The 144179-nt window shown below is 34.4% G+C and overlaps 1 pseudogene; it reads left to right on the forward strand.

Moving 5' to 3' along the window:
• The first annotated feature begins 499 nt into the window (after positions 1–499).
• Positions 500–97611, forward strand: LOC105718818 (aldo-keto reductase family 1 member B1-like; annotated as a pseudogene).
• The last annotated feature ends 46568 nt before the right edge of the window (positions 97612–144179 follow it).

Consider the following 144179-nt stretch of genomic DNA (forward strand, 5'->3'; position numbering starts at 1 on the left):
TTCCGCCAAAGTCAGACTGTCAGTAGAGCTGGTTACTTCCGGAGGTTCTAGGACAGACCCTATTTTCTTGTCTTTGCCAACTTCTATTACTTGAATTGCAATCCTTTATCTATCTTCAAAACCAGCGGTGCATGTTTTTGTTTTATCTCTTTTACTGACTTTATTTTTGTGTTCATATTGCCTTTCTCTGTCTGACTCCCTTCCTCTCTCTGACAGGGACTCTGCGACTACCTTAGGCACGTAGAATAATCTAGGATAATCTCTTCATCTCAAGATCCTTAAATGAATCACAGTTTTAAGGTCCATTTTTGCCAGGCAAGGCAATATATTCATAGGTTCTGAGGATTAGGGCTGAGGCCTCTTTGGAACCATTATTTAGCCTACCATGGCTGGATAATAAATATGTAAGTCCTATCTGCCAAGAGGCAAAGTTGAGGCTACTGTACAGTCAATTTATGTAAAAAGAGAGAAAGCTCCTGCCCTGCTTCGTTTTCCTGGGATGCATCATCTCACCTGGTGGGCCTGCTTTGGCCCAGGTGGAAAATTTTCTGAGGAAGAACAACTAATCCGAGAAAGGGAATACGTGGGAGTGGGAAATGTTGGCTCCCTCTCCAATTATCAGTTTCATTCGCTGCCCGAGGAATACCCAGATCTTTGTACTCCTTTCTTTCCTGAAGAGTTTTGCAAACTCAATTGGGGCAGCTGGACAATGGTGAGGCAACTTTCTGAGTCTTTGACTCTCACCTAGACTGAGATTCCAATGCTAGGCACCCAGAAATTTCTAACCAATGCAAAGGTGGCAGCTGGCATGGACCCTGCGCACTAGTAGTAAAGTGAGCTATAGACTGACGAGACAAGTTCGGACAGAAACGGGCAAATGGGGATGCCTTCGCTTGGTTTCCATAACTCACAGTGCTACACCCCTAGGGATTGGTGCCCTTTGTCCATGAGGGCTACATACATAAGCCGTGTGCCAGGCATGACCTAAAAGCTGTGGTTTGCTGATATCAATTCTACTATTTCCCAGAGTTCAGCATTGGGAAAGAGCTCCAGTTGCTCACAACAGTGATCTGCTGATGGCTCCACCCTCTACTTAATCCCTTCTCTTTCTTGTCCCATGGATTCCTCATCCCACACTAACGCTTCCAGAAACAACTTCTCAAATAAATTACTTGCACATAAATCCTTTCTTCAGCAGCACTGCTCAGATAACAGGACTGGGACCAGGGATAGTAGAAAATGTTTTAGGAAGTCAATTCTATTTGTCTAATATACACCAATTATAAACTTCATTTCTCATTAATATCAGGCTTCTAGTAGATAGAAAGGTATAGGTTTTTTCTACTTATTTTCCCATTGGTTTGTTGATTTGTTATGATGATGTTGGGTATAGACAGAAGAGTATAGTAATGTTAATAAGGTAAAAGTCCAGGGATGATCTCTAAATGAAGCACACAATAGAGGAGACAATTCTCTAGGAATATAAGAAAATTGATAAAAAATACCATTCAGCACTGAAAATGGTTATTTGGACCTCTAATATTTGAAAATCACACTAGAATAAAGAGCTTGTCATGTTTTTGTCCACTTGGCAGGATATTTTCCAAATCCAAGGTAGCTAGTTCTCTGCTGAAGGTCTGAATAATGTTTCTCTAACACAAAGTTAAAATGCAAGTTTAAAGTCGGAAAAACTGTTCCCTTTCAATTATTTGAAAGGAGGGACCATTTAATAAATGCCTTCATGTTTATTAAAAAAAATATATTTGTCCTTTCCTGGGGCAAAATAAGAATAAGATGCCAGAGATGAAACATTCAGAAGGATAATGCATATTATTTCAGTTAGGTCTTAATCTGTTTTGGTTACAATACAAAATATAAACTTTTAATCTGATACTAACAGACACCATTTTTCACAAACATGTGGCTAATGTAACAAGAACCCACATTTTACAATTTTAATCAAGTTAACCGTTTTCACAACATATCCTTTTCTAATATTATAATTAGAAAGAAAAATTTCATGTAGTGTGATTGTCACCAGCGAGATTCCAATTTAACTATAATAACATTAGTGAGTAACAGGGCATGGAAATGAGCTCTATAAACTGGTAGAATAAGGAAAAGATTTTGTACCCACACTCTATTTAAAATGTGATCACTACTGTCTTAGTGCTTCTGTGATTGCTCAATTTCTCAGGTAAAAGTATACTTAACACCTTAAAATAATTAACATTAAAAATAAAAAAGCCAAGCTTATATAGAGTCAGTTGGAATTTGAAGGAAGCATTCAGTAATTCATGTTCCCTTTATGTACCTTCTCATGTGTATATAACTACAAGTGAATGAATGAAACCTACTGTCTCAACTAATAGTAAATATTATAGAAACTAAAATGTATATTTATCCATTTTATTGAATTTATTGTCTCAGATTTTTAGAATATTATATGTAAGCATAAAGATTAAAGTTAAATAAAATATAGATTTACATAGAAATCTATAATAGAGGGATTTATGTAGGAAAGAGTAATGATAAAGTGATAGAAGTAAATATATTTACTAACTCTAATAACCTCTAAACACCTGACATCAAAGTAATTTCCAAAGTGGTGAACACTGTCACTGTCTCTGAAACCTTTACATTCCAAGAGAGGCGATATCATATTCATTGCTTTAATATTTTGACAATTTGAAAAATAAATGGAACATTGGTTTTATAAATCAAACCATAAACACTGAAGTGTATTAAATTTTGGCCTGTGGTAAGTTACCAATTAAAGATTAGCATACCTGTGTAGCTCAATAGAGCAGGAAGAGTTGAACGTTGAAAAATTTATGAGTATGTAGGCTATTTACACCTTTAAAAGTGATAATGAGCAAGAAAATAATTGGGAAACACTGCTTTAAGGACTTAATTTTTACAAGAAATCAGAGATTGCAGTTTGTCTCAAAAACATGGTTAACTTACTATCATGATGTCATTTTTGTAGTTTATTCATGACCAATTATTAGAGTGTAATGAAATGTGTCTTCTCCCACAAAATGGTACACTATTGGTGAACAGGTACTATCTCTGTTGTTTTCATTATAGCTTCAAATTAGCAAAATAATTGTATAAAGAATATGTCCAAACTGACATTATTTTAAACCTCACTTCTGAACGCAATGACTATCAGACTCAGCTTTTTTTTTAACATTTTGCACATAGGAATTAGAGAAAGCACAGCTAAGCTATATCTTATCTTAAAGCAGAGAATTTTATTGCCTATATTTATGTTAAAAGTGGGACTGATGGGAGGCTGAGGAGGAAGGATCACCTGATGTCAGGAGTTCAAGACCAGCCTGGCAAACATGGTGAAACTCCATCTCTACTAAGAATATAAAAATTAGGCAGGCATAGTGACAGTCACCTGTAATCCCAGCTACTCAGGAGGCTGAGGTAGGAGCATCACTTGAATTGGGAGGCAGAGGTTACAGTCAGCCGACATCACACCATTGCACTCCAGCCTGGGTGACAAGAGCGAAACTGTCTCAAAAACGAAAAAAAAGTGGGGGACTGCTAATGTCTCTATATTATTTTTTATATTTAGGTATAATTAATATACAAATATTTAGGTATAATTAACATACAATAAAGTCCATTTATTTAAATTTATCAAAACTTGACAGGTTTACCAATGTATACATCACATAAAATAATTACCACATTCAAGATACTGAATATATTCATAATCTACAAATCTACAAAAGTTTCTATGTGCCCTGTGGTAATCATAGTTTCCTGCCTGCCACCCTAGTGCCAACTTTCTCAGGCAACAACTGATCTTACTTCTGTCGTCGTTGATTAAAGTGAATGTTCTGTGTGTGGGATGTCTGCAACGTTGGATGTAGTTGACCTGCAGCCCCTAGGGCTGGCTCTCTGGAACAAGACATGGCTGGGGGCTGGGGGTGCCAACCCCTCAGGCTGGTCTTGCTCTGACATGGTTGCCATGCCGGAGAGAGGAATGTGACTCATGTTCTGGGCCCATGATGCCTGCTCCAGACCAGTGACTGTGGCTGACTATGCCAGCCCATATCTGGCAATCATGAGGTCTGGAGGATTCAATAAAGCAGCCACCAGTGAAACTTAGCAGGAAGTAAAACCTATTTGTGGCTTAAAAGACTTCTAGGTTCCTTTAGGGGAAGCTTTTTTCTGGGACAGTTGAGCACTGTGACATCATCAACAGCAGTGATGAGATGAATCCTGCTTAGGAGGAAAACATCCATTAGAGAAACTGTCTCTAGAAAAACGGAAAGCAAGAAGCATACAGGAGACCTGAATGGGGTTGGAGCAGCATAGTGTCCGATGGATATTTGGTTATTTCTTGCCTCCTATGTCTGTCCTGAGGATATTGTGAATTTTTTCTTCATTTTTAGAAATGCCTGGACTGTCACTTTTGGACCAGGTTGTACTGAAAGCATTACATACTGGACGCTTTTGATCTTTGCAACTGTGACCATAGTCAACGGGGAAGCTGTTCTGACTCTGGGCATATGTAATCTAATCTCTGTACTGTATCTACAAGTGGTTTGTGGCTTAACTCTCCAAGAATTCAGCCACTGCGGAAGGCACTCCCAGCACGTTAAGGAATTCCAAATGCTTACTTTTCTGGTGCAGAAAGATTGTTGGGCCCAGATAGGCACCAATGTGGGAAATCAACTACAAGTTCAAAACCAGGGGCCTATGTTAAAGAGCAAGCGTATGGAACGATTTCAGTCTCTCATTCAGTATGACGATGTTCATACCAACTCAGTCCAGGTCTGCTGCCTATTGTAGGCCACCACCCTCAATTTCATCTTTATCTCTTCTCTCTCTTATCCTTTTGGGATTTCCACATGATAGCCTGCTTGGTTATGGTATCCCATTCTCTTAGGCATTGTTCACTTGGGTTTGATCTTTTTTCCTTCTGCTCCTCAGACTTCATAATTTCTATAGTCCCATCTTCAAGTTTACTGATTCTTTTTTCACTATGCTTAGATCTACCTTTGAGTCCTTCCAGTGAATTTTTTAGTTATTGTACTTCTCAGCTCCAGAATTACTTCTTGGTCTCTTTTTAGGTTTCCGAATATTCTGTTAATACTCTCCTTTGCTCATGCATGGTTTTCTTGTCTTTGTGTCTTAGTTCTTTGAGCATCTTTAAGATTATTGTTTTAATGTCTGCATTTTAGATCTTCTCTCATTTTGGGAAATAATTTTTTTTCCTTTGAAGGGACCATATTTTCCCATTTCTTGGTATGACATATCAAAACCTGAGCATGTGAATCGAATAATGTGATAGTTCTAGAAATAAGATTCTCATTCGTCCTCAGGGTTTGCTCTTTCTTTTGTTGTGGTGGTTTTGTTTTGATTTTTGTAGGTCATCTCTGTGGTAAGGATAAGCCTAAGGTGTAAACTTAAGGTCTTCTCAGGTCTTTTCAGAACCTACATCATCTTCTGGGCATGCACAAGGACTTCTTAATTTCCTCATACATGTGGTTGCTTTTGGATGTTCTAGTCTTTAATATCTGGCTCTCCAAAGGGGAAAAAAGAAAAGGAAGAATGGAGGTACTGACCTTTGACGTCTACTGGATGTCACTTCAGGTGTAGGGTGAAGGACTTGCAACAATGCGACTGGGCTGCCCGCCTCCACGTGTGCGTGTCTGTGATTATATGCAGTAATCAAAACACAGATGCCTAATGTTTGGTGGACAGGACTCTTATCATCTACCCTGGCCATGCACAGGATTTTTAAGAAACACATGCACAGCTGCTGGCATAAAGCTAGGAGTTGGGGGAAGAGTAGTCAATACTGAGCTAGCCAAAATTAACAGCAATTTACATCCAAGCCTTCTGAAATTTGTGAACTTTCAATAGATTCTAGAGTTCCAAAATATGTAAATCGAACTGATTCTTCCAATGCAATTGTTGTCTAGGTGGGGACAGAGATCTCTGGTGCTTCCTACTCCAACATAATGATTTTTTTTGATATTGTTTTATTCTTTTTAAAAGATAACTCTTCTAAATAATTATCTTTTAAAAATAATTAAACAATACAAAAATAGTATATTAATCAATGTAGTTACCTTTTTTGGTACCACTCATTCTTTTTGTAAATCAATATTTCATTTACTATCGTTTTTCTTCTTTCTGCAGGAACTCCAGACATTAATATTTAGGTTCATGTGTGTCTGATAGTGACAATAATTTGGCCTTTTGTGTGTATATTCAGACTTTATTTAGACTTTATTCTACCTTTGTTTTTGAAATATATTTTTCCTTATAAAGTTCTAGGGTAACAACTCTTTCCTTTCAGTTCATTTAGTGAATTGCTTATATGCTGTTCCACTAAAATTATTACTGATGAGAAATCTGCTGCCATCCTTATGTCTGTACATTGGTAAACATTTCATTTTCTCTGTTGGTTTCTAGGATTTCCTCTTTAGTATTGGTTTTATACAATTTGATTATGATTTTATTTTGAATAGTTGTATTTATGTTTTTGAACTTTGGTTTTTTTGAACTCTTTAGATCTGTGGAGTACATAATTTAAACTTTGCAAAATTTTCAGCTATTATTTCTTCAAGTTCATTTTCTGCCCCTTTGCCCTGCGTCTTTTTTTTCAAATTATACATATGGTAAGTAAATTGATATTGCCACACGAGCTACTCATGCTCTTTTATGCTTTCATTTTTCCCCTGCCAATGGCTGATCAGAAAACTTTCACTATTTTTAATAGATTTTTTTTACTGTTTTAATTTGAATATTTATTTCTTTTGTCTTCAATTTCATGAATGTGTTTATTCGCAATATCTAATCTGACATTAACCTCACCCAATGTATTTTAATCTCAATCATTCATTTTTTTTTTCTCCTACTAATTTAATTGGGGTTATTTTTATATATCTCCAATATCTCTATTCCAATTTGAACACATAAAATTCAGTTTCAATAACTATTTTATAGACATTGACTACTCATTCTAATACCTGTGTCAGTCTTGGATCAGTTTCAAATAATGGGTTTTCTTCCTCATACTGGGTTGTGCTTTTCTGCATGGATGACAGCTTTTCACTAATTAGTAGATATTCTAAATTTTACTTTGTTGAGTCATGAATATATATTTTTTATTTCTATAAACATTATTGAGCTTTGTTCTGAGGCTCAGAAAAGTTACTTAGAAAGTGTTTGATCTTCTTTTTTGCCCTTATTTTAAAAAATTATTAGGTGAGAAAAGAGGAGCACTTATTCCATTGCTGTTTCTATTAAGATCCCTCTGAGTACTCTATACAATTTCTTGTAAATTATGGGCTTGTCATTCTGCTTTAATAAATTTTTATTCAAATTACTTATCTCTTGTACAAATTATAATGTATTCTTTATACTGAGATTGTTTTGTCATTTTCCGCAATTTCTTCTTTTGCCTAAGTCAACAATCCTTGCATTTACTTTAATATTGCTATTTCTGTTGCTACATTTTCAAATATGAGTTTAATTTTTGTTTTCACATACTTTTTTGAATATATTTAAACTTTCTTCATTTGTGATTGGTACAGTTTTCTTCTGCTTTGTGATTACTTTGTGCAAAGAATTATATTACCTCAAATGTTTTGATTTTCCTTATCTAATTTTACTTTGCAGTATTTTTTATGGAGTTGGTCAGATGTTTCCTATTCCTAATCATTTCATGGGCAAGTTCCTACTTTAAAATTACACTCTTTCATCAATGTATTTAAATATGTTTTATTACTAGATAAGGGTTATGTTGGTGGGAGTGGTAAATTTTCTCAGTTGGAACATTTTGATTTTCATTCCTTTTCTCTGGTTAAGGTAAATTTTTATGAAAATTATCTGACATTTTTATTCCTAGGTAGTTCATGGAGATATTTTTAGTTTAAGAATATCATCTTTTGTTGGTATAGTAAAATGCAACTTTTTAAAGAATAGTATTTGTTGTTCTGCTTTGTCTTTTCAATATAACTTTTTATTTTTGTTTACTGTCTTATCTTAAGTGGCAACTTAAGCTTCTTTAATTATCTCCTTTCCCTGCAGAGAAATGTTTTCTAGGGTTTCCACCTCCAGTCCAACTAATTTCCAAGTTTCATCCCTAGACCAAATGATAGGTACTACCAATTTCCAGATGTTTGTTTACTAATTTCACTCTTAATGTGGGACTTTCTCTGAGGACATCTATGCCTGCACTTTGACTTTAGTTTATACAATCCTCCTGTATTCTCTCCTAAGCCTCCTGTTAGAAAGTGGCTAAGCATTGTCTCCCCAAAAACACATATGGACCTGAAACCTATGAAGGAAACCTTATATAAATAGGTTATTTGTAGGTGTAATCATGTGAAGATGAAGTAAAATTGAATTTAGGGCCCATTTAGATGGGCTAATGTTTTTATAAGAAGAGGGAAATTGGACACAGAACCACAAGGGAGAACACTGTGAAGATGAAGGCAGAGATTGGAGGGTTGCATCTGCAAGTCAATCAACACCAAGGACGGCTGGCAACCACCAGAAGCTAGGAGAGAACCATGGAATGGATTTTCTCTTAGAGTCTCCAGTAAAAACTGACCTTGCCACAACCTTGATTTCATCTATCTGGCCTCTGAATTGTGAGTGCATTTCTGTTGGTTTAGGCCACTTCATTTGTGGTGATTTGTTCTGCCAGCACTAGAAAACAAATGTAACTCCTCTCCTTCACTCTTTATGTCCATAAACTTGCTGCTGAAGCAGGAGCTTCACTTAAAGATCTATTGAAATATGTTTATTTCACAAATTATAACAGTAGGTTCATGGAATTCTCTACCTCCTAGCAACAATAAAGGTTTACAACATGTGAAATTATTTATTTGTATGGATTTGGAAAGTCTGAGCAGTTGAGGTTCACAGAGGTACAGTTTACCTGGAGGTACTACCTTTTTATGGCTCTTTTAAGAAGTATCCAAGGATGACCATGAAAAAGAATTTTTCAGAGTAGAGCCAATGGCTAATGAAGATATCAGAACTGGAAACTATATTTAGGAGAAGATAATGCCCTAATCAAGATTTCCTATGATCAGTTTAGATTTTTAAAATGTGTTCTAAGTTTCAGAATTTCTATGAATCATTGACTACTATAAGCTTGTCATCTTCCTCTTTCGTAAAATAAGTGCTTATTCTGGCTGATCTATATATCTTCATTCTTGTGTCTTAGGATATAGTGAGAAAGTAACATTTTTATTATATCATTGTTGTTATTTGTATTATTTTAGGCAATAGATTTCTAGATTATATGAACTATATTCAGAACTGAAGAGAGGACAGAAAAATTCTGGACTTCAAACTGAATGTAATGGTTAGATAAGACTCTTGGAGTAACTTGTTTTGGAATTGCATTACAGATCAAGACTACAGACTGATAGATTTTACTGCCTCAATTATTTGCTTTCTATAAAAAGATAATACATTATTTCCCATTGGCATGTTAATTATAGTGGCTTACCCGTTTTAGGAAAAGAAAATGTCTGTACCATATTAATTTTGAGCATAGTTATGTAATGTTTTCAGTCATTTGGATGTGAGCAGATGTAGTTAAAATATCTGAGTAGCAAACATAACTGGAAATTTCTATCAACTACCTTGTTTTTTTTTTTCATCCTAATAACAGGGATGTTGCAAATGGAAGTTATTCCTTTAACGACAGTCCAAAAGGGAGAGACACAGGGTATAGAACAGCAGCCGCAGACATAAAGCCTCTGATAAGTCGTGTTTTATGCCACTGAAGTTTGAGAGCTGTTTGTTACCATGGCAAAGTTGTCTAATACAGCCTTCAGGAACTTAAAAAATGTAACAACAATTACAAAACTAAATAGTTTTAATGGCTGGCAGTGATCGATGTGTGGAATGAAATAATGGAAATTCCTTCATCTTTCATAACTTTGCTGGAGTACGTATTTTTTTATGTTAAAACATTGAGTTAAAAATAGAATATATGACTGCAATCATTTAATATTTTTTCTTAATCCTATTATTATTTATAGTATAATCAATGTTTATCAGAAGTTTGGCAAATACATGTTCATTGTAATGTGACTTAGTAACGAATTGTATCATGATCTGGAGCTCTTTTACATTACTGAATCTGGGCTATCCTTGTATCATGCTCTGAGCAATAAAATACAAAGAAAATGAGCATATGTCAGATCTGAATTCAGGCCTTATATAGTATTGAATACCTCTGTGTGTTTTCTTGAAACCTTGCCCCCAATATAAGAACAAGCCCAGAATAGCCTGCTGGAGGATGGCAGACAGGGATGCTAGAACCAGCTTACACTTACTTGGAAGAGCCAGTTGTTCACATCTTTTTCCAATTCACATTCAGTGACATCTCATTGGTAAATTAAAATTACTTCAAGGCTGAGTATACATCCATCTTTGTGGATCAAAATGTTTTTTCTAAATATCATGTCTTCATGTTATCATCTTAGATCAGTGAATTTTTCAACATCTGAAGGCCCTGAATTTCTAAAATCTCTCTCTCTCTTTTTCTCTTTTGTTTCTTCTTGGAAATGGCTGCCTTTATCTGAGCTTGTCTGTTTCTTTCAATACCTTTCCTAAAGAAATGACTTGCAACTGAAACAATGTTCTGAAACCGAATATTCTGAAACTGAAACAATATTCTGTTTTCCAATCTTGAGATCTAAATGTTTCTTAGGTAACCAATCCTTCTAAATTATTTAACATCATACTTTGAGGACATATTTTACCAGTGTAAATTTCACCAATTTTTAACTTCTAATACAAGTTTTATTTTACTTTCTGCTGAATTTAAAAGCAAATCCCAATGCAATTTATTTTTCAAGGCAGCACTCTACTTTTGATACCATAAACAAGGGTTTATTGTATATTGTTTTTCCTGAAGAATGTAACTTGATGTAAACTCCACTGTCTGCAGACATGTAAGTCGTTGTGGCTGTGGAAAGGAGACACAGAAAATTGTGCCTCACTTCTTAGAGGTTTTTATTCTAACAATAATAAATCATGACTTCATATATGCCTGATGTAGTACAGAGTAATCCTACATTTTTTTTTTTTTCAAGAAAGGGGAGAAGCAAAAATCTAAGAATAACATTAATCATTACCATGGTAATAGAAGGGCAAGTATACAAAATAGAAAGAACGCCATGATTAAAGGAAGGAAAGTGTGACAGTTATTGAAGAAAGTGTTCATTAGTTTTCTAGTGCAGTGATATCACATGCAGAGTGCAAGATTGGCTATGAAAAGACAGCCAGCATTGGATGGCTGCCACAGAGACAGTATCAATGACTAGTTTTACCAAGAGCAGCGGGGCCAAGAAGAGAGAAGTACAGTAGCTCCTACGTAATCACATGTCCCTTTCCATGTCAACAGACGTAAAGACAACCTAGAATCGTGAGAAGTGGAAGAGTAAAGGAACTGAGGCTTTCCTTCCACTCTTAAGGTCAATATCTGGCTAGATTTGGGGAAGATAAGGAGGTGACCATTAAATGGACACATGTGATTGATGCTTTAAGGTTGGTCAAATTTTTATTTATAACTGAAGTAACCAGAAAATTAGAAACATATTAAAGAAATGTACTTCAGGAAATTGAAAGAAGTCTTTAAAAATACGACTGAAGGTAGTGTTTGAATACAAATAAAATATATACAGTCAGTTGTAATTGTTTGTGGTAGTTGTGTTCTAGAATGGTACCACAGACATTGAGTTAGCAAGTACTGAACCATTGCTCCTCAGGAAAATACAGAATTAGGTTCCTGAAAGCCTCTGATCATAGCATTTTAATTAACTAATCAATGCATAACAGTGTTTTATGTGTGTGTTTTTAAAGACATCTTATTGAATGTGTTAATGATTTATTAGCATTAAACCCTCAGCTAACAGCACTCTGACATCATGCCTGAAAGCAGCTTATGAAACACATATTTTCTCACGAAGGCACATTATGATTTCTTATACTAAGGAACACTAGACATCACATTAGCTTTATGCTTGGAGGGTTTTTTTTTTTTCTTTTTTGAGAGGGAGTCTCACTCTGTTGCCTAGGCGGGAGTGCAGTGGCACAATTTCGGCTTACTGCAATCTCTGACTCAGGGTTTAAGCGATTCTCCTGCCTCATAGGACTACAGGCACCTACTACCACACCCGGCTATTTGTGTGTGTGTGTGTGTGTATGTATTTTTAGTAGAGACGGGATTTCACTGTGTTAACCTGGATGGTCTCTATCTCCTGACCTCCTGATCCTCCAGCCTCAGCCTCCCAAAGTGCTGGGATTAGACATGTGAGCCACTGTGCTCAGCTGGAGGTCATTTTCAAAAGCAGTATCAACAACAATAAGCACTTTGTAACTGAAATGACCAGAAAGTTAGAAATGTGTGTAAAAAATATACAGTTGTGGTAATGAAAGAGGGCTTAAATATATGGCTAAAGCCAGTGTTCGGAAACAAATAAAATAAATATACTTAATATGTAAATATGTAAATATTAAATGTATATAATATGTTAAAAAATGTGGCGCCAAATAGACTAAAAAAAAAAAAAAACAACAACATTTGTTTGCAGTATGTGACTAAAACAACAGGGTGGAATGTCTCCTGGTTTGACGTAGGTGAGGAATGTGTACATGGGACAACTTGAATATTTTGCTACTCTATGCATGCCTATGAATGATCATGAACATATTGGGTATCACTGATCTTTGACAAATTTTAGAGTAGGGTTCAGAATGGTAAATGTTTTTTAACTGAGTGTGAAACAGGAGTTTGTTAACCCCATGAGTATATGATAAAGGTCAATCTAGCCAGAGACAATATTATATAGACAGAGAAGCAGAAATGAATATGGTATAGATTGAGGGTTGTAAGAGCTCTGAAATGTAGGGAAGGGAAAGATCATACATGGTGAGCGTGCCACATTAAAACTTTTGTCTAGAAATAAATGAGATGCCATCAGATTGTTTTGAGCAGAGAAGTAGAGTTGATTTTACATATAGTCTTACTTTAGAAAATTCACTCTGGAAGCACTGTGGAGGATACACTAAAGGGATATGACAGGAGAAAGGAAGACTGAGGCTTCCAGTTTGCAGGTGGAAAATTTTGAGTCCTCTTTGATTCCAAGATTTTGTGGCATAGAGTCCAAGACTCTGAGAAATACTGTGAGAGAGGAGCAAAAAAGATAATTCTGTGGTTGGAGTAGGGACTTCTAACTTGAAGTTTGAGGTGAACAACATTGAAAAACATTTAATGAATGCTAAATAAATAATAAATATATATGTTTCAAAAATAGAAAAAAGTTTTACATCATGCATTTTAAACATACTGAGGGGTAGCAATGACATCAATTGATCTCGGAAGTGCATTCTTAATTTTACTTCATTGTTGGAAGTGTTTTGTTAATATCTAAAGAAAAACCTCCATCTATTAATTTTATCACAGTGATTTGTTTTAGTAGGAAAAGAATTATGGAAGACTACCGGAAAACCAAAGCAAATAGTAAAAGAAGTTAATAAAATACAGCTTTTGTTTGAATTTCACAGTTATTTCTGATTGTTTCCAAAGCTTTGGGGGTTTTTAACAAACTCACCGAAATAGTTCTACAGTCCCATGAAGTAGAGGCAGGCATTATCATCTCTGTATTACAGCTGGGAACCTTGAGGCACAAAGCCATTTAAGTGATATGTCCAAGGTCACTGAGCAAGTCACTGGTGAAGCCAAAAATAGAATCCAAATTCATCAGCTAGTTCTTTGTTCAGGAGACCATATTGGTTCTTTTATTACTCTGAAGAGAAACTTTAGCTTTATATCAGAGCCTTTTTCTTTTTCTTACACACCAACCTAAAAAACAAAAATCAACATTTAAAAAGACCATTGAAAGGATGGGTATTAAATCAAATCAGATTTCATGCTTGAGATTTTCAAGTTACTCCTAGAAAAGTGTTGTTTTTTCTTGTTTAACAGAAAAATATGCTTAGTAGTTTTTCATCGTTATTATCCCAATTCATAAAACTTTTCAACCTCCCTTAAATATTTAATGGCTCTATTTAACAATGAATATGTTCTGGTTTCTGCACAAGGAAATGCAAGCCATAGTAATTGGCTTTGCCTTCAGACAGCTGAGTCAGCAAGAAATCTAACATTCCATAGAAACCTTTTTATTTGCTATCAGTTTTTCGGAGTTTCAAGCCATTGAAATATATTGAAAAAATATGGGAGGCAACTAAACCATGCAAATTAACCTTACATCTGCTTTATATGACTCTTGAACCTCTAGATTTGTAATTCCTTATCTGTGGCTGCTCAAACAATTTTCTGGTTCATAATGCTGTCAGTGCAATGGTAGGAAAGGAAAGTGGATTATAGTTTCCAGTACGTATTTGTCTAAAAGTGCTTGTATTTTTCCATCCGTGAAAATAATCTTTTTCCCCTCTCGTGAAAATGTTTGACAACTAGAAATTCTACTTTTTAAGCTTCCTATTTACACGTGGATTTTATGAAAAATAACTCTATAAAGTACAAATTTATTAAATCATTTTAAAGAAATATGTGTTCACATACACTAAATAGGATCACAGACATGTTTATCTTTCTTTATATATATATATACACACAAATATACAGATAAGAGCTCACATATATATAAGTTTGTGTATATATATATAGTATTTTAGAAGTGTGTGCTATTAAAATATAATGATACATAACATTTACGGAGCAATTACCTTAGGTAGTCCATGAAAGCATTTACATAAAATATTTTATTTATTCTCATCACATTATGAAGTGACTATTACTATAATTTTATCCATTTACTTAATGAGGAGACTGAGACATTAAGAACATAAGTCAATTGCCCAACATTGCATAGCTTCTATATGGTAGAACAGGAATATAAGTACAGGCAGCTGGCTTCTCTACAATGTGTAGTAACAGGAATCATTTATGGACATATGAGTATAATAAAACATACAATCTAGAATTTTAATAAAAACTAAATTCATAAACCGAGATCCAGAGAAAATAAGTATCTCTCACAAGTTCTACAGCTAGCCAGTTCCCAGTCCTGTAGTATGACTCAGGCAGTATTCCATTATAACTTTCTTGGAGTTAGTGTCAATGGATGATGTCAAACATTGCAAACCAGTCAAAAATGATCTTTTATGGCAATTACGAAATAGATACCTATATTAGTCCATTCTCACACTGCTACAAAGAACTACCTGAGACTGGGTAATGTATAAAGAAAAGAGGTTGAATTGACTCACACTTCTGAAGGCTATACAGGAAGCATGGCTGGAAGGTCTCTGGAAACTTACCATCATGGCAGAAGGTGAAAGGAAAGTCAGCACTTTTTCTTTAGGTGGCAGTGAGAGAGAGAGAGAGAGAGAGAGAGAGAGAGAGAGAGAGAGAGAGAGAACAAAGGGGGAGGTGCTACACACTTTTAAACCACCAGATATCCTGAGAACTCAGTATCATAAGAACAGCTAGGGAGAAGTCTACCCCCGTGATCCAATTACCTCTCACCAGGTCCCTCCCTCAACATGGGTAATTTGATATAAGATTTGGATGGGGACATAAAGCCAAACAAATACCCAATTTTTCTCATAAAATATTTTGCTAACATGACATTTTTCAGCAGAGATCTTTAAAAACTTAGGTAGAGAAAATATTTTTCACTTGTTTAATTTTCTATTGATATGTATGTTAACAATGTTTTTTGCCATGTGAAGGACCTTCATATTTCCTTGTGATTGGTATTCAACAACATTTTTGCCACTCCCATTTACTAGTCAAACTGCTTTTTTCTAAATGTTAATCAAATGCCTCTTGTTGGATCTGTGAAATGCTACATGCAATGGAATGCCTTAGTATTTATCTCAGAAGAACTTTTTGCTGGATTTGACACTCTGGATTATTCTTCCCTTCTTCATTCTTCTTTGAACTTGTCTCTATCTTATTCTGATTCAACTTGTAACTTTTTAACTCTGCCTCCTTTCATTTCTCCGTGAGAAGTTCTTTTAACAAATGTTGATTTTTTTCTCAATGTTTACTCAGGCTGTAGACTTCTATTTCTCTACTGTGTAAATAGAGGATGATCACATCTCCTATAATACATGTATTTGGGTAACCATATGCAACTGTGTGTGTGTGTGCACCTGTGAATATGCATGTGTACACAGGTGCATACAAGAGAGAAAGCCAGTAAGTTTCAGATTCTATTTGTCTATTATACCTTCTCAACTCAACTACCCATGATAGCAAGTACAAAACACCTAATTTCAGTGGTCAGAGATAACCCTATAGGGACAAAACATATAAGCCAAGAGCTGAAGCCTGAGAAGGATCCAATTATGTGAATATATTTGGAATCATTTTGTTTAAGTTTTATGTTTTAATAACTATACTCAAATGCTACCATATTAATGAAATTTTCTGCTAAAGAAAGGGTTACAAAAAGAATAGATTCAAAAACATCTTTGGTCAATTTTAGTTTCTAGAATCATCTGACTTGCCCATTTAAGATTTTGACTTTCTTGCTACGCATTAAACTATTCAATGTCTTCTTGAGTCTCCTGGGCAGGATATCCATCTTTTCCTTGCTTGAATAGAATAACTTTTTTTTTCTTGTTTGTGAGTTTCAACACATCAAGCTGATAAGGTGTTCATTTCTGTGCAGCTCCTCTAGGCATTTTAAACATCTTGGTTTGGATTCATGTCTTATCTGACCTTCAGCTGATGACTTTTATCCTGTATTATTCCTGACATCTCTTTTCTCCCTTCACTCTGCAAATCTGTATGTGGAATGACCAGACTCTTTCCATTTTGTCTATCCTTCTATGAGTCTGATGGATCCCCGCAGAATGCTTTTCTTAGACACTTAGAGGAGGTGATTCTGGCTCCCTCTGTGGTTTGCAGCTTTCTCTCTCTCTGTCTTTGCCAAATTCTCCTTTTTTTCTATTTAGTTAGCACAGGTGCATATCATTATTCCTCCTTCTAGACATATGCATAAGTGAAGAATAAAAAATATTTTTTCTTCTACCAATTTTTAGAGAGGAATCTCATAGAGCCCCTGTCCAGTATTCAAAGTGATGGCTCACTTTCCATGAAAAGGGAACTCTCTGAAATGTCAACCAGCCTTGTTTACTGATCTTCATTGCACACAGTAATCAATGGGGATGAATAGAGTTGACAGATTCCATTCTCTAAGTTGTACCTCTCAATTATTTTGATGGTTTGTATCTCTCTCATGAAATGCTTAAGGCTCTATAGCATCAGCTTAAGCCATGGTTTTGGAAGAGTGGATGAAATCATCAACATCTTTTTCCATTTTGATCAGTTGAATGATAACTCATTGGAAAGGAACTAGTGGTTTCAAAGACTCTAAAGCAGGAAATTCACTTGAAAATTTAATAAAGACTCTGACTGAATGTTTTATGTCTAAGTGCTGATGGTGTTCAAGCCCTACCACTTTCCTTTATCCTCTGTTTCACAGTTGGTCAAACTGATCACAAAGACTGGGTGCACTCTTCTTTGGCAAGGGCAGGAATTTCAAACCATGCAAGCCCCAGTTATGCATGAGAACCCTCACCCTAGACTCATCTGCTAATCACAATAAATATCAAGTCAATCTCCTTTCTTGGCTCTCTCAAGCCACTGTTTTTGGACCTGTATGGGAGGTTGCCCTCCCTGCTGTAGAAAGCTCCATTATGTTAGTTATAAAATTTTCATAATCTGTTGATGTAGATGTGGCATTATCAGTCACAAACCTTAACCAAAGTTTAGGTGGGTGGAGATCCATCCAAATTCTGTGGGGTGTGTGGAGGATGTCCAGACAATGGTTAGTATTATGGGAATGTGAAGCGGAGTGGTCATTCTTCTAGTGCTTGCTAATTGATTCTGTTGTCTGCTGGCAAGCATGCACTTGGAGCTGTTGACTGATGGCTAGTTTAAGCTTTGAGCCCTGCTGTTCTGTGCGTAAGTTATTCCTATAAATTTTGTTTGTTCGTTTGTTTGTATTTTTGTTTTTTTCAAGTTAACATTTTTTTCAACATTAATTTTTGTTTGTCTACTTTAAGTCCTGGGATGTAAGTATAGAATGTAGGTTTGTATAGGTACAGCAAACCGCCATGGCACATAGGTAAACATGTGCGGTGGTGGTTTGCTGCACCTATCAATCCATCTTCTAGGTTTTAAGCCCCACATGCATGAGCTATTTGTCCTAGGCTCTCCCTCCCCTGACTCCCCACCCCTCATCTGGCCCCAGTGTGTGTTGCTCCCCTCGCTTTGTCCATGTATTCTCATTGTTCAACTCCTACTTGTGATTTGAGACTCTCTGGATGAAGAAACTTATAAATGTGAGGACGATATAGAAAACCCCCTCAAATTATTTCTGGTAACCACCTAAAAACAAAAACTGAAACAAACGTCTATAATTCTGTCCAATTAAAAATCTGAAACTGACTAAAAGAATTTCTACAACAAATAGATAAAAGGGTGCTGATTAAATTTTATACCTCTATAATAGAGGTTTTCAATTAACTTTATAATCTGATTAAATTCACCAATTGGCAAATATTCAGGACCTTTATAAACCCTAAAGCTCAAATTTCAGTTGTTACCCGGAAATCTCACTATTTCAAAATAAAGTATCTCTTTACTCTTAGAAGAGCTACCAAATATAAAACAGAGGAAACATAGGTATGCTTCACTTTTACCATCAGAAGTATCACTTTTGTAAACTCCCCACAGTCATAGTAAGCATAAATCTAAAATGTCCCAGGATGATCATAAATGCTCACAATTAACCAGTAATAAATTAAATAGTATTTGGGATTCACGACCGGATTTATAAAATGAGACCTCTTCAACCTTATTCCTCAGTTTCCTAGATTTTGGGCTTGAGAAACAGATGATTGGACAATGGATTTAACAATGTCATTGTTTAAAACTCTGTCTCTGGCCCTCAACATTACTCACAAGCTCAGGATGATGAAAGGGGAAGCACAGAAACAGGCCACTGATGGAAGAGCTGAGGTCAGTAAGGGTAAGAGAGATTTTGTCTTTAGTCTCCTGATTCATCTTTTAGCATTATTATTTCAACCATAGAGAACCTCACCCTTGCTCCATTAGTAATAATTCCAGGAAATTTAGTTTGGAGAAGGCATGGATTGGTGAGAATAATATTTTAGGTAGAAAGTGAGATCTGCTGTTGGCAGGAGGAAGGGAGAAGAATAAGAATTCACAGAATATTAGGAAAGTGAAGGATTCTCTGTTTGAATTTATCTGTACAAAGAGTAATTCCTGAATGAGAGGCCTCAGGCTGTTATTACATTGTCCTCTGCCTAAAGGCAGATCATAGCATTTGGTTCAGCTATGTTTTCGTTCAGCAGCCCTATCTGGGATCAAACTTTCTTTATAATAAATCATTTGAGACTCAGTTTGATGAATTTAAAGTGAAAAACCTTTACTTAAGAAATACAGTGCTAAAAGGTATGTACAAAAGAAATAATTGCCTATGGAATAAGATTAAGGTAAGTTAATGCATTCTTAATGCATTAAATGCTTTAGTGCATTCTTCAATTTATTCATAATTTAATAGCATTTGGATGAATTGTTATGCAAACTCTTTTCTACTTTTAAAATCTTTATTGACATTTTCCAAATTATGCATATCATCCAAAACTGTACAAAATTTAATATTTCAGAAAAATGTAATGCAGATGATGAAAGTTTTTCATGATTATTGAATCCATAATTTTTCAGCCTGGATTCAAACCCAAGTCCAGTTAGGGTGACTACCCTAATATAAAATGCAAAATTTTATATTACCAAGAATGTTTGCTCGTGAGTAAAAAGAAAGCAAGAGTAGTAATGCTACCTTTTAAAAATGTATCAATGAGGCTATTTTATTTGAGTTCTGTTCTGTAAATCTCTTTTAAGTGAGCATAGATTTTATTATGTTTATTGTCCATTTCAAAGTTTTAAAGATTACAATATTAAGTGATATTTCTAAAGTAACTGGTTTTTTAGTAAGTATTAATAATAGAACAAATAAAGATCATTTTTTCCCAAATAAGTGTTTAATTTTACAGATAACATTTCTCAAATAGAGAATATTATTAATTTTGTTTTTGTGTCCTCAAAAGAACATATGCACATGATTTGGTTGTTAGTTACTAAAAAAATATTTAATTAATGTCTACTCTGTTTCCATGCCAGTACGAAAAAAAAAGAATATGTGAGGACAGAGGGAGAATATTCAGTAAAATAGCATGATGAACTATGATCTATATTCTCAGAGTACGTTTAAATTTTTCCCCTATTTGCCCAGGGATGCTAGATATTCACAGATAGCGTGAATACTTTTGTGTAGCCATTATATTTTATTAAAATATTATTTTCCATTTTGTGATATGCCTGTGGACACTGTAAAAGACAGAGATTATTTATTTCTTCTTTTTGTAGCTCTAATGCTAACTTTGGACCTGCTAAATGATGGCATCAGCAAACATTTGATAGATAAGTGTTTCGTTAATATGAACCAAGATCCTATAAAGTGAAAACACATTGAAGTGTGTAAGAAAGAGGAAATTAATTACATAGAGTTTTGTTTTAAAATCATTATTACATTTATCTCCTTTGATAAGGTATAAACATGATATCTAGGTCATCTTGAGTTCGAGAAGCCCCAGCTACTCCATAAGTGTGATGTCAGTTTTGAATGTGCATTGAGGGACAGCGGGATTTGAGAAAAAAGAAATTACCTTATTACCAGTAATTTCAGCACAAATTGTCATGTGGTTGGGAAAATATTTGATATGAAGACACTGCGTCTACCTTCTAAAGAATAACCAGATATATTCACAAATGGAAGGATTTGGTGAGATACATGGGGACAGATATAAAACTACATGACCAATGAATGTTACACACATGTACATGAATCAAATAAACAATAAAGACAAATTAAAACAATCTTTACTTTTTGTTGCAAACTAATTAATTAGACTAATAATCAAGGCTCTCTGTCAATTGATTCTATGTATTCCATATATTATTTTACTAATTAAATACTTTCTTTTATCTAAGTCAGTCTCCAAACGACTTTAGAAAAGACTGAAGATTTATTGCATACACATCCACGTGTTCATTAATATATGAGCAGTGTACAATGACTATTTACTCCGTTAGATGATATTTTAGGCTCTGAGGTAATACTGATGTACAAGATAGAGTTCTAATGCACATGGAATTCACATTTCAGGAGGGAAACCAAATGTTTTCCAAAAATTATACATCTATGTTCCTAACTGTGATTTTGTTTTTCAGAATGCAATGAGATTTTAGGTAAACGGAACCCATTTCATTTGGGATTGATTTATCTTTCAGCAAAGGCCTTCTAGAAGAAGAGACATTAAGCAAAAACCTGAAGTATGAACATGGTTTAGACCGGTGAAGTTGAAGAGCATGTGAGTGACAGTCTGGAGATGAAGATAATCTGAGCACATTCAACAGAATGAATGCTAAACTAGCTCGATTACAGTGAAGGTAGTTGAGATGGCTTGAAAGGACCTTAGAGAGGTGGGTGGCAAATAGATCATACAGGGTGATGAAGGGTATGCAAATAATTTCTATATTCTAAGCCTTTAACAATTCTCTGGCCACGGCCTGAAATGCTTTTCCTTTGCTCCTCTGTCTGTGGTAACTCTCCACATCCTTTAATTCCTATTACTTTGAACCTAATCATAGTGGATAACATTTATTATGTGCTTATCATATGCCAACTTCAATGTGAGTTGTTTCATATACAGCATCATAGGAGATTTATTCTTCTTCACAAGAAAGTGATGTGTAGAGAGATTCAGTATACTATTGAAGATTATATGTGGCAGAGTCAGGTTAGGAATCCAGACTGTCTAATCCAAAGATTATTTAGCCAGTAAGTCATACTGATTCTTTTAAAATAAATTTCATTCCACTAATTTCTACTCTCATTCTTTTAAAAAATCTAACCAAAACTGTGTTATTTTTAGTTTTTCAAACATTTATTGACATATGTGGCCACAGTTTAACCCAGAACCTGGAATTCAGTTCTGCCATGGAGGCATTATAAAGAATACTTAGACCAGACAACTTTTCCTAATATAGAGAGCTAGGTTCACAGAGGACATTCAGTTAATATTTTGAGAGTCAGTGTCTAGGTGATCAAATTTGAGCCTAATTTTTTGCTCAGCTTTGTTGTGACCATCCGGGGGCACAATGTGCCTAAGTCCCTTCAGACTAAGCTGGGCCACAAAAAGCAGTAAGTGTTTGTTCTAAATCTACCAAAATTAACTTTTCCTCCAGGGACTCCACTACACCTCCCAATGAGGGGAAGACAGACCCAAGGGTGTGTAATAACCTTAAGCATCCGTAGAACTCGGAATTCTAATCACCGTGTTCTCTTTCTAGCATGCCCAAATACTCAATAATAATGCCAATTAATTATATACCCATTTATGAATTGAGATAATAGTGCTTTGGTTCAAACTTGCTAAAAAATTACAAATAATTTTGGTGAAATCTCCATGCTCTAGTTTGGTTATCATTATTATCAAGGGTGAATCTATCATATGTTAACGAATTCTTAAACAGAAGAGCTCTTGCAAATTAAAAATCATATGAGAGTAAAGAAAGAATTTATCCATTAATTAATAATACCTGGAAACTCCTGAATTAAGATTTCCCTTCAGTTCTTAAAATGATTTATAAGCAAGAAAGCTTGATTAACAGAAACACATGGTGTATATTTTCCTGTCTATTATCATTGGTATTGCATGAACCTAAGGAAGAAAATCCATAGTTGAATCAAAAGCACAGTTCTCTGAACTAATATGATGGTAATTTATGTTAGGTGAAGAATATTTAAGAGAAGATACTTTACCATTCTGTGTCCCCCAAACAGGTCTTCTATTAAATATAAAATAAATATTTTCCAGAGAATTGGTTCTGTGCACCACTGATACATAGTTATTTAAAAATTGATTTATTTGTCGTGTATTTGTGGACATATTTTGTTCTTCTGAATCTCTTTCATCTTTTGTACTGAAGTGTTTACTTACTTTTCAACTTACAACTCCTATAATATAGATATTTATATTTAAATATTAGCATAACAGTATTGTAGCCTTCTTTCATGAAGAAAACTAAAAATAGAAACACTTTAAAAATTGTTGTAATTTATGAAAGCATTATGTTAGTAACATATTGAAATCGTTGTTCTCTGCAAGGTATTAGGGTTACAGTGACACAAGTTTGCAGTTCTCAACCACTAAATTGCCTTGCCTGCAGCTATAATATGTAACAGTTTCAGGAATGAAAGGCGTGCACATACCTGACTGGCTCTTGTTTTCTATGTATTTGTTGTCTATGTATTTGTGCAATGAGATAGAGTTTTTAGGGCTTGGTTGGCTATTTGAATGATGAATACGGTTCCCCTGATATGATCACTGCATCATTCATTGTTTCTTGGAAAGTTGCATTTATGTATAACTTTTCTAAATCTAACTTGGCGTGGTTAACTTTACTCCTGTCCTCTTTGTGCTGTACTCTTTCCCCTCTATCCAGAGAAACAAGGTCAAGGCATGTTCTCTGATGCTTGTTCATTAACAGCTCTGCGGGTGATGCTCCTGGAGAGGTCTGATGTGTTGTGTGATGTTCTCACACAAACTATGTTAATTTTTGATCAGTGATTATGAGTTTTAATTGTGTTGAGGTAGCTAGAGGTTTGTTAAATGGACCGTACTTCAAAATGGTAAGTTGAAGCAGTAAATGTTAAAACCAACGAATCCCCCAACTTCTTGCACTTTATTTTTCGCGTGTTAATTTCTGAAAAGACAAAAAGAAAGCTAGTGGATTAATGTAGTATTTTTGCAAGGCTGCCAATGTGAATATAATTCTGTGATTTAATTTTATTACTGGCATGATATTTTATATATATATAATATATAAAATGTGCATATATAATGTATGCATATGTATATATATTAGATATATATGTATATATAATATATAAAATGTGTAAAACATATTAGATATAAATAAAATATTAGCTATATTATATAGTATATAAAATATATACATATATCTTGTAATATATACATTATATATGTATGTAATATACAAATATATATCTAGTATATATAATACATGTCGATTATATGCACATACACATATACATATACACATGGATATATCTGTGTCTATGTTTGTGTATTTTTTTTTTTGTCTTGCAAGCTCAACTTTAAAAAAAAAAGTTCCAGGAGGGATGGAGAGGAAGAGAGTGATTATGGATACATATACTGTCCATGTTTGCTTGGCTAGTATGAAGCAGAATCTGGATTCAAACTCAGGAACTCTGACTCCCTAACCATCACCCAATCAGGACTACTTTGAAAACTCTGAGTCTTCTATTTGTTATAAATACAGCTGATTGGCATGGAAATAAACGTGTTTCTTTTTTAACTTAAAAATATTTTTATTTTGTTTTCAACATTTAGCATTTTTTTGCATCAAAGTTCTAAATAGCTGCATGTCTTTTTATAATGTGTATATTTGTTGTTTGTTTTGTTTTGTTTTAATTCTTTATAGTTTTTTGTTTTTGTTTTTGTTTTTGTTTTTTATCATTGGTAATTTAATTCCTCAGGCTATGCAGTTGGATTATGCACAACAAAGCACCTCCTTAGTCTCTTCAGACCCTTTCATTGCAAGCCGCTTTTCTGTACTTGTGGAAAGAAAAAGAAGAAAAGGTACTGCATTTTCTTAAGACAGAATGATGACTATTTCTTTCTTCATTTCCTCCTGCTTCTTCCTGTTATCTTTGTAGAAAGAATTGCTGGATCTATTGATATGTAATTTTCATTTAATTCTCCAACATCTTATTGCTATTTAAAATAGTTTAAGAAAATTGGCTTAATATAGCCAAGAAACATTATATAGGAACACTTACCTGTAATTTCTCTATATTTAAATAAAACATCATTTCTCTCTTGGAGGTTAGTTTTGGCCATTTAAAAATGCTATGTTTTAGTGTTTTTTAAAAAAATATTATATGCATGCTCATATTATAAACATCGAATTTCATCAGGATAGGTAGTGAAAAGTCAGTAACTTTACAACCTCTGTTTCACATCCAAACAGTAATTTAAGTTGCTTTCATAACAAAGATATATTATCTTTCTTCTAATACTCATAAAAGATTTTCTTTACTCCTCAAACTAAAGAGAGTGTTGGTTCAGCAATGATGTTATGAAGTTACTTTCAATTAAATACGTGGTTTGATCAGAAGAAAAAAAAGATCCATCAGATCTCAGCCAAGCTCTTTTGGATGATTTTTTTTTCTTCAAAATCAAATACACTAAAATTTCCAAACAGTAACACTTACAATGTTTCAGTTTCTTTTAAGGTAGTCTGAACTGGGAGATATTAAGGTTTATATCTAATTTCATAGTTTATTCAGTAGGAAATAAGAAAATTAGTTTAAATGACTGATCCACATCAGGAGATCAAGACTGGACAAAGTGTTAATTTATCTACAGATTTTACCAGGCAGATTGCCAATATCCAAGTTCATTAGACAGGTCTTAGGACTAATAAGGACTCTTGGGGGCTACAATGTGAAATACCTGAGTAGATGAGTCAGGCAAAGATTTTAGAAAGTTTGGCTTCCAGTCTCACATTCCCAGGAGCTGAATAGATTGGAGGGGGAAAAAAGTGGTCAAAAACTAGTGATTTTGAATTAGAAGTAGGGCATAAAGGTCCTGTTATTGCACTTGGACAGTATTAACTTGATTACAACAAACCATAGTATGCAGAAACAACACAAATCAGGAAATCTCTTTCCCTTAGGAAGTACATTTTATTAAACTTAGTATTCTTGCTTCCTGTTTTCTTACCTAAGCTAAATGGATTCTGATGGCCCTAGACTTTAGCTTGGTGCAAGGTGAGGGCTGACCTTAAGCAAATACCTGGTTTCTCACAAACGAGTTTTGGCTCTTGTTTCTGTGTGACTTTGAGCTGGCTCTGAGAAATCCAAGGACAAGGTGCCATTTCTCAGAACAGTCTCATTAGGGCTATCTTTAGTATTGCCTGAAATTAGCAATTTACAGTTAGTGGATGAACTAGCGTAGAGAAAGAGGGGGAGAGAGAAAGAGAGAGAGAGAGAGAGAGAGCGAGAGAGAGAGAGAGAGAGCGCCAGAATGAGAACCTTAAGAAAAATGACATTTATTAAGGCCCTGCCATTCTCAATGCGTAATGCTAGAGACTGACAGTGCACAGTGCTGAGACTAAAGAGACATAAATAAAGGAAAGGCATAGTTCTTGCTGTCAGGTTCTTACAATTTTTGGGTCTTCTTTCTTTGTTTTAGTTAAATTATTGATTGGATTTTATCACTAAATGTATGGCCCCATTAAAAATAAGTTAAAAAAAATAAGTAAAGAAAAAAATGAAGGAAGAATGGAAGAGAGGGAGGATAGGAAATGAACGAAACAAAACCAAGTAAAAGATAAATCTGCTACAGTCCTGCAAGTTGGCTGTGCTTGCAGAAGACAGTTGACATATTCTACCCTGGTTCACGTTTCCTGTTTAACTTTGAGCATAGAATAAAGGATAGAAAAAAAATCATTTTTTTTGCACGGTGAACTTTAAACAAATCAGGAGAGTATATTGGTAATTTTGAGAAGTAGCAATTCTCATTAAATCTGTTTATAATTGAATTATCATGCCCTTAAAATTACATGATAGATTATTATCTTCAGTAGTATTAGTTAAAGTAAGAATGATATACAACCAAAATATCAGTAAGGCTAATTCTCTGAGACCATAAGAGAACCAAGTCAATATCCCCTACATCATATTGATCATTCATTTGATTTAAGAAGAAAGAAGACAGATATGTTAGTGAAAAGGAGACAAATGAGCGTGTGCCTGGCCAATCCCTGACTCATTTACAAAGGAAGCTAATGTAACGCTCTTACTCATCTTACGGGAAATATGATAGATCTGATTATATAATTTATGCCTCCTTTCAGACTTCCTACACCCCACTAATTGTCTCTTCCTTTCTTTTCTCCACTTTTTGCTCAGGTATTTGGCAGTTATTGCACTTTTTGGATCTTTTTTTTAAGGATGTTACTATCAATCTTTCGCCTACATCTAAATGGCATACCTAGGAAGAAGATCCCATTTTTAGCCTTAATATTTGCAAATTACTTGAGGTAATATGAGGGAAAAATTAAGTATTCACCCACATATGTCACTGTAGCTTTAACATTTTACTTAAAATTGCATAATCAAAGCCTATCACTATATTTTGCTGCTTAGTCTTAAATCTAGCAAATTGATTGCTTTAAATGGATTTTTCTTTATCTTGGAGATTTGGTGCAATAAATTATTTTAAGTAGCGTTAATTTTGACTGGAATTGTAAATTATCGTTTTCTAAGTTAAATACATTTTAAAACTTTGGTTTTAAATTTCAGGATTAATGCATAATATTCTAAAGTTCCTGGTATGAACAAAGACACCCACACACACACATACACATCACATACACACACAGCTCTTGAAACTGTGTAGACATCAAAGTGTGCTTTAAAAATTTAAGTGTAAATTAGCTCAAAACATATAGATTAAATCTCTTTGAAATGAATTTGTGTTTAAAATTTAATGTGAGTAATGCTTAGCTTGAAGGTGTCTTGGGCTTTGCTTAGTAAAAACATTTGAATTATCTTATTGAACTAAATTTAATGTTTTTAACTAGAAATGAATATGCAGCTATAACTCCTAAATTCATTGAAATAAATGCACAGTTAACATACATTCTAAGAATCTCATAAGCAATGCAAGTTATGTATTTGAGAAAGGTTTCCTAGACCACTGCTTCTTAAAGTTCATTGTACGTATGTGAATTGTCTGGGGATCTTGATAAAAGCAAAATCTAATTTTGTATGTGGAGGATAGGACCTGAAATTCTGCATTCCTAACAGGCTCCCCCATGATGCTGCTACTATGCTCCATGAATCATGCTTTGAATGGCAAGAGTCTAGATCACAGGACACATAGGAAAGGCATATTAATTTCCTTGTCTTGAAACTTTAAGAAAAATTCTTTCAAATAGTATAATATATAGATTATATATGATAATTCTTCTCTTCTAGGTTTCCATCAGAAAGCTGTAGATGTGGTGTCTGCTGAAGGGTTAGAAGCAACATAGACACATGGAGTTGTCTAACTTCTCTGTACCTCATTACCTTGCTTTTGGTTTTCAAAAATACAGGTTTAATCTGATGCTGAGTTTTGAATATGGGAGGCAGTTTACTAGTACAATTACAATTGCTGCCAGCTATGGGCATAGGCTTCAACTTTAACTAACTATATATAGATAATAGAAGTAGATATGAATATTAATTCAGTGAAGTCAAAGAAAGATTTTTAAATGATTATTGTATTGAAATCTAAAAAATGTGTAGAATTACTATACATATAGTTATATAATTATGTATATTTATAATTGTATATAACTATATAATTACATATAACTAATATATAGTTATATATGTTATATGTAATTATATATTATATATGTTATATATGTTATATATAACATATGTAACTATATTTAATATAGCTACTATATATAATATATAGAAGCTATATTAAATATAGTGATATATAAAATATGTATTATATATGTAATTATATATATTATATATAGTTACATCTGTTATATATACAATATATAACATATATAATTATGTGTAAACTATATATAATTATGTATAACATATATAATTATATACTTACATAACTAACTATATATATAAATTTGTAAAATATATATTAATATTTTAATTTCCAGGATACATGTGCAGAACTTGCAGGTTTGTTACATAGGACGAGTTAGCTATATTTAAGCTACATTAGTGTAAACATTGAGAGTCACACTAGTGGTTCCAGCCAAATTAGAAATGGAGTTCACAAGTTACTATTTCAATAAGATTAAACTTGACAGGTATGATGGGGAATTCCCTTTGACGGAATCTGCTTTGGAACTTTGTGGTTAATCACAGCCATAATCATTCTTACGTTACATAAAAAATTATTTTAATAGGTATGCTGAGTATGAATTTATAATTACTATGGAAAATTTTTATATTTCCTGTCTTGTCATTTAATTTCCTAAAGAGGAGACTGACACCTATGCAACATTATATGAGGATTCTTGGGAAGAAAGGTGAAAAATCTCCTTTATCATACCAAACAGAAAGACAATTTGTTCAATAAATGAATTTAATTATGAAATTTTCATTTGTTGATTAATCAAATAATGATGACATACTTAGTCTTTAAACTAGAATTTGTGAATTGGTGCTGTGCATTAAAAAGAGGAGACATAGTTTGCCTAATAGGTTAAGCAATTAATTTTAGGTCAGTATGACTGTATTTAAGAAAAGTCTATATACATATAAAAAGGGACTAATAAGTAGAACTTCTGAAAAATATTTCTTATGTGAAAATAAGTATCACTAACTTGGGACTATAGTGAGATCTCACTCAAGAATTCAGAAATAAGTGACGTATAATAGCTCTTGGAATGATTAGTTATTAAATCATGAGAGTAGAGCAGAACAGAAATATACAGGTCACTGGAAAGGGAAAGAATACATTCCAGGTCTGTGAGACTTAATTGTTACCTGAATAAATATATTAATATAGCTGGTAATAGAATAAGACGTTCATCAGGGAAGTTGGTCAGTGGCAAAATCATAGACAAAGGGGAGTAACACCTTAGCAACACCCATCCAGATATTTCTCTTGGATAGAGTTTTAACCAATAACCTGAACCCTCTGTACACGTGTCCTTCCTCTACCCTGTACTCACCTCCTTACTCTCCTACATTCTTGTTCACGAAACTCTCTTACCTGTGAGATGGTTGATGAGAGACTCTCCTAACTTGATGCTACTGAACATTTGATACACCCAGCACCTTGTTTTGTTTTAGTTCCTTGCAAAATGAGCAAATTTTATATTGCTTCCCCTTGCAGATCTCATTACAACAGAAAATGCACGAATCTCATGGTCTTGAAGATTTCAGGCCTTGTGATAAATTTTATTATTTTTTATAAAATAAAAAATAGATATTACAATGTACTGTGTGAGAAGTCCTGATTAGGTGCTAGGCTTTGAATGCTTAGATGGGGCTAGATACCTTAAGTGTGTTTAACTTTCTTCTACGAGTTGGGCAATATACATAAATATATACACATGTGTACCTTTTAGAAATGCAAATAAATTATTTTTGATAAGTCATTATGCTAACTCCTTGTATAAACCTTTTAAAAACATTTTTTATAAAATTAATAGGCAATAGTAGATAGCTCTTTGTAAAGAGCAAATTACTGTTGGTAAGTTACTTTAATCCAAAGTACAAATACAGAGATGGGAATTGTGAAAGAAGTGGGATAGGTCTATGGGCTTCTATTTTAAAAATGATGTCAACTATAGTAGAATGATTTATAATGCACAAGTATGTTTATTGCAGCACTATTCGCAACAGCAAAGACTTGGAACCAACCCAAATGCCCGTCAATGATAGACTGGAAAAAGAAAATGTGGCATATACACACCATAGAATACTATGCAGCCATAAAAAAGGATGAGTTCATGTATTTTGCAGGGACATGGATGAAGCTGGAAACCCTCATTCTCAGCAAACTAACACCGGAACAGAAAACCAAACACCACATATTCTCACTCGTGAACAATGATAGCATTAGGAGAAATACCTAATGTAGATGATGAGTTGATACGTGCATCAAACCACCATGACATGTGTATACCTATGTAACAAACCTGCACATTCTGCACATGTATCCCAGAACTTAAAGTAAAATAATTAAAAAAAAAAAGAAAAAAAGAAAAAAAATGATGTCAATTCTCAAAGATCAGTATAACCTTCCATCTTCTAATCCTTGATTTAAGGGTCTTAGAATAAATGGAACAGGCCTGCAAAACATAAGGAATATTCAGTCTGTCACACAGTCTTCTAATTCAACATTTGCTTTTCCTTTCTCTTCCTCTGAGACGGAATGACACACGTAAAGAAGATAGCATATGGTTTTCTTGTCACAGAGTGGCAGTATCCCCAGTATTTATCCCAGTATGTTATGCATTATTTTTCCCTCCTTTTTCTTCTCACTGCTTCAGTGCTAGGAGTAGGGTAAAATTAAGCAAATAGAAAGTAGAAAGCTAATTTGTAATTGGTTGTATAAATGTGCTTCAGTTCATTACATTGTATTCTACTTTTTGTTGTTCATTCATCAAATATTACTAAAGTATGTATGTCTGGCATAGAAATAGATCCTGGGGAATTATAGTCTCCAAAAACTTGCCAGGTTTTGTTTTCATGAAATTTTCAGTTTAGTGAAGATGACAAAAGCATATTCAGGGGTCATAACCATATGCAAAAAGTGCCAATAGAGATGACTATGTACTTCTTACAGTAGAGATGAAGAGTAGTAGATACAAATATTAATTCAGTGGAGTCAAGGAAGGCTACTTAAATTATCATTGAATTGAGATCCGAAAAATGCATAGAATTACTAGTTGTAAGTGAAGAGGAAACAGCAATCATTTCATTATGTACAAAGACCATGGACAAGAGTGGGCATAGCTTAAAAGAGATTAGCAGAAGGCCATAATGGCAGAAGTCCAGTGTACAAAAGTGAAAGTTGTATAAAATCTGGAAAAGCTGACCTGGAATTGACATTTCAAGGATTTTCTGGCAGTTTTAAGTCTTGTACATTACCCTAAGCTAAATGGAACTCCGTAAAATGAGGACTCGCCGGGCGTGGTGACTCACGCCTGTAATCCCAGTACTTTGGGAGGCTGAGGCGGGTGGATCACTAGATCAAGAGATCGAGACCATCCTGACCAACATGGTGAAACCCCGTCTCTACTAAAAATATAAAAATTAGCTGGGCGTTTGGCACATGCCTGTGGTCCCAGCGACTTGGGAGGCTGAGGAGGAAGAATCGCTTGAACCCGGGAGATGGAGGTTGCAGTGAGCCAAGATTGCGCCACTGTACTCCAGCCTGGTAACAGAGCAAGACTCCTTCTCAAGAAAAAAAAAAAAAAAAAAAAAAAAAGGGAGGACTCAAGTTGGGTAGTCATGAAATGATTGTACCCTCTAGGTGAGAGATAAAGCTTACTGATAATACAGCTATGTTGGTAGGATTTTGTTTTGTTTCGAAAAAAAGGATGGCATCTTGAGCAGAAGTAGATTCTAAATAAGGAATTTAGTCCTCAGCCATTGGTTCTAGGTTGGTCCTATATGTAACAAATTATATTGTTTACTTTTTGAAACTGGGATGGTTTTGAGAGAACTGGCCATAATTAACACTTGTGTCAGGATCACAGGAAAAATCTGAGATTTCCCTGGGTAACTTGGAAATATGGCCTTGCCACCTATAAGAGATTCCAAGGATGGTCTTTAATTGAGTGAAAAGGACTTTTAAAAAATATGAATTACTTGAAATCTTTGCTGGTGAAGATTCTTACACACGTGAAGAATTAACTGGTATGGATTCACTGGTATTTACTGGGTTGCTTTTAGTCTCTGAATTGGTATCAGAGCAATCAACTGTTTTTATTTTCCATTAGCTAATGTTTTATCACAGGTCTGTCCCTAGAAAAGCTTGTGTGAATAGTTACAGTACTGTACAGGCATTTTCTAGTCAAGCTCTTTGTTTTTGCAGGTATTATGGGAAATTAGGTTTGGCTACTATGGCTCATAGGGTAAATATCTGTTATTAAACATGATCTCTTGACTCTTATCAGAGTAATTGATGGTCGATGAGCTCTCTAAAAAGTTCATTTGGGGTCAGGTTCACAAATGTTGCAAGGCAGTTTTTGGAAATATTTTGTTCAATGACACAAGAAAGCAGAGGTCATGTGATCAGTGCAGAGGGTAGATCCAACCAAAATTTAGATGATCATTAAACTTTCAGGGTTTGGGAAATTCTAAGCAATACTCTGCTTATTTCCACTTCCTCTTTAAATTTTATTTTATTCGTATGAATATTTTTAAATTTAGAGGGCTGGTTTCCTGTCTTTTCTATTAAAAAAGAATTGGGCATATGAAAAGTTCTGCTCATAAAACCTGAAAACATTCTAAAAGGAGGTGGGCAACAAAGTTTGTGGATACTTTGATTCCATTTTCCATTCTGTAAACAGCCAGCAGACTGTAGGGTAGAAGAAATTGCACTTGCACTTGTAGTAAGCAGAAATCATTTGATTATACGTGGAAAACAAACAACAGAGAGTAGTAGCCAAAAGGAGGGTTAAGAACCCATTGCACTTTATCCACAGAACAATTGACTTTCTGCTTTTGTACATCAGTCACGTGAGCTTGGTCAATAGCCGGTCCTGAGAGATGGACACTCTCTGTGTGTGCTGACAAAATCAGGTTTACGTATCTGCAGTACTGAAGGACAGAACTTTGACCACAGCAAATTTGTTAAAGTAACGACTGCCACCCTAGAGGACTTCTGTTGGCTCTCTTGCTAGCCTGACACAGGAATCCTAACCTCTGTGCATTACTGTATTGGTTGAATTCCTGCTTAAAATTAAGGGTTCACTTCTGAGGGTTCTATTGATATAGGGAGACATTGGCACATTTGAATATAAAGTGTTACTCTTTACTTATCAATAATGTTCTATGTTATCATAAATGAAGTTAAACCAAAGTAAGAACTGAAATTTTAGTGATTATCAGGTGATATATTTTAAATATAGAACTGATGACTGACATTTGAAGAATTCACTGTCTCTCAAAATCGGTGAGAGTAGTTGTGAGAGTTTATTTTGAAGGATTAAGATAGTTGCAGTAATGATATATATAATTAACTAGAAATATGACAGAAGGTGAATGAGTGGGACTATGTTGAATCAAAGAAAGAAAATGGAATTTGAATAAGGTAAAATGAAAATAATAAATAACCTGGGGTTTTAGAAAGTGTATATTTTGTGTAAGGATGTGTGTGTGTGTGTGTAAGTATATTAGTTCTTGCACTGCTATAAAGAAATACCTGAACCTATTTATAGTACTTTATAAAGAAAAGAGTTTATTTGGCTCATAGTTATGCAGGCTGCATTGGAATCATGGCAGCATCTGCTTATGGAAGGCCTCAGGGAACGTTTACTCACTGTGGAAGACAAAGTGGAGCAGGTGTCTTACACAGCAGGAGCAGGACCAAGAGGTCCGCTCAAGAGCATCACCCCTAGGAGGAGTTTGGGTATTACATATACCCCGTGGTCAATTAACCACTAGTGAATAGATAGTCCCTGGTGAGAGCGCTTAAAGAGAGAATGACTTTTTTTTTTTTTTTTTTAATCCACGTTAACAGAAAACCTGGAAGTAAGTAAACATCAGTGATCAAGGGAACTAGAATAGGTGATATTGGGAGAGGGCTAGGCTGATCACATCTTAGTGATAACAACAGTAACAATAACCATAGGAATGACATTGACAGCACTATTTTCTGAAACACTACTATATTCAGCAATGCATTCAGCATTTTAATATTACATCTTATAATCCTCACTGGAAACATATGAGCTATGTATTATTATTTGCAACATAAAAACAAGAAAGCTGGATATTAAATAAATTTAATACTTTTTTGAAATTATAATCATATCCAGATAGAACAAATGTCAGATCTTAGATTTAAATTCAGCTGAGTCTGACCCAAAGTCTTCTGTGTTTATTGGTTTTAGGTCATAGACTCTAGCACTGTAAAGGCTAGACAATAGGTAAATCTTTATCATTTAATATTAGGCATAAATTTGAGTTGACCAAACCAAAATCAATATATCATTTGGAAATATTTTTATGCGTAAATACCTAGGAATAATTCCATATCTTTGCTGTTGTGAATAGTGCAGTGATGAACATATGAGAGCATATGTCCTTTTGGTAGATTGATTTATATTCTTAAAGACACATGCACTCGTATGTTCATTACTGTACTATTAACAATAGCAAAGACACGGAATCAACCCAGGTGCTCATCAGTGGTAGATAAGATAAAGAAAATGTGCTATATACACAATGAAATACCATGCAACCATAAAAAGAATAAAATTGTGTCCTTTGCAGCAACATGGACAGAATATGAGGTCACAATCCTATGCAAATTAATGCAGGAACATAAAACTAAGTATAGCATGTTGTGACTTATAACTGGGAACTAAACATTGAGTGCACAAGGACATAAATATGGAAACAATAGATGCTTTGTAATGCTGGAGGGTGGAAGGAGGGGGAAATCAGTTACAAATATCCTGTTAGATACTATACTCACTACTTGGGTAACAGGATCTAAATCTCAGGTAACACATCTGGGAATATTGTGTGAGACACATATGCCTTCTCTATCTAAAATAAAAGCTGAAATTAAAAAAATTAGAGAATCAGTTATGTATGTGTATATAACATAGGTAATTCGGTTTTGATAGTCATGCAAAATTGCCCATCAAAAATATGTATCATTCTTAAAAGTATTGACATATGAGCTGATAAAGACATACTTAATTCTAGTTTAAAAAATAAAATAAAATACAACTTAGAGTAGAAACTATCAGACTATCTAACTATTATATTTGAATTACGTATAAAAAAATAGGACCATAAAAGGTAACAGAAAATAGCTATGGCAGTTCAGCAACAAAGTTATGATGCAGAAAATATATTTCATGAGACATTTTCAGTACTTTAAAGACAAATTTATGCTAAGTAGATTCCAAACTAAATTTGATTTTCACAATTAAATATTACTAAGTAATCACAATAAGTCAGCATCTTTGAACTATTTTTATTTTACATTATGATATAAAATATGATTTATTAAAATTGTAGAGTATTGCCATGTTTAAGAAGAAATGGTCTGGATTCTACTTGCCTATGTACAAATGAGGGCTTTGCCAGCAGAAGCAAATGAATTACTTTGTCTAAATCTCAGTTTTACCATTTAGTGAGTGGTGACTAACAACTGCACTTAGCTCATAAGATTGTTTTAAGTGTTTAATGCATAAGCACTTGCTTCTCCAATTGGTACCTGTTAAATGCTTGACACAATTTCTGTTTTTATAATTGCACTTTAACTTGTTTATATAATGAAGCTTAACTGCTTTGCATGCCCCACAAGTAATATATTTATCTGTGTTTACAATGTAGCCTTCTACCTTCTGAGATATCACATTTTTATGTTTTTAAGCACAAAATATCAGTCTATGACTTTCTTTTCTACCCTCAACGGCCTTTCTGTCTTTTCACTACACAAAAACGTATTCATTCTTTTGAGAAAACAATAGATGCTATACCAACTGTCTTTGCTGCTTTAATTGGAACTTGAAGAAACTTTCACGTAATTCAGTATATCTTAAACTCTTTTCTGTTTTATTTTTTAGATCATTAATTGAGGCAAGAAGACATGTTACAAGTACAAAAGAATGGAAACATTTTAAATAATGAGAAATTGAATTCAGCAACAAACTTGAACTTACAAGTACCAAAGTTTGAATAAACAAATAGGATCTAATGAGCAAAAACATCTTTAGCATGCTTAATTTGTGCCAGGTAATCTAAGCGCTTTACACTATTAATCCTTAATTAATGCCCTCTGATGCAGGTTATTTCATTATTGACATTTTATAGATAAGGAAACAGAGGCATAGAATCGGTCTCAGGTGTAACTTCTTGGTAATGCCTAACCTACATTGCCTAAATCTGGTTCAGTTTTAGTTTCTTCTCCTACTTGGGCACAATATTGTACTTACATCAATTATGGTAGCTATTTGAAAAATTAAACCTTGTCAGGCTGAAAAAATTAATAAAGATTTCCTTTTTTTTTTTTTATTGGTTAAGGCCAAAGATAAGAGAATATCCAACCCCTTTTCCATAGTCTTTTGCAATCAGTAAATTATTTTAGATAATCAAAACAGTATGTAAATTGAAGAGACAGATGATGAAATGGACTATATTATTTCCAAGCTTTACCTAGTCTAAGGTTTATTCTGACATAAGACCTATTATATCTAAATTTAAAAGGTTCATTATAGATGACTTACTAAAAGTTTATGAGAAATGTGAAGTTCAATTTTTTTCTTTTGATGGAGTCTCCATCACCCAGGCTGGAGTGCGGTGGCACATTCTCAGCTTCCTGCAACCTCCACGTCCCAGGCTCAAGCAATCCTTCTGCCTCAGCATACCCAGTAGCTTGGATTACAGGTGCCCACCACCACGCCTGGTTAATTTTTGTATTTTTAGTAGAGATGGGATTTCACCATGTTGGCCAGGCTGGTCTCAAACTCCTGAAATCAGGTGATCCACCCACCTTGACCTCCCAAAGTACTAGGACTAAAGCTTGAGCTACCACACCCAGCCTGAAGTATGCGTATTTGCATGACATATTTGCGTATTTCTGTATCCTACATCTGTATGTAGAAAGAGTGAAAGAAAGCTAGCACCAGTGAGCACTGGTCAAGTTGATGCCTGTCATGGAAATTCTTAAAAGACAAAACCATACCCATAGCCAAATATGCTATAGTGTGGAGTAACTTGATTTAGTATGTAGATGAAATCCCATAGAGGAATACAGTACCATGGTTTTTGTTAAATCATCTTTGTGATATTGTCCTATATTTTTACAGAAGTTTGTGTCATATGGAAGGTGCTATTTTCTTACAAAACTTAATCAAGTATGCAGTCTGTAAAGCAAATAAATATTAAAATGGAGTCAAACAAAAAACATCTTTAATGTGGCGGTAGTGATAGAAATTATTGTACAGAATGAGAATTTCTTTTAACATTAAATTAACATAAATTTGTTACTATTGTCTTGAAAAGTGGCAAAAATGATGTAATGATCTTCTGATGTCTTAGTATATGAAAAGAGAGCCAGTAACAAGTATTGTTGGCCAAAATGAAACTGTCAGCAACTACTTTAATAGTTTTTCAGAACTCAAATAGTGAAATGAAATTGTAGAGCTGTCTCCGTTTGTGGTACTTCACTGTTATGTGAAACACAGGTCTTATTATTTAAACTAGTCACTTTAGATTGATAATTCAATGTTAAAAATGCTGTTTATTTGGTTTATTCACACCATGTAGTTTATTTAGTTTATTCACGCCATGTAGAGTCACAAGAAATTGTATTAGGCTGCAGAATTATTCTAACGATATTTTGTATCCATGATGCTAATTCACTGTCATTTTTACTTTTCACCTGGCTGGAAAATCAAGAAAAAATTCGATGAAACTTATGTAGCATTTATCTAGAAGTGAGCCCCAGTTTCTAGGGGTTTGTGTCAATATTGGGAACGTGCACATGCTTAGTGATGTATGTAATTCTATTATGTGTGAGTTTTGATGGTTTGAAAATTGCTGAAACTAAGTTAAATTGGCAAAATTATAAAATCATTATAACTTTTACTATTAACACTGTAACTCTGTCCAGCATTACTTGTTTTTTCAATCTGAACAACGACTTTCTGCTTTTGACCTCTGAGAAAATCAAATCATTTGCAATATCAGTCTCTCCTGTTGGGGAAAATAAAAGGTATACAACAAATATGCAATTTCTTTTCAGTCCGTCGCTACTGCTCCAACTTTGTCCTTCTGCATCACTGGCCTATGTGATGGCAAAAGAGAATTATTTAGTCTCTGTCTTTATCTGTTACCTCTCTAACACTGAAATTCCATCTCCAGGTAGAAAACATGATTCTGATTCAGTTGTAGTGCATTTTCAAATGTAAATGATATAGAACTACTTTTTCCTCTAACATTTCTGTTATTTAAACATTTTTGTGCAATAATTTTTCTTCCAACTCTCACTTTGTTCCTTCGCTTCTTCATTGTTTTATTTAATGGTGATATCACATGACAGATATAGAAAATGAGTGTTGGAGCTTTTCTCAATACAACATTTTACTAATACAAATATCGATCATGTATTAACTTATTCAAAATTAACTAGGGAAAATATCTGTTTACAATACAGAGTCATGCACTGCAAAATGAGGTTTTGGTCAATGGCATATCATATATATGATGATAGTTTCAAAAGATTATAATGCCATATTTTTACTGTACCTTTTCTGTGTTTAAATATGTTTAGATACACAAATACTTACCACTGTGTTACAATTGCCTCCAGTTTTTAGTGCAACAACATGTTGTACAGGTTTGTAGCCTGGGAGAAATCAATTCTACCATATAGCCTAAGTGTGTAATACGCTGTGTTGTCTAGGTTTATGTAGGTAGACTATTATGTACTCACAATGACAATATCTCCTACTGAAACATTTATTGGGATGTTTATCTCTTTTCAGCCATGTGTGACTGTAAACCTCATGAGAACAAGGTAACTTTATTTTTTTTGACATTATCTAGTGAAGTTTTCAAAATTGACAAGTCTTCACCACAGGGACAGATACTTTTAGTATACTTCCTCTTAGATTTGTATCTAAGAGGATACAAATGAGACACCATTCTATCTCATTCCACCCTTTCTTTCTATTTTTATTTTTTAGAAGCTTAAATTCTGATATTTGTTCATTGGCGTCCCAGTCTCTATGCCTAAACTATGACATCTTTTATGGTATTCTTTATGATATCTTGATTTTATAAGTTATGCACTCTTGTAGCAAACCAGTAGATTTGAAAGGAATCAAAAAGCATTTTGGGGGTAATTTTCTAACAGTTATAAATACCATACTCCTATAAGCAAAATGTGAAAGCTGTATTGTTTATCCTGTGCCTTTATTCACTTCTCTTTCTATTTTTTTGATTCTAATGAAATGTAAAATAAAATGTGACTTTATTAGGACACCTCATATATGCAATATGTTTTTGCTAAAGTTTAGTTATGCTAACGTGTCTCATATTGCATCTTGTAAAGCAGAACCAGTCTGTGATAAGTCATCAGGGAAAGAAACCAAAACTTAGAAAGCAATTTGTGCAGATATTAAAATATTACCTATTAAAATTCCAGATTAGATTATTTTATCTATTTTCATAGATATTTTTAATTTTAAAAGCCCATAAATTGATGTCTACTTATTACACAAATAAAGATACTACTTAGACAAGTCTTTTTAGTTTTCTGTTTATTTATTTAAATTAAAGAGATATTATTAGGAGTGGGTGAGAGAATGTGAGATTTGACAAAAGTGTTCAAAGACAAGTCCATTCCTTCACATTATCTATTGTTTAAGTCAGAAAGTTTATAATACCAATTACAAGTTCCAGTGTTGACTAGCATTACTCACTGCTAATGACAAAGTCCTTTCTTGACCAAATTTCAGTTTGGCTCTGAAGCCCTCTTTTCAATCAGGCCTTTACCTTGACCCATCATGTCTTTGACCTCCTCAGCCCAGTTTTAGCAGAGAGTCCTGGTACATCAACCCCCTCCTCTTGGTGTCTGATCAAGTTCCTCATCCTCTACCTTTGGTGTATGTCTTGGCTTGCTTTTAGCAAGAATGCTATTAGGTGACCTTTGTAAGGATCCCCTTACCTTTCTTATCTCCTCTTGGTGATCTTTCACCCACTGCCCCCCTCACCCTGCTCCTTGGCTATAAACCCTCACTTGTCATTGTTGTATTCATAGTTGAACCCTATCACTCTTCCTTATTGCAACCCCATTGCAATAATATTGAATAAAATCTTTATTGTTTTGAACAAGTGTCAGAATAATCTTTCTTTAACATTAAGTTTATACTAATTGTGTTCGTGAGAGTTTTCTTTCTGGAATGAACAAATCCCCTATATGTACCATAATCCTAGAGATTTATTTCCAGTTCAATCAAATCCATTGCAGATTTCCTTGATCAAGTGCATTTTGGGCTACGTTGTTCCAGGCAGTAACCTCAAAATCTGGACTCTTTCCCTCACCTGACTCTTCTTCCTACCTTAGCCCTTCATGTCCAGCAAGCTGTGTGAGTAAGGAGAACATATGGGAGAATGTGAGAGACATTATCGAGGGTGGCATGAAATTGGCACAAATTATCTTCTCCAGTACCTCATTGGTCAGAAATCAGCTTCAAGGTATCATCTAGACACGTAGGAACTGAGAAATGTAATAATTTTGCTTGTCCAAATGGGAAATAATTCTTTTTTTCAAAACATATTGTGGAAGGACTGGCTGGTATTCCTTTGCACCTGGGTATGCTTTGCTAAGTAGTACTCCCTTAGCCATATCATATACAATTAGATTGATGGGAGAGGTTATTTAAAATAGTTTTTTTTTCTAAGACACAAAGGCAAAGTGCTGAGTTGATTTTCCCTTTCTCGCCCACATTACTAATGGCCTTCCAATTTGGAGGTGATACAAATCAGGGAAGAGATGCAATCATAATGGATGACAGACCAGGATTCCTAGAGGTCTTAGCATGGTGGAACAATGTACAGATCAAACCATGTAAAACTTAATTGTGATAAACCAACTCTTCACTTTAGTCTAAAAAAGGCCAATTACCTGGCCTCTAGTTAAAGGTGGACAGGCTCACTTTAGAATCCTATTATATGCAAAAGATTGAGAAGGTTTAGTTCACAATGTGCTAAAGCCATCTCATAGTGACCATGGTATGCGTTGTGTGATTTGGTTTAAATATAATAGATAATGAAGGACAAGGTTGAGGGTGGTGGTAATATTCCTGCCTGATTCTGTAGTGCTCAGGCTCAGGTTTCCTCTGAAGAATGGAGAAAAAATTCAAAACCCTATGCTAATAAGACATTGAAATACTGGGAATGTTTCTTTCTGAAGAACAAAAGATGTAAGAAACATGAACTGTCTTGACATGTTTAAATAGTTGTCATTTGAAGGAAGAATTAACAGACTTGCTATGAGTAGGAGCTAAAGAAGGATGAGTTTTTGCCAACCTAAAGGTGGAAATTTTAAACTCTGATCTTACCGCTATTGAAGTAAACTATTCCAGAGGTCAAAAGCTTCTCATTATTATATGGTAAAATAGAATTTGAATCACTATTAGAAACAAGGATACTGGAATGAAATTTCAAGTATTGGAAGAGGACTTTTTTCAACTCTGAGAGTCTATGATTCATTGATTCAGATATAACTCACTGGAACCTTCATTTAAACAATTGTCTTTTTGGCTGTTCCAATATTAGGTGACAGGACTAATTTAGTTCAATAAACATTTGCTAAAACATTTTCTGTGTAATGTCTTATGCTAGACACAGTCTCTAATCTTTAGGAGTTAAACCCGAGGAGAATGCACAGAGGGACATCATTGTATACTAGCATAAGTAGTCTAATAAAGGATAGTAAGGAGGGTTAGGGGGAGGAAAACAAGCTAATCTAGGAACAGTATTTTGCCAGGTTTATATGGTAAATGAGACCAAATAACAGGAAAACAGGCTTGTATTAGACATTGGAGATTTAATCTGGGGAGATAGACTGGATTCAGTGACACTAGCTCCATATCCTTTAACTTTTCTGCTCCCAGATCTAAACTTCGACCTATGGAGTATAGGATATCACGCTGAGGTCCAACAAAGCCTGTAATGACTGTGTTCAGGAGTTATTCAACACATCACTGTATTCTGAGGTGGAGAAGTGTACACCACAATATGAGAAGACAGTACTATTGGCTATCTGCTATTCTAAAAGAAGCATCACATTGACTTTGTCATGTTTCCCAAGTAGTGTAGATTACCAGCAGGTGGTGAAGATTGCAACATCCTTCTCTTGAAGAAAACTTTCTTTTCCTAGTATTAACTCAAGCTTCATAAAAACAAATATTTCTTGTCTGGTATGTCATTTTCCTGGTTGAGATCATTGCTGAACATTTAAGAAGTCTGGACTTGGTGGCCAAACAGTTATCTAGGCAAAAGCTCTGACTTGGAATACAGTCATTCCACAGATAAATTCTTCAATTTCTCAGTTTCTCATGAGAGTGACTCCCACCTCATTCATAATTTAAAAATACTTATTGAGTGCTTTCTGGGTTCTAAAGCTGTAACAGTAAGAAAGATAGTCATAGCTCCTAACTGCTTGCAAGGCAAGAGTATTGAAATTGTAGTATACTAGTGAGTACATACAAAGAGTTCAGTAAAATAGAACTGATATGCTGTAGATGTTACAAAAAGGGGGAAAATGAGGGATTATCCCTCAAATGGTTCCCTAGCAATTGATTAATCTTTTGGAGAAAAATAAAGTAAGAAACTCATTCTGCAGTGTATTCCTGACATAGTTAGTATATGTTCACTTCAAAATTCAGGTGTGGTATTAAGAAGTGGGGCCTTTAAGAGGTAATTACGATATGAGAGACTCTCCCCCATAAATGGGATGAAAAACTTTGTAAAATAAGCATGCAGTGTTTGGGAACTTGCCCTTCTGCTGTATGCCTTGTGAGGATGTAGCAAGAAGGTCCTCATTAGATGCAGCACTTTGATCTTGGACTTCACCTCCTCCAGAATGATAAGAAAATTAATTTATCTCCTTTACAAATTACCCTGTATCAGGTATTCTGTTATAGTGGCACAAATGGACTAAGAAAACTCCAAAATAATTCTCATATGGATTAAAAATTAAATCATGAAGAAGAAAGCATGAAGAAAGCACAGACACAATAATTTCAGAATGGAAAAGGACTACTAATTATTAAATGGGAAAAAGAAATAGACAAAAAAAGAATACAGACATATATAATCACATATGTGTCAACATCACAAACAAAATTTAAAGACAAATTAGACAAGAATGCAGTAATATTTTTAAAACAAAAAGATAGGGAAGATAATGTAAAAATAAAAACAAATTTATAATAAAATGAACCAAAATGAAGACAAATCACAAAATATGTAACATCTCCAGTAAAATGATATCCAATATAATGCAAAATAGAAAATTAATAATGCAAAATAGAAAACAGATTGTCCCTTCTTATACCAGTAAAATATCTCTGTTTTGGTTTTGTTTTTGCATTTATTTAATAATGCCTAGGTTTGTCCATAGGAGGCTGAAACTTGAATTTTCATATACTATTGGTAAAAGAAGAAATTTGTATGTATTTCTGAGTAGACATTTGAAGCTATTTGTCCAGAACTTTAAAAATTTCAAATACTTTAAATAATAATTCTACTTCCTAGAATTTATAGCATAAAAAATTGAGAGGCTCATGAGACTATATTTCCAGATGTTCACTACAGCAAAGTTTAATACTAAGAAGCTAGAAATAATTACATTATTCAATGATAAAGAGTCTACTTTATTATGGTACACTAAATAATTTCAAAATTATAGAAAAATCACATTCTAGATAAATCACCTTTGTCCCATTTGTAAAATGGCATCCTCTTATTTTCATAGTTTCCTCACTCATGGCTCAAACTTCATTGAAATCACTTGTAGTATATAGCCCAAATAACATAATCCTTCATTCCTTTACGAGCTTCTAAACAAGGATTAATAACAAATGCTGGCAAAGATTTAGAGAAAAGAGAAACCTCCTGTTGATGGGAATGAAAATTAATTGCTGGTTTATGATGTTACTGTGTTATCAGTATGTTGCAATGAACAAAGGAACAATTGTAGGCATTGGAGATACTGCTGTTAAAAAATACATATTGTTGGGAGGCTGGGGCGGGTGGATCACGAGGTCAAGAGATCGAGACCATCCTGGTCAACATGGTGAAACCCCGTATCTACTAAAAATACAAAAAATTAGCTGGGCATGATGGCGCGTGCCTGTAATCCCAGCTACTCAGGAGGCTGAGGCAGGAGAATTGCCTGAACCCAGGAGGCGGAGGTTGCGGTGAGCCGAGATAGCGCCATTGCACTCCAGCCTGGGTAACAAGAGTGAAACTCTGTCTCAAAAAAAAAAAAAAAAAAAAAAAAAAAAAGTACATATTGCCTTCCTTATGCAGCTTTCACTTTTGAGCAGGGCAAGCGGGGTGTCCAATCTCTTGGCTGCCCTGGACCACATTGGGAGAAGAATTGTCCTGGCCCACGAATAAAATATACTAACACTAACAATAGCTGATGAGCTAATAAAAAATAAAAATTGCAAAAACATCTCATAACGTTTTAAGAAACTTGATGAATTTGTGTTGGGCCACATTGATAGCTGTCCTGGGCCACAGGTTGGACAAGCTTGCTTTAGAGGATGAGACATATCATACACAAATTATTTCAGGTGGTAACAGATCATATTTAATAAATCATGAAAAACAGGATAAACAGACATTGGGCAAGTATGCTGTTTTACAGAGTTTTCAGGGAGTCTCTGATAAAGTAACATTTAAGCAAAGACATGAAGCCAGTAAAAAAATAAGTCACGAGGTCTCTGGGTGATGAAGTCAAACAAAAGTAATAGCAATAGCAAACGTCCCTAAAGCAGAATGAGGAAGAGTAAGGAAGTTCACGAGACCAGTGGTGTGAGATATGGAATAGTGGTCAGGGTCAGAGATGAGGACTGACTGATAGTGATGGTGGGGGGAGTGAGTGGAGAGATACATTTAAATCTATGAGATCCTGTATGCCATGCTAGGAGTTCTGGGTGTTTTGAGCTGTGTGGGAAACTGCCAGAGCTATTTAAACAGATGAAAGAATATTATGGCCTATGATAGAGCATTGTGACAAATGTGTAGAAAATAATCTGTAAAGAAGTACCAGTAGAACCAGGGAGATCAGTTAAGCAGTAACGTGAGAAAGACATAACGATTCCTTGCATAAGGCTAGAGATGATGAGAAGTGGTTGAATTTGGGATGTATTCTGAGTTTCGGTGGCAGGATTTTGCTAATAGATTGAATTTTGAGTGTGAGCAAGAGAGAAAAAGTCATAAATAACTCCAATATTGGCTTGACTAACTTTGATTGAAATGTACAAGGTTTCAGAAGAGATTTGAGGGTGGTTCAAATTTAGTTAAGCTTGACTTACCAGTTATATATATATATATCTATAAATCAAAAATGATTTACCAATTATATATAAAAAGGGACATTTTGAGTGGACATTTGGACTAAGTCTGTAGATAGGAAAGTGGCTGTTTTTATCAGCACATATTTGAGAGTTAGTCTACAGATGTATTACTCAAAGTCGTGTGACTAAATGTGACTCGGAGTGAGTATAGCTAATACAAAAGTTGCAAGATAATTCATTTAGAGTTTAAGTGGATTAGGAGGATTCAGAAAGAAACCTGAATAGGGATGGGCAGTGAGGCTGAGAAACACCAGTTGCTTGTGATTTCACGAAGGCAAAGTGAAGACGATGATTCATGAGTGTACGAGGGATCACTGCATCACGCTGCTGTTGGATTGACAGAGACAAAGATTCAGCAGTGACCATCAGATATGACAACACGGCAGTCATTTGTGATTTGACAAGATTAAATCTGGAGAAGGGTCTGGAAGAAATCCAGATTAGAGTGAATGGGAACTAAAAAAGTGCAAACAACAAAGAGAGAAAACTATTTGGACAATTTTTGTTTTAAAAAAAAAAAGAAAAATTGTAGTGGCTAGAAGAGCATATGGGAAAAATAGGTTTTTAAAGAGATAATAGTAGAGCATGTTTCTGGTCTGATGGGAATGGCTCAGGAACAAGAGAGAAAAACTGATGAATCAGGAGAAAGAGGGAGATAATCAAGCTTGTCATGTTACTATCTACAATAGCAAGGTCACACTTTTCATTATTCCTGTAAAAGTGGGATCTTTTGACATTTTTCACATTTTATATCTCTAACATTCAAAGCAGAGAATCAGAGACCCAGAGCTCAACTGCTCTGTCTTATCGATCAAGAATTCCCTGTGAGATAAAGGAACATAGCAGCATCAAGACCCTTAGCTATCTGCCTCTTCCTTTTAAATATAGCCACATCTGCCCCAAATTCTTACTTTCTTTTATCCTTTTACAGAGGAATATGTGTCTCTCCCATGCAAAAGTAATCCTTTTGTTTTCTGAGTCTTTTCAAAATCAGCTAACTTGAATTGTTTTCTATTTGTTTCAACTCAAAGATCATTGATAAAACACACTGAAGACATATTTTACAATTGAAGAATGAATTAATGCAAGCAAATTTCTCACAATGCACTATGTGTGCTCATAGGCTATAAACATTTTCTCTCTCTCTCACACACACATACACACACACACACACACACCTGCCCACCCACCCACACACCGCCTCTTTTTAATCATCTAGTCCTGAATTTGTCTGAAATCCTAATTGCAAACTATAAACAAACCACTGAAGTTAACTTCTTTGGATGAAAAAAAAAATAAGTTAGAATCAACAATTTGTTTGGGATAATATACTCTGATAAAGGCCAGGGAGCAAAGATCAACCAAATTCTACTACAATATGGTTTTCATTAGTGTGCTTCCACCAGCAGTACCTCCACAGATATTTGACATTTGTTACTATGTCACTGGATTCAGTCACTCCCAAATTCTCATCCATCTCACTGCCACTGCTGCTATGAATAATCTCTAAATGAATGGCAGTTTGTAGATCATGTGACTGTTCCTTAGTTGGTAGGAAATGGGAAGAGGATCATTTTCCCCCATTTTGCTGTTATCAAAACAACTTACAATAAAACTTCCACTTAATACGTGCTTAAAAAGACCCTGACGATTGATTTAACACATGTGTTGGGATAGAGACCAATCCTTGAATTACAGGAACTTTTAAGAATACATAAATGATCCAGGGAAATTAGAATAATCTATGCTGAAGTTGTTTCTCCATTAGTATTTTTGTTTCTTTAACAGAACCCATCATGAGGTGAATTGCCAAATTTACTTCTTGGCATATACACCCAAAACATCATTATCACCCAGTGCATGTTTCTATGGGAGTGAGACAGACAATAACAATGAGCAACATCTACAGTTTTTCTAATTTTGTTACCGGTCATGCCTGACATTTATATTTGTATATTACTAGCTTATATTTGTGGTTTTATATTCCTCAATTACAAAATCTATCTATTAGTGTGTTAGTGGAGGAATGGCCTCAGGTCGGCACTAGACACAGTCAAAAACTGTGCATGTCCAAAATCCTTTTGAAAACGTGAATTTTTGCGTTAATACTTGATTTTTTAAAAGCTTTTATCTGCCATTATCTAGTGGTTAAGAGATGGTCAAATCTAATTCTCTGTGTTCTCATTTATAAAGTTATTATAATACTGCCTCACTTCCAGCATCAAAATTTACATTAAACGTGAAAAGCATAAATGTAAACTTTTTTTGAAAATGTGTAAAGCTCTATTAATGAAATATGTTATTTGTTATTATATTTGGAAAGACAATTCTTCCAACAGGTTAGTTTTGGAACACAAGATTAGATCATAGGAAAAAATGAAATGTTAATGTAATATAAATTATTAGTTAAGAAATCTAGTTAAAGAAATACATCTAATAAAATAGATATTGCATCTTTATTATCTGATTTTGCTTCTAGCCTTAAAAGTCTCCTATTACCATTATAGATTTGATGTTAATCAAAACTGGACATAATTATTACTTGATGGTCATTGATTTTTATGACGTCTTCCCAGTATGAAAAGCACACTTCCCTCGGTAGGGCCTAAAACAATGCCGCTGAACACTATGGGAGCTTCATGAATACTTTATGGTAATTCAAGAGGCCACATGTTGAAATCCACAGTCATTGATAGCATTCTGGCATGGATATCAAAGAGTGGCAATATTGGCAGCTTTGGGTAGTGAATTGATGCTGGGGATCATTCATTTTAATTAAGGGTTGGAGTATCTTGGCATGGAGTGCATAGCGCAGCCTAATGAGCACTTGAGTAAGAAATTTTCTAATTCCAAATCTAGCTTTGTTTTTTTCATTAAATATTAAATGTGCATATTTCGCATCATAACTTAGAGAGAGATTATAAGAAATGCAATAAAATTATAAAATGTAGTCCAATGATACATTTTCTCAGGCTGAGAATATTCTACAATGTATAAGCTATATAAAACCCATAGTCTTGTGTAACCAATGAACTTTTATCTGTGCAGTTTAAAAAATCTATAAATGCCATGGGATTGTTGTTTCAAATAAGATATTAAATATCTAAACTCTGTGAAAACTGTAAAGTACTTTGCAAATGGCAGGTAATTATGCTTACGGTTGTAACTATACTGGTATCATTTTCAGCAGTGCCTAAAGATGAGGAATAACATTTTCATGGCAAACACTAAACTGAGTTTTCTATTGACAGACTTCTATTTCAGTGCTATCTGTTTAAGGAGTATCTCTTGTGTAGCATACAAAGGTCAAAAGCAGAAGTTGCAGGTGTTCATCCTCTACCACCATCTACCACTAGGCAAGTGACTAGAAAGAGTTAACTGAGAAATGGCTCGGCTTTCGAAGGTCTACTTATAAGTCTGTGGTCCAAAATAATGGCATATTTACCACTACCCTATAAAAATAGCAGTCACTAGATAAAAAACACAATGGTGTTTTGGAAAAGAACATACAGTCTAGTAAAAGCTGATGTTTGAATTAGTGTTATTCACTGTAGTAGGGAAATTTTCTGATATTTTGCTTTTTTACTAGAAAAATAATTCAACTTATGCAGATGTCTGCTATTTTAATACAACACATTATCCCAAAAGCAAAGATGAAATTCTTTAATCAGTCCTTAAAGATTACAATATAAGCCCACTGGGGAATTGTCCTCACCCTATTGGGATGCGTGTTGATTCCATAGAGTCCTTTTGAAGATACTCTTTTTGGGAGGGCTATTTCAAAGGAACTTCATGAGAAAGGACACTGGTGATATTTGAGGGGCATCATGTAGCACCTTTCTTTTCTTTCATTTTCCATAAATTAATTTGAAGTAGGATATTTGTTCCAATAAGGAGCAACACATTTAGACTTATTTGCCCTTAATAACTTAGTTTAAATGGCTTGTTGAAGATGGCTGGCAATGAGGATTTTCCACTTCATGTATTGGAAATCAAGATCCAGAATATAGCCTGGGAGAAAAGAGCTCGGAAGATAAAGCAAGAACAAAAGGCCTTGAAACAGCACTTGGTTCTAGAGGAGTGGAGATAAATACATGTTACTGAGTAAATGATGAACCAAAAGAGGAAGGGAAATAGTTTGGATTAAAAGAGTTTAGAGAGGCCGGACGTGGTGGCTCACACCTGTAATCTCAGCACTTTGGGAGGCTAAGGCAGGCGGATCATTAGGTCAGGAGTTTAAGACCAGCTTGACCAACGTGGTGAAACCCCATCTCTACCAAAATACAAAAAAAAAAAAAAATTTGTCTGGTGTGGTGGTGCGCACCTGTATTCCCAGCTACTGGGAAGGCTGAGGCAAGACAATTGCTTGAACCTGGGAATAAGAGGTTGCAGTGAGCCAAGATGGCTGCACTCCAGCCTGGGCAACAGAGCAAGACTCCATCTGAAAAAAAAAAAAAAAAAAAAGATTTTAGAGGAATAAAAATTTAGTAGAGCTGCTCTTATAAAAGGACATATGAGGAATAGCTGCAGTTCAAACAAATTGCTTTTGTTATCACTGAGGAAAACGTGATTTATGAAATTATTAAGCTCCATGCTTTGTCCCTGATATGATGGGTCCCTGATATTTGGCATTTGCCAGAAAGGCATGATGCCATTCTGCTGGTGCCAGGTTGGGCTAATGAAACAGATATGAAGGTATTGATGAGAAATACTTACTGCTTTATTTCCTGCTTCCTATCTTTCCTTTCAACAATTTTAGCATTTTAGTCTCCAGAAATGTCAATCCTTTATTCTTCTGATGCTGAAAGAAATGCATTGTGATAATGCAATGAAATGAGCATTTGACACAGGAAAATGTGCAAATCAACTTTTCACATTAGTTACTGTTACAGCGATTCACTCCAGGGGTGCCATTTCTAGGTCAAAACATCAGAACTATTCTTCACCAGCAACACAAGAGAAATAAATGCTGAGTCTGGAAAATAAGAGTGCATTTTGTGAATTCTGGAGAGGAGGGCTCCACAGAGGAGAGAATCTTAAAACACTTTTTCTCTGTAGAAGAGTCGCTAGCTGAAAGGTACTACATATCCCAGACACGTACACACCAATAGAATGTGGTGTGAAAATCAGCAGTTATGTTAGGGTCCTAAATGCTGCTTCTGTAGCCAAAACTGCCATATTCTCCCTTAATCCCTGATTTGAAGCAGTAGGTTTTCCCTGAGCATCATTTTTTTTCTCTTCATTTTTCTCTTTTAATATTTCATTTTGTTCTCAGTAAATTCTGTGGGGATGAAAACTGACAGAAAGTAAAAAGACACAGTGACAAAAGAAGCTGAGTGTTAGTTTAATTGTGTGCCTCAAAGTCATATTCTAATATTATCATCAGTTCAGTCACAGTCCATCTTACATTTCAGATGAAATCTAAGAGGATAAGCAATTTAAAATAAATTTTATGTGCTGCTTGTGGTGAGCAGACAGATCATTGCATCCGTCAAATCCCTGTTTACATCAATAGACACTAGCACTATCTTAAAGTAGCAAAAACTGCTCATGCTTTGTTGCTATTAGTATTCTCAGCTGCTTCACGGTCCAAGGCCAGCAGCAGGAGATCACTTAGGCGTCCATCACCCATAGTGGTTCTTATAGAATATAATCCCTCCTCAGCAAATGCAAAAGAACGGAAACCATAACAAACAGTCTCTCAGACCACAGTGCAATCAAGTTAGAACTCAGAATTCAGAAACCAACCCAGAACCGCACAGCCTCATGGAAAATGAACAACTTTCTCCTGAATGTTGACTGGATAAACAATGAAATGAAGGCAGAAATAAAGACGTTCTTCGAAACCAACGAGAATGAAGACACCACATATCAGAATCTCTGGGACACATTTAAAGCAGTCTCTAGAGGAAAATATATAGCAATAAGTGCCCACATGAGAAGAAGGGAGAGATCTAAAATTGACACCCTATCGTCAAAATTGAAAGAGCTAGAGGAGCAAGATCAAAAAAACTCAAAACCTAGCAGAAGACAAGAAATAACTAAGATCAAAGCAGAATTGAAGGAGATAGAGACACGAAAAACCCTTCAAAAAATCAATAAATCCAGGAGCTGGTTTTTTGAAAAGATCAACAAAATAGACAGACCACTAGCCAGATTAATAAAAAAGAAAAGAGAGAATAATCAAATAGATGCAATAAAAAATGACAAAGGGGATATCACCACAGATTCCACAGAAATTCAAACCATCATCAGAGATTATTACAAACAACTCTATGCACATAAATTAGAAAACCTGGAGGAAATGGATAAATTCCTGGACAGCTGCCTCCTCCCAAGCCTAAACCAGGAAGAAGCCGAAACCCTGAATAGACCAATAACAAGGTCTGAAGTCGAGGCAGCAATTAAGAGCCTACCACCCAAAAAAAGCCCAGGTCCAGATGGGTTCACAGCCGAATTCTACCAGACATACAAAGAGGAACTGATACCATTCATACTGAAACTATTCCAAATAATCCAAAAAGAGGGAATCCTTCCCAAATCATTTTATGAGACCAACATCATCCTAATACCAAAACCTGGCAGAGACTCAACAAGAAAAGAAAACTACAGGCCAATATCCATGATGAACATAGATGCAAAAATCTTCAATAAAATAATGGCAAGCCGATTACAACAGCACATCAAAAAGCTTATCCACCATGATCAAGTAGGATTCATCCCGGGGATGCAAGGCTGGTTCAATATACGCAAGTCTATAAATGTAATTCACCACATAAACAGAACCAAAGACAAAAACCACATGATTATCTCAATCGATGCAGAGAAGGCCTTCGACAAAATTCAACAGCCCTTTATGCTAAAAACCCTCAATAAACTAGGTATCGATGGAACGTATCTCAAAATAATAAAAGCTATTTACGACAAACCGACAGCCAATATCATACTGAACGGGCAAAAACTGGAAGCATTCCCTTTGAAATCTGGCACTAGACAAGGATGCCCTCTCTCACCACTCCTATTCAATACAGTACTGGAAGTTCTAGCCAGAGCAATCAGGCAAGAAAAAGAAATAAAGGGTATTCAATTAGGAAAGGAGGAAGTCAAATTGTCTCTATTTGCAGACGACATGATTGTATATCTAGAAGACCCCCTCATCTCAGCCCAAAAGCTCCTGAAACTGATAAGCAACTTCAGCAAAGTCTCAGGATACAAAATCAATGTGCAAAAATCACAGGCATTCCTATACACCAATAACAGACTTAAAGAGAGCCAAATCAAGAACGAACTGCCATTCACAATTGCTACAAAGAGAATAAAATACCTAGGAATACAACTAACAAGGAATGTAAAGGACCTCTTCAAGGAGAACTACAAATCACTGCTCAACGAAATAAGAGAGGACACAAACAGATGGAGAAACATTCCATGTTCATGGTTAGGAAGAATTAATATCGTGAAAATGGCCATACTGCCCAAAGTAATATACAGATTCAATGCTATCCCCATCAAGCTACCAATGACCTTCTTCACAGAACTGGAAAAAACCACCTTAAACTTCATATGGAACCAAAAGAGAGCCCGCATAGCCAAGTCAATTCTAAGCAAAAAGAACAAAGCAGGAGGCATCACACTACCAGACATCAAACTCTACTACAAGGCTACAGTAATCAAAACAGCATGGTACTGGTACCAAAACAGAGATATAGACCAATGGAACAGAACAGAGGCGTCGGAGGCAACACAACATATCTACAACCACCCGATCTTTGACAAACCTGATAAAAACAAGCAATGGGGAAAGGATTCCCTGTTCAATAAGTGGTGTTGGGAAAACTGGCTAGCCATATGCAGAAAGCAGAAACTGGACCCCTTCCTGACACCTTACACTAAAATTGACTCCAGATGGATTAAAGACTTAAACATAAGACCTAACACCATAAAATCACTAGAAGGAAACCTAGGCAAAACCATTCAGGACATAGGCGTAGGCAAGGACTTCATGACCAAAACACCAAAAGCATTGGCAACAAAAGCCAAAATAGACAAATGGGACCTAATCAAACTCCACAGCTTCTGCACAGCAAAAGAAACAGTCAATAGAGTGAATCGGCAACCAACAGAATGGGAAAAAATTTTTGCAGCCTACCCATCTGACAAAGGGCTGATATCCAGAATTTACAACGAGCTAAAAAAGATTTACAAGAAAAAAACAAACAAGCCCATTCAAAAGTGGGCGAAGGATATGAACAGATACTTTACAAAAGAAGACATACATGAGGCCAACAAGCATATGAAAAAATGCTCATCATCACTGGCCATTAGAGAAATGCAAATCAAAACTACATTGAGATACCATCTCACACCAGTCAGAATGGCAATCATTAAAAAATCTGGAGACAACAGATGCTGGAGAGGATGTGGAGAAATAGGAACACTTTTACACTGTTGGTGGGAGTGTAAACTAGTTCAACCATTGTGGAAAACAGTGTGGCGATTCCTCAAGGACCTAGAAATAGAAATTCCATTTGACCCAGCAATCCCATTACTGGGCATATATCCAAAGGATTATAAATCGTTCTACTATAAGGACACATGCACACGAATGTTCATTGCAGCACAGTTTACAATAGCAAAGACCTGGAACCAACCCAAATGCCCATCGATGATAGACTGGACAGGAAAAATGTGGCACATATACACCATGGAATATTATGCAGCCATTAAAAACGAGGAGTTCGCGTCCTTTGTAGGGACATGGATGAACCTGGAAACCATCATTCTCAGCAAACTGACACAAGAACACAAAATCAAACACCACATGTTCTCACTCATAGGCGGGTGTTGAACAAGGAGAACATATGGACACAGGGAGGGGAGCACTATACATGGGGGTCTGTTGTGGGGGAGTGGGGGGACAGCGGGGGGGGTGGGGAATTGGGGAGGGATAGCATGGGGAGAAATGCCAGATATGGGTGAAGGGGACGAAGGCAGCAAATCACACTGCCACGTATGCACCTATGCAACAACCTTGCATGTTTTTCACATGTACCCCAAAACCTAAAATGCAATAAATAAATAAATAAATAAATAAATAAATAAATAAAAAAAAAAAAAAGAATATAATCCCTAACTCACTTTAATATAAAAAGTGTCTTTCATTCTGAAGTGCAGACGCTGGTAGAGAGAACACAATGCAGTTATTGACAGAGCAACTGATAAACTCTTGATAATTCAGTAGAGGGCTCAGGTTTTATTATTGCTCAATTAGAATTCCTTGAAAGTTATGAATGTTCAACTACTTAAGCTTCTTGGGTTCAAGGAGATGGTTACTGGACAGGATGTCAAATGATGGCAAAAGGGCAGATGTAAAATTTTAAAATGTATGGCTACAAATGGGTTGGAATACAGATTTTATGAAGTGTAAATATGATTGCTCTTTCCATTATTTTTTTAAAGTACAGAATTTATTTAACGCACCAGTACTTACTTTTACCTACATGTTTTATAAGTCAGTGAAGTTTAATTGCTATCCCATCTTTATAAAGATGCAAATACAAATTAAAATAGAAATTGCATCCTAAGTTAAGCAATCTGAAAAACTTAAAAATTGTTATTTTAAGCAGTACTGACTTCATTCTACAACTATTCTTCACAACTATTGTAGAATAGATGTTATCTTTCATTTACATTATCATAAATTGATTGGTTGCTTCATTTTGTGTAAGTTATTTCATAATGATAGTAATAATATAGTATCTAATAAAAGTTCAAGATATAAAGTATATTTACTCAACCACTTTTATTTTCCTAAAATGGCAATAAAAATAAATTCAATTTCTAATGTGAAAATACCATTTTTTTAAAAAAGTTTGCTTAAAGTGTGAAACTCCCTTCTAAATCAACTGTTAATAAATCAATTTATTTTAGTAATTGGGTTAGTCTGTGGCTGACCAAATTTCTTCATATGGCCTTTCTCATCTAGTCTAGTAGTGAAAGAGAAACTTATTTTCTATATATTTTAGAGCTAAGACAAAAATTAAAATTACTATATATTTTCAGCTATATTTTAAGGTGTTGATAGTTAAATTATTCCTACGGAAATCATAAACTGCATTATAGGTGAATATAGACTCATTCAGTACTCCCTGTCTTTAATTACTAAAACTAAGGACAATGATAGTTATCAAAACCATGGACTGAACTAGTGTATATTGACTGGCTGACGTTTCCTTAATGAATTCAATATAAAGAGACTGAATTGTTTATCACTAATTTCTGTGGGGAAACTGGCTTAGAATTGATCATATCTGATCCCCTCTTGAAGACAAATTACATAAATATTCATCACATCCAGGATAAATGGTAGTCTACAATCCAACATAAAGTAGAAAACAAATTCAACTGTTAAAGTAATTTTGCATCACTATCTGAAATATTTGCTTAATTTCTCAACCATTAGCAAATGTGTTGCCATAGACATCTTTTTCTGCTCTCCAGTTTTCTAAGAAGAGATTCAAGCAGGGTGCTATTTTGATCAATGAGTGACTTTTTCAGGAAAATTTTCTCTATGTGTTGTTTTTATCATTCTAAATATAAATTATAATGATATTTTATATGACAGAAAGAGTTGGTATATAAAGATATGATCAGAATCATCTTCAATAAACTAGATAAATGCTCTTTCAGCAACATAGGATAAATCACTCAAATATTTTTGGAATGACGTGATTCTTTATAGAATGTGGATTGCTGTCATTAAGTCAGCATAGGACATCATTGTTAGACACAAAACAAAATAATAAAAATTCTCTTCATGCTTATTGCTTTATAATGTTGGTAGGTTAAACAGTGCATATCCATTAAATAAAGCCCATATAGTTAGTTTCCTGTTTTCTATGTGCTGCCTGAACTTTTGAGAATATTCAAATCATCTGAAAATATTTAATTTCTGAGAAACCATTAAGGCCTTCTGGGTATGTGGTCATGTCATTGAGGGTGTTCTGAGAATGGAAATTACATTTCTTGGAAGTCTCTGAGATTGCTGTTATGCTCCCAGGAAAATAATTTAATATTCCATAGTTTTTGTAAAGGACAATAAGTGCATGTGGGAAAAAAACTAACATTCATAGACCTAATTATTAGTGTTAAGATTCTTAATGTAAAATAGAATTACTGTGCTATTTTTATCCTTGTCTTCACTGATTTATATCCCTACAGAAGAAAGGTGATACTTATCTCTTCTTGAAGTACAAAATATAATATATTTTTCTTAGAATAGTTTCAAGAAAACCTATGAAAACCATTTCTTAATCAGAATTTCTGCTCATGTACACAATTACCGAGTGAAACAGAGCCTTATTCCTCAAATCATGGGTAAGGAACCAGTCCTACATCACCCATGGTTACGCCGAGTTCGGTGGTGACAAAGGAATGAGAAAAAGACAGATTAAGAGAGAAAGTGGAACCAGGGGGCCATCACTTTATTACTTTGGAGGGAACAGTGAAGGTTCCTGCCTCTGATCATCCACACTATTTATTGTTTACAATTACTTTGATCTATAGGGTGGGGTGGAATGATGGTGGAGTGAATCACTGAGCCAGAACTGAATCAGTGAGCGGGAACTAGTGTATCATTCTAAGGATTGATAACAGTGGTCATTTAGGAGTTTCACAAAACAAGAACATGTGGTTATCTTTAGCTTATTATCTATGTACAGCTGATGGAACTCGGGCCTTACAAGGAGCCTACAAGTCACCCCGCACCAGAACATGAGGCATGGAGAAGTCTTCCTCCTCAGAGGACTCCTGCGGCCTTCTGCAGTTTGTTGTTCCCCATTTATTTGTTACTCAGAACCAATTTATGTAGGCACTCTGTAAGTCCTTTTTCCTTTGCTGTTTTTCCCAACAATCATGTTTTCTAAGTTGAAGTAAATCCTCTACTCAGAAATTATGTGTAAAAAATAACAATAGCAAATATGTGTAAGAATAATGGCAGAATAGAATATATTTGTCAGAAAGAGAGAGGGCGTCTAGGTGTAATTCAAGGGGAATATGAACATCCCAGTGGTGGACCAAAGAAGGTGTGGCAGAGGTATCACATGATCATGACAAAGTGGGTGGATGCCGCGGAGGATTGAGTTTGAAAAAATTATTTAGAGAAGGTACAGCGTAAAATTTAGAGACAAAAATAAGGAGGATAAAGAGCAGAGTTATTACTGTGAAAAACAAATTCCAAGTCATTGCTAAAAGCATGTGCACCTAATTGCATTGAATTTCTAGTCTCAGGGCATGGCCTGATCTAGCAATAATAGCAAATAAGATACTTTTTCTTCCTATGCATTTTATTTCAATGCTAAAATAGTGTTGTTGTCAAAGTGTCTAGGTGCTAAAGTGATAGCATGATATAAAATTTTAAACAGGTAATAAATTTTAATCAGTGTGATGCATTTTATACAACTATCATCTGGGCATTTCAAAACATGTTGCAAAGAGTACTTACAAAGTCCGTTTAATTAATATTGGTGCCAGGGATGATCAGACAAAACACTTTTTGAGGGGCATCATTGTGCAACATTTCATAGACATTGATTTTATCTAATAAAGCAACCAAGGCAATAAATGTGAAACTAGATGACTTACCCAGGAGGAACTTATCTGGCATTCACTCCATTTTATATTGTCATGGATTATGGACCCCTCCAAGGACCTCTGGGTTGGAGGGGAGAAACTAACATGATTAACTAAAAGTGAATGTTAAAAATAGATTTTAAAGAGGAAATGAATGTGCTTGATGATTCTGGAGAAGGCTTTAAAAAGCCTTGCATAAAACAATTGCATACAATTAACTTGAGGGAAACATTAAAAATGATCCAGATTTTTCTAGAATATACTAATTTAAAAAAAATACTTTCTCCTGCTCTTCCTCTCTTCCTCTCCAAGTTCTTCAATTTTTATATTTTCAGTGAAGAATGTATTAGACTTGAACCACAGACATCCCATATATATCAAGGGATGTCTGTGGTTGGTGTATACATATATATACACACCAAGTATGTGTATATATATATATATATATATATATATATATATATATATATACCAAGTTAAATGATAGCTCCCCTTACCTAACCAGGATATATAACTGAAATTCTACCACATTCATTGTTATTGAGGCTTCAGTGGAGAAGAGAATATGTAATTGCCATTCTCTGCAAAAGAGGTAATCTAAAAGTTGGAAATAAAAATGAAGACAGTTCTTAGTATTTGTTGCTCTATTCTAAAATGTATAGTTTTTCAAATGCCTTTTCTGTTTTCAAAATATTCAGTCATATTTTACATTTTATTTTTAATCTTTACAAAGCTCTGTGCATCTTGAATTATGAAACTCTAAAACGAATGTATTATAGGCAGTTCCAAACACACCACTGACAAAAGTAAGTTGTTTAAAACTAATGAAGAAAGAATTTTTTTTTGACAAGGAAATTATGTTATGCATATTGCTTGATTTCTCAGAATCATAGACAAGAAGACCTTTTTGCTTATAATTCCACTAAAATCGTCAAGATGCCACTTAAAGTTTAGTCACAATTTAAACCTTGGTCTCTGTGAAAATCACAGTCAGTTCCATTCAGTTTGAAACACAGCCTTATTAACAGTTTTCTCTTTATCTTTCTTATTTTTCTTCTTGAGTGCAACTAAGAAATAGAAGGGTATTCTTGAAGCTGAAATGTGGAGTGTATGATCCATTTCCCCACGATTTTTTTTTTTGCAGAAAAAAATTTTGTGACAACACGTGTAAATTTTAATCTCCAGTTGAGATGTCTATTTATGAAGCATGTTTGCAAACTGTGCATTTTTTACCTGAAAGATAGATTATCTATATTAAATTTAAGAATTGGATATGTGTCTTGAATAGTATAAAGATCACCTACCTATTTATATGTTTTAATTTAAGAAGACATGTATATCCCTTTCTTATATTGTTTGGATGTAGTAAATTTTTGTTTGATATAAATTAACAATTATGTACTGAATACTTATCGAATAGAAATCACTGGGCAACATGAAGAAATTAAGAATCCAAGAAACAATTTTTCATAATTCCTGTCTTCAAGGCAGATACTAAATGTAAGTTTAATAATAAAACCTGTTTAATTTTAAGTTTCAAAGTACATATTTGGCAATAACTATATAAAGTGTTTAAGGGAGAAAAACTTGCATTTACTTGAGCTCTTCATATTTTCATGCAGAAGGTAAAATTCAAACTAGATTTGCGGAAAAGAGAGAATTTGATACAAAGTGTATAGGACACTTGGTATTTATACTTGGATTCCCTTTTTATATAAACAAATCAAAAACAAGAAAAACAGCATAAAATATCTTTGGGACATATATAATGGAAACAAACCATCTAAGTGTGCAAGAGGGAAACTGCTATTGGAGAGGAAGACAATGCTAAATGGGATCATCTATCACTGAGAAATGGTTGTAGTTGAAATGTATCATAGTGGTTCCCCTGAGAATAAGTAAGTGTAAACATCTTGATATTGTTTGGCTCTGTCCCCACCCAAATCTCACCTGCAATTGTAGTTCTCATAATCCCCTTGTGTCATGGGAGGGACCTGTGGAAAGACTTGAATCATTGGGGGTGGCTACCCTCATGCTACTGTCCTCATAATAGTGTGTTCTCACAAGATCTGACGGTTTTATGAAGGGCTTTCCCTGCCTTTGCTCAGCACTTCTCCTTGCTGCTGCCAGGTGAAGGACGGGTTTACTTTTCCTTCCGCCACGATTGTAATTTTCATGAGGCCTCACCAAACTTCTTTCCTTCATAAATTACCCAGTGTCTGGGATGACTTTATTAGCAGTGTGAGAATAAATTAATGCAGCAAATTGGTACCAGGTAGTGGGGCACTGCTAGGAGGGGGGCTGTAATCTGCACAGTCACAGGGGTGGAGCTGCCAGACGCTGTGGGAGCCCACCTCTTGCATCAGTGTGACCTGAATGTGAGATGTGAGATCATTTTGTAGCTTTAATATTTGACTGCTCCACTAAATTTTGGATATCTATAGGACCTGTAGCCCATTTGTTTGAGACACTCTCTCACATTTGGAATGGGTATATTTTTCTAGTGCTTGTATTCCCATCGTATCTAGGAAATAATTAACTTGCTTTTGAGTCTACAGGCTCATAGGTGGAAGGGACTTGCCTTATCTCAGATGAGACTTTGTACTTTGACTCCTGAGTTAGTGCTGGAATGACTGAAGATTTTGGGGGACCGTTGGAAGGGTACGATTGTGTTTTGAATTGTGAGGATATGAGATCTAGGAGGGGCCTGGGGCACAATGATATAGTTTGGCTGTGTACTCGCCAAAATGTCATCTTGTAGTTCCCATAATTCCCATGTGCCATGGGAGGTACCAGGTGGAGATAATTGAATCATGGAGGCAGTTACCCGCATGCTGCTGTTCTCATGATAGTGAGTGAGTTCTCATCGGATCTGATGATTTCATAAGGGGCTTTTCCCCCTTTTGCTTGGCCTTCTTGTTGCCGCCACGTGCACTAGGATGTGTTTGTTTCCTCTTTGGTCATGATTGTAAATTTCCTGAGGCCTCCCTGGCCCTGAAGAATTTTGAGTCATTTAAACCTCTTTCCTTGATAAATTACCCTATCTCAGGTCTGTCTTTATTAGCAGCATGAGAACAAACTAAAACACCTCTGTACCAAGGTATAAGCTGGATGGTGAGAACTTGTATGTAAAATTACTCTACCATGAAGTACTTAAGCCTAGTCTTAAATTTTTACCCAAAATGAAAAATCTCCACTAATGGTCTGAGGGGTTACTTTTATTTACCCAGTTTAGGCTGCTCACTCATTAAGATTCATTTTCAAATTTAACCATGAAATTCTGTGCCAACTCTACAAAACGTCTATTAATCTGACCTTAAGTTGTGTCTTAGTCCATTTGTGCTTCTATAAGAAAAATTATTTAGAGTATAATATAATTATATAATATTATAATTTTATTGTTATTTTTAACTCTCTTCAATTCAATGAAGCCTGGGACAAATGAGAAATCTGCAGAAGAAAAGTTTAATGTAATAAAGGTTGGTCTTCGAGGTTTAAGGAAAGAAGTTGTCTCTATGATATATGTGTAACTTGAAGCGTCAAGTGCTGGTGGGGAAGTTACAGCAAGTTATCCAGAAGACCTAGCTAAAATCGTTGTTGAATGTGACTACGCTAAATAACAGATTTTGAATGTAGACAAAACAGCCTTACATTGAAAGAAGATGCCACTGAGGACTATCACAGATATAGAGGAGAAGCCAGTGCTTGACATTAAAGCTTCAGGAGATTGGATATCTTGTTAAGAGACAATGTAGGCCAGGTGTGGTGGCTCATTCCTGTAATCTCAGCAAATTAGGAGGCTGAGACAGGTGGATCACCTTAAGTCGGGAGTTTGAGACCAGCCTGGCCAACAGGATGAAACCCCATCTATACTAAAAATACAAAAAAATACCCCAGAGTGGTGGCATGGGCCTGTAATCCCAGCTACATGGGAAAGTGAGGCAGGAGAATTACTTAAACCAGGGAGGTGGAGGTTAGGGTGAGCTGAGATCGTACCAAATGCACTGAAGCCTGGGCAACAGCCCAAGACTCCACAAAAAATGAAAAAAGAGATAAAATGCATCTGGTGACTTTAAATTGAAACCGATACTCATTTACCATTTCAAAAATTCTAGGGCCTCTAAAATTATGCTAAATCTACTCTGCCTGTGCTCTGTAAAGGGAACCACAAAGCCTAGATGACAGCATATAATTTTACAGCACAATGATGGCTCTGGTTTATGAGATGTGGATTAACCTAGTGTGGCCACACAGCCTGGGTTGGGAGTGTGGGCACTTATAGAGTGACTCTGCCCTGGTGTCAAGGCATGTGCAAGCTTGGTGAGGTGGTGGCTCCTTTCTGAAAGCAGCTCAATAGTAGCAGCTTCTTGGGTTGGGGAGAGATGTGCAGCCTCATCTCCCTATCTGAGGTTCCCCAGTGGGAATGGCTGTTGGTTGCCTAAGTGCTAAGAGATATTGGTGTCCTCCGTGGAGCAGGCTACTGGGGACTATAATGGTTTTCACCATGTGGCTAATGCTGGTGGCCCTCCATGTTTCTTCTTTGCACCTAGAAGTCTCCCTGCCTCTCAGATGTGTTAATCTCACCAGTTATCTTTTCTATATAAATATTCACCTTTTTATTTATTTATTCTTTTGCTCCATTGTGTTGCTACAGATTCTTTAATGGGCCCTCTCTGAGCTATTTTTTAAGTAGCTGTCTGTAGGTTTGTGAGTAGCTGTCTATATATATATGTGTGTGTGTGTGTGTGTGTGTGTGTGTTAAAATTAAGGCTGGCATTTTCTACCCTGTCATCTTTCTGATGTCACTCTGGTCTCAATCTTAAAAGTTATTCTAAAAATGATATAAAAGAATCCAGATAAGAAATGAAGAAAATTTTTGTTGTTTTTTTTGTTCTATAAATACATTCTCTAGGAGAAGAGTGGTTTCAGCTAAGAAAATATTCAAAAAAAGTCATCTGAGCTTTACTACAATAATTTAACCTTAAATATGCTGAGTCAATATCATGTGTTTTCTATTGTATTAAACAATGAGATATTTCAAATAAATAAATGTAGTATTCTTAGCCTTTTCAGATATTGTATGATTGATCCAGAAGCATAAAGAGCCAAGTTATATTTCTGATTTATTAGTTATGAACTATGCTGTTTTAAATAATTTACCTGAAAACACAAATAGAATCTCAGAAAAAAAAAAAAAAACACATATACACATATTACACATATGCACACACACACACACTATAAGATGTATGCTTTACTTAGATCTATTATTTGTTTTAGTCATGGGCAGCTTTTTTAAAATCAAAAGTTACTCCATTCCAGGAAGGATTTAAACTGACATTCAAATATAACTCCAGTAATTAAAACTTCACCTGCCTATAACTAAAATGAAGTAATGTTCCTTTTACTACCTGCATGACAAACACAAGCCAATATCCCTTTCTTTTATGGGTTCAGAGCCTGTTCTAAAAATTAAAAATATTGCTGAGATATTTGTAGATTCACTTTTAGATTATAAGATACATCCCATGTACAGAAATATCCCATGCACACTTTGCTAAGTTTTTGTGATGATAACCTTCAGCAAAACTATAGTACATTATTACAATCAATATTGATAATGCTACTTTTCACCAATCTTACTCAATATTTCTCAGGTTTATTTTTACTTTTTTGTGTGCTTGTCTGAGTTTTATACAATTTTATCACTCTGTGTATGTTGTATATCCACCATCAAAACCAAGGCATTGAGTAGTTTCAGCATCTTCACCCCTTTTCATAATCACCCCCATCTCCTTACAGTCCCCTGACCCTCAGTTCCTAACCCCTGACATCTACAAATATATATTTAAAAAAAGTATCATTAATTAAATGTTATATAAATAAACCATACTGTAAATATCCTTTGAAAATGACATTTTTTACTCAGCATAAGTCTTTGGCAATTCATCCAACTTGTTGTATGTATCAGAAGTTTGTTCCTATTGATTGCTAAGTCGTGTTCTATAGTATGGATGCTGTACACAGTTTACTATTCCATTGAAGGACATCTGGGTTGATTCCAGTTTTTGGCTCTTACAAGTACTGCTGCAATGACCATTAGTGTAGAGGTTTTAGGGAAAGCATAAATTTATAAATTTTTATTTCTCTCTGACTGATCCCCAACGGTGCAATTGCTGGCTCCCATGATAGTTGCATATGTTGCTTTATAAGTAAATGTGACTGAGTATGCTGGCTCACACCTGTAATCCCAGTGCTTTGGGAGGTCGAGGTGGGTGGATGACTTGAGGTCAGGGGTTTGAGACAAGCATGACCAACATGATGAAATTTTAATCTCCATTAAAAATACAAAAATTAGTCAGGTGTAGGGGAGCATGCTTGCAATCCCAGCTACTTGGAGGCTGAGGCATGAGAAGTACTTGAACCTGGGAGGCAGAGGTTGCAGTCAGCCAAGATCTTATGACTGCATTTCAGCCTGGGTGACACAATGAGACTCTGTCTCAAAAAAAAAAAATAATAAAAATAAAAATAAATAAAAAGAAAAGAAAGAAAGAAAATGCAAGTTGTTAATCAGACTGATTGTAACATTTTACATTCTCACCAGTAATGTTTGAGGGATCTTGTTCCTTTTCATCCTTGTCAGCATTTGGTATTGTCAATATTCTGATATTTAGCGATCTGGTAGGTGTGTAGTGGACCCTGTCTTTTTTGACATTAGGAAATCTAGTTTGCTAAATCTCTCTATTCAAGAATGTCTGTAATAGAGGAGTAAAATAAGATTCATCCACAGCATCTGATTATAATCTGTAATCTTAGCCTCAGTTCTGAACCATGTGTGCTTCATTCTACACGCTCTTGCTTCTGGGAATTTTGGTATTTTTAAAAGTTAAAAAATTCCACTGCATCTCTGCTTAACTTTCTGGTGCTGTCTCATATTTCACTACTACAATAGCTGATACAAGTTTTCAATATGTAATAAGATTGTATAAATCATTTGGATAAATTAAAATAATTTATATATTATAGCATTAATTTTAATAACCTTTATTAATATATGATGTGATATACCAAAAACATGAAACATTATATCTAATGTTAATATGATATATTAGGTTGAAATATAACAATGTATTAATTTAATATATTAATTTATCTAGATATTAAATTTCATATTAACAATAATATTTAAAATAATATTTTATAATTAATAATACAGGGTATCTGTTATTTGAAGTACTTGGGGCCAGAAGTATTTTGGATTTGGGATATTTTTGGATTCTTCAATATTTGCATGTACATAATGTGATATATATATGGATAGGACATACATCTAAACATGAATTTCATTTGAGTTTTATATATACCTCATACAAATTTATATTGCTGTACAGTTTTTGCAACAGCTTGACTTTCTGTGTAGCACATAAACATGAGTGCTTTATGTACTTTTTCTTTCTTTCTTTCTCTCTTTCCTTCTTTCTTTTTCTCCTTCCTTCCTTCTTCCTGCTTCTTTCTTTCTCTCTTTCTTTCTTTCTCTTTCTTTCTTTCTTTCTTTCTTTCTTTCTTTCTTTCTTTCTTTCTTTCTTTCTTTCTTTCTCTCTTTCTTTCTTCCTTTTCTTAATTTTTCTCTCTCTTTGAGATACGGTCTCACTGTGGCCCAGGCTGAAGTGCAGTGGCATGATCACAGCTCACTGCAGCCTCCACCTCCCAGGCTCAAGTGATCCTCTTATATCAGCCTCCTAAATATATGGGATTACAGGCATGCACCGCCACACCCACCTTATTTATATGTGTATTTTTTGGTAGGGACAGGATTTTGCCATGTTGCCCAGGCTGGTCTCAAAATCTTGGTCTCAAAGGATCTGCCAACTCCCAAAGTTCTAGGATTGAAGGAGAGGGCCAATGGACCCGGCCATTCCTCAGTTTGTTATCACTGTTACCCATGAGGTTATCAGCAGGCCTTTTCAAAATTTTTAACAATGTCTTTACACCAAAGAGCAGAAAGTAGGCAAAAAAGTATAGTGAATAATGCATATAGGTCTTGGTCTGATGTGAGACATCATGGTGAATGTGCGCTTGGCACATTTGGCTTGTAGACATGCCATTTTACTACTCTTTACTCTTTGTGGGTGTGCTTGCATTGAGAAATCTGGGCTTGTGTAAAAAAAAAATTCTTTTCTCTTTTGAGAATGCTGCATAAACTATTGTGCACCTATGTTTTAACTTTAACCTGTTGCATGAGGTCAGATGTAGAATTTTTTACTTCTGGCATCATATTGGCACTAAAAATTTCAGATTTTTAGATAATTTTGAATTTTCACATTAGGTATGTTCAACCTATACAATGCAATTTAATTTCTATTGGACATAAAATTTCTGAGAGCCAATATCACTAACTTTGGATACCTTCATGTTGATGTCCTGTCTGAATAAGGGCCATCTTGGAGACCAACTTCTGTCAGAAGTGGTTCCCCATAGCATGTCCTCTGTATCTGGAGTTTCACTTTCTGCTCACAGACTTCTTGTTCTGCAAATAAACACAGGCATGCACATTTGGCATGGTCCTTTGGACTGTGTGCATAATTTTCCTATGAGTAAAACTGGCTCAACGTTATGCAGTATTTCCAAGACGAAGCAATACTTTTCAGGAGGGAAAAAAAAAAAGGTTAAATCCACAGTTTAAAAAGGAATCTTTCCTAGAAAAGTAACGATATCTGTAAAATTTTGCTAAAACTGACATTCATATGTAATAACAAACAGAGCAGTTAGTTTTACATCCCAATCTATTTATTTAATGTGGCTTAAGAGTGTTCTTGCAATGAGTGGATGTATATTAGGACTCATTGAGTTTCAGTATTGCAAGTTTGAGTTTAAACCTAAGCTGAAAACAAATCAAAAGCTTACATGTCTGTGCTACTGTGTGTTATACGTTCAAATTGTTTCCAAGCACAGCTGGATCTAGGGATGTTCAAACACTATTTTCAGGACTGCTTCTAGTTCTCCTACTCTTGACATTGCTCTTCTTGGCTTGGCTTCATTCATAGGCATAGTCTCTCCACATAGACAGATTCGTCGTTCCAAACTTTAGTGGGTTTTAAAGATTTTGATATCAGTAAGGATATACTACAGATTCTAATCTCAGGAAGAATTCTGACTGGCTGGACACTTTAACTATACTGGTGGCCAAAATGATGAAGTTCCCTGAAAGGTCAGGCTAGGATCAAAGATTCATTACTTGGGTGTTAGAGCAGGGGTTTAAGCATACCTTATCCACATGTGTTTTAAAAAATTAATATAAAATCAGGAAAAATGAGTCTCCATAGAATGGGATGCAGCGAAAACAAAATATTCATGTGCTATCCAATTTTATAATTTTCCACAACAAAATAAAATGAAGTTTCAATGATTGATTTTTTTTTCTTTCTTCAAGTTGAAAATGCTTTCAACTTTAAAATTAGGGAGGAAGGCAGCAAATCACACTGCCACGTATGTACCTATGCAACAATCTTGCATGTTCTTCACATGTACCCCAAAACCTAAAATGCAATTAAATAAATAAATAAATAAAAATAAAAAAAGAAAAAAGAAAAAAAGATTGTGAAAACAAAACAAAAATAAATAAATTAATAAATAAAATTAAAGTCTTCGTTCCTCACACTCTACCTGTTACACTGAGGTTTCAAAGCTTTTATCATGGGTATATGTGTAGATTTCATGCTCAGAATTTCCCACTCATTCCAGGAAAGACATTTTCAAGCACGTAGTGTAAGAATGTGGTATACTATTGAGGTGACGGTAATGGGAAATTCCATTCTGGTCTTCCAAGGCCTACTGTAGGAGACTTTTACTTTCTTCTGTTTATATAATCCTTTTGAATAACAGTTCACAAAACTAAAAACATTCTTTTTTTTTTTTTTTTAAAGAAATGATTTAATGCAAGGTATCACATGCCTACAAATTACAGGAGAGTCTGAAGAAACAAAAGAAAAGTGGCTACTAATGGATTCATGGTTTCAAATATACACCAATACTTCAGTTCAGATCTGGAGCAGGCAAAAATCCTGTATCTGGCTCCTCAGGTGTTCCTACTCATGAAGCTGATGGCTAAACATCGGGATGCAGACATCATCTGCATCAGTTCCCTCTAGGTTATCTTAAAGCCGAAGTATAGATATTGGAGCATTGTGAGCAGCTAACACTCATATCTCCATGACTTTCCTGGTAGGCAGTAACTGCAGCAAGAAAGCCTTTGCCTTAACTAATTTTCCAGAACTCAAACAAGTACTTCCTTTTGGCAGAATCTAATTCAAAATTATAGCTCTAGCTTCAAGGAGTTCGGGAGCTTGAAAATAGGTTGTTTTCCTAGATCTTGTAGTACTAAAAGGCAGTACATAGACTGTGGTAGAAATGGATACTGGATACCAAACCTATCATGTAATTATATACCTGTGTGTATGCATGCATATATATATAATGCATATATATGTAGTAAATTTTCAAAGCCCATGGAAAAATCATTGCAATGGGTGAAATTAAGTTAAATATATTTCACTAATTGTAAGATTTATGAACATATAATAGTTTTTATTGCATTTATCCATGTGAAATAAAATCTGCAGTCAAGACTATTTGCTATATCCTATGTAGCAAATAGTAATTTTTAAAATTCTCCTCTATTCAGCATTGTTACTTCTATAAGTATACTTAAGGAAGAAAATGGCATAATGATGCTGGGCATCAATTTATGGCACTGTAATTGAGATTGGGCTAAAATCACAGCAATTTTTGAATCAGCACTTGAAAAAAAATAGTAGTTTTTCCTTGTGGAAGCAATCTATATATTCTATTCCTCACGTATTTCTTTTCTAAGGCTTACACAAGAAGGCATAGCAATTATTTCTCAAGTTTTTATTTTTATTCTTTAGAGTAAAATACATTCTCTTGATAGGCTTTATCAACATTTTTTCTTTTCTTTCTTTTTCATTTTTTTTTTAAAGAGACTTCAGCGGAACAGAGAATGAGACTATTTTGAAATTGATGGGCTGACTAGCACTTTCCCCTCATACAAAGAGGCATTCTTGACAAGATGTATACTATTTATACCTGCGTTAGCAGTCAATCCATAAGATTAAGTTTGGAAGAAGAGAAATAGATTGTTATTTGGGAAAAGAAGCACAGGTTTCATTAATGTACAACAAGCAATGTCTTCACTGGTGTGCTGGGGTTAAAGTGATTTAAAAGGTTTCAACCTGGTTATTCAAGCTGTCTTATTCCCTAACTCACTATGATAGTCAAAAGAAACCTGTTTTGAAGCACAGTTATTTGACATTGATATTTAATTTCTATAGATTTATTCTCTTCAGAAAAACTATATTGATGAATGATTAAACCAATATGCATGAGATTTTAGATCTTCTAAAATTTCTTATCCATAGTGTTTCAATTGAGATACTCAGGCAGATAGTTTTAGGCAGTGCCTGCATTTCCAGGTGACAAATTAAACAGAAGCATAGAAAAAAGAACATGGTAAAAATCCCGGGGAAAGATAACAGTACATTAGTACATGCTAATTGATTATTTGAAGGTATTAAATTAACACACTTTAGCCAATTTTGTGCAGTGAAATGTTTCTAATAAAAATATTAACAGTTTTAATAAAATACATGAAAATTTCAGCAATTTTAATATTTCATATTAATCATCAGTCATTTAATAATTATATGTTTCTTTTGAAACTTCAAGAAGAGATAATCTGTGTAGTAAGAGATATATACTTTATAAAGGACATGTCTTGAAACCAATTAGAATTAATTTATCTGAGATTTAATGACTTTCAAAGTAATAATACTTTCAATTTACATGATACCTTTCGTAACATGTCAAATGATTTAAATATTATTAACTGCTTTATTTTGATCATATATGAAATCCATTGCAGTCAGGAACATAACTTTTATAAAAAATAAAAATATAGGTTCTGTTTCATAATATCAACTGTTAGGATTTAGGTGGAAGATAAGGATGCTGACTAGAAAGAATAAAATGAAAAGCATCTTTTCACACAGGGGACAAGAAAATCCCTGGATCTCTATATTTCCCAAGCTAGTTAATTATAAGACAAATTTTCCTGGTTGAAATATCAAAAATAATTTTTAACCTGAGGAAAAGACTCCTAAGCTACAGAAAAGAATCATTTGCACCTGCTTTTTACACTTTACTTCAATGCTAGTTCTTCCTTTGTATCATGAGCAATCTTTTAGCTTCACTCTACCTATTTTACAGACAACGAAAAGTCGATATGGATGACAGCAGTGGGATATCATTATAGATGGGTAACCTAAAGGAGAATTTCATAAAATATATATCATATCTAGCTTTGGTACATTCAATAATAGAACTCATACTGGGTGCCAATGTTTTGCAGCAATCCAAGTCTATGTTTAAATTGCCATTTTGTTATTTTTTTTTTTTCCCAAATAGCTCCTATTTACTGATTAAGTAAATGTACCTTTCATCATTCATTGATCAGTTCCAGAAATAGTAAGAAAAATTGTTTTGCATAACATTTAATACATTTTTGAATCATTACCCACAATGAAGTGTGATGTGCTCTGGAATGGTCATCTTACAGTTTGATGTAATTGAGGTATTAATTCACCCATATTGGAAAAATTATTGACTCATATTTTCCCACTGAAATGAATGTCAGATATGATCTTAGGAGCTTTCATAAAATCATACTTTTCCTAGAGTTTTATCCATAATCTTATGCAATAGCTTCGTTTTCAACTTGAAGAGATAGAAAATGCAGGTCCAAAATATCTTTTTTTTTTTTTTTTTTTTTTTTTTTGAGACAGAGTCTCACTCCGTTACCAGGTGGCAGGCTGGAGTGCAGTGGCACGACCTCGGCTCACTGCAACCTCCGCCTCCCGGGTCCAAGCAATTCTCCTGCCTCAGCCTCCCGAGTAGCTGGATCTACTGGCATGAGCCACCACGCTCAGCTAATTTTTTTTTTTTTTTTTTTTTTTTTTGTATTTTTAGTAGAGACGGGGTTTCACCTGTTGGCCAGGATGGTCTCCATCTCTTGACTTCGTGATCCGCCCACCTCGGCCTCCCAAAGTGCTGGGATCACAGGCGTGAGCCACCGTGCCCAGTCCAAAATATCTTACTAAGAAGATTTACCTCTAATTAACTTTATAATCATGTTTAGATAGACAGTTTAAAGATCACAAAAAAATCTATCATCTCTCTCTCATCTATCTATCTATCTACCTATGAATGAGATAAATAATCTGCAATCACATCTCCATAAGGTAACTGTTAAACATATTGTAAGTTTTCATTTTTATTATCCTTCTTATGAATATATTATCAGGGTATGATAATATTGTATATGTAATTTCAAGACTTTTTTATTCGGTAAACATTAAATTATTATTCTTTCTCAAGCTATTAATCACCCAAGAATCTTTTCTAGAAACAGATTATTAATAACTTTTAAGCACCAAATACCATGTTCAACTATCTGTTGAATGTTGATGGGTACTCAGCATTGTGATCAATCCTAGCATGTTGTTTATTGGAAGCATTCTTGGACAGGGAGGATGGGAGATACAATATATGATATTGACTATCCCTATCCTAATGAATTCTGAGTTCCTAAATATAAATGCTAGTCCTGGCTACTACAAACAATCACCACTACACTGGGCAAAGTAAAATAGAACAAAATTATCTGGAATAAATTATACCAACATATACTAAAATATAGTGTTTTCCTATACAACCATGTCTGTCACTAAGAACGTATATTATGTAATACTCAGCTAACAGCTTTTCCTCTCTTCCATCTTTTTCCCCTTAAGCCATTAATCCATTTCTTATCAAGCAGTCATTCACTTATCCAATCATTCTTTTATGTAGTTATTTAAACTTTTCTATTGTCTGATAATTTCCAGACATTTGTGCTAGGTTCAGGGGGAAAAGGGATGAACAGAAACAGGAAAGTTATTGACCTTGTGGATTTTACTACTTATGGTAAGGGAAAATCACAAATAATTAGGGCAAATAGCTTGAACTGGATCAAAAATGCATGAGAATGAACCAGTTAGACGTCTACTGAGAAAAACCACATTCCTCAGCAATTACATGTATGTTTCTCTGGCATAATTATTAACAATGGTCTTTTACTGTTTAAGGTCTCATTTCAGGTAATAGATAATATAGCCAACATACATGTCAGAATTTTACAAGATAGCAGCCCACTCTTTCCCTTATTTTACAAATAAAGTGAGAAGACTCTCGTTTGATGATATTCCCATGATGAAATAGTGACTTAATGGTAAAAATGCAGAGTTTCATGGGACAGGAAAAGTCACATGGGTGGCTGAGAGTTCAATGGACAGTTGATCTTGGAAAGTAACGTAAACTTGCTAAGCTCCAGAGTCATGATCATGTGAATCCTAACAGTCGCTTAACTTTTTAAATGGTGCTATAGATATTAAAAGAGATAATGTTTTTGGATGGTCTGGAAAAATAAACTTAGAATGTAGTCAATTATATTATTCCCTCTGCCAAAAGAGAAGATGTTCTCACTCATTGGCTTCTATTGAATGAGGGAGCTCTCATAAGGCCCTTAAAAATGGATAAAATTGGAGAATTTTTGGAATTTTCAGAGTACCAGTGCAAAGACTATCTAGATGAATCAAAAGATAGCATAGACAGGGCTGGGTGTGGTGGCTCACGCCTGTAATCTCAGCACTTTGGGAGGCCGAGGTTGGTGTATCACCTGAGGTCAGGAGTTCAAGACCAGCTTGTCCAACATAGTGAAACCCTGTCTCTACTAAAATTACAAAAACTTAGCTAGGCGTGTTGGCAGGTGCCTGTAATCCCAGCTATTTGGGAGGTTGAGGCAGGAGAATCACTTGAACCCAGGAGGTAAGTGTTGCAGTGAGCTGAAATCACACCATTGCACTCTAGCCTGGGTAATAAGAGTAAAATTCTGTTTCAAAAAAAAAAAAAAAAAAAAGGAAAAAATACCATGGACAAGTTCCGTTTCAAATACAGAAAGAATTAATGTGAGCCTAATGGTTGACCTTCAAAGAATAATATATCTTCTACATATTGGAGAGGTATAATGGCTAACCTTGCTTTTAACAAAACTTTTAGCTTAAAGTTCCAAGGAAAGACTAAACAATAGTTTATTGTAATACAGACTACCCAAATATTGCAGAAATGGAAATAGAAAGATAAAATAAGTTTTGTAGATATGAAAACAAATAAATAGCTGTTAAGCTCTCCAACCATTTTGGTATTCTCTGTGTGTCTCTAAGGCAATAATACCATATGACTTATTGGATACCTTTAATAAAATATAAATATAAATCTGTACGGGGCTTTGATTTTGAGAACCATCTGAGTTGACTGAATGATGATCACCTAGGACATTGTGTGTTACACATGCTAAGCAACTTTAAAAGACAGGTCTTTTGCACACTCATACTGTAATGTTTAATGATTTTTAAGTTTTGTAAACCATGTTTACAAATTATAAAAACAAATATAAATTACAAAAAAGCATTTTATATTGCAAGTGTATGTATATGCTATAAAGTCTAGTTTAAAATAGTTTGCCTAATTTAAGGTGTTTAGATGTTCATCCCATTGATCATTAACCCAGGAACTTTGCCAAGTGAACTCATATTATTTTTCCTGAGGACTCACATGGTACTACAAATTTCCTCAAGGTAAGTGGTAATGGAGAGCAATGACATTATTGGCATTAGATGCTAGGAGTACATTTCTGACAGCATTTCTAACAGGCAAATATCACCTTTATTTTTTTAAAAAAGGCTTTTTAAATAGAATTTTTTAAATAAAACAAATAATTTTATCTCAAAATATGATTAATTATATATTTAGATTAAATTTGAAAGACTTTCTCAACAGCTTTCGAAAGCTTGAGAGATTTAAATTAGGTTTTAAGTAGTAACCTCTAGTACTCTGAGAACTAAATTTTAATGCATAATAATGGTAACTCGACTGTGTTACAACAATGAGTAGTATATATCTGTCATATTATGTTTATTTTTTTTTTGAAAAACTGACTTTAATATTTTTATTGTATTTTACACAGTTTAGGATATTTATTGATTTTATACACTAGAATGTATCCTATTCTCCATATCTCTTTTAAATCAGAAATATACTCTAAGAGAGGCATGACCTATGGGCTATATGAGAAAGAATATTGCCTTGCACTTGCATGCCCACTACAAAAATTATTACAGGTTTACTTTCCTAAATATTCTGCCTGAAAATACTTTCCTTAATATCTATTATGTTACCAAATTGGTATCTTAAAATCGTGTTGGGTTAAGTTCTTGGAGTATGGAAAAGGACATTGAAAAATTTTTATTTTTAAATGTTTTTAGAGATCAAGGTTTATTTTGTTTTTGTTTTTTTGTTTTTTTGTTGCCCAGGCTAGAGTGCAGTGGCTATTAATAGGTATGATCATAGCACCATATAACCTCAAACCCCTGGGCTGAAGTGATCCTCCTGCCTCATCCTCCAGAGTAGCAGGAACTACATGTGTATACCTCTACCATGCCTAGGGGATGTGAATTTTTTTTAAATTCATTTTAATTTCATGGTGTAATGAAATCACTTGACCCTTGAAGAGGGAAAGTTGTGGTGTAGTGGAAGGAAAGAGGTGCTGTTTCTATGCTGCTCATAACTTAAATGATATCAAACAAAATTTGAGGATGCTTCATTTAATTTACTAGGCAATCATCTGACCTTTATGATTTTAGCCCTGCAGCACTATGTTTCTGCTATGAGTTGAACTGTGTTCCCCTCAACGATGTTGCATTGCTAAACCCCAGTATCTGTGAATGTAACCTTATTTGGAAATACAGCCTTCACATATAATCAAGTTCAAAATAGTGAGTATCTAGTAACATCTTATTAGCACATTTCTTCTGTCAAATATACAGTGTGATGCCTACAGAGGGTTCTTCATAGAATTAAATAACAGTTAGACTCCATGATTCTCACAAATCCACATTTGTTACCAGGATACTCAGCAAGATTTAGGTCAGAAAACAGCAGAAATGCATTAGACATTTATTTTCTGCAGGAGACATTTCAGGGCCCATGCCACTTATGTGCAAGGAGGTAAGATGTACATCAGGTGGGTGCAGGATCTGACATGAGAGAAACATCTCATGCTCCAAAGGAGCTAAAATATCTTGTCACAATTCCATAGGTATAGATTCCAGAGTCCTCAGAAGAGATACACCTAGAATCATCACACTCAGGAAGCTTGAAGCTATGGCTTCTTATAGAGTATTTTCATATCTCTTAGTCCAGATGAAATTTACCAACAGTGGTTGTTTTCACTATAATCCTTCTTGCTTAGAAACAAATAGGAAATAACACCTTATTATCTTTCCTGGACAACAATGTGAGGATTAATCTAAGTTCAAATTCTCATGAGGAAGAAAATGATTTTATTAATATATTAATTAAAACATATAGTAACACAATATTAGTGGTATTAAGTTTATTTCCAGTAATGATATGCACTTTGGAGAATAGTTGAATATGTGAAACCAGTGAGTGTCTTATGTACTCAGTTCAGTACATGAGATTGTAACATTGCTCCTGGCAAGGGTGAAAACTCTATGTTTATGCAGAAATTATGATCCATATTAATAACTACTGCTTTTGTTGAGATTCTTTCTCCTCAGTATATTCCTCCCTCACTAATATCACTCTTGAGTTGCTGAAGACTCTTCACTGTGGTGTACCCCAGTCTTTTTTTTCTGTTACACTCCTTGATATATTCTTTCTAATTTTATTAATAATTATTTTGTACTATGATCAATGTTACCAGGAATTTTCTCCTCTGGAAAATTTACAAAATAATACCTTTTCTGCTTATAGTTTGGGGACATATATTAGTAAATTAATAAAGTTGTTTCCAGATTTAGTAACATATTTGTAATCTACCAGGAACCTTTCCATCATCGTCAGTTTCAGGGAATGTTTCTCACAGAATGTCCAGGCAATATATGTAGCTTTTAAAATATATTACTTTGGATGCATATTCTATTACAGATCCCTGATATTATTTACTTATGTTTCATTGTCCCCATGTATGAAGTTAACATTCTGTATTAAATAGTTACTTTTCTTTTCAGTTGTCATTGTTAGGATGTTAAATTGTTTTTCTATTCTGTTGTTTCTGTATTTATGTACAATATGTATTTAGTCTTTATATTTGAAAGGTAACTTTTTTGCTGTGCAAAGAAAGGAAGGAACTTTGCTCTTCGTGCTTTTGTTTTCTACCTTCTTTTGTAATTGGACTTCTTTGCTCCTAGTTCAGAAGCAGAATTTTAAACAAAGCATACCCATGTAAACACATTCACACTTACAAAGACCCTTATCAAAAAGCAAAAGCACATTCGACTTTTATCTTTATTTTGTGGAAATATGGTTTTCTTAGATATATAACCTCTAGGAAATTTTGTAAATCTTGTTCTTCTGAATTTTTGAAGAGCATCTGGAAAAATATACATATACAAGCACATATGCACACACACAAAGATACATGTATCTGCAGGGGTTATAATACATTATATAATTGGAAAGATACAGAAGACACCATAGAGCATATGCACATAAGTCTTTGAATAAAGGCAAAGTATATTATAAAGCAGAAGAAAGAGAAGGAGAAGAAGAAGTCAGGCAAGAAAGAGGGGCCCAAAATACTTTTAGTAGCATTTCTCTTAAGTCTGTGTTATGAACACAAAGACATTATTTGTCTCTAAATTGAATCACCAAAATTTGTACAAAGAATGTTTATTTCAGGAAAGCCGAGTTTTCCCATGGGCTGTTTCATGATCCTCTGATTATGTAATTTAGGCAGGATCTCTACTGATTACTTTAAGTGTAAGCATCAATAAATCAGCTGGCTCTGAATGCAACAAAGTTTATTTCAAACTTGAAACAGCACATGATAAATAATTGGTTAGCCCAATATCTTTACTTAGACCAAGTGTAAGTGCCCCAATTCTAGGCAACCCTAGAGATAAACACAGGGCTGTCTGCATTTAAGTGAAAGGAATTGCACACACACACACACACACACACACACACACACATTTTATTATAGTCCTTTTATAAAAAATAAAACAAAATGGTAAACATCTAAATACATTCAAGATTATATATTTTAAAAAGTTAAAATTGGTTATATAATAAGATAGCTTGCACTATGTGAAAAACTTTCCCAAGAATTTGATATCCTAAATCAACAGCCATTTATTTAGGTCTTGATTCTGCTATTTGACAATTTGGACTGGGTTCAGCTGGATTGGTCTTCTGGTCTAGGAACAGTTTACTTATGTGTCTATATTCAACTGTTGGTTTGTCTGGGTGGTAGTTGCTTTGGATGGCCTCAACTGGGATAGTTCATTTCTGTTCTATATAGTGTCTCCTTTTACAGCAAGTTATACTGGATTAATTAATATGGTGCCATGGAAGGGTTCCCAGAGACAGTGAAAGTTTGCAAGACCTTTTGACATCTAGTCTCAGAGCTGATATGGTGCTACTTATGTCACATTTTATCATAGTTTGTTTTCTACAAAAGCAGATACTATGATGCTATATCAATTAGAAACTAACACCTACAAAGGGAAAAGAGAGGATACAACATTGTGTAAAAGAAGAAGTTGATTACTAATGCGACTGTCAAAGCCTCAGACAACTTGGTTATCAGCTCTGGTATAGGCTAGCTTGTCAGAATGTCCTCCATTAGGTAAAAATGAATAGGCATTTAGTCTCTTGCTCATGAACTAATTTCATGATAACCTGGAAAGGAAATTACCTCAGGTGGTGTGCTCTCTTTAACTGAGGAAGACTCCAAAGAAGCTGACATTTATAGTCTTTCTACTAATTGTATACCTCAGCTGAATAGTAAGTTCTTGCTTGAAGGGGAAAGTGGGCTGAGCATTTCTGCATCTATTGTAGCAAACCCGAAGACCATCCCAGATTCAAGGTGAGAAAAAACAGACTTGATATCTTACTGGGAAAAGCAAGTGGTATCAACTGCAGTCATATTTGGAAACTTGCACATTATTCAAAAATATTGACCACAGTTTGTACTCAATATAAATACATATAATTGAATGAACTACTAAAAAGCAAAGAAAAATAAATCTATGAAGTATCTAGGTTTTATTTGATTATCGTCAACATATATACATATACTGAAACATCAAATTTACCTCATGAATATATCCTATTAGAATGTGCCAATTAAATATGTAAACAAATAATCAATTGACCATAGAGTATGTAGGTTTTGTAGTAAGTAGATATAGTAGTACATCTACCTACTTGTTCCTGGATAAAATTGTATGATCTTTCTGTCCTTAGGTATAATTCTTGTCATTTAGACATTCAGCATCACAAATATAAATTGTGAAATGCTAAGTGGTTTCACATTAGAATTAATGGCCTTATCATTTTCTCATCATAGACAGGCAAAGCACTGTATATAATTTCAGTGTCTGAAATCTGACTTGTCAGTCATCAATTATTAAAATTTGTTGTAGTCTGGTCTACTGAAAAGAGAAATTGTACAAGAGTCCAGGAGGACTGAGATGCAATCCAAGATATTTACTTACATTTTCTTATGGTCCTTTGGCAGACTATTTCTCATTTGTAACCTCTGTAAAGGTAAAATAGAGACTCCCATTTAAGTTCTTTGCCTACTTTCTCCCTCATCTCTTTTGGTAGCACAAATTTTGTGACCTGCTTTTTCAAAATATTTTTCCTTTGGGAAATGCCTTCTGTTAAATACAGAATTAGAGACTTCATTTATCCACTTTTTAAATTCAACATTGATTTTCACTGGAGTATCTTTCATGAGTCTGCATCTTGGTATCAGCTCCCTTTTCATTTTGCAGAGGTGAGCTATCTGATGGCAAATACTCTCTATATCAGTCTACTTCCTGTATGTTCTTTAAGTCAGCAGAAGTAATTGTGGAGAAGTACAAGAAAACCTGACATTCTTTGTGGAAAAGAAATTCACTTGGGAAATCTATTCTTTACATTGGGCAATTCTTGATAAGTGGTGGCTTCTGATGAATGACCCTGACTATGCAGCCTTGGGGGAGATGTTCCCTATTCCAAGTGATGGGTCTTAGCTGTCAGGGTGACAGTCACTCGTCACAAAATCCCCTAAAATTCGCACTCTGAATCTAAGTACTGTGCCACCAACATCAGTGACTATGGCCTGGACATGATAATCACTGATAAGAGAAAGAGATTTTATAGCTATCTAGACATATTCATTGCAGCACTACCAACATCTAATGTAGTAATCATTGTATAAGATTTCAACGTGTAGGATACTACTGTTGCCAACATATGGAGAAAAATGCATGGCACTGGATTGGAAAGCAAAATACATTTTAGTAAATACTCCATCAATAAAAATATGCTCAAAGTAATGAAGAACTGCCTATATAAATATTATTTATCAATATTTATTAATTTATTAATAGCATAAACAAGGTGCCAAGGAACAACTAATAGGGAAATTTGAGATGAATAGAACAAAAACAATAAGAATTTAGACTGATTATATTTGTGTCATTCTCTAAATTAATATCTGATGATTGTATGATTACAAATAAAACCTATTATTAATGTTATATAGGAAACTCAGATTTAACGTGTTCAGGGAGGTTCAAATATGTTCCCAAACTGACAATTAAAAGCCATGATTATTTCTTGACTAAATTATTAGACTAATTCATCTGAAGGAAACTACTATCAAGCTATACTTGATAACACATACTATATGTTTTTGTCCTAGAGTATTTCTTTTCTTTCTTTGCTTCAGAAGCCAAAAGGTTGTTAAAATTAGATGGAGTTGCAACATGCCATACTGCCAGTTTATTCAGGAAAATTTTCTGTAGAAAATAAACAATATCGGATCAAGGTATGAGCATAATGTGCAGAGAAATGAATAGATCTCCTTTATGCATTTTGGTACCAGCAGACACAAGGGTCCTATCATACTGCCTTGAGTCCTTTGTCTCAAAGTTCCTTTTTTGTCTTGATATTGTGAGCTTTTGAAAACTTGCAATCTTCATTAATAAAGGAAGATCATTGAAAAATATGAGTTTTTCTAGATCCTTGGAGCTCAGGTCCCTTTCATGTCTACTCTTGAGCAAATTTCTATATTAACTGTGGGAGGTGTGAAAAACAATAAAAACAATGAGAGGAGATTATCACCTGGAAGATTTCTTCATTGGACAAAGAAATTCCACTTGGATTTCTATAATATTAATTATTTTAGGATGGCAAGGTTCAGAAATACTACCTCATGATTAAGTAGGTAGTCCTTAATTGAGGCACTCTATATATTTGCTTATTTTAAAAGGTTTACTTTTTGGTATGTGACTTAAATCGTTCTATGTATAACATTTTAAAACTTAGTATTTAGGGAAAATTTCATATATAAATGGTAGGTAACTCAAGCTATCACATTTCAAAACTACTTTTGTTGCCAGATGTTATAATTCTCTATTTTCTGTAATCTCTTTTAATACTTTACTTGGAAATTTAAGTCATGTTTCATCAAATAGTTGCCTAAATTTGAAATTCCACACCTACCAGGATCAAGTAGATATTTATTTGGCAAATGTATTTTTCTAGTCCTTAAGGTAAAGAAACCGAAACTAAGCACAATATGGAAGATATCATTAATTGCATACATACAGAATCTTGCATTAAATCTGAGTTGTAAATCTTTTTGTTCATTTTTAAAGTTAAGTCAACTGAATTCATTTGCTTTTATTTATGTTCTTTTCTAAATATTTCAAACATATAAAGCAAAAGCAAGAGAAGAGATTCAACACACATTGCTATGATTTGTAAAGTCCTTCACATCAGAACTGAGCCACAGTTGACTACTCATCCCCCCTGACACTGAGTCACTGCTATTTTCTCCATCCAGCTCCAAAATAAAGTGACAGATTTTAAAGGGTGGAACAAGAAAAGCACAGGTGGTACCACCTACTGTGAATCTTTTAGTTCTTCTTAGCTCAGTAACAGCTGTTGGTCTTTTCACAGTCTGTTAAAAGCAAAACAAGGAATAGAATGTAGGCTACTGACATTGTGCAACAATATCATTTGTTTGCTTAGATTATGAAAACCAATGACAACGTGAGAAGGAATGTTTCCTATTCAAGCTTTGGTTAAAATTCTTCAGGATTGACTGTCTTCCTTGCATGCAATGCTGTTGATCTATTGATTAATTCTGGGAACATTGGAAACGATATAACTACCATGTGTCTTAATCTCACTAATCTGAGAGTGTATATTGTATATTTTGAAGGAATTTTAAGAATTAATGAGCATCTGTTTCACACTGTCTAGGCATATGGGGAAAGAGGTGGAGAAAGAAAGAACAAATGGTTTTGAGGACGGGTAATGTTGCCTCAAATGCCCCTTTACAGTGAGGATAGAACTTGTCTCTCTTAGCGCATGCATGCACGTGCACGCGCACACACACACACACGCACACACACCCCAGACTTTCTATTCATAGAGTCTTGGTATATACAGAAAGAGGCAAAATTCCACACCCTTGATAAATACCAGGCCTCCAAAGAATCATAGACACAGGGCTTACCTATGCATTGGATAAAAATGAGTTCCAATTTGAATAAACAAAAGGAAGTGACTCATTTGGGCTTAATTCAGGCTATCTTTAAAATCTAAAATGGTGCAGCTTGTTGGATAAAACATGCAATAATGTACCCTAGACCATAGCATTAATCAAATAGGTAAAAAATTATGCTTCCTTTGGTGGTCTATTTTGAAAAAAAAAAGATTCTAATAAAGGCCTAAAGAGACAGTGAAAACACTCAGAAAATAGCCCCCAGGGAGCAAAATGTGTAACAACAAGGTTGACAGAAATCTACCCTATCAGTCAGAGGATACTGATAATCTAAAAACATATTCAAGATTAGATCAGAAAGTTTGTAAGGCTGAAGCTGTGTATTGGGCATAATTGATACAAGGGAGGAATTGGAAAAGATAAGCGTAAAGAAAAGACCTTATACCGGGGGCTCTGTAACATTAAGTGTCTATAAGAATATACTTTAGCTTATTGTAGAGAAGGTAACTGCAAGTTGTCCGGTAGTTCTAGATCAGTTGCAGGAAATTACATTTTAATACCTCAAAGGCTTTTAATGCAGAAGATAATTCCCATTACCAAATCAAAGTTCTATAAACAGTGTCTATTGTCTAGAAAGAAAATAAATGAATGCCTAAAGAAGCATAATAAATCATAGTGAAATGATATGTTTCCCTAAGAGAGGCATGGATAATGAGTTTGGGGCAGGCATCAGGGAAGGTGTTGGGTTGTTTGAATTCATTTTGTCTTTAAGAATATTGATCACAGATGAATGTAAAGAGTGAAAATCATACATAATATAGGGTTGTAAGCAGATACGTGGGGGTAGGTTAGCTCATGTTAAACACACCATAAAGAACTACTCAGGAGGAGTTCTTATAAATGCAGTAAGGTGTCAATATCTAAAAGATAACACTGTGCAATAGTAAAACTGGAAGATTGTTAGAGATCACCTTGTTCAAACATTTTACTTTGAAATAAGAAAACAAACTAAGAAAGTTCCCTCATTTCATCTTTAGATAATCACAACTATTTTGTCTTGGCAAAAAAAAATGTAGCCGCTTAATTTTCAAATACTGAAACCATACAATTATTCATCTGATCGTATGCAATTCTATTTTGATCTGAAACCATGTAATTCTATTTTCTAAGACATTTGAAATTCCATTGGTTTTTAATTACTTCTAATTTTTTAATCCCTAAGTCAAAAGATTTTTATTTTTTATGGTATTTTTATAATGATGTGGCACTTTATTCTATGAATATTTTTCGAAAAATTCTGATTTTTGTTCATTTTAAATATTATAAAAAAGTAAACCCACAAGATTACAAATACTCTGACTTTGAGTTTCCCCAACAGCCTCTCTTTGAATATGCCATTCTTGGACTAGTTCTCCCCTTTATGTATTAAAGGAAGTCAAACTCTGGGAAATAAGAGGAAGCAGAATAACGAGTTTGAAATATGTTTTACTTGGTTCTCACCAATTTATTAATGTCTGATGGAGAGAATATGAATCATGGGCAATTACAGAAGTAATAGAAGTGTGATATCACTTAACCATCTGCAACCAATCACTAATTCACCCTGACATGATTCACTTCAGCCACAGAATTCTTCCATTGAGGATCAAGATCAACAATCTCCCATTCATATTCAGATTGGACTTTAATGCCCCTTTCACTGAGTGAAAGAACAAAATAGTAATTTATAATATAATTATTTGTAAATTTAAAAAACAATTTCATTCCACAATAGTTACGAGAAAAAAGAAAATATAAATATTTAATAAATTTCATTTTCCATAAACTTATATTATCAAAATGAAAAACATCTTACAGGAAGTATTCTCAAGTGAATTGAGAAAAAAAAGAAATAAAAAATATGGAGGAAATGAATCTGACCTTACTTGGTAAACTATTTCAGTTCCATAATGTTCAGTTTCTTTAGATATAAAATAAAGAAATCAGTCCCATTTTTACAAGGATTTTGAGGTAATTAAGAAAAATTGTAAATCCTAAAGTATTATAGAATCTATGCTATCAACAGTATAATATTAAAGTATAAAGATAAAATATAGTGTAATAATATTAAATTAGTATTATTCTTTCTTACAGTCATTCTAAGTATTTAACATGGGATATTTAAATATAATTTAATATTTTATGGGTCCAAAATTAGGTTATAAAAATTGAAAGATTTAATATCACATAGAGAGTTTTTAATTTTAATGAGAATGATTTTAAGTAAGGACTCAGATAACATGTAATCATCTTATACTGTGTTTTACAGAAACAGATTCTGCTGCCACTGTTTTAGTCTCTTGACTTCAGTGAGCTAAGGTAGTTTAATCATCTTTTAACAAGTAAAATCACTTGTGTTTGATTAACTTTGCTATAAAGGAATACCTAAGGATGGGCAATTTATAAGGAAGAGAGGCTCAAGGTTCTGCAGGCTGTACCAGAAGCATGGCAACAACATAAGCTTCTGGTGAGGGCCTCAGGGAGCTTTCACTCATGGCTGAAGGGGAGGGGAAGCCAGCATATGCAGGTCACATGGCAAGAGAGAATCAAGAGAGAGGGGAGGGAAGTACCAGGTTCTGTTTAACATCAGTTCTCATAAGAACTGAGAGTGAGGTCCCACTCAATCTCTCAAGAATGGTGCCAAGCCATTCATGAGGGATCTGCCCCTGACCTTAACACCTTTCACCAGACCCATCTCCAACACTGATGATCAAATTCAACATGAAATTCAGAGGGGATAAATATCCAAACTACACTACCACTGATATGCTGAAGTGTCAAAGTCAGATGAATAAAGAAAGAACAGAGATTGTATACAGATAATTTCACTGATTCTCATTTAATTATCGTATAATTACGATAACAAAGGACTATATAACATACTATATTTCTTTTTTTTTTTGCCCTCTTTGCTTTTATTGTATTTAAAAGTAGATGTTCAACATGATTGAAATATCCTTCTGAGTGTACATTTATGTGATTCAATTAATTGAGATGGTTGGCATTTTTGGGGTGTCCTTGTTAATATGTTAATATTTTAACTGATTGAACTAACCCTGACAAAGTCTTATTACATCTTATACATTATTAGAAATAATACTTTCAGTACACTATATATATTTATATGATGTTTATATACTATTAGGACCTTTCATATACTTATAGTCTATTTATACTGAGTTTGTTTGTCATAACTCTTTCCTCTTTTTAGCCAGTGACTTTCTTTTAGTAAATCACATTTATTTCTCCTCTTTTACACATTCATATGTCTACATACACATGTAGAATGATTCATATCAAGACCTTTGTCTAAAAAATTATTTACAATGTTTGGTTTTTCATTCCTGAGTTACTTCACATAGAATAATGATATCCAACTCTAATCCAGATTGTTGCAAATGCTATCATTTCATTTCTTTTAATAGCTTAGTGGTATTCCATGGTGTGTGTGTGTGTATGTATATGTATATGATATATGCATAAACATATATATACACATATGTGTGTATGTGTGTGTGTATATATATATGCACCTTTGTTTAATTTCCACCATTGTATAGTACAGAGCTTTGAATGACACTGGATCTAGAAAAGTTCAAAATTCTGCATTTGTATCAATGATTTTACCTACACTGTCAATTTGCCTTTTAATCAATTTTCCTATAATTAACTATCATTTTAACTATGATTCTTAATTATTGAATATTTTGCAGACTTTATTTTTCTTTAATGAATTATAGTCATTTATTACTGTGCTTACTAAATCGACTATTTATTCCAATTCATTTGTTTCCCATATAATATTGTGATATGTTTCTGGCACTTACTGATGACTAGCATTACTCATTTTGATTAACAAATTATATATATATATATATGGTACATATAAATGATATATATATATATACACACCACATTTTCTTTATTTGCTCATTGACTCATGGGCATTTAGGTTGGTTTCATATTTTTGCATTGCAAATTGTGCTGCTATAAACATGCATGTGCAAGTGTCTTTTTCATATAATGACTTATTTTCCTTTGGGTAGATACTCAGGAGTGGGATTGCTGGATCAAATGGTAGTTCCACTTTTAGTTCTTTAAGAAATCTTCATTCTGTTTTCCATAGTGATTGTACTGTTTTACGTTTCCACCAACAGTGTGAAAATATTCCCTTTTCACCACATCCATGCTAACATCTATTATTTTTTGATTTTTAAACTATGGCCATTCTTAGAGGAGTAAAGTGGTATTGCATTGTGGTTTTATTTTTAGTTCCTTGATAATAAGAGATGTTAAGCATTTTTTCATATGTTTTTTGGACACATGTATGTCTTCTTTTCAAAATTGTCTATTCATGTCCTTTGCACACTTTTTTTTTTTTTTTTTTTTTTTTTTTTTTTGAGACGGAGTTTCACTCTTGTTACCCAGGCTGGAGTGCAACGGTGCGATCTCGGCTCACCGCAACCTCCGCCTCCTGGGTTCAGGCAATTCTCCTGCCTCAGCCTCCTGAGTAGCTGGGATTACAGGCACGCGCCACCGTGCCCAGCTAATTTTTTTGTATTAATAGAGACGGGGTTTCACAATGTTGACCAGGATGGTCTCGATCTCTTGACCTCGTGATCCACCCGCCTCGGCCTCCCAAAGCGCTGGGATTACAGGCTTGAGCCACCGCACCCGGCCTGCACACTCTTTAATAAAATTGTTGTCATTTTTTTTTCTTGCTGATTTGTTTGAGTTCCTGTGACGGGATTATTTCTTGTTGTTCTTTTTCTTGCTTATTTGTTTGAGTTCCTTGTAGATTCTGGATATTAGTTCGTTGTTGGATGCATAGTTTGTGAATATTTTCTTCCACTCTGTGGGTTGTCTGTTTACTCTGCTATTTCTTTTGCTGTACAGAAGTTTTTTAGTTTAAGTCCCATCCATTTATCTTTATTTTTGTTTCATTTGCTTTTGGCTTCTTGGTAATGATCTGTCTAAGCCAATGTCTAGAAGGGTTTTTCTGATGTTATCTTCTAGAATTTGTATGGTTTCAGGCTTTAGATTTAAGTCTTTGATTCATCTTGAGTTGATTTTTGTTTAAGGTGAGAGATAAAAATCCAGCTTGATTCTTCTAGGGTTGGAGATAATTTATGAGAATGCAAAGGCATAAGAAACAAATAATGGACTCTGGAGACATTGGGGGAATAGTGGAAGGCAGGTGAGGAATAAAAGACTGCACAGAGGGTGCAGTGTACACAGCTTTGGTGATGGATGCACCAAATTTCAGAAATAACACCTAAACAACGTATCCATATAATAAAACACCACAAATTTCTCAATAACTATCGAAATAATAATAAATAAAATATTATTTTGTTTATGGTTGCTTCATTAAAGCTATCAGTTAAGAAAAGCCTCTCCTTTCAAATATACCCAGATTCATAGAAAAAAAAAAAATACACAATAAGGTATTTCTATGTGTTACGACTTCTCTTCTCTTTTCTCTAAACTTAATCAAAACTGATTAGTTACTCAACAGCAAGTATATTAGAAGGCCAAACAAAGGTCAGAAACACCTTTGTTTAATTGCCACCGTAGTATAGTACACAGTTTTGAATGACAGCAGCTTCAGAAAAGTTTAAAATTCTGCATTTGCATCAATGGTTTACCTACACTGTCAGTTTGCCTTTGATCAATTTTCCTATAATTAACTACCATTTTTAACCTACGATTCTTAATTATTGACCATTTTGCTGACTTTATTTTTCTTTGATTAATTATAGTACTTTATTAATGTGCTTACTAAATTGCACTATTTTTTCCAATTCATTTATTTCCCACATAATATTGTGATATTTTTCTGGCACTTACTGATGACTAGCATTATTCATTTAGATTAACAAATTAATTATAATTTATTTTTACTTTTTCTTAAATCATTAGTTTATCTATTTAGACTTTGTGTGAGTTTTTGTGTCATCATGTTACTTGCTTACTTTAAAACTTACTACTTCCAATTACCGCTTTTAATTTATGATTCTTAAACTAATTTTAATTGATTTTTATGTTCATATATAAGTTAACTCAAGTAGCTGTTAAGAAATGTCACAAAACTATTATGCTAAAATTTTGATATTATAAAAAAATCTTATGTATTATTATTTATAGTTCTTAATTCACACCTAATTAATAAAACAATTTAGTTTTTATCTTTTATTTCTTCCTATGACCCAATTTTTCTATAATCAGTTTGAATTATTTTTAACTTTAAGCTGTGATAGATGACAGAGTAACAGAAAATAACACACCCACACAAAGCATATGTATAACATAGCAAATTGTTATAAGGCATAACCCTAGTGTTTTAGTCACTTCTTTAATTCCTAGGATGATAAAAAGTTTTAGCCCATCTTGGGTATTTCCTATCACAACTTGGAAACAGCCATTTTTGCAAGAAGTCCTAATATCTGTAGTAGGCAGTGGTGTTTCAAGGCTATAATCTGAATTGTGTGGATGCTCATTGCTATCATTACTAATAGGCTTCACTGATTTCAGTTTTTTTTTGTTTTTGTTTTTTTTTTTGAAATGGAGTCTCACTCTGTCACCCAGGCTCGAGTGCAGTGGTGTGATCTTGGCTCAATGCAATCTCCACCTCCTGGGTTCAAGCGATTATCCTGCCTTGTGCCTCAGCCTCCGTAGTAGCTGAGATTGCAGGTGTGAACCACCATACCTGGTTAATTTTTGTATTTTTAGTAGAGACGGGGTTTCACTATGTTGGCCAGTCTGATCTTGAACTCCTGACCTTGAAAGCTCATCTCGGCCTCCCAAGATTTCAGTTCTTTGTTAAGGACAAGGTTAGGATGTGTGTGAGAAAGAGAAAGAAAAGAGAGTGAGAGAGAGAGAGAGAGAGTGAGAGAGAGGAGAGAGAGAGAGAGGAGAGAGAGAGAGACAGAAAGAGAGACACATATATATATATGTATGTGTGTGTATATATATATATGTATGTATATATTAGTGTGTGTAGTCTTTATTTTATTTTTTTCTATGCAGAAAACCTGGTTCTCACTAACACAAGAATAATTCAATATCCTGAAACTACTTATTTGCTTTATCCCACATTTAGCACACAACGTCTCAGTTGAACAATACTAATGCTATGATGAGCAATATGGTTAAAATATTTATAATATTTTTGGCATATGCTTTTTATATTCTCTACACCTTAAAAAATAGTTTATCTACTTCATTGTCTAAATATACACTTACTATACACTATACACTTTTAACCTCCCTTTAGTATAAATTTGCTGGCAAATGTATGTTTAATGTCCACCACTTGTTCTTATGTCAGCGTTTCTGGGTCATTTTAACTTTCTGAAATTTGTTCTTAAGCATATTTTTCAGGAAGGTTTGATAAGAGCAATAACACCTGAATTCTTCTATATTTATGTTGATAGTAGTCTGTCAGTGACTTTTACACTTACAAATATGTCTATTTCTTACCTCATATTTTCTTTTCTTGAATATCTTGAATGCTTTTACCATTTTGTTCTGACATGACAAACATTTTTGTTAAAATATAAAAATACAGGAAAATGATTACTATAAAAGTCAGAATAAAATTTGTGATGATAGTCACAATGTTTTCCTCTTATAAGTCTCTGTGTTTTTCCAAAAACCCAAATAATTGTTATGATTTTTTAATTCAATATATTTACTAGGACTTTTCTTGGTATTGGTAAGTTTTCTTCAATATTCTTAGGTATACAATGTGCTTTTTCACTGTGTTTTAAAGCTTACAGTGTGCAATTTCAATATATTTGTTTCTCTTTCATGAAAGTTATTTTATGTGTAGCTTTTGTAGTTGTTCGGCACTCTTGCTATTGCTTTTTCTTGATTGAAAGAAAACTATATTGGATCTCATTTGACTGTCAATATATGTGTCCTTTTTTCATCCATTTTATCTGTTATTTTCATTTTCAATATATATATTTAATTTTGAAATAATTTCAAACATGAAAAAATTACAGGTAAAATACTATTAACATTATTTTTTCCCAACATTTTTATATATCTTATTTATGTGGTGCCTATCATCATCATATAGTTTAATTTATATTTCCTATACAAAAGGACTTTCTACAACACAATCACAGTAACTATCAAAATCAGAAAATTATTGTAGACACATTATTACCATCTACATCTCAGACATATTCAGTTGTTGCCAATTATCTCTTTCAAGACTTATTCAGATTTTAGCTGATTTGTAAGCTTACAAATTAACATATCCCATGTTTGTTTCAAATTCTTTACTCCTCAGTTTCCATGGAGGTGCCACAGTGTGGCTTAGGTGAATACTACACAAACAAGGCACAATCTGTACCACAGATTAAAAAAAAAACCTGAACCTTTCCAGGTGCGGTGGCTCATGCCTGTAATCGCAGCACTTTGGGAGGCAGAGGTGGGAGGACCACAAGGTCAGGAGTTCGAGACCAGCCTGGTCAATAGAGTGAAACCCAGGCTTTACTAAAAGTACAAAAATTAGCCAAGCATGGTGGTGCGTACCTGTAGTCCCAGCTACTTGGGAGGCTGAGGCAGGAGAATTGCTTGAACCTGGGAGATGGAGGTTGCGGTGAGCTGAGTTTGCACCACTGCACTCCAGCTTGGGCAACAGAGCAAGACTTCGTCCCTAAAAATATAAAACAAACAACAACAACAACAAACCCAAAACTGAACCTAGGAGACATCTATGTTTATGTGATGGACTGAAAGTTATCCTATCTAACCTTTGCCCTGGATGGAGACATTATCTCTCTTACTAGTTATCTAGATAGTAAAACAACAAAAACACATAAACAAACAAAAAAAGCTAGTATCTGCTTTAAAGAAAAAGACCATTTCTCCCAAGCCTTTCATTATACAACCATCCTTGAAAAGACATTGGAGAACAAATTCTGTCAGTACCTGTGTGAATGGGATGTACAAAAATGTAAAAGACTCATGGAAAATTGTCTGCTGAAAATATCTGTTTGTCATGTCTGTTTGGTTTGTTTCTTGGGCAAGGTTTTTAAAGTTATTCTTTGACTTTTGTAATCTTGATATGTTTGAAGATTACAGGTCTTTTATTTTATAAAATGTCTATTTATTTAAGTGACCTAATATCTTTTTTTCATGCGTAAACTCAATTTATGAATTTTTGGTAAGAATATCATACAAGTAGTCATGTATTCTTCATGTGTCCTATTCAATTTATCCCATCACTGGTTAAATTACATTTTATCACTTTATATAAAGTGATATCTGCCAGATTTCTTTATTAAAAATTACTGCTTTTCTCATTTAAGTTAGTAAGTGTTTCACGGAATGATACGTTGTAAATATCTTGTTCCTCCTCAAACACTTACCATGTGTTTTATTATCTACTGAAGCCTCTTGCCTGAATTCATTATTACTTTGATGGTTAACAAATTTGGTTTAGGTGAATGCTACACAATAAAGTACAATCTGTACCACAGATTTAAAAAACCTGAACCTGGCCAGGTACAGTGGCTCATGCCTATAATCCTAGCACTTTGGGAGGCCAAGACAGGCAGATCATGGATTTTAAAATTTCACTTTTTCTTCTATATGTATTTATTGGTATTATGGTTTAGAGTTTTTTTCATTTATATCTTATTTTATTTTATTACATAGCTACGGATTCATGAATTTCTGTTTCATTTAATGAACTGTAATTCATATCTATCATTTTTTAATTATCAAATTTTCCAGTTTTAATCTGATAATTAAAAGTGTCACCTGGAACTACTTCAAGCTAGTTTCAGTGTCTTTTGACATTTTTATACTTCTGGAATTTATAGTATAGAATGGATTTAGAAAATAAGATCTGGGCACTAGGTGGGCCATTTTTGTTATTGCTATTCACAGGCTGGTCACAGTAGACAAATGTACAAATAACATTAACTTCCTATACACTAACAATAGTCAAGCTGAGAGCCAAATCAGAAAGGTCATCTCATTCACAATTATCACAAAAAGAATATAATACCTAAGAATAGAGCTAACCAGGGAGGTGAAAGATCACTACAATGAAAATTATAAAATACTGTTTAAAGAAATCAGAGAAGATACAAACAAATAGAAAAAAAAATTCATGCTCATGGATAAGAAGAGTCAATATCATTAAAATGGCCATAATCCTCAAAGTAATTTTACAGATTGGATGCTATTCCTATCAAACTACCAATGACATACTTCACAGTACTGAAAAAACCCAAAAAACAAAACACAAAACTATTTAAAAATTCATATGGAACAAAAAAAGAGCTCAAATTTACAATCCTAAGCAAAAAGAAAAAAGCTGGAGGCATCACATTACCCAACTCCAAACTATACTGCAGGGCTACAGTAACCAAAACAGCATGGTACTGGTACAAAAACAGGCACATAGACCAATGGAACAAAATAGAAAGCCCAGAAATATGGTTGCAAACCTACCACCAAATGATCTTCTACAATGCTGACAAAAAGAAGCAATGGGGAAAAGACTTGCTATTCAATAAATGGTGTGGATAACTGGCTAGCCACATGTAGAAGACTGAAGCTACACCCTTTGCTTATACCATATACAAAAATCAACTCAAGAAGGATTAAAGACTTAAATGTAAAAAGCAAAACTATAAAATTTCTGGAGGACAACCTAGGCAATATCATCCGGGTTATAGAAACGGGCAAAAATTTCATGACAAAGACACTAAAAACAATCACAGCAAAAGTAAGAGTTGACAAGTGAGATATAATTAAACTTATCAGCTTTTTCACAGCAAAAGAAGCTATCAGCAGAGTGAACAGACAACCTATAGAATGGAAGGAAATTTATACAAACTATGCATCTGTAAAAGGTCTAATATCCAACATCTATAAGGAACTTAAATGTACAAGAGAAAAGCAACCCATTAAAAAAAATGGGCAAAGGACATGAACACTTTTCAAAAGAAGACATGCATGTGGCTGAGAAGCATATCAACAAAAGGCTCAGTATCACTGATCATTGGAGAAAAGCAAATCAAAACCACAAGGAGATACCATCTCACAGCAGTCAGAATGGCTATTACTAAAATGTCAAAAAAATAACAGATGATGGTGAGGTTACTGACAAAAAAGAGCACTTATACACTGCTGGTGGGAGTGTAAATTAGATTAACCATTCTGGAAAGCAGTATGGCAATTCCTCAAAGAGCTAAATGCAGAACTATAATTCAACTCAGCAATCCATTACCTGGCATATACACAGAGGAATAAAAATCTTTCTATCATAAAGACACTTGCATGTGAATGTTCACTGAAGCACTATTCATAGTAGAAAAGACATGGAATCAACTTGAATGTCTATCAATGACAGATTGGATAAGGAAATATGGTCCATATACACCTTGGGATACTATGCAGCCATAAAAGTTAATGAGAACATGTATTTTGTGAGCAAATAGATCGAGCTGAAGGCTACTATTCTAAGCTAACTGATGCAGGAATACAAAACCAAATATGGCATGCTCTTGATTATAAGTGGGAGGTAAATTATGAGAACTTATGAACACAAAAAAGGAAACAACAGACATTGGGATCTTCTTGAGGTTGGAGGGTGGGAGGAGGGAGAGGAGCAGAAAAGATAATTACTGGATACTGCACTTAATTCCTGCATGATGAAATAATCTGTACAACAAACCCCATGACATGAGTTTGCCTATATAACAAACCTAGACATATACCTCCGAACCTAAAATAAAAAAATTTTTAAATGGCTATACAGACCAAAGCAATTTATAGATTCAATGTTATACCTACTAAACTACCAATGCCCATTTTTCACATCATTAGACAAAAAAACTTTCTAAAATTCATATGAATTGTTCTAAATTCATATGGAAATAAGAAAAGATCTTTAATATCCAAGGCCATACTTAGCAAAAGGAACAGAGCTGGAGCATTCCCAACTTAAAACTATACTAAAAGATTACAGTAACCTAAACAGCATGATACTGGTACACAAACAGATATATAGACCAATGGGACAGGATAGAGAACCCAGATAATAATGCCACACATCTACTACCATTTGATCTTTGTCAAAGTCATGAAAGACAAGCAATGAGGAGAAGACTTCTTATTCAATAAGTGGTTCTGGGAAACCTGGCTAACCACAAGGAGAAGACTGAAACTGGATGCCTTTTTAACACTATATACAAAAAGAAAAAAAAAAAAAAAAAAAAAAAAACCTCAAGCTGGAGTAGCTAAAGACTTAAATGTAAAACCCAAAACTATAAAAGTTCTGGAATATAACCTAGGAAACACCATTCTGGCCATAGTCCCTGGCAAATATTTCATGAAGAAGTTGCCAAAAGCAATTGCAGTAAAAGTAAATATTGACATATGAGATCTAATTAAGCTGCAGTGTTTCTCTACAACAAAAGCAACCATCAACAGAGTAAATGGACAACTTACAGAATGGTAGAAAATATTCGCAAACTAAGCATTTGACAAAATTCTAATATCCAGACTCTATAAGGAACCAATTAAGAAGCAGAAGACAATCCCATTAAAAAGTCGGCAAAGGGCATGAACATACAACTTTTCAAAAGACATACATGCAGTCAACAAGCATATGAAAACATGTTTTATATCACAAATCATTACAGAAATGCAGATCAAAACCACAGTGAGATGCCACTTCACACCAGGCAGAATGGCTATTATTAAAAAGTCAAAAAATAACAGCTACTGGGGCAAGGTTGTGGAGAAAGGAGAAAGTTTATATACTGTTAGAGGGAATGTAAATTAGTTCAATCATTGTAGAAAGCAGACTGCTGATTTTTCAAAGAATGTAAAATAGAATTACCATTTGATCCAGAAACCCCATTACTGGGTGTATACTCAAAGGAATATAAATTATACTGCCATAAAGACACATGCACATGTATGTTCATCACAGAACTATTCACCTCAGCAAAGACATGGACTCAATCTAAATTCCCATCAGTTGTAGACTGGATAAAGATAATGTAGTACATATGTACCATGGAATACTATGCAGTCTTAGAAAGAATGAGATCATGTCCATTGCAGCAACATGAATGGAGCTGCAGCTCATTATCCTAAGTGAACTAACACGGGAACAGAAAACCAAAAATAGCTAAACATTCAGAACACAAGGACAGAAAGCAGGGAACAACAGACGCTGGGGTTTACTTCAGAGTGGAAGTTGGGAGCAAGGAGTATTATGTACTGTGCTTACTAGCTGAGTGATGAAATAATCTGGACATCCAATCCCTATGACACACAATTTACCAATATAACAAACCTACACATGTTCCTGTGAACCTAAAATATGAGTTAAAAGAATTAAAAATTAAAATTAAAAATATTTGGCTGGTCGTGAGTGGCTCAGGCCTGTAATCCAAGCATTTTGAGAGGCTGAGGGGGGTGGATCATGAGGTTAGATGATCAAGACCATGACTAACATGGTGAAACCCTGTCTCTACTAAAAATACAAAAAATTAGCCAGGCACGGTGGCATGCGCCTGTAATCTCAGCTACTCGGGAAGCTGAGGCAAGAGAATTGCTTGAACCTGGGAGGCGAAGGTTGCAATGAGCCAAGATCATGCCACTGCACTCCAGCTTGGGCCATAGAGCAAGACTCCATCTCAAATAAATAAATAAATAATAAATAAATAAATAAATAAAATAAAAATATTTTGTAGTGTAATATTGAATCCTTCCCAACCAGTAGTTTTGCAAATGTTGCCTGTAAGCATTTAGGTCTACTGTCTCATTACTCATTACTGTCTCATTACTCATTATATACTTTCTTGTGTGATGTGGGGAAATTAGAAGGTATGTCAATTATAATGTTTGTTCATTGTTTAAATAATATAAAATAAAGATGTATGCATAGAGAAAATTTACATATATTTACAAAAAGCATGATGTTGCACATAAAAATTGGAAACCTGCTTATGAATATTTTTCATGCCAAAAATGTAATTTTAATGGGCAGGTATAGTAACCTGCAATTAATTTTAGGTATGATATCCACTAAACTTCTTTCTTTATTACTTTGTAAAGTTTAAAATTCCTCATAAAATAGATAGTAACATGCTACATGGTACATGTTTAAAGATGAGCAAATATAAATATACCGACGTTTCTGGGCGGGGGTCTGGGGAGCGCAGCAGCCGTGGCCAGCCACCTCGTGCTCAACAATGGAACCAAGATGCCCATCCTAGGGCTGGGCACCTGGAAGTCACTTCCAGGCCAGGTGACTGAGGCTGTGAAGGTGGCTATCGACGTTGGGTACCGCCACATCGACTATGCCCATATGTACCCTTGAGAATGAGGTGGGTGTAGCCATTCAAGAGAAGCTCAGGGAGCAGGTGATGACGCGTTAGGAGCTCTTCATCGTCAGTAAGCTGTGGTGCACATACCATGAGAAGGGCCTGGTGAAAGGATCCTGCCTGAAGACGCTCAGAGACCCGAAGCTGGACTACCTGGACCTCTACCTTATTCACTGGCCGACCGGCTTTAAGCCTGGGAAGAAATTTTTCCCGTTGAATGAGGCAGGCAACATGGTTCTCAGTGACACCAACATTCTGGACACGTGGGCAGCCAAGGAAGAGCTGGTGGATGAAGGGCTGGTGAAAGCTATTGGCATCTCCAACTTCAACCATCTCCAAGTGGAGAGGATATTAAATGAACCTGGCTTGAAGTATAAGCCCGCAGTTAACCAGATTGAGTGTCACACTTACCTCACTCAGGAGAAGTTAATCCAGTACTGTCCATACAAAGGCATCGTAGAGACCGGCTACAGCCCCCTCGGCTCTCCCGACAGGCCCTGGGCCAAGCCCGAGGACCCTTCCCTTCTGGAAGATCCCAGGATCAAGGCGATCGCAGCCAAGCACAATAGAACTACAGCTCAGGTCCTGATCCTGTTCCCCAGGCAGTGAAACTTGGTGGTGATCCCCAAGTCTGTGACATCAGAATGCATTGCTGAGAACTTTAAGATCTTTGACTTTGAACTGAGCATCCGGGATATGATCCCCTTACTCAGCTACAACAGGAACCGGAGGGTCTGTGCCTTGGTGAGCTGTGCCTCCCACAAGGATTATCCCCCTTCCATGAAATGTTTTGAAGCTGTGGATGCCTGCTCGTCCCTAAGTGACCTATACCTGTGTTTCCTGCTTCATTTTTTCCTTGCAAATGTAGGATAGCCTGTGTCACTCAGCAGTGGGACAGCAACCTATAGAGTGGCCAGCGAGGGCATATCTAGCTTGATGTTGGATCTGACGAGGCCTGTCAGTAGAGTAGAAGTCTCTTCCAGTTTGCTTTGCCCTTCTTTTTGCCCTGCTGGGGAAAGTAAAACCCGAATACCCTTTTCTGACCAAAGAGAAGCAAAATTTACCAGGTCAAAATGGTGCCACTAATAGCTGAGTTTTGACTGCTTGGAACTGTAATCCTTTCAGCAAGAGTTCTCTTTGCCTCAAATAAAAAGTGCTTTTATGGGGGGAGAAAAAAAAAAAAAAAAAAAAAAAAATATATATATATATATATATATATATATATGTACCAGAATGCAATGTTATTAGGATGTCTTTTACATAAGTTTCTTTCATTTGTTTCCAACACAGATTAATTATGTTTTGAGGATGTATAAATGGATTCAATCAAAAATAATCTGTTATCTATAAAGCTTAGTGCAGTTTTTCTCGGCTCACACAAATGTTATGTGCTGTCTAAGCATACTCTTAGTTTATGTTCCCCTATTAAAGCAGGCATGCTACAAAATCTAATGGGTAAACTCATGTTCTATTACATGTACACAAATTATAATTGTTTCCTCAAAGCAATCAGAAGTATATCCACGAAGAGAATTCAGTAAATATTAATATAAAAGCCAATATTCTTGGTGCCAACGAAACAACAGTTACCCAAACAGAATAAAACTGCTGTCCACAAAGTGTTTACATTACTTTTGTAATAAAATACGTGAATTTTTGCATGCTAGAAGGTGGTAAATATTTTTGAGACACATTTAGAAGGTAAAGTTTGAGAGCGAAGGTTGTTATAATTTTAAATAGAACAGATAGAAAAGACTTAACTTAGAAGGTGACTTTGGAGCACATATTTAAAGGTTAGCAGCTAAGTCATGAAAGTATTTTGAGGAATGAGTATCTGTGATCAAAAGGGGCAAAAGCTCAGGAGCATGTTTAGCATCCTCAAGGAGTAGGAAAGAATGAGATGGGAGATAGGTGTAATTTAAAGGTAGGAGCAGAACAGATGAGGTCACAGGGAAAATTATGGGGAGTGAGGAAGGTAGATCATAAAGGGCCTTCTAATCTATTGTAATGCTTAGATCTTACTCTGAGTGAGATGGCAAATCATTCAAACGTTTAGAATGGAAGGCTGATATGATCTGTTTTTAATTTTTAAAAGATCATTAACATTGTTGTTTTGATCATATAATTGAAGAAAAGATGTGAGGGGCCAGGACTGTAATTATGGAGTCCAATTAGCTAGATAGAGGCATAATCCAGGCAAGAGATAATGTTATGTTAATATTCATAACCTCTGCATTTTTTGTCCCTTATTAAAATAAGCTTTTCATTTGTAAACTAATGATTTTGTTAAGGTATTGTTCCCTGAACCTTTTTTATGAGGCATCATTGATTTCACCATTTTTCCACGTAAGATTTGTCATAAATTTGATGTTTGCTCTTGCTTCAATTTTAGCAGAATTCATATTGCTCTGATAGGGGGTCTATTCAAATTGGTATCTTACCTTTCTTAATGTCTCAATCTAGACCCTGTTCAGACATGTTATAATAACTTCCTATAAGTTTATCTTGGTGTAAAAAAATTGGAATACTTGCATTGATTTTTCATAATACATCTTTTCCATGAACTTTTGGAAGTCCTCTCATTGTTCATCTCTAGTAATGGGAAGGCAAAGATATATGTATAGATGTTAGTAGGTATGCTGACATTATCTTCTGATTAATTATCAGTTAAAAGGTTAGAAAGTTCACTTTTTTTTTTTTTTTTTTTTTTTTGCAAATGGGAATGAAAGAACCACTGGAGAGCAGAATAATGAAAAATTACAGTCTTATGATCACCTTATCAGAAATGTCTTGAGTCCCTAGAATATTTTTACAATTTTAGCACCATTGTCATCTTTATGTAACTTAAAATTTTATTTATGTTTCATTTTACAACTGATTCAAGTCTCTTTCTCCCCATAGGTTGTAAACCTTGTGAGAATAGAGATCATGACATCTTATCAATTGCTGTGCCAAGCAGAATGTTTTGAACATATTAGACAATAAATACACAACTGTTGAATTAAATAGTGAGATGTGTTTGTTTGTTTGAAATACTCATTTCAATACTTTATTGAGGTATGTAAAGGCTTTATATATTTAATATATACAACTTGATTAGTTTGAAGATAATTATACACCCAACAAACCTTCACCATAATCAATGCCATAAACATATCTATCGCTTTTGGAAGGTTCCTGCTGCCGTCTTTATTATTATTGTTATAATTATTATTTTTATGATAAGAACACAAGATCTCAAAACTGTTTCAATGTGTAAATAAAATATCGAATGCATTATAAAGGATAATTGACTCAAGCTTTAAAATTCATGCTTGTTAGGATATCTAATTTCACAGAATTTTGTAAAGTTCATGAATTCTTATAACCATATTTAGATTTTTGTTTCTCAAATAATAATCAGCAATTCTAGATCTCAAATCCCAGAAGTATTTTGCTTCTTTCATTTTTTTCCAATGCAGATTAATTATTAACTTAGTGGCCACAATCCCATTAGAATTTTCTTGTAGGTCATTTATCTTGCAAGGAATAGACTCCTGACTAATTGTTGGCCCAATTTCTCACCCCCTTTTCTGAGTGATCTTTCTATTAGAAATGCCAGATATAGGTGAAGGAGAGGAAGGCAGCAAATCACACTGCCACGTGTGTACCTATGCAACAATCTTTCATGTTCTTCACATGTACACCAAAACCTAAAATGCAAAAAAAAAAAAAAAAGAATCCAGCTACAAATTCCAAACCTGTTTTCTTGTAATATTTTCTCAAGAGTTTTTGCAATTCTAAACATCCTATTTTACACACCTAAAAATGTTGTAACATTTAGAGACTGTAGGTGAGGTTTATCTATTTGTTTTATCATATTGTATAACATCATATAGAAAAACAAAGATCTTTGATATTATTTTGTAAAATAATATCCATTTCTCATATTCCTGTTTATCTTTAAAAAGCAAACAAGTTTTCTTTTTTTAACAATTTGTACATATTTAATGAATACAACTTGATGAGTTGGGAAATAAGAATATATTCATGGAACTATCACCAAAATTTATGCCAGAAAATTTTTCATCTCCAAAAATTTTCTCTTATCCTCTATATTATTTTTTGTGATAACAATATGTAATATAAAATTTATTTTCTTAACAAAGTTTAAAAATGTATAATACAAACGTTTAACCATATTCACATTGTTGTCCATTAATTATCCAGCCATTATTCATCTTATATAACTGAAATTTTGTATCCCTGCATCAATATTTCCACATTTTGACATTTCTCCCTCCCTCAAGCCCAGACTACAACGATTCCATTCTCAGCGTCTGCATGTTTGACTATTTTATATTCCATATATAAGTTAGATAATACATTATCTATCTTGCTGTGTCTGGCTTATTTCATTTAGTATGCTGTCTACCAGGTTTATTCATGTTGTTGCAAATATCAGGATTTCCTTTTTCCTAAACTTTTGGTTTATTTCTGTATCTTAGCTATTCTGAATAATGCTGCAGTAAACGTGGGTGTGCATATGTCTCTCTGAGATCATGATTTCATTTCCTTTGCATATGTACCAAGCATTGATATTGCTGTTTCATATAGTAGTTATATTTTTATTTTTTTGAGGAATCTCCATACTCTTTTCTATAATGGCTGCACCAGTTTACATTCCCACCAATGATGCACAGATAAAATATTTGCAAACCAAATATCTGATAAAGAATTAATATCCAAAATAGCCTACAACTTGATAGCAAAATTCAAGTAACCCAATTTAAATATGGGCAAAGAAACTAAATAGACATTTGTTTAAAGAATATATACAAATGACCAGCAGATATATGAAAAGGTATTCAAAATAATTAACAATCAATGATATGCAAATCAAAATCACAATGAGTTATCATCTCATATTTGTGAGATTGATCATTATCAAAAAAGCAAAAAACATCAATATTAATTCTTCCAATCCATGAACACAACATGTTTTTTCATCTATTTCTTTCTACTCCAATTGGTCAATGTTTAATAGTTTTCAGGATACAGATTTATCACCTCCTCAGTTTAGTTTATTTTTAAGATTTTTATTGTTTTGATGGTATTATAAATGGGTATTGTAAATGTTTCTTTAATTTCCTTTTTAGATAATTTATTGTTAGTGTATAGAAATGCAATTGCCTTTTTGTATACTGAGTTTGCATTCTGAAACACGTCTGCATTCATTTTGTGAAGTCTTTGGAGTTTTCTACGTGATCTATAAGATCATGCAATCTGCAAACATAGATAATTTTCTGTCTTCCTTTTCTCTTTGAATGACTTTTACTTCTTTCTCTTGCTTGATTCTCTGGATAGAATTTCTAATATCATGTTGAATAGAAATGGCAAGTGGGCATCTTTGCCTTGTTCCTGATCTTAAAGAAAACACTTTCATTTTTTTTTAACCATTAAGTATTATGTTAGCAGAAGCATTACAAGTAAGTTATACCTATTTTGTTGAAAGATTTTATCATAAAAGTGTGTAGAATTTTGTTAAATGCTTTTTTTGCATCTATGTAAATGATCATGTGATTTTCATCTTTTATTCTGCTCATATGATGTATCTCATTGATTGATTTGCATATGTTGAATCATCCTTACATCCCACTTTATTATGGTGTGTGATTGCATTAACATCCTGTTGAATTTGGTTGCTAGTAGTTTGTCGAAGATTTTGGCATCAATGTTCTTCAGGGATATTTGACTATAGATTCATTTTGTTGTAGTTCTTTGTCTGGCTTAATAATGGGAGGATTCTAGTCTCATTAAAGCAGATTAGAAAGAGTCCCTCTTCGATTTTTGGAAAAGTTTAAGAAGGACTGGTACTAATTCTTCTCTAAATGTCTGGTAGAATTCACCCATGAAATTATCTGGCCCTACGTTCTTCTTTGTTTAGAACTTTTTAATCAAGGATTAAATTTCCCAATTTTGTATTTGTCTGTTTAGCCTTTCCAAATGAGTCTTGGAATGCTGTATGTCTCTAGAAATTTATTCATTTTTTTCTCAGTTGTTCAATATTTTGCTGTGTACTTTTTCACAATATCCCTTATGATCTGTTTGTGTGTTTGTTTATGATCTATTTGTAATATTGTTTATAATCTGTTGTTTATGTCCTGTTTGTAATATATCTCTTCCATTTATTATTTTATTTTTGTCTTCTCTTTTTTTAGTTTAGCTAAGTATTGGCCAATTTTGTTTTCTAAGAAAGAAACTCTTAGTTTCATTTATTTTTTCTCCTATTTTTAGATTTATTCATTTTGTTTACTGTTGCTCTAATCTTTATATCCTTTCTTTCTCCTAGTTTTTGGACCAGATTGTGCTTCTTTTTCTAATTTCTGCAAGTGTAATACCAGGTTTTTTATTTCTGTTGTTTCTGTTTTTAATGTAGGCATTTATTAGTATAACTATTCCTCTTAGTACTTTATTTGCTAATTTTTATCAAGTTTGTGGTACGTTTATTTTCACTCATTTCAAGATGTTTTCTAATTTTTCTTTTGATTTCCTCTTTGACCTATTGGTTGTTCAAAGGCATCTTTTTTTATTTCCATGTTTATAAACATTTATATTTTTCTTTTGTTATCGATTTCTAGTTTCATTTCATTGTGGTTGGAAAATAAATGTCAGGTTGTTTTAATTATTCTTATATTTATCAAGCTCGTTTTGTAACTTATATGATCTATTAGTCGGAATGTTCTATATGCATTTAAGAATAATATATATTCTGCTACTTTTGAGTACACTGTTCTGTATATGTTTCTTAGGCCCATTTTATTTATAATATTTTTCCAGGTCACTATTTCCATATTGATTTTCTGTCTGGATGATGTGTTCATTGTAGTTAATGCAATAATGAAGTCTCCTACTATCACCATATGGCTATTTCCCCACTCAGATCTTTCTTTACATATTTAAGTACACTAATGTTGGATATATATAATTATTATAGCTGCCTTTCAAATTGATTTTTTAATCATTATTTAACACTCTGTGTCACTTGCTTATATCAGGTAAAATAGACCTCAAATGGAGTGAGATCTGTTTTATCTGATATAAACAAATGAATTTCTGTCTTTTTTGGTTACGATTCTCATGGAATACATTTTTGTATCTTTTCTCTTTTAGCCTATGTATGTTTTTAAATCTAAAGTATCTTCCAGGCAAGGAAAAGTAATTGGACATTTTAAACAATCTGTTTGGGCACTCTATATATTTGATTTGTGAGTTTAATCCATTTACATTTAATTATTGATAAATAAGGACTTATTATTGTCATTTTTAAATAATTTTCTGTCTGTTTTATAGTTTCTTAGTTCTTCTCCTCTCTTGCTATCCCCTCTTTTGATTTGATAACATTTGTGGTAATATATTTTGATTATTTTTCTTTTATTGGTATCTGCTTTCAGTTTTGTTTTGTTTTTTTCATTTTGGTTAATATAAGGCTTACATAAAATTTCTTGTAGCTATAAAGGTCTATTTTGAGCTGATTAACACTTAACTTAGTCTATATTTTTCCTCTCTCCACACACTCTGTGTTATTGATGTCAGAATTTACTTATTTTTGTACTGCATCCATTAACTAATTTCTGAACATAAGTATTTCTTGTATTTTTGTCTTTTAAATTTTACACTAAATTTAAAAGTGACTTACACAACACCACTGCAGTACTACATTATTCTGTATCTATATGTTTACTTTGCCATTGAGATTTATGCTTTTATATGCTTTTATGTTACTGTTTAACATCCTTTTATTTCAACATAAAGAACTCCTTTTAGCACTCTTATAAGGCAGGTCTAGTGGTGATAAATTCCTTCAGTTTTTGGTTGTTTGGGGGAAGTTTGCATCTCATTTATTTTTAAAGGACAGTTTTTTTGAATAATCGTATTTAGCAGTTTTTTTTTTTTTTCAGGGCTTTGTATCTGTTATCCCATTCTCTCCTGTCCTGCAATATTTATGCTGAGAAATCTGCTGATGGTAGTACAGCTATTCCCTAGAATGTAAGAGTCACTTTTCACCTGCTGCTAAATTCCTTATTTGTATTTGACATTTGACAATTTAATTATAATGTGTCTTGCTATAAACCTTTTTAAGTTCAATCTATTTGAGTCCTTTGAGGCTTCATGAATCTGGAAATATATTTTCCTCCCCAGATTCGGGACATATTCAGCAATTATTTCTACAAGTCAACTTTATCTTTCTCTCTTTTTTTAAGATCCTTCTGTGCCTCTCATAATGTTTATTTGGTTCACTTAATGGTATCCCAGAAGTCTCATAGCCCACTATATTTTTAAAAATTATTTTTTCTTTTCATTATTTGACTGGATAATTTCAAAGACCTGTCTTCAAGCTCATTGATTCCTCCTTCTTCAGGATTCAGTCTGGTATAGTAGTTCTCTGTAGAATTTTTCATCACATTTTTTTGTATTGTTCAGCTCCACAATTTCTGTGTTTTCTTTTTAATAGTTTGGACCTCATTATTGAATTTCTCATTTTGTTTATGTATTGTCCTTCAGATGTTGTTTAGTTATGTGTGTTCTTCTGTAGCTCACTAAACTTTTTTAAGTTTATTAGTTTGCAGTCATTGTCAGACAATTCATGTATCTTTGTTTCTCAGGGTTGGTTAGTAGTACTTTATATTGTTATTTGGTGGTGTCTGATTTTTTATGACCTTTCTATTTTTGTATTCATGTGTACACATTTTAAAAAACAGTCACCTCTTTCAGTTTTCATAGACTAGATTTGGTCGGGAAAACCCCTCACTAGTCAGTCTGTCCAGAAATTCTGTGTAGCCCTGGTGAGTAATCTGGGGTCTAGGCTGGGTGGACAGGTGGGCCTGATGCTGGAATTGAGAACAATCAGGACTTATGCCATAACCTGTGTGCATGTAGGCCTTGTGCTAGGGTTCATGGATGCTTGAGTCTAGTACCACCCATTTGTGGATGGGTAGCATTGGCTCCTGGGCCTGCAGTCTAATGTGTCTGCTGCTAGGGTTTGCTGTTGAGCGGATCTGGTGCTGGGATCTGCATGTGGATTTGGTGCTGAGGTCTACAGTCACATATGCCTGTTGCTAGTGTCTACGGTTAAGCTGATCTTGGCCCAGAGTTTATTAACTGGACTTTGGTGCCATGGTCCATGGCCAAAGTGTTCTGGTTCCAAAATCCACAGCCAAATTGGATGCAAATGTTCGTCTTCTTTTTATTCAAAGGAGAACTTGTGGATCAAAGGAATCTCTCAGCACTGTGCTTTGTTGGCTAGTCTGTAAACTTTAGGAAGATTATATGGTTTGGCTGTGTCCCCATCCAAATCTCAACTTGAATTAAATTCCCATGCTTTGAGACAGGGACCTAGGGGAGGTGATTGAATCATGTGGTTGGTCTTTCCTGTGCTATTCTTGTGAGAGTGAATTAGTCTCACAAGATCTGATTAGTTTATCAGGGGTTTCAGCTTTTGCTTCTTTTTTATTTTCTCTTGCTGCTGCTATGTAAGAAGTACCTTTCATCTCCTGCCATGATTGTGAGGCCTCCCCAGTTATGTGGAACTGTAAGTCCAATTAAACCTCTGTTTCTTCACAGTCTCAGGCATGTCTTTATCAGCATTTTGTAAACAGACAGTAAATTGGTACCAGTAAAGTGGGGTGTTGCTATAAAGATATCCGAAAATGTGTAAGTGACTTTGGAATTAGGTAAGAGGCAGCAATTGAAACAGTTTGAAGGGCTCAGAAGAAGACAGAAAAATGTGGAAACGTTTGAAACTTCATGGAGCCTTGTTGAATGGCTTTGTCCAAAATGCTGATAGTGATATGGACAATAAAATCCAGGCTGAGGTGGTCTCAGATGGAGATGAGAAGCTTCTTGAGAACTGGAGCAAAGGTGACTCTTGTTATGTTTTAGCAAAGAGACTGGCTGCATTTTGCCCCTGCGCTAGAGATATATGGAACACTGAACTTGAGAGAGATGATTTAGGGTATCTGGTGGAAGAAATTTCTAAGGAGCAAAGCGTTCAAAAGGTGACTTGGGTGCCATTAAAGGCATTCAGTTTTATAAGGGAAGCAGAGCATAAAAATTTAGAAAATTTGCAGCCTGACAATGCAATAGAAAAGCAAAACTCATTTATCTGGGGAGGAATTCAAGCCTGCTACAAAAATCTGTGTAAGTATCAAGGAGCCTAATGTTAATCCCCAAGACCACAGAGAAAATGTCTCCTGACCATGTTAGAGACCTTCACAGCAGCCTCTCTAACCACAGGCCTGGAAGCTCAGGAGGAAAAAGTGGTTTTGTGGACCGGGCTGAGGGTCCCCATGCTGTGTGCAGCCTAGTTACTTCGTGCCCTGTGTTCCAGCTGCTCCAGCCATGACTGAAAGGGGCTAACATATTGCTTTGGCTGTGGCTTCAGAGGGTGGAAGCCCCAAGCCTTGGCAGCTTCCACATGTTGTTGAAACCATGGCTGCAGAGAAGTCAAGAACTGAGGTTTGGGAATCTCCACCTAGATTTCAGAATATGTATGAAAATGATGAAAATGCCCAGATACCCAGGCAAATGTCTGCTGCTGGGGCAAGGACCTCATGGAGAATCTCTTCTAGGGCAGAGCAGAAAGGAAATCTGGGGTTGGAGCTCCCACATAGAGTCCCCACTGAGGCACTTCCTAGTGGAGCTGTGAGAAGAAGGCCGTTGTACTCCAGAACCCAGAATGGTAGATCCACCAAAAGCTTGTACCATGCACCTGGAAAACCTGCAGACCCTCAATGCTAGCCTGTGAAAGCAGTTAAGAGGTTGGTGTACCCTGCAAAGCCACAGGGGTAGAGCTGCCCAAGACCATGGGAACGTACATCTTGCATCAGCGTGACCTGAATGTGAGACCTGGAGTCCAAGGAGATCATTTTGGAGCTTTAAAATTTAACTTCCCTGATGGATTTCGGACTTGCATGGGCCATGTAACCCCTATGTTTTGGACAATTTCTCCCATTTGAAATGGCTTCATTTTCCCAATACTTGTACCCTCACTGAATCTAGGAAGTAACTAGATTACTTTTGATTTTAAAGGTTCATAGGCAGAAGGGACTTGCTTTGTCTCAGATCAGACTTTGCACTGTGGACTTTTGGGTTAATGCTGAAATGAGTTAAGACTTTGGGGGACTATTGGGAAGGCATGATTGGTTTTGAAATGTGAGGACATGAAATTTGGATGGGCCAGAAGCAGAATTATATAGTTTGGCTGTGTCTCCAGTAAAATCTCCACTTGAAATGTATCTCCCAGAATTCCCACATTGTGAGATGAACCCAGGATGAGGAAATTTAATCATGGGGGCTGGTCTTTTCTGTGCTCTTCTTGTGACAGTGAATAAGTCTCAGGAGATCTGATGGATTTTTCAGGGTTTTCTCCTTTTGCTTCTTCCTCATTTTCTTTTGCCGTCACCATATAAGATGTGCTTTTTACCTCCCACCAAAATTGTGAAGTCTCCTCAGCCATGGGGAGCTGTAAGTCCAATAAACTTCTTTTATTTTTTTTCCCCATTCTTGGATATGTCTTTATAAGCAGCATGAAAATGGACTAATACAGAAAATAATGTTGTTCATGGATGGTTGCTAAATCAGCATTTCTGTGGGAAGATGAAGATAAGAAACTTCCATACTACCATCATTCTTATATCATTCCTGAAAGAAGATAATAAAATGCCAATGGTATTAGTATTTCTGTCTTTTTTCCATTCTGGTATTGAAAATAATTGGAGAGTCATGACATAGTTTATTTAAACATGACATTCATTCTTACTGGTCTCTAGAATAGATTTGATCTTAATACATGCTCTATGAAAAAATCTCATCTTCTTCCAGAAAAAAGTTATTAAAATCACCTACTCATACTTTAATATGCTATTTTATTTTTAACTCTAGCAGTTTCTATGTAAACAGTTTCTATGTAAACTGTTGCTACATGTCATAGGAATCTAATCTCATTTTTGGTGAAGCCAGTGGCTGTGTGAAAATTCTTTACTTATGACAGATTGTGAGTGTTGCTTCTTTGTTCCTTGATGTCATGTATTTCTTTGTGTTATGCCACAAGCTTTGTTAAATTGTTTTTAATATTCTTTTGGTAATTGAAAAAAATCTTCTTGAGTTTGAGTTACTTTCCCAAATGCTCTAGGAACTCATCATCCTTTTAAATAAACTGAAAGGTGAAGAGACATTTCCTATAACCTTTACATTTTTTCCACTAAAGGAAAAGTTAGTTTGCATATGAAACACACTTAATTGGTATGCTTTAATTCACATCAGGTGGGAATATATACATAGCACTCAATGCATATTGGAACATTTCCCTCAGTGTCTCTATTCAATATCTCATGGGGAAAACTATAGCCTTTTGTTAATCTCTCTAGAATGGCTTAACTTTGGAGATTGTTCACAGGTTCACAGTGCTGTTCTTGAGCTGGTTTGATTACATTTCTTTTTATTCTTTACCCCAATAGAGCCTAAAGAACAAATTTAATGTTGTCAATAAAGTTTCAACAATTTATTATATACAAATTCAAATATATAAAACCAAGTTATCTCATGTTTTTTGTAAACAATTCATAAATATGTAAAAAAAATTTTTAGAAAATAAATTTCTACTTAATAGTAGAAGAAACCAAAATGTTTCTTTCTGAATTCAGAGGCTAGGATTTCCTTTCTAAATATGAAAACACCTTATTTGCCACATGGTTCTATATTAATCCTACCACCTGCTGTATTTCCAAAGGAGATTCCATTCAGGCTTTTTTAAATACAATTCTGAACATAAAGAATAAATGTGCCAGAAAGAAGTTGGAAAGTAAATAACAGCAGGTTTCATTTGAAGTATAATACTTGCAAATTTAGGCATGAAATTTTCAGTGACATTAATGAGGATGGTGGGACTAAATATCCCTCTGCTTCACTAAATCTACATTTATATATAACTGCACAGTCAAGACTGAAATATGTGACCTTAACTGACTCGATTAGGCTTAGATGTTGCAGGAAGAGCGATGTGATATATATTCTCTATTTTAATTCCATATAATACTTTATATTCCTTTGTTAAATGACAAAGTGATTCTTTCAGATGCCAGCTGTGTATGTGTGGGTGCATACATGTGTATGTCGTAAAATCAATGTTAACAGCTGCATATCATCCAAAGACAGCATAATGCATATTTTCTGACCACTAAATTACCTATCACAGAATGCACTGATGAAACAGAAAGGTGTTTCTTCATAAGAATGGCAGAGCTCAAGAAATATCTACAACTGTAACCAGGGGAGCATACGCAGTGCCCCATTGCAAAGAGGTTCTTAACCTCACTAACCTCGAAGAATGGGGAAAGGAGCCCCGGAGCTGTGGTGAGTTCGCTGTTCAAATAAATATTGTGGACCCAAAGAGTTTTGTGGAAAAGCAATTTATGAGAGAGAGAGAGAGAGAGACCTGAGAAGGAATTCATATAGGTAAGGAGCAGTTGGAGTTTTAACCCTTGAGTTATTCCCTCTATTCCCTCCCCATTCATGTTCTTGTCCAGTGAGAGGAGTTCTTTCTAACTTCCTTTGGTGTGATTCATCTTTGATTCTTATATAGGATTGGCTGCTTTGTCCACAACTCTGAGTTATAGAGCCCCCTCCTCCCAGAGCTTTTGGCAGGTTTTTCTGGGACAAAGGAGCCTCACCTGGCTTTCTCTAATCTAGCCTGTGTGGGGGAAACCCAGATAATGAACTTAACATTTGAAAGCCCATTGGTTCCCAGATGGAGGCATGGAGCTGGGAAACTCCTACCTTTGAAACCATGCCCCTTATGGCCCTGGAAAGAGAACCCTCTCAGTCCCCCTCTGAATAGGAGATTCCAACTGCTGTTGGGACATGAGCATTGATCACTCTTTAACTACTTCCTGCTGAATTGGGGCATAGAAGGGGCCCTGCAGTTGAGGTTTCCTCCAGAGGGGAGTGAGTCTCCCAGGGGTGCTGGCTGATCCAGAGGTCCATAGCAGAACTCAGAAGCCAAGGACATTTGGGGCTTCATTTGCAGGACTATTTGTAGCCTCATGGCCTCAATTCTAGAAGAAACAAATTTGACAAAAAGGTTAAAGATGAGAGGCCCAAAGGTCAGCAATAATAGAATGGTTATAAACAGGCCTAGAAGAACCAGGACAGCCAGTGGTTAAACAAGCACCATAATCCTATTTATTGAATGCCTTTAGCCCTGCATTTGATTCGGTTCCTGAGTTCTTTAACTCTGTTTTTTTTGTTGTTGTTGTTGGAGACAGAGTCTCTGTCACTCAGGCTGGTGTGCATTGGCGTGATCTCGGCTCACTACAACCTCTGTCCCGTGGGTTCAAGCAATTTTCCTGCCTCATCCTCCTGAGTAGATGGGATTATAGGCATATGCCACCACACCCAGCTAATCTTTGTATTTATTTTTTTAGTAGAGATGGAGTTTTGTCATGTTTGCCAGGCTGGTCTTGAACCTCTTACCTCAGGTCATCTGCAGGTCTTGGCCACCCCAAGGAGGATTACAGGCATGAGCCATGATGTGGGTCTTTTCAGTAAATATTTAGAGAGGATTTATGTGCTGGCACTGACATGGGCATTCAGAATATAAAGATGAATCAAACACAGATTTGCCCTCCAGGAGTTCATAGTCTAAGGTTGGGAAAGCGGTTGAACATATCTTACCATATTATAATAATTCAATATGATCAATGTTATGATTTCAATATATACAAGGTGTAATGGGAATGAGAAGAAAAATACTTTGAAATAGACATCTGAATTTAAATGACTCGTGTCTGAGAGGTGTTTTATATTGAAATTTAGTGTAAATAAATAACACTATCTGTTTCCTAATGTAGTACTTGAAAAACAATTTAATAAAAGTGTGTGTGTATGTGTCTGTGTGTATGTGTGTGTGTTTAAATCCTCCCAAAGTATAAGTGCCTATGGAGTGACAGATTTAATTTTACCTTTTAGAGAAGCTACTAAACTTTGTAGTAGGCTGTGGAGAAACAAAACGATAAGAAAGAAATAAGCAGAACTAAAATAACAAAAGAAGTTCTCTGGTTAACATGAAACAAAAAGTTCTCTCAAGGAAGCTTAATTTTTCCCTTGAATGTCCAGTCACGTAGAAGTGTATTTACAAAGAATACCACTCAACTTCTTAAGAAAAAATGTTTTCAAATTATATACTGTTAGCTACTGTCAAATTCAGCACCATTCTTCATCTTGAAGAAATGACTATGAATAAAAATGTTTTAAATTCTTCATATCAGTTTTATATTTTATGATAATTGATTATTGACCAATTAGGTAGATTAGGGAGATAATATTTTCACCTTTTTAAATGTTTATCAACATTATGAGATGTATCTGGGAAATAGAATGTAAATGTGAGATCAAGATCATACCACGGTTCTAAGAGAGAGTGAAACAAGCTTTGCCGTCTTAGGCTGCCGTTTTTAGGACACATTATGCAGGATTATATAAGCATTCTACTTAATGAAAACAAGACTTTAGATCATGTTATGAATTCTTGTGCTGAGCCCACTGAGACCACAAACTTTATCTTGGGCAGAAGAACTAAACCAATGAATGTTTTGCTCTTTTAATTTTCATGGGAAACTGTTTCTCAAGAATTCTTCTTGAGGGTAAACTGTTCTGAATAACAATTATTATTATTATTAAAACCAAGCAAGATTCAGATTGAATGCTCTAGTGGTAAAGTCCATAATTGGACCATAAGTCATTAGAGTTGACATTAGCAATGCGTTAGAATCAAGAAAGTAGAAGTTTGAAGGATCTGTACATAACTATTTTTGTCGTGGATTTATAGCACATTATGCAATATGGCACATGTTAAATACTGCTAGTACCTTAAATATAGTCACTCAATTCTACTTTCAACACTAACTAGATTATGTGGTCATCAATTTTTTAAACTTTAACTGGACTCTTTGTTCTCTACTAGTTCTGTTTCTCAGTGATAATGACATTTCAACCATATTTAATGTTTTCAGAATTGCAGTAAACAACATTTTCACGTTTGGAAAATCAAAGGAGAAATAAAAATTATGGGATGCCATCCTATGATAATCTTCAGTTGCTTATTTGACCACCCGTTCTTTTAGTAAGCACATCCTCATTTTCTTTGGCATTAACATCTACTCTTTTGGCCTATGTGCTTAGTGATATTGGCAGCACTGTCTTGATTAGCATAAATCCTTCAGTAATACATCACTTTAAAGTGTACTATATTGTCCAAAATATTTTACAATTTATTGTGGAACTCATATATGAACAGCCTATGTGCAAATTATGTAAATTGTGGAAGCAGAGGAGAAGGAAGTCATTCTTTTAATATAGAGAATCAGGGAAAGTTATTCAGGATTTATCAGAGACTATCTCTTCATTGCTTTGACATAGTACATACGTGATTTCTACTGTAATGTCCTAATGCCCAGCGTGTGACTTTGTGGGTACTGTGATGGTGGCAATGACCAACCTCCACATTTCATTGTTCAATCATTGGCCCCGTGGTTTTGAGAGAAAGCTTCTCTAGATCTTGTCCTGGTGATCCCAGAATAAGAAAAACAATTGTCTTACAAATATTGCAAATGCATTTAACTGGTAGAAATCGATTGGCAGAGCATTCACTGCAGTGTATTCTGGGAAATGCAGATTTTCACTTTCAGAACTTTGCTTCAAAAGACGTATTTGAAGTGGGTGGGCATAAAAGCTGAAGCTGAGTGCAAATCGACCATAGTGAACCCAGAGACATATGTAAAACTTCTACATCTGATGTATTTTGACCTGGACTTCAGCATAGATAGATCTTCAAATTTGAAATCATTATGCTTTGAGTATAGTGTGTAGGTTAGAGGGTGAAGAAGAGAGATAAGAGAAGAAATAGCTACTGGTTTGAATAAGCCATATGGCTAAAGTGATTGATGTTTCTATTATGCAAGAAGAGCTTCATTTGCTTATGTATGGCTTGTCTTGAATCCTGAAGATTTTTTCTCTGGATATATGTTCTTCATTTCCAAATTTCCAGATTCCCATAGAACTATATTTTAATGGTTGCACTTGCTAGTGTTTTGCAGTTTGCCTTGTCTGCAGCAATATTTTCACAGGATCTTAAGTTCATTGTGAAAAAACAAGATTGTGTTCAAATAAATGTAAGGTAACTTACATGAGGTAAACATAGGGTATTTCTAGATAAGATATCCTGAATTTATATGAACACAACCTTTTATTGGAGCTATATGTATATCCAAAATTGTTCCCTGCTTCAGATTTCTAAAAGGTTAAAACTATGTTATAAAGATAGTTTTATTATGCTGTTTATTTTTCTTTCACTATAACAAGCACATTTCATCAAATTCATCAGTTGCTAGTGAACAGGAAGACTTAGATTGCTTTGAACATCTCTGCTAGTTTTATATTTGACTCACATTTTATTTTTTAATGTGTGTTTCTATGTGGTAAAAAGCCCATATGCAATCTTTCAGGGGTTATTTTCTGTAGCTAGTTGAGTGGTCACATACAGATGCTCAATTATTTTTCCTAGATTATTAGAAGTATGAAATATTTTAGATAAAATATGACAACCCTCAAATATCTGTAGTATTGAGATATAATATTCTAAGGACTTTTCCATACGTGTACAGTTCATGCCTTCTAAACCAAAGGTATATTTGAAAGACAAACATACCTTGAAAGCTAGAGATAGTGTATCCCTCTGGAGAGATTTGGAAATGTAAGGCATTTAACATACTCCAGGATAATAAACCTAGAGACACCTCCCTGTCTCTCTGAAAGAACTGAATAAGACCTTATACTTTAGAGGAGAGGATAGGCAGATGTGACTCCAGTCCAATATAAACTTAGAATCTTTTCTGGGTTTCCTCTCCTGTATTACAGCTCCCGGCAGGCACAGGTAAACAATTAACCCTCACCCTGCTGTGGGAACCCTGGAGGAAGTACTCTGACTGTGGATTTTGCTGAGAGTAATATGTGGTCTATTCCTTTGATCCAAGGATTTTATGTTCCTCTTTTAGTGTATGAACATGAAATTGTAACAGACTGACTTGCTAGCTCACAAGCAGGGGAAATCTTAGACCCTTTTGAGTCTGTATTATCTGAATACTGTGAATGTCGATTTTGTACTCATGTTTCATTCTCACTGTAGAAGAACTGGGACATCCTCCATATTTATCCTAACTCAAGTAAACAAGAGGGAGAACAGTGTACAGTTTAAACCAGTAAGTGTCACTCACTTTCCACTCTCACCTTATTGGTTACAATGGGGCAGGAAGTGCAATTCCAAGAGAGGGAAAGAACCAGGAACATTTGATGAACAAAACTATTGTTTACCACAGATAGTTAACTCGCCAAACAGAAACATCTATATTCTTATTTAAAGTTTTTGCTTTAAGTAATTTTTGCTAAATAAGGTAAAATGTGTTGGAAAAATGTGAGGTCTGTCTTTTGATCTCAATGTATTTTTAATTTAGAGTGAAAGAATTATAGTTTGGTAGCAAAGCATCAGGATTTTGAACCCTACCTAGTTCAATATTCAAACTATAAATGACATTTCCAAAATAGAAAATAGCATCCAATATTGAAATAACAGCAGCTCAATTAGAAAAAAAAAGGGGGAGCCACATTTGTTCAACAATACCAGAAGCTTAAAAGGGCTGGGGCTACAGAGTTTGATGGAAAAATTCAAGACAGTAACGTATTTGTGTGTATACATTTATATAGCTAGATTTTGATGGAGAAATTCAATATAGTTTAATGTATTTGTGTGTGTATACATATACATATGTATACACACATGTATATACACACACACGCATCTATATGTGGCACTCAGTCTATAGTGTTTTATACTCTGTACTGTTTGAAACACTTTGAACATGATAATCTTAACATGTGCATAATTTATTATTAACTTTATTTTACAGAGGATTGAACTGAGGCAAAAATACGTAATAAAACTAGTCATAGACCCCATAGCTAATATGTGGAAAAAATGTCTAGATTCCAATCAAGGCAATTTGACTCCAAAATCTGTGTTCTCAATTTCTAATGCTATGGACATGTATCTTGTTTTACATGAAAATTAAATATTTTTTGCTACTTATTTTCTACTTGGAAACACTGGACCACTGACTTTTAGAATAAAGTCTTCATTTGGTATATCACAGAGGTCAAATTGAAGGTCAATGTGTAGAGACAGATTTTGACTTATAACTACCTCTTCTGTGGCTTAGGATATAATTAAATATTTTAAGTCAGAGTAATCATAAACTAAAGTTATATGGAAGATAGAGATTTCCCTATCACAGGAGCTGTTACTCTTACCCTAAAATATCAGTGGTTCAACAGATAGAATTAGCATAGTTATAGATATGAACAAGAATTCCTCTCTTCCATAAAGCATTGAATGCCTTGCTATTAAAGGCTGAGATATAGACCCCCCCCAATATGTTTTACCCCCTTCATAATTATATCATGGAGTAAAATTCAGGTTGGTTATGTATTCAGTATATTTATATTTATTGATTCACTCATCCCTTTTCCAGGAAGGTTCATTTTGCCATTTAAAAAAAAAAAAAAATTCATCCAATGACTGTTTTCCTAGAAATCATGTGTATGTATCATATAAGCTTCAATTAATAATTCTTTTCTTTTTTTTTTCTATAACTATGGATTTTTACTCACTCTGCATGTCTTTCCAACCTTTGGTAACAGTGCTCCAAAGTATAGAAATTTTCTGTAATAGCAGAGCCTGGAAAGGATCTATAGCTATAATTTATCAATAAGACAGTTACTGGCAAAGAACCAGTCAGGGTTTTTATAGAGAACTCTGTATATGAAAATCAAATTGGAAAGGAATGGAAAGAAATGCTAAAACACAGAGAACATCATGTATATAAGGTTCAAATCTGCATGTTATAGTTGAAATTTTTAAAAAATTGACTGACAATTATATTCTTTATCTGAATATAGATTTTAAAATGTATGAAGACATAAGTGACCTTTTTAAAACAATTTGTAAAATTAACTGTGCACTAGTTTTTCTCTTCTCTGCCATGAGAAAGCTCTCTTGCCACATACAAAATTGTAGAGGCTAAAAAGTTAAATAAAAGTAATAAAAAGCTTTGGCTTGAAATGACACCATACCCAAAAGCATGACCTTGACTCATGTGCCATTCTCTCACTACCTTTTTTTTAAGATCACATTCCAATTTCCTTTTTAAAAGCTGAAATCCATGGTCATCCCTTGAAACACTTTGAAAATTTTTGACTAAACTTTGTAGGCAGAGCCCACGTTACACAAAAGAAAATTTATAAAACACTTATCATCTGGGAATCTCTGCTCACAGAAAGCAGAGACAAATCTCTTATTAGGCTATACATATTTTCTATTTTAAATGGAAAAACAATTATTAAAAATTCTATTGCTTAATCTGAAAAATCTAAGGTAAATAACATTAGAGTATTTTACCAACTGGAAAATGATGTGCCTAATATCCTTTATGACATACAGTCAACATCCATTTTAGAATTCTGACCTCCAAAACTGAAAGATAATTAATTTAGGTTAAGGTACTAAACTTGTGGTAAATTATAACAGCAACAACAGTAAGCAAATGCATTACATTTTGGATTTCACTACAGTGAGTCTATGTGTAGATTTATTTATTTTTTGTTTAACATTCATATCTTTATTCAATATCAGAACACGCTCGTTTTGTTTCTAATAAGGCTTGTTGCATTTTCACATGTCTTTGATTTTGTGGAGTTAGAGAAAGGTCATGACCAGCCTCTTCCAGTTAGATCTGGTGGCTAGATAATACATTTTTCTTACATGCCCTTTGAAAGAATTCTTTGACTTTTAATGTTCAAAGTGATTTTATTCCTTTCATATATATATATATACATATATATATATATACACACACACACACACACACATATACACACACACACACACACACACACACATATATTATAGGTTAGACAGCAGTGGTGCTATCTTGGCACACTGCAATCTTCACCTCCCAGGTTCAAGCAATCCTCCCACATCAGCCTCCAGACTAGCTGAAACTACAGGCATGCGAAACATGCCTGGCTAATTTTTGCATTTTTTGTAGAGACAGTGTTCACCATGTTGCCCAGCCTGGTCTCCAACTTCTGGGCTCAAGTAAGCCACTTGCCCTGGCCTTCAAAATTGCTGGAATTACAGGTGTGAGCCATCACTCCCAGCTTGCCTCCATTTTTTTCCACACCTAGTATAGAAGAGCTTTTCTACCACGTGAGCTTTTTCAAGCTTCTGCAAGATACACAGTTCTGATTGTCTTCAATGCATGGATTTTCTAGCCAGTTACCATTTACCATTAGCATTTCAATTTCAAATCTGTATTAATATTTTTTTCTACTTTATTATTCATTCTCCTTTTATTTGTAGGTTTATGTTACTCTTTCACTTAAATTTTTACAGCTTTAGAAGAAAACTGACCTTAAATTCATATACAATTTGTCAAAAAGTAGATGTATACTATTAGCAAATAAAAATAATTCTCATACAGAGTTCAAAGAGTTCATGAAGGGCCAGATAGATATGAAACTCTGAAGCTGTAAAGAGAACATTTTTATGTTTGTACTCAGCTAGAGCTTTTTGAGCAAATATTACTGAAACTTGGCCTGGGCTAAAAGAGCAAGGCCTAGAAATTAATTTACAACTCCATGTACAATTCCATGTATAAGAAAATTCCAGAAAGATTTACTTAATTCCAGAGGTACACACACACACATGCAACCACACAAACACACAGAGATACAGCTTGCTACATTCATGTAATCTATTCACAATTTCTTATTGGTGAAAATAAACAATATTTCCCTTTCTTTAAAATAAAAGTAAGGCCAATAATTGCAGAGGATGTAACTTTAGGGTTCATTTGGAAATTATGGAGGAGTTAGGCAAAGAGATAAGTTACAGGTTGACTATTTTAATATATTTAAGGTTACCAGTGTGCTTCAATTATTTTTAGTGAGTTTTAGCTTTCTGTTGAAACTTTAAAAATGAGTTTAAATTTAGATGTGGGGTGACCAATACATTAAACCATAACCATAGCCCTACTGAAATGATTTTGTTGTTTGATACTTTGCAGTTTCTACTCAGAGGCAGCCTTTCATATGGCACTAGGAACAACACAAGACCATTTATATTTTTCCTGTGCTTAGAGAGAACACCATGTGTTTTGCTTTCAATGCACTTAGAACAAATTCCAAAGCAGAAGATAACGACATAAGAATTCTTATTCATGCCTTACAAAATGTGAACATTTTTCTCTGAGGCTGCCTACAGATTTGTGGTTCTCCATTTGTATCTGCATTTTAAGTTGTTTAATACTGATTGTTGGCCATTTATCAGAGAGATCTTCAACTAACTCACTGTCCTGTAGGACTAGTAAATAATCCAGTCTTCATTATTCATTTCTCTAGAGTCATTTTAAGGTCCCAGATTGTCACACACTGCCAAATCATTGATTGGCTATTCTGGTCATCACACTTCTGTGGTGATCCTGAGAATGTCTAATTTTCTGGACTTGAGATTTACTGGCCTAGCTTGAGTTCAAATTATTTTAATAACAGAGTGTTATGGGCATATCTTCCATGATAAGACCATAGACAGATTAATTTAACTCAAATTTTACACAGACTTATGTCTTTAATAAACTTGGAGCCAGGAAATATAGGTAAATCAAGTGTTTTAATGCTCAGAGACTGGCCACCCATGAGCACCAGTCAGTAAGCTGCCCTGCAGGTTCATACCCCATCAAAGAGACCATTCTGAGTAATTACAGCTTTCCACTCTTGAGAATCTCTCCCAAGTTTGGGAAAATGTTTTCCTTCATTTCCAATTCCTGTTTTGCCTTTACTCTTTAAAGTGCTAGCATATTTAGTTTAGTCAGTTTGGGATTTTTACAAACTACAGGAAGAATCATTGACTTGAACCAACTTTTGATACTCGAATAGCATCATTCACCCAGGAAAATAAATGCAAAATTATAGATAACTTATAAGAGACTTTAAATTATTAGACACAAATTAATATCTAAATGAATTACCCTATCTCATTTATATTCATCAAATTAGTCCTTATTTGTAGCTTATTTATTTTACAGATGTGTCACTGAGCAAAGTCACAGAAATAAGCTGAAGCCTTTAAGGCTTTGAGACAGAAAAAGACATTCTTTTTTTTTTTTTTTTCCTGTTAAGGTTTGTTACTGTTTTTTATGTTTGGCACATATAATGGATGAGATATTTCATGCCCAGGTGTATTACATATTTTGAGCAAATACCTTGTGCACTTACTGTGCTGTTTCCAGGAACATTGAGGGAACTGGGAAACTTCTCTGCTCATCTGTAATCCAATTCTCCTTCATTGCTTCTTGTGCTATAACTTCATAAACCATATTTTTCAAATATATGGCATGTATTCCTCTAAAAGGAGACTCCTGTAATTCCATTTGAAAGCTATAATAATGTAAATTTTCTTACTTTTCATAATTTATATGATTTGAAATAAAGTAACCACTAAACTAGTGAGGGAACATTAGAAAGCTTTTACTAAAAATACACCATTATACTCTGCATTTAAAACATTAGTTTGAAGACATAATTATGTGTTGATGTTAAAAATATAATAATAAAATAGTTTCCATAATATATATTGTTCATTAATTTTGTCTTAATTTTCATGAATTTTACAATAAAACCATGTGTATGTAAATGATGAATCATTGAACATATTTTCTAATGTATTTAGAAATGCTACTAGAATAATCAAAAAGTATTTATATTAGAGTCATATTTTAGGTGTACTTCTGTTATGTATCAGTTATGAGATGACTTTGATTATATTTCCCCGTAGATTAAATAGTGATATTTTTCTCCTTGACAGAGAAGGAAGAATGGGAAAAGATTAAGGGAGAGGAAATGACAAATTAAACAGAACCCAAAATTTAGAAAGTAACTGTACCATGACTTGCAAAGCAGATAAACTGAACAAACAATAACATGCAGTGTAGCTAGACTTAAAATTATTTTAATGAGTGTTATGGTCATCTTTTTCTAAGATAAGACCATAGATAGACTAAACTCAAATTTTACACAGACAAATATTCCAAAGATAAATTCACCTCTTTTCCAGTAACTGTTGCATTTTACCAAGTCTCACCGATTCTGCTGGACCTCCCTCTTCGAGACATTCCTGAGATGGTCAATAGCTGGTGTTCTTTCTGCCTTGCAAGTAGAATGAAACGAACTTTGCATAGTCAGCAAGTTTTCTGAGGTGCCCTTCTATGAAAACTTCAACAGAAAAAAACCAGTGGAAGTCACAGAATACCTATGAGGGTATGGGTTGCATGCAAATCAAATTGAACGTGCTAACAGGAAAAAATAGAAAAAAAAAAAAAAAGAAAAAGAAAAAGAGGCCAGGCATGGTGGCTCACGCCTGTAATCCCAGCACTTTGAGAGGCCGAGGCGGGTGGATCATGAGGTCAAGAGATCGAGACCATCCTGGTCAACATGGTGAAACCCGTCTCTACTGAAAATACAAAAAATTAGCTGGGCATGGTGGTGCATGCCTGTAATCCCACCTACTCAGGAGGCTGAGGCAGGGGAATTGCCTGAACCCAGGAGGCGGAGGTTGCGGTGAGCCGAGATGGCACCACTGCACTCCAGCCTGGGTAACAAGAGCGAGACTTCGTCTCAAAAAAAAAAAAAGAAAGAAAGAAAGAAAGAAAAAAGAATGTAGTTATAGAAAATCATATGAACTATTGTCATCTTTTGTCTCCAAATACATACTTTAAGGGTGACCTATTAAAGGATGACAATTTTAAAAAGGAAATCATATGGAAAAAAAGGATGTGAACAAAGGAGAGAGAAGAATGCAATATGAAAAACATGAATGGGAATAAGAGAAAACAAGACACATTTTAAAGTGGTTCTGACTACTTCATTGTTTATTGTTATTGTTTATTTGTTTCCACCGAAGATAAGAAACATAAAGTTTGTAGAAGGTAAAGGGGGATAAACATACCTATGCAGTTTCTTTGGAGGAGCAAGGGTAACAGGAAAGCATGAGGCTCTTGCTCAGCAAAAGATTAAGTGATTATTAATTCAATGGAGATAAACCCCAATGCTTATAGTCGCATTAATCCAAACTCCAGGAAATAAAGCATTTGATAAGAATTTCAGATCTCTCAAATAAAATGAATGCATTTTGGAGATTGTATCAGGTGCAAAAGGACCAACATCACAGGAAGAATGATCTAAAATTAGTGATAAATACTCAATTCACTCTCTTTTGGAATAACTGATATGGAAAATATTGTCACTTTAATATAAAAATGATTTTCACAGTTCCTCTAAAAGTAGAAGCTAGAAGTGAGATTTAGATTAAGATATAACAAAAAGAGTTATTATGTATTGAGTATTTACTATGCCAGGTGATGTTCAGGAACTTTATATAGTATACCACGTTTAATCCCATACAACACCATCGTATAGTATTGTTGCCATTTTACAGATGAGGGAATTGGGATGTTAATCCATTTTAACGTGCCTTATAGATGGTACAATCATGTCATTTTGAATCCAAAATTTATATTTTTTTCTCTATTTAAAGCTACATTAAAATATGCACACCTACAAATGAAGGATACATCTAATCACCTGTCAGTTTCCTTTTTCTTCATTTTCATGAATTAAAATCAGGATTAGATTAGGTTGAAATCAGAGAAAGTTATGCTACAATTATGAATAAAATTCTTAGTGTGGGAAGTATAGTAAGTTGATTTTAGAGTATGAAACAAATAGTGCTTGCATTGTATGCAAACAGTCCTGAAGCATTTTCATGAGGGCACAGTTTGATTTGTGCTAATACTACTGTAACTACTAGTACCACTTCTATCACCAGTTACACCACCATCACTAAAATATCATTTATTATATACTTGCTTTGTGTGAGGCTGGTGTTAAGTGCTTTATGAACCTTATCGTGACACTTTTTAAAAACTCAAGAAGCTAATTATTATTACCACAATTTTATAAGGAAAGATACTGAGACTCACAGAGTTTATCAAATTTTTCAGAATACAAAGATGGTAAGAGGCAATCATAAAATTAGGAGTCAATTTAATCTTCCTACAATTTCCATGCTGTTCATCTCTGTTTTCTGTCTATTGACATGCCATTTCAGAGTTTGAATTGCATTTATGTGTAATTTTATATACATTTTATATGTAATTTTTCTGATTACTCCTTACTATAAGATGATGAAATGGAAAAGTCAGATGTTAACCTTCCTTATTTTTTTTTTTTTATTTTTTTACAGATGAGGAAGCTGTTGTTTTATTTTCAATGCAGGTAATACAGTAAGAAATATGCTTAAGAATATGATTCTAAGCATAGGTAGAACTAGAGTTACAACTTAAAAACGTTTTTCCAGCCCACTCAAAATGCCTATAAATCTACCCTCCCTTTTCTCTAACTGCTTCCAAACTCAACAGTCTTTACTATTGAAATGTCAACTAGACTTTATCTATTTCCTTTGCATTTTTTTTCATTTCCTGATCTGACCTATCTGGTCCTGTCCTTCCTGTCTTGCTTTGTCTTTCTTTTTCTCATGACTTTCATTGGTTTTCCATGTTGCTAAGCAAACTTGTAACTTTGGATGTCAAATTTCTGCTCAAGTTGGTCCCTGCCTAATGCTCATACCTTATTCCATTGTACTCCCTCCCTCATCAGTGTTCTTCCAGTTACGTCCCTCCTTTTATTGTTCTTATAGTTGGCTGGGTTCAGTCTCAACTGGTGCCTTGTATATTTGATATTTTCTGCCTAGAATGTCATCCCCCTAAATGTCACCATGGCTGGCTCATTTCATATACATTCTGTCCTAGCCTATACTTTATTTACTTGCAAGAGGCCATGATCCAGATCCTCGTATCACATCATCTTTTTAAAAACGTAGATGCATAGTAATTATACATGTTTATGGATCCATATGATATTTTAATGAAAACATACAATGTGTTATTATCAAATTGGGATATTTAAGATATCGGTTACTTCAAACATTTATCATTTATTTGTAACAAGAACATTTCATATATTTTAAACTATTTTTAAATATACAATAGATTGTTATTAATTTTAGTCATTCTACTGTGCTATTGAACACTAGAACTTATTTCTTCTAACTAACTGTATATTGGTACACATTAACCAACCTCTCTTCATCTCCCTACCACCATATCCAGTTTCTGGTAGTTATCATTTTACTCTATACCTCTTTGATTTTTTGGCATAGCACTTGTTGTAGTTGAGGTTGCTATAACAAAGTGCCATAGAGTGGGTGGGTGGCTTATAAACCAATATATATATATATTGGTTTATATATATATATATATATATATTGGTTTATATATATATATATATATATATATATATATATATATATATATATATATATATTTTTCACAGCTCTGGAGATTGAAATTCCCAGATCAGGGTGCCAGCATGGTCAGTTTCAGACTAGGGACCTTACCTGGGCTGCAAACTACTGACTTCTTCATATAGTGAACAGCAGAGGGCCAGAGAGCTCTCTGGGGTTCCTTTTATAAGGGTACTAAACTCATTCATTAGGACTCCATCCTAGTGAACTAATTACCCAAAGGTAATTCGTTACCCATGAACTATATAAACTAATTACCCAAAGGCCCCAACACTTATTACCATTACTTTATGGGATAGGATTTCAACATATGCCATTTGGCATGGGGACACATTCAGTCAATAACAGTACTTATCATCGCTAAGCATGATATGGTTATTTTTTGGTCTTTCAGATGTTTGTTTATTTATTTTTCTTTCTCTACCAAACTAAAATTTAAGCTTAATAACAGCAACCATATCTCCTTTATTTATGGCGATATTTTATGTAATAGAACAATGCCTTACATGGAGCATTTTCAATAATATTTGAGATGTAATTTATATATCATAAACTTCACTCTCTTAGGTGTAAAGTCTAGTGGCTTTTAGAACATTCAAGCATTGTGCAAACATCACTACTAATTTCTGAACATTTTTATCATTCCCTAAAGCAATCTCATATTCATCAATAGTCACTCTATTCTCTGCTGTCCCCAGTCCTTACAATAACACGTCTTCTGTCTATGGACTTGCTTATTCTGGACATTTCATATAAATGAATCATGCAGTATGTGGCTTTTTGTAAGTAGCTTTTTTACATACTTTTCTTATTTTCAGGGTCATCCATATTGTAGCATGCATTAATACTTCATATTTATAGTTGAATAATATTTCATTGTATAGACATCCACATTTGTTTAATGTATAGATTCATATACATTTTTTGAAGATATGTTTCAATTTTCTTAAATATACACAGGCCAGGCACAGTGGCTCACACCTGTAATCCCAGCATGTTGGGAGGTGGGTGGATCACCTGAGGTCGGGAGTTCAAGACCAAATATACGCTTAGAGGTAGAACTGCCAACTCATATAATACCTTCATGTTTAAATATTTGAAGAACTGACACATTGTTTTCCATAATAACATACATCATTTTACATTTTAGAAGTGTTTCTATTTTTCCACATCTTCATCAACACTTGTTTGTCTTCTTCGTTATACAGGTTGAGTATCAATTATTCAAAATGCTTAGAATCAGAGATGTTTTGGGTCTTAATTTTTTTCAAATTTTGGAATATTTGCACACACATAATCCTGCACATACATATCTTAGGAATGTGACCCAAGTCCAAACATGAAATTTAATTATGATTCATATACGTCTTATATACACAATCTGGAGAGAACTTCATACAGTATTTTTAATATTTTGTGCAAGAAACAGTTTTGACTGCAAATTGTCACATGAGGTCAGGTGTAAGCTTTTCTACTTATGTCATCATGTTAGCATTGAAAAGTTTCAGATTGGGAAGGATTTCAAATTTTGGATTTTCATATTAGTAATGTTTAGCCTCTACTCAGTTACACTCAGGAAGAGCCAACGTTTCAGTTTAATTCAGAAAACTGAAAAAGACAGATGTCCCAGTTCAAAGCAGTCAAGGAGTAGGAATTTTCAATGGAAAGACAATCTGCCTTACTCAGTTTACTGATTCAAATGTTAATCTCATCAATCCCCACCCCCACAGATACACCCAAAATAATGTTTTATCAAACATCTGGAAATCCCATTGCCCAGTCAAGTTGACACATTACGACTAATCCTCATAGTTTACCCAACATTCCATGCTAAAACATGTTATTATAAATATATGTTGGTAAAATAATAAAATTCAAGGAATGCAAGAACAGAAAATATTTCACCAATTGCTTTTCCTGAATTAGTTATGTAGAGCACTACTTCAATAAAGTGAGAAATTAATAAAAATTTTAAAAATCCACTTGTGAGGAAACTATTTGTTCCAAAAATGACAGTGATCAGTGAAATCAGTAAACCTTATGGATAGCAGAATAATGAAAATTAATTTCAATCTCAAAAATTTGTAAAATACAAGACTTAAGTAAAATGTCACAGAAAGTAATTTGCGTATACAATTCAAAATTATTAAAATAGATCCAAAAAAGAAAAAGAAACTACTTTAATTAATATAACCACGAGAGAGGAGAGGAAATGAACACTAAATTTCTTCTGTTAATTGGCTGACTTTATATGTAGAACACTATGGTCAATAAAAAGTAAATACCATTCTATTAAAAAATTTCATATTGAATCATTTTACAATTTGATTATAGTAATATTAATAGTAAGAAACTAATAGTGGAAATATTTAAATATAATACAATTTAAAGTGACTAAGGAAAAATGATTAGAAGGAAATAAATTTGAGTAACACAGAAATGAATAAGAAAATATGGTAGCAATAAAAAAGATAAACTGAAAAGTTTAAAATATATTCTCAAAACAAAAACCAAATATGATATTAGTAACAGTAACTAAAGATAGATTTAATAACAATGGTTTACAATCAATATGTTACATATTAGAATTTCTAAAAATTAGAATACTTTGCTCTACAAGTGCACATTCTACTACCACTTAAAAGGGGTTGTGAAGAATTAAAAATGAAGCAGATTAGTATTTTAACATGAGATTAACAGAATATTGTAAGAAAAGCATTAAAAGAGAGAAATATTTTTATACCTATTAACTAAAAATAACCAGAAATTTCATCAGTAGATATGGGAAAACATCTTTTGTTTTCATGATTGACAGAATTAATTATAAATTTAAAATAAATTATTTAAAAGCATAGTGAGCCACATTAAGTATGAATAAAAATTGGTAACTACTATAAAAACATGAGAGGATTTTTTTCAAGAATTCACATAAGTCAACTAGAAAAGGAAGATTATTTCAAAAGAAGACATGGTTGAAGAATATAAACAGTTATTTCTTAAAATACTAATCATGAAACATAATTATAAAAATTCAACATCACTGGTGATCAAATAAAATGAAATAGTAAATGCCATTTATATTTATGTAATCTATATGTGCTCTTAAGAAATCAGAGAATACAGTATTGATAAGCTTGTACAGGGAGCTCTCTCTATTTATTATAGGTGGGATATAATATATAAAAGTATATATATGAATTTAATGCTATAAATTTCCCTCTAGACACTGGTTTAAATGTGTCCAAGAGATTCTGATATATTATGTCTACATTCTCATTGGTTTCAAAGAATATATTTATTTCTGCCTTCATTTAATTATTTATCCAGCAGTCATTCAGGAGCATATTGTTCAGTTCCTATGTAGTTGTGTGGTTTTGAGTGAGTTTCTTAATCCTGAGTTCTAATTTGATTGCACTGTGGTCGGAGAGACTGGTTGTTATAATTTCTGTTATTTTGCATTTACTGAGGAGTGTTTTTCTTCCAATTATGTGGTCAATTTTAGAGTAAGTGGGATGTTGTGCTGAGAACAATGTATATTCTGTGTATTTGGGATGGAGAGTTCTGTAGATGTCTATTAGGTCTGCTTGGTCCAGATCTGAGTTCAAGTCCTGAATATACTTGTGAATTTTCTTTCTGGTTGATCTGTATAATATTGACAGTGGATGGTTAAAGTCTCCCACTATTATTGTGTGGGAGTTTAAGTCTCTTTGTAGGTCATTAAGGACTTGCTTTATGTATCTGGGTGCTCCTGTATTGAGTGTGTACATATTTAGGATAGTTAGTTCTTCTTGTTGTATCTATCCTTTTACCATTATTTAATACCCTTCTTTGTCTCTTTTCATCTTTGTTGGTTTAAAGTCCATTTTATCAGGAGGACTAAGATTGCAGCCCCTGTTTTTTTTTTTTTTTTTCCTCTCCATTTGATTGGTAAATCTTCCTCCATCCCTTTATTCTGAGTCTATGTGTGTCTTTGCATGTGAGATAGGTCTCCTGAATAAAGCACACTGATGGGTCTTGACTTTTTATCCAATTTGCCAGACTGTGTCTTTTGATTGGGGCATTTAGCTCATTTACATTTAAGGTTAATAGTGCTATGTGTGAATTTGATCCTGCCATTTTGATACCAGCTGGTTGTTTTGCCTGTTAGTTGACATAGTTTCTTCATTATGTCGATGGTCGTTACCATCTGATACATTTTTGCAGTGGCTGGTAATGGTTGTTCCTTTCCATGTTTAGTGTTTCCTTCAGCAGCTCTTGTAAGGCAGGCCTGGTGGTGACAAAATGTCTCAGCACTTACTTGTCCGTAAAGGATTTTATCTCTCCTTCACTTATAAAGCTTAGTTTGGCTGGATATGAAATTCTAGGTTTAAAGTTCTTTTCTTTAAGGATGTTGAATATTGGGCCCCCACTCTCTTCTGGCTTGTATGGTTTCTACCTAGAGATCCTCTGTGAGTCTGATGGGCTTCCATTTGTGGGTAACTTGACCTATCTCTCTGTCTGCCTTTAGCACTTTTTCCTTCATTTAAACCCTGGCAAATCTGATGATTATGTGCCTTGGGGTTCCTCTTCTTGATGAATATCTTTGTGATATTCTCTGTATTTCCTGGATTTGAATGTTGGCCTGCCTTGCTAGGTTGCAAAAGTTCTCCTTGATAATATTGTGAAGAGTGTTTTCCATCTTGGATTCATTCTCCATCACATCAGGTACACCGATTAAATATAAAATAGATCTTCTCATGTAATTCCATATTTCTTGGAGGCTTTGTTTATTTCTTTTCACTATTTTTTCTCTACTCTTGCCTTCTCATTTTATTTCATTGAGTTGGTCTTCAATCTCTTATATCCTTTCTTCTGCTTGGTCAATTTGGCTATTGAAACTTGTGTATGCTTCATGAAGTTCTCATGCTGTGTTTTTCAGCTTCATCAAGTCATTTATGTTCTTCTCTAAGTTGTGTATTTTAGTTAGCCTTTCATCTGACCTTTTTACAAGGTTCCTAGTTTTTTTACGTTGGGTTAGAACATGTTCCTTTAGCTCAAAGAAGTTTGTTATTACCTACCTTCTGAAGCCTGCTTCTGTCAATTTGTCAAAGTCATTCTCCATCCAGTTTTGTTCCCTTGCTGGTGAGGAGTTGTGATCCCTGGGTGGAGGGGAAGCATTATGGTTTTTGGTGATTTCATCCTTTCTTCACTGTTTTCTTCCCATCGTCATGGATTTATCTTCCTTTGATCATTGAAGTTGGTGACTTTCAGGTGGGGTCTCTGAGTGGACATCCTTTCTGTTGATGTTGAAGCTATTTCTTTCTGTTTTTTAGTTTTCTTGCTAAAATCAGGCCTCTCTGCTGCAGGACTGCTGGAGGTCCACTCTAGACCCTACTTACCTGGGAATCACCCGTGGGGGCTGCAGAACAGCAAGGGTTGTTGCCTGTACTTTCTTTTGCTGTCTTCTTCCCAGAAGGATATCTGACCACCAGATGTCAGCCAGAGCTCTCCTTTATGAGGTGTCTCTTTGGATATATGGTGGTCAGGGAGCCACTTGAGGAAGAGGCACTCTGTCCCTTATCAGAACTCAGGTGCTGTGCTGGGAGCTCCCTTGTTCCATCCAGAGTTGCTGGGCAGGGATGTTTAAATCTGTTACAGCAGAATTCACTACTGCATTCTTTCCCAGGTGCTCTGTCCTGGGAAGGTGGGGCTTTAATTATAAGTAACTGACATGCTGCTGCCTTTTCTCAGAGATGCCCTGCCCAGCAAGGGGGGAGTCTAGTCACAGTCTGCCTGCAGAGGTGTTGCTGAGCTGCCACAGTTCTGTCCAGCTGCTGTGTAAATGTCCTTGTGGTTTTGTTTACAGAGGTAAGGTTAGAGCTGCCTCAGTAATGGCAGACTGCCTTGGTAATGGCAGATGCCCTTCCACCTATGGAGCTAGACTGTCCCGGTTCAAGCTCAAACTGCTGTGCTGACTGGGAAACTCTCAAGCCAGTGTGTTTCAGATTGCTGGTCTTTGTGTGTGTGGTACCTGCTGAGCCAGATCACCTGGCTCCTTGCCATCAGCCCCTCCTTTTTCAGGACAAGGTGTGACTCTGTCTTGCAGGCATTCCCCATGCCAGTTAAAATGGCCACCCAGATTTGTGCAAGTTTTGGTGCTGGAAACCCGTGGCACTTGTTGCCGATGGGAATCCCCTGGTCTGTGGGCCATAAAGACTGCGGGAGAAGCACGGTATCTGAACTGGAGTTCAGGAGTGGCTGGAAAAGCCCTTGATGATCTCTGTTGGGTAGGAGGGGGGGGGTCTTCCTGTCCAATGCACTTCCTGGGTGAAGCCCTCCTTGAGCTCCACCCCCTGTCCAACCAGTCCCATTGAGATGCACCTGGTACCTCAGTTGGAAATGTGGTGATCACTCACCCTCTGTGTCACTCTTGCTGGGAGCTTCACTCCAGAGCTGTCCCTATTCTGCCATTTTGGTGGAGCTCCCCATCAGTGTATTATTATATGGATTAGCTAAATTAATTTTAAGTCTGCAATATAGTTGAAGTTAGAATGATGTTATGTAGAATGTACTTTTTCTGCTCATATAAACATTGACTTCTTTTGGTAAGTTTTTTGCATACACAGAAAGAAGTTGTGCATTTATTTAGTTTGCAGTCATATCTTCATCATTAGGATTTCCTGGGCAGTTCATGAATTATCTAGGCTTCTTTTTAACCTGACTTCTGCTTACAATTGTCTTTCCAAACATTGGAATGTTTGCTTGTTTTCTAGCCCACGGAGACTATTCTCTACTTATTTCATAATTCATCTCTCCCTCCCTCACTCCTTTTTTCTCAAGCAAACCCACCTTATAAAGGCATAAAGAATTCCCCTTTGGCTCTGAGATGCAATAATACTTAAATGGTTAACACCAGCATCACAACATTCACCAACTCTTATTAAACAATTTGGGATGGGAAAATAATAAAAGAACAAATAGGGACTATTTTCATTTGAAATTTTATGTTCCTCTTCATGTTTTCCCTTGACAATTATGTAATAATTATGACTTCTTATTGAAATCATTTAGGAATACATCAGATTATATTTTAATTCAAAAATCTTAGTTTTTTTTTTTTTAATTCCTTTGTAAATATAATCTCCCAATTCCACTGGAGTCTTCTCTGATCATGTGTTTTTATAGGGAGCTCTCACTTCTCATTTTTAAAAAATCTCCCAAATCCTATTAAGCCACATGACTTCAATACTCACAATAATTCAAGACAGTTCAAAATATTTATTTTGTCTCGGATCTCAACCCTCTTATCAATAATGGGTATATTCTTTTAAAATCCATATGGCTATTTGAACACCATCTGTGCTATTTCAAACTCAATGTCTTGCTTCCCAGAGATACTATTATTTAATTTGGTAAATACATCATTAAACAAGTCACCATGAAGAGATCACCAATTAATCTTTCACATTCCTGTAAGGGTGAGTTTTAGAGAAAAATAACTGCTCTTATTTCATCATTTCCTAATATAAAATCCTGTATAGGTTATATAAATGTGAAGTTCAGAAGAAAAGTCAGAGCTAAAGCTGTAAATGTGCAAGTTAACCACATGTTACTTATACTCCTAAGTCTTGATGAGATCACCAAATTAGTAACTGTAGATAAAGAAAAAAACATCATGCTTAGGTTATTGCCCTAGACACCAGTAAAAGGTTGAGGGGGAAGAGAGGTAAATAGCAAAGGAGACAGAATGAGTGATACGATGATAAGAGGAAAAATAAAAATGTGATATAGAGAAAGATTAAGACTGAGAATTGACAAATTAATTTAATAATATCATGGTCATTGATGGCCTCGATAGGAAGAATTTTGGTAGGCTCTTGACTGTAAAAGGCTGAATAATTTTTTATCAGGATGGGGAAAGAGGAAAGCTAATTTACACATATTCTAAAAGACAATTTTGTTTCAGAACTGAAGAAAAAATGGGTGATAGTGAGTGAGATAACTGACATCATCATATAGATTTTGTTAAAGATGAGAGAAATAAGAAAATATTTATAGTAATAGAAACTTTTCAATATGTATCATAATCTTACTAAACATTATTATTAGTTTGAATATGTGTTTCATAGTTTTGCTGTGTTTTTTATGTTTAAGCTTATGTATTCTTCAAATAGTGTGATACTTATTACTCCCATTCTGGTTCCCAAACATCCTTTTTGTCTTTCTTTTATCTAAATAATGACTAAACCTTCTACTAATATGTTAGGCATATTAGTAACATATAGGTGTTTTTTTTTTTTGTATATAGCTTTAAAGCTTTTTATGGGATAACCTTTTATTCCATGTTTTCTGTGACAAGTTTGTCTTTCTGGTTGGAGAAAGATGTCCTAAACCAGAGACATGAGTACCCAAGGACAGAGACATTTGAAGTAAACACTAATGGGGACATAACAATGGAAAATGGAAGTAGGGTGTAGGGTAATCTTGTCATACTTAACTGTGGATTTAATCTGTGGCTTATTTTCCCATTATGTTTCAGTAATATATATAATGAATAGATGGTTCAGGATGTAAATGTCAGGACTTGATTTGGGAATGACAGAAAATTCTAACCCCTTTAATCGCCACTTGACCCATTCTATTTTTTTTTTCTGTTCACTGTTATCTGACCTTATGTGGGATACTAGTTCCATAAGATATTGTCCTACTTTAAAATACAGCCGCCAACAAGAAAAATGACACATTTTGATTCTTCATGGCTAACTGTGAAAATTCGTTTAAAACTCTTTCCTCTTTTCTGGTTATCTCTAAATTTTAGAATAGCTTTTTTTTTTCTAATTCTGTGTAAAATGATGATGGTAGTTTAATAGGAATAGCATTGTATCTGTAAATTGCTTGGGGCAATATGGCTATTTTAATAATATTGATTCTTTCAATCCGTGAGAATGGAATGTCTTTCCATTTATTTGTGTCATCTTTATTTCTTTCAGCGGTGTTTTGTAGTTCTCTTTTTAGAGATTATCCACCTCCTTGGTTAGATGTCTTTCTAGGTATTTTATTTTATTTTTGGCTATTGTAAATGTGATTGCATTTTGATTTGTCTCTCAGCTTAGATTTTTTGGTGTATAGAAATACTATTGATTTTTGTATATTGATTTTGTATCCTGAAACTTTACTGAAGTTATTTATCAGTTCCAGAAGCCTTTTCATGAAGTTTTTAGGATTTTCTTGCTATAAAATTATATGATTAGCAAAAAGAGATCATTTGACTTATTATTTTCCTATTTGAATGACTTTTATTTATTTCTCTTGCCTGATTTCTCTGGTTAAGACTTCTAGTACTGTGTTAAATTGTAGTGATTGATGAGAGTGAGCCTCTTTGTCTTGTCCTAGTCTGCAAAGGAAATGTGTGCAACTTATACTCATTCAGTATGATGTTGGCTGTAAGATTGTCATAGATGGCTCTTACTATTTGATGGTATGTTCCTTTAATGCCTAGTTTGTTGAGGGTTTTTATCATAAAGCTCTGTTGGATTTTATCAGAAGCCTTTTCTGTATGTGCTGAGATGATCATATGAATTAGCTTTTCTTTCTGTTTATGTGGTGAATCACATTTATTGATTTGTGTATGTTGAACCAGTCTTGCATCCAAGAATGAGGCCTGCTTGATAATGGTATATTAACTTTTTGTTCTTCATCTCCATCTTAGACCACCCCAGTCTGGACCTTACTGTTCATATCACTATCAGCATTTTTGTCAAAGCCATTCGAAAAGTCTCTAGGAAGTTCCAAACATTTCCACATTTTCCTTTGTTCTGAGCCTTCCAAACTATTCCAGCCTCTGCCTTTTACCCAGTTCCAAAGTTGCTTCCACATTTTTTGGTATCTTGTCAGCAACACCCACTCCTGGTACTAATTTATTGTATTAGTCTTTTCTCACTCTACTTACAAAGATATACCTGAGACTGAGCAATTTACTAATGGACTTACAATTCCACATGGCTGATGAAACTTCACAATCATGGCAGAAGGCAAGGAAGAGAAAGTCACATCTTACATAGATAGCAACAAGCAAGAAGAGAGCTTCTGCAGAGAAACTCCCATTTTTTAAATCATCATATCTCATTAGACCCATTCGCTAACATGAGAACATCATGAGAAAGATCCACTCCCATGATGCAACCATCTCCCACTGGGTCCCTCCCATAACATGTGGATATTATGGGAGTTACAAGATGAGGTTTAGGTGGGGACACAGAGCCAAACATATCACCACACATCTGAAATTTTGAAGACTGAATTTTTCTGAGGACAAAACTAAACCTTGACTGATATTTCCCAATCAGTCCTACAAAATTTGTAAGCTATTTATTCCTTCACAACACCTATTGTTATGAAATGAATGTTTGTGGCTTTTATTCCCAAAATTTACATGTTGAAGCCCTAACTCCTAATGTGATGTGTTAGGGGGTGAGATCTTTGGAATGTACTTATGTTTAGATGGATCATGTAGGTAGAGGTCCCATGATGAAACTAGTGTCTTTTTCAAAAAGAGAGAGAGACCTCAACTCAATGTCATTTTGTCATGTGAAGATGCAGTGAGAAGGTGGTTATCTGCAAACCAGGAAGTGGACCCTCACAAAGAAGCAAAACTACTGACCCCTTAAACTTGGACTTCCTAGCCTCAAGAACTGTGAAAAATAAGTATCTGTTGCTTAAGCCACTGAATCTGCTGTAGCTTTTTCATTGTTGTTTAGCAAGTAGGAGGGAGCGTTACAGCTTTTGTACTCCCACTGTCAGCAAGCTTTGGGTTCTTGTTTCACGATCAAGAAGAATAAGACACATGAACACCAGAGAGTGTAAGGAAGAGTTGGATTTATTAAGCAACAGAAAAGCTCCCAGCAAGGAGAGGGGACCTGAAAGAGGATTACCAGCTACAGCGATAAATTCAGGGATTTTTATGGACTGGGAAGAGGGAGGAGTGTGCTGGCTGGGCTGTAGACATCTTGGAGAAAGCACCACTCAGAAAGAGACATGATAGTAAAAAGAACCAATTAGAGACAGAGGTGACGACTCCACCAGCAGCTAATCAAGGGCTTGAATAATGTTACACTTTTGGGTAATAAATACTTGGCCTACAACCAATCACAGAAAGATAGGCAAATGTAAAATAGGTAAAAGGTGAGGACCTATTGGGGAAAAGTGTGTGAAACAAAAAGAAGGTACAACAAGGAGAAAGAAATTTGTCCAAACAAGAAGTGGAATTTGTTCATCTGGGTTCACAGAATAGCATTTTCTTTCAAGAATGTGTGCTTTTTCTTATCTAGGGCCCACAGTTTGATTTTTGGGCAGTTCTTTGTTTGAAGGTATTTTACTGAGGGCCCACCTACTTGACTGCTTGACTGGTTTCTTCCTTCTTCCTTTCTCAAATCTATGGCATACTGTTATAGCAGCCCAAGTTGCTAAGATACCTAATTTGTACTCATCTTACATTAAAATAATTTTAATAAAGACTAAAACTTGTTTTACATTAGGTTTTTCTGCTTCCACAGATTTAGTGCCTAGGGAAATTTTGACAAAGTAGGACATCTTGAAGATTATTTGTAATCTCCCTTACTATGGGGCCCTGTTACTGGAAATCTGGATGAGTTATTCCTTTGGTTGGCATTCTGCCCTTTGGTGTCTTGAGTACTACTCAAGCCTTTGTGTAATTATAAGCATTATTATAATAATCTTTGAATGAGAACCATCTATTTGATTTTCCCTCCTAGTGTCTTTTAAGATATGGCAAATGTACAAGAATTTGTTTTATTTTTAGGGGGCGCCCACGCTTTTTTTTTTTTTTTTTCTTCTCACCACTGGAAGGCAATAGGCAACTATCAGTTAAAAAGTTCACACTAAGCTGGTGTCCTATTTATATAGGTGCCTCTTCTCTCAATTGTTTGAATACTTAGAGGCATTTCACTAGAACATTTATAATTAAAGTGGCAATTTTAAGGAAGCTTTGATGTAAATAAATTTGTTCTTTTGAGAAGTGTCTTAGGACAAAAATGGTAGAACACCTCATGAGAAGAGGTCATAGCCAAATCTATCTAAAAGGTAAGTCACTTGAGAAACATCACTTTATTTAAATAAATTGTATTATCTCTCTTCTCTATGGTAAGTGAGTGTGTGTTTGCAGGGTCGTTTGTAATTTTTTTTGTTTTTTATTTTCCTCTCCCACCCCGAGATGGAGTCTTGCTCCATCCTCCAGGCTGGAGTGCAGTGGTACAATCTAGGCTCACTGCAAAATCAACCTCCTGGGTTCAAGGAATTCTCCAGTTTGCAGGTTTTTAAATGGGTTTTCTGCATCTAATAATTCTCATTCTTTCTTTCTAGTAGAGAAAAGATAATTGGATCCTACAATAATCACTTTACATTTTTCTAAAGCCAACCTGCTCTTAATACTTTGCATGTATATGTGCATGTGTATGTACACATGTGTATTTTTTTTTTGTCATTTTTTTTTCTCCTTGGCTTTTGTAAATGCTAATTGGTCAAATTCTGTTTCTGTTATTATGAATGCAATCTAAGAATATCTAGTTCAGGTGAAATTTAGGAGTTTCTTAACTAATTAAATGAAAAATATTATGCAGAATTTCTTTTGCTTAAAACAAGTAATCTATGTTTAAAAGAAAATCCCAAAACTTCAGCTCTGGGTGAGAAAGCTTCATTCAGTTAAAAAAAAAAAAAAAAGGGAGGGGGTCTCTGATTCTAAACAAGAAGAGTACATGTAAATATGATCTAAAGAGTCTTTATACTTTATTTATATCTATAAATTATATTAATAAGATATTTATTTCATATTCCTGATAAATACATGAATCATTGGAAATTTGGTATTATTTAATAATATTGATTTAAAGACTACTATCTCCTTCCAAATCTTATTTAAAATTAATACCAATATTCTTGCATATTCAAAACTATGATTATACTTTACATGATATAATCTTAATAAACTTTCTATATTGATTTTAAGAGTAAAATCTATTTTCATTTTTCACAATTGTATGATATTGAATATTATAATTATGTTTCAATTAACTTGTAATAATTCATGTTTCAAAGTGTTAATCTCATAAATAAGTTATTAAAATGTTACAAATAATAAAAGCTTGATATGTCAATTTAAATGATAATTTCCAGATTTTTAACTAATTTTAACTAATTTTTAAACTAATATTGTGTTGAGTTAATAAAATAATTTTTGGGTATATGAACTTGCCTGTATGATGAATTTATAAACCTTTGTGACTAAAATGTTTCATTTACCTTTTTCTCTGAAAATTGTAGAGTATGTGAATACCATTTGATGATGCTATATAGGTTTATCTTTCTTGCCATATAAAATTAGTAAACTTAATACAAAATATGTTCTCATAAACACATAAAAACATAGGGAGTTCGCAATTTTCTACTTTTCAGTTTTCTCTTTGTCCCTAGATGGAAGAAACAGAATCAATTACTCTAGTTAAAATGTAATCAATAAAAATACAGTAAGTAAATAAAAATGTAAATATATAAAATTATATTTGTATATGTATAATTACAGAAACATATGAATATACAAAATAATAACTATCATTTATTTCTTTAGAAATAATTATAGTTTATTAATATGAGAATTTTAATATGAATTTGCATTTTTAATGTTTAAAATATTATTTATATTTGAAGCTGATATTATGATTTATGAAGTTAAAAAAATAGATTTGTATTCTTTTCTATAAAGTTATTCTCTACCAAGAGATATCAATTGTTACTTGTTTATTTTGATAAAAAATGTGTTATTCTTTGAAAAATATATTTCTAATTATTATTACTAATGCTATGATTTTTCCCAATAACTATTTTTTCCAGTTAATTCTTTAAAATGTTACTTTGCCTGCATTCAAGCTCAAATACAGAAGAGTACAACTCTTAAAATGTCCTTTATGTATACACTTCGACTTTTCTGAAATGATCACTATGTAACAAAAATATTTGCATCTTTATCTTTTAAAAGGAAGGATATTAAAAACAACTGGCATTTCCCAAATTTTAAATCACCTCTAACTATTGTGAGAATTCGATCTTTATCAAACTTAAAAAAAAAAAATAACCAAAAAAAGTAACAGACTATGAGAGAAATTCAGTCTTTATAGTTTTTATAGTTTTATGTGAAAGTAAGATATATTAATATAAATATATTTCAATGATTGTGCACTTTTCAGGTTAAAAGAAGCATACTCAAGTTCAAGTACACAAAATGAGTTAATAATTGCCTAAGAATTAATGTTTGTTTCTAAATATTCATAATATTTCAGTTGGAAACAATCATTGGCAATTATATACATTTGTTTGGTTATTATATCAAAGAACTTGAATATTGGTCAGGTCTTCCATTTTTATAATATGTAATCACTATATTAGTCTTGATAAACTGTGTATATTTCAACAAATATTTTCATAGTTTTCCATTTTTTTAATGCTGCCTACCATAGTTAAGTAGTCAGAACTGTACATTTTTATCACCATAATGGAAATAAATTGAATAAAATCTTAAACTAGCATTGGTAGGACAATCTTACCTAAAATGTTTGGGAATATTCCTAGTACATGTTCTATCAGTTAAACTTATAACCCCGACAAAAATTTAAAAGTGGTGTTTAATGAGACCCAATGCATTACACCATTTGAACATTTATGAATGGATTTTAAGCAATTGTCTTCATCAAAGATAAGTATCAGATTAAGGTAACATTTAAACATATATTAATATATTAATGATACTACTTTATCTTTTCTGTAGCATCATAGTCTCATATTTTATGCTGCCCAGAATCCTAAATGCTTCTTTGTAATCTACTAATTCAAGAGACAATTGCAGCCATCATAAAAACCAAACACCAAATCTTAGCCATGCCCCAGAATCTTAGATTTCAAAAGCTTTCCTCCCTACCTCTCATTTTTAAATGCAGATTAAGCAACCAACATTTGTTAAACTGAAGCCCATTTTCTCATTCCAATATTCTGTCACCTGATCGACATAATTCATTTTCCCTATAGTTTCCAAGGATTTGAACAGTGAGCAATTATCAGAACAAAAACTAATCTTGAGTGACCCTCTTCATTCAGCATTATAAAAATTTTCAGCTGCTTACTCCCTGTAGGGTATTCATTTTAAGCAACTTTCTGTATTTTTAGCATTCTTAATAAATGCTTGAATTAGTGGCTTCAGTGTTTTCTTTCTTCTTTCATCATACAATTTACCTGTCAGAGTTATTGTAAATGTAAAACATATATGCAAATCATTTAGTATAAATCAGTCTGCATAGCGGATCTTTTATTAATGACAGTAATACTGCTGCTGCCAATAATTAAAACAAAAATTATAGCTTAATTTTATTTGATGCAGAGAAAACAGAGGAGGAGAGGAGGAGGAGGAGGGGAAGAAAGAGACAAATGAAATTTTAAAAATGTAAAATACAAATAATTGGGTAGCAACTCAGAATAATCACAATGGAACAGTCAATATTTTAAGGATAGAACATACCCCCAAAATAGGCAACATTACAAGTAGTACATTGAAACCAAAAATAATGATTCTTTTGGAAATTGTAAATTATTCTTTTGTATTAGTAACATCACAAAGTGTTGCAGAGTTCAGTTCTTTGTTTCTTTAGTGATATTCATTGTATTTCCAGATGGTTTGTACCTGTTCTTGAGGAGAGATGATTTATAAGTGTGTGAGTAGAGATTTTAGTGTCAAACTTCTAAAAATCTGTCTTTCCCTGCTGTATACACCTTTGATGTTAGGGTAGAAATAATAACTGAACATTTTTTCCCTCACTAAAACAAGGAAAGACTAAAAATTTATAGTCTTGTCCCTTGACACCAAGTTTTATAGTGTTAAATAAAGGAATTCAACATTTTTGAGAAACTTCTTAGAGTCAGGGAATGGATTCATTTTTAAAATGCTCAGAGAAACTTAGTATATGAAACATCTAACAACTGAAAGGCCAGCTTTTCCTTTAGGGCACAGACCCATTAGCACATGTGTCTGGGTCCTATGCTTTCCCCAAGAGATCAGGCTTGGCAAATAAAAAATCTGTGGTCATTAATTCTTGCATTTGTAAGAGAAGTTGTTTTTGAACTTATTCTTAACACAATTCACTTGAGGTCCTTATTTGTTAAGTGAATTGAACTTTGGTCATGTAGCCAGTGTCTTCCTAAGACTTCACAGTAGTTCAAGTTTTATAGAGGTGAGCTCTGTTCTTAGTGGAGTTTTCTTTTGATTCCAAGAGGCAAATGAGGGCTAAAATCTTCTAGGGCAAGCAGTTTCTACAAAACATCTTTTTGTAATAGGATTGCCCAAAATTTCACTGAGAATTGTTTCCCTTATTTTTTTTTATATTACAAATTCATTAAATTATATATGTAAGTGGATTAATTCAAGCAAATTATTCAAATAAAGTGGTTGCCAATTAGCTACTATGAAATCTGTACTTATATTAAACAAGTATTTTGTTCCTTTGTTTATAATATATATTAATTTTTTAATGTTTTGTGATTCTTGATTTTTTGTTAACTTATCTCTTACATGATAATAATGAATTATATATTTTCTTGTAAATGCATGCTATTCCTCTCTTGCAAGGTAGAAATTTTTTCTCCTATATTTAAATGTAGACTGATCTTAGAAACTTGCCTGAGCAATGGAATATGGTGGGAAGCTTACTGTAGCTAGGTAATAAGAAGTTTTACAGCTTCTGCCTGGACTTATTGGAATGCTTTATTCTTAGAAAACATATTCTAGAATATGTCAGGCAGCATATTAAAAGGTGGAAGACCACCTGTGAGAAACTTAAGCTGTGTGAAGCAGTCAGTGGGAGGAGGTAGCACATGGAGAGAGAGACGAGCTAAGGAACACTAAGGAACTAGGTAATTGAGTTAGAAAGCCGTGTGTTAGGTGGATTTTCCAGACTCAGCCACAACAGTTGATGTTATTTGGTTGAGGGATACATTTCCAAGCAGAAATCATCCCTGATTCCTTAGTCACAAAAATATAAGCAAAACAAAATAGTTATATTAGGTCAGTCAGTTTCAGGGTACTTTTAAGTCAATACTTGATAACTGGAAGATAATTTGGTACTTTGAATCCATCTGTTTCTATAACTGAACCCTTAAACAAATTTTATTGCTATGAGATTGCTTGTAAATCAGAAGCTGGAAACTGGGAAGACTTTTGAAGATTATTTCGAAGATAAGAAAAATGTTATCAGACACTGGATAAAAGGAGACATTAATACTAAGTTCTTCTCTAGTAGAAGAAATTTTGGCAACACTGTTAGCTGTGGTAATGTGGAAAAGAGAAAGGATAAATAATTAACACTTGTTTTCTGGCTTGGATGATTTCCTGGTGAAATCTTGAAAGTTCCATTTGTCTTCTAGTAGATGCTTATGATAAAATAGAGAAGATAAATCAACTAAAGAATAAACTTTTGAGTTTTTGAACAAAGTTTACAAAAAGTATAAAAGATTCAGGACTTGTTGGTTTCAAAGATAAACCAGTTTTCATTTCCAATATTTCCCAGTAAAGATTCTCAAGGTAAGAAGTGGTTTCAGGGAAATAATCAAATCCATATGCCATCAATTGAGCAGACTTCAGATTATGTGTTGAGACTTCAGAAAAATTTAAGGACACAACTACTAAGGTGTCTAAAAATCTCTCAAAAATATTCTTGGAATTCCTCTGCCAAAAAAATAGTGTTTCTAACACACTCATTAACTATGTAACTAAACAAAAATATTTATAAGAATCTTAAGGGAAATGTTGCACAACAACCTGACTTTAGATCCAAGGCAGAGCAGAACCTATTTTGGAAACGAATGTGGATATGACTTTTAGGTAACAGAGTGGGATAAAATATCATGCCTTGCACATTCACGATGTTTAAAAACATTATTACCAAGTTGGACTGATAGGAAGAGAGAAAATATAAAATGAAAAGAAGAATTGTGAGCCTATAAACTTCTTTGGGGATGATCATAGTGAGATGCTTCTTTTGCTGTGAATGTTGTTTATATTTTATAGAAGAGGAAGCACAGAACAAAGAACTCAAAAGGTAAAACAGAGAGATGAAAAATTATTGTTAGAACTGTAATCAATACACTGGAGACATAGGTCAGGTAGGAGTGTGTCTGAAGAATAAAATGCTATGTGGAGAAAGAAAGGGCACAGAGGCACAAAGTTGACTAAGTTGAGTCAGTGTTGGGAAAAGCAGCAAAGGAGAAAGGACTTACAGAGTGCCTACATAAATTGGTTATGAATTACACATAAATAAGAAACAACAAACTGTGGAAGGCTGCAGGAGGCCTGAGGAGGAAGACCTCTCCATGCCTCCTGTTCCAGTGCAGGGTGACCTAGGCTGTGTTACCATAGACATTGTGCTCAAGAACCTAAAACTCCTTCATAGCTCTATGACGTAGCCAGACTTGTAGGCTCCTTGTAAGGCTGGAGTTCCACCAGCTGCACATAGATAATAAGCTAAAGATAACCACATGTTCTTGTTTTGTGAAATTCCCAAACTGCCACTGTGATCAATCTTTAAAATGATACACCAATTCGGACTTACTGATTCAGTTCCGGCTCACTGATTCACTCCACTATCACTCTACCCCTAACCTATAGACCAAAATGATTGTAATCAATAAATAGTGTGGATGATCAGAGCTCAGGACCTTCACTGTCTCCTCCAGAAGTAGTAAGTGTTGTCCCCCGGTCCCAGTTTCTCTCTCAATCTGTCTTTTTCTCATTTCTTTGTCACCACCGAACATGGGGTACCCACGGGTGATGTAGGGCTGGCTCCCTACAGGTTAGAATGTATCTCAGATATGGATCATCTAGTACCTGGCTTGCCACTTGATGCTGAAATGGAAGAAGTTTTCCCGTATCCCCCTTGCAAGGTGTGCAACAGAGGTGTGGTTTGCTTCTTAGGTGCCTGGATGTTCAAACCCCCAGGGGAATCATGCAGAAGGGCAGGTCATGGGACACATGGGCTCCAACCTCACAGCAGCATCTAGGATTGAGTGTTTACAGCTCTCAAAGGCCTAGTGGGTGTGTGTTATAATGTGCTCTTTCAGCTGAGCTATCTGCAGGTGGCTTGTGTTAATCAGCTCAATTAGACCTTCTGCTTTATTGCAAGGACAGAGGGCTTTCTGTATTCCAGGGTTCTTGCCCTAGTGTACTGGAAAAATCAGATGACATATTGCAAGATTTTAATGAGTGGCAGAAATAGTCCTTAGCAGATGGATGGGGAGCTGGACTACCAGTGGAAACGTGGTCTTTCCCTGGAGTTGGGCCATCCAGTAGCCAAGCTCTCCCCTGACTACCCTTGGCCAAATTCCCCTTGACATCTGCATTATTCTACCATTGATGGCCAGCTGGTGTCTGTCAGTGTGTTCTTCTGTTAGTGTGTTTCTCTCAAAGTCCATCCACTTGGGTGTCTGGCTGCTGGGGTCTCAAGGTTTTTATAGGCGAGGATAGGGGACATGTCAGGCCACAGTAGTCTTGGAAAATGCAACATTTGGGTGGGAATACAGGAGGGCTTGTCCTCACTTAGGTCAGTGGGCACAGGCCCAAGGGTGGAGCCCTTGCTGGGGTCAGTGCCCTTCTCTACCCAGCACTTCCCTGCCAGCCTCCCATACTGCTACGCCATGAATTGGAAACAAATTGTCCAGCTAAGCCCTCTCTGAGTGTTTGACTCATAAAATTGTAAGCAAAGTAAAATAGTT

Source organism: Aotus nancymaae, unplaced genomic scaffold, assembly GCF_030222135.1.
Source record: "Aotus nancymaae isolate 86718 unplaced genomic scaffold, 86718_ANA_hifiasm-v0.15.2.pri h1tg000022l_1, whole genome shotgun sequence".
NCBI classification, from domain to species: Eukaryota; Metazoa; Chordata; class Mammalia; order Primates; family Aotidae; genus Aotus; species Aotus nancymaae.